The following is a 144179-nucleotide window of genomic DNA, read 5'->3' as shown; positions in this document are numbered from 1 at the left end:
CCTACCCACTTCTCGATGTTATCAAACCCTTCTATTCTGTGGAGACACTTCTCCCCAAATGGATGAAAATCCCAATCCACATTTGCACTTGTCTGGCAGAATGTGACAAACTTTTGACCCATCCCACTCCTTTTGTTTGAGTATGCTTTGGATGTTTTACTCAAACATGGCTATGATTGGACTGAAGAATAACATGAATAAACAAAGGATGGTTTTATTATAGAATAATCATATGAATTGGAGTCGCTTATAGAAGGAGGTGATGAACACTTTTTCTTCTTGGTACCACCAGCCATAAAGAGAGAACTTAGAAATTTTTTGAGTTTTTTGCCTAGAGAGATTAACTGCTTTGGCCCCTTCGAATCCTTACCAGTTTTGTCCTTTCACTTAATCTTAGCATGATGATTTGTAGGGTTGAAAGGCTTCTTTTTAGAATGAAAAGTGTCAACCCTAACCGATGATTTTGCATGTGAATCTTAGGAGAATTATCCACCAACAACCCATTTACATTCTTTGTCTCTGCTACCGGTCGCGTGATGATAATTTTCCTTCGTTTTAGCAGTGGTAATGGAAGAAATATTTCAATAGAGGGACTACTGTACCAAGGTTGGAGTCAAGTTTAAGCGTTAACCTTCGACATCTACATAAAAAAATGTGGTGTTTTCCCATGTATAGGAAGATATCATGGTACCATTTTGGGAGGCTAAGTTGCTTCCAAGGAAATATGAAGAAACCCTATTTTAGGTGCCTGTTCAATGTATATTGATAAAATTCCTTTTCTGATCCAACAACTAGGGTGAAACCATGAAAATTCAAATTCAACAATGATATTCACCTTATATCAGTTGTTTTCCTAATTGAAGTAATCCAACAAATATTAATTTTGCAAAGTGTGTGTTCAAACTTTAGTCTCTCCTACGCACTTCCCCATGGCCACCAGGGCTATGAAGTTTCTCTCCTACCCACTTCCCCTAATCCAGAGAGGGTGTTGAACATACCGAGGTAGTAGAATCACTTGAGTCATGGTTGCGTTGCAGAGTGCTTAGGAGTGACTCAAAGGAAAGGTTCCTCTTTCCATGCACCTCTCAGATGCTGCATCAGAGTGGTCAAGCATGGCTCCATGTGGAGCATTTTCATTGCAGAGTGCTCTTGCCATAGTGCCTCTCAACTGCTGCATCATAGTGCTCAATGGTGGCTCGATGTGGAGCATTTTCATTGCAGAGTGTTTGGCTTGATGCAGAGCTTCCTCTTTCCGAGGTGCCTCAAGATGCTAGACCACACAGAGGATAGAGAAGAGGAACCCAAAATTTCTTAGGGCCCTACCCCACACAGAATAGAAGACCCGAACTTTAAAGGGCTTACCAAAGGTAAGAAGAGAGAAGATATGATAAAATTTTAAGAAAAAAGGCTTTGAAAAGCGTCAAACATAGGTGGATTTGAAAAAGGGATTAACCTAAAATAATTTTATGAAAAAAAAGGCTTAAGACAAAAATGATAATTTTAATACAAAATTATTATTTCTTCTTAAATTAATGATTTAAATATCTCAGGTTCATTGGTTAGCATCACTCCCACTATTGAAATCAAAGGTTTTACATAGGGTTTAGGTTTTCTTGCACATGATGAAAATAGACCTATTTATGCATACAAATCAATTAGTATGTTGTCTTCTCTAGTGGATTTCAAGGTACTCTGGTGTGATTCACCATGACTACAACCACAACGAGAATAAGATAAGTGTTGGAATTATGTCGGACCACTTCACGCGGTTGCATCTACAAGCCCTGGTCGGTGGTCCTCCCTAATGGATCAAGGAGTTAATGTCATGGATTGCAGCTAGGTGGGGGTTAGGGTTTGCATTGTGTCCATGGGTTAATGTATTTTTCTATGAAGGTTATATTTTTTACTCCCTTGAAAGGCTCGATAGCATCTAGCATATATAGTTATGGAGGAGGAATTGATAGATTACATGGAAGACCCGACAAAGAATATCTCCATCTGGACAAACCCTCCACCTCAGTAGCTTGGAATGGAGGAAAAAGCGACACCAAGCTCAAAAAATTTTGAATCAATAGAAAATATCATGGAAAGGATTCCCTATTTCCCGTGCGTTTCTAGAACCAATGAGTTTGCCTCCTCCTTACAACATAAGGAGGCGCCATCTAAGATCCTTATAGAAATATCAACAGATTTGATCGAACAACTATCTCTTTCACTAGGTTTCTCGATTGAGGCCCTAAATTTTGTCAAGGCATTCTTAAACCTTAGTAGGCCCTTACAAGATTTTGAACCTGCCAGTATCGGCTCTAATGATGAGAGCCTTTAGGAAAACATAGTGGTGTTCTCCCATGAACTACAGATCTCAGGGGCATTTTCGAGGGCTCTCGTGGGGAACGTGGATGGTCATCCAAAAGACTTGTCAATAGTTCAGCAGGAAAAGGCTCAAATCTTTCCCAATTCCATTATTGGCTCATTAGTGTTTCCCTCTTGTTTCGGTCATGGAGTGGGAAATGAAGCGAGATCATTTTGTAACTATGATATCAAATTAAAACTATCAAATTAATCCATGTGTTAATCACCTCATAACATTTTAAATATACAAGCAACCTCATTACATCATTCCATTGGGTAATGTGTCACTTGGAGAGTGGGAAGAGAGCCAAAGGAAACTTTGTAATCAGTCCAAGACATTCCATTCATGCACTAACAAGCATAAATTCTTTTTATCTTATATAATTTGATAACTATGATATCAAATTAATACTAGCAAATCAATTCATGAGTTAATCACATCATAACATTTTGCATATACCAGCAACCTCATTACCTCAGTCCATTGGGTAATGTGTCCCTTGGCCAGTGGGAAGAGAGGCAAGGCATGTTTCCAATCATTCCAAGAGATTCCATCCATGCACTAATGAGCAGGGCATTGTGGAAATGGAAACCATTCTAGTAATGTAAATATTCAATATAGAGAAACTGTATGGATACATATGGACTATTGCATAGGTAAATATATATGAATCACCATATGCAACAATTCTTAGAACCAAATTTGAAAGTAATTAATAAATTAAAACTGCATTGAACAAAAAATTAACCGGCGAAAGCTCAATGAATTGGTGTGGATACTAATTAAACACGTTAATTTTCAAACTTGATCCTTGAAATATATCAAACACAGTGACTTGATCTATGAAGGGACCGCATGTGGACCCCATGTACCATGAGTAAGGAGCAACCTACATCCTCTCCAACATGTCCACGCTACTCTCAAGAATCCTAAGGTTTGGGACGCTAACCATATCTCTAGGCTAGAAAAGCTATTAAAGAAAAGGGGCAGGAAACCACTGGCTCCCTAATAAGAAACCATTTGTGCAAAACATTGATGGCTAGGGGTTAATCATTATTAACCCAAATCTTGATGTTACTAACTAGGGCCAACTTATAGAAACCATGATGATCCACCATATAATGTTGTACTCTACTCATCGCTGCCAAATTCCCTCCCTCGCATGTTTACTCTTATGCCGCTACATTTGTGTTGCACTATTTTTTGTATTAAACATACAAACACAAGGGATTAGCTCAACCAATTTCTGCCAATGTTATTGATTATTTGGCTATGCAAGCAAGTCCTTAATTTGACTCCCCCTAGGTAAGTTGCACTAGTCTGTCAATAGGTTTACCATGGATGTCACTCATAAGTGTTGTGAAGCATCCTGTGGGTTTCCTCATGACATTTTCCTTGAAAAGAAGGAAAGAATAATATATATATGGAATCAACACTCAAAAATCTCACTTTATAGCCACTCCATGATGATATACAACAGTAAATGACAACCTTCCCACACACTTTTTTGTCTCACATATACAGGGATAGGAACAAGGTATTTGATGGCCTTTCAAAGATGCATTGGGATTGGAGTGAGGTGTTTGGACCATTTTAGTTTCTCAGAATGAGCATACAAATGATTTCATTCATGAACCTTAGCTATAAAATATTGTACAGACCAATACTCTAACTTCTACAATGATGTATTTTTGTTTTTTAAAGCCATGAAAACTCTATCTTATGTTGTTGATATAGCTCATAGGTTTTGTGATAGTCAGTAGCTTTCAGAGCCTACTTTTGGAAGGTATAATATATGTCCTTTTAATTCAAGAGACAATTTTTTTTTTCTTAATTAGCTCACTAATATGTAAGCCCTCTATAAAAGGTTGTCATGAGCCAAATGTGAGACCTCTCACCTAAAGTTAGGGAGTTTACAGATTCAACTATCTTGATCTCGTAGTAGTTAAGTACACTAATTAGAGCCATTTCTTTACTGAATATACCATCCATGGATCATGGAAAAGTAGTTGAATAGTTTTGCACTAGGTTTTCTCCTAAGGAAAAAAATTCTCATGAGGTTTCTTTGGAAACAATTGTTAAAACCAGGTGGTTGTATAAGATGAAGCATGTGGCTAATAAGAGCAGATATAAGTACAATGCCAGATTCATTGGCTAAAGATTCTCAGAAAGGGAGGTTACCTCCAGTATTTGGTGAATAACCAACCTCATGTTTAATTTTTCCTTTGTATAAATACATTGAGCCAGTTCAAGTCAAATTCAATCTACCACTGCAAAGCATTTGCTTCACTATTTGGAGGGCACATTTCATTCTCGGTTAAGGTATGTTGAGGATGGAAAATTTATGTTGCATAGCTTTGTGGATTCAAAATAGCAAGGTGAGGTTAGTTCTAGGAATAACACTGTTTTCGGGAAAACTAGTGTCTTTTCGATCTGCTAGCCCCTCTAGGATTGGCAACTATCCTAGAAACAAACAATCAAAGAAATTTGTGATTTCCTCTATGTATGATAGATAAGAGAGAAGCAAAGGGACCAACCTAGATCTTCCGCTTGACTCCTTGCTTGATTTCTCACCCCCTTGATAGAGCTTGCAACTCCTCTCCTACTTGTCCTGCTTAGAGAATACCTGTAGAAACAAAGTAACAAAACACCATCAAAGCATCTCGATCTCTTATATCATAAACAATGCAGAATCAGAAATACATTCAACATACAATAGCATTCAGAAATAACAAGATTCACAAATACACGATTGTATGGAGGAAAACTCAAAGAACTTTATTAAAATAGAAGGGAGACTTACAAACCAGCTGTTTGATCCAGCATCATCCTCCCAGCATCAAAGCCCTTTTCACCTCCTAAAAAGAAAAATCACCCAACAATACAATGCTCTTTCTCAAAGACAAACTATCAGCACTTCCTTACAAATTACAAAATTTCAGCATTCAGATCTCTTAGATGAGGGATCCATTTATAGATATCTGCAAGGGTATGCATCATCTTTGGGATTTTGATTAGTGTCATGCCACTTGTTGTTCTTGGTTCCACTTGGAGATTTCTTGGATCTCTTACTCATCCCTGGTCGAATTCAGAGGGGCAAGTGTCATAGGAGAAGTTTCCAGAAGATTCCATGAGCATCTACTTAGCAAATAGTCTCAGAAATTTGTCCATTCTCACTCATCACACTGCACAGAAGGCTTATTCAGTATGCATCACACCTGGCTAGTGTAGGAGTCAGTATGCATCGCACCCTGACAGTGGAGCAGTCTGTATGGTCCAGTTTTGGCCAGTTCTGAGTGGTTTTTCAGGTGGAACTTTTGGGGAATGATGTAATCAGTTGACCATGATCCTTTCGGGTATGAAACAACACTTTTAAGGGTTAAAGAGCCCTTGGTTTATTGACATATAAGATTCAGGTTGTAGTGCCCAAATATGTCTATAACAGTTGCCACCTAAAGCATGAAGTCATAAATCTTTTGATGTCGAGTGAAATGCTTTATCATGAGGATCCGAGGTATTTGAACTGGAAGGTGACCTGTATAATATACAATACAATACATCATCATCATATTGTTTTCATGATCTAGCTAAGGCGGGCATTCCCCTGCTCAGCTTTATAAATTCATTTTGATGTACATAGGACAGATAATCGTCTGCAATTGCAGACTCATGATTCTTTATATGTAGAGTCATCATCCCTAGTTTGGATGATCATTTGTGCAACTTCTATGTACATTTGATGTCTCTATATTCCTGAATATATCACAGCATGGATGGATGAAACTAGATTTGGGGTCTTCAAACTCATTCAATCTTCACCCTATGTACAAGTCGGTCGATGTGAAAAGATGTCCTGAAGTCGAACATGGAAAGACATCACCTGATTACCACCCAATAATGTAACCTGTTAACAGGCGCGAGAGGAATCACCGTTAATGATAATGAACCTCAAGGTACTACAATATAATTCACGTGGTGTGAATATATGATCCGATGTCGAACACCACGCAAAATCTTTCGGTCGAATGCCATTGATGTAAACCTATCGCCGGAAGTGAGAAACCTTCCATTCAGGCATGCAAGCTTCAAAGTATTGAAAGATTTGTTTCTGAGTCAACTTCTTAGATAATGAGCTGATGTCGACAAGAAGTGACCCATTGTAGGAGGGCCTTAATGTATCCCGCATCTACGACACGAAATGAAGCAAATGATTTTCTGGAGGTGAAAACGATCTAATGATACATGGTTCAGGAATGATGATCATGAAAAATGGAGGGTGAAGATATTGTAGTGGATGAGGCATTAGCTAGATGGTGAATTATCTGAATGACTTCTCTTGAACATATCGGTGACACGGAGCTGGATTGGTAGCGTTAAACCCAAAATATGGATGGTATGGAGGACCAATGGTGATATGACTAGTGAATGAAATAGCCCAGCCCGACTCAATCATTGTGATGGAGTAAAAGTGTCATGTTCAAGAGAAACCTGCTACCAGTAAAATTCTTCAAATTTTCTTTCCCTTTTCCCCAGTCATTGCTGACCAGTACCACTTTATTTTTGTCAAGCTTGAGGAGGATAACATATGCTTTTTCCATAATTTGCCCTTCGGGCAAACCTGTCACTATGTTTTAGTGAGCCTAGCAATAGTGAAACTCATTCTTATTTGGGTGGATAAGTTTGTCGCTATTGTTTTTAACGAGTTTAATGACAAGGATAACTCGGTCATTTTCATGTTTAGAGAGTTTGAAAAGGGATGAAAAGGAAACTCTAGTAGTTATTTTTCGTAGCATAATCCCTTATGTCCAAAAAAGGATAAAATAATACGAAAGGGATCAGTTTTCAATAACTTTAGCGAGCCAAAAAAGACAAGAACTCAAAATTTTTCATGAGATAATCCCTCAGGTCCGAAAAGTTTAAAATATATAGGGGGACGACACTTCCAATCACTTTAGCGAGCTGAAAAGGCCAATAGCTCGACAATCTTTTCATATTGAACAAGTCTGAAAAGAGTTTAAAGGAGACTCATTTTTGAGGAATGAGTGGCGTTTCAGGGTAGCCACTGCTTCCGGGTAAGCTTAGAACTTCTCAAAACATGGTGATGTGAAGAGGCTGGCTAACGGGACCACTCATTGTAGCTATTCCTGAAAATGGTAAACAATCAAGTGGATGTGTATGATCAGCGAAAAGGATGGAGGTGATGGAAGGAACACAACCCTCAAAAGGCTGATATAATTGTGATCAAAAGGGTTATTTACCAAAGGTGGGTTCATTTTTTAATGAGCTTGAACTCTGGGGGAACATATTCCCAGAGGTAGGTTTATTTTTTAACGAGATTGAACCATACGATAACATTGCTCATAGCCTGGTTCATTTTTTAATGAGATTGAACCATGCGACAACATATGCTCAGCTTTTCTTTTTATGTAAGCTAGAAACACCAAAACTAAAAAAGCTAGAAAGCTAGAAAAACTAGAAAGCTAAGGAACTACTAAGGTTAGGTAGGATGGTTTCATCAGGAGTTGGAAAAAACACTTCCTTTGCTTCGTCTGCGGTGCAGACAAAGGTGAATGGTGGATCAGACCAATCACTGATCCACATTTCACCTAACCTAAGAAGTTGAAATACTGAAATAACTAAAAAGCTAAAAAGCTAAAAAGTGAAATTGGTCATTTTTAGCTTGCATAAAAAGGTTTGCATGCCCCCAAGCATCAAGAAAAGGAGAGTTTCCAGTAAGCATATGAAAATCACTGTGGTTAAGCATGATGGTTTTAGTTAGCAGTTAGACAAAGCACTTCCTTGGCTTTGTCCACCAAATAGACAAAGGTGAGTGGTGTGTCAGACTAATCACTTAACTTTCAAGGAAATTCATATCTTTTCGGCTAGGTTCATCTGGCAAATGGACAAGGGTGCATGCCCCCTAAGCTTCGTTACATTCACCAAACTACTCGCGGTAATTAGGTGGATGAAATGAATGTTGAAGAGACATTATCGATGCAAAAGGACCATTTAGGGATGATGTTTGACTTGAAGATGTGTTTGAACTGGAAATGAAAGCTGGTCAACAGTGACAATTTTGCATTCATGCGGGAAACACATCAATCGAAAGAGTGTTGAAACAATAGCTTCTATGTTGTAAACATAGTCATGTCTGAGGAGTAGATTGTAATCTAATGGTCCTTGGACTACCTTCACATTCAAGTGAATGGTTTTCCTTCTCAAAGTTATCAGCAACTTAGGAAGGATCCCTAACAATTGAGTGGTTCCTTTGTTAAAGCTTGAAAAATTCTATGTAACAGGCATAAGTGATGGCGAACCAAGCGCTTTCCAAGCAGTTGAGGAAAGGATACTCACTGAAGCCCCTTCATCTATGATAGTGCCAGACATGATCATTTTGTAAACTTGTACTATGATCCAGAAAGGTACATTAGAAGGAAGGCGGGATCTTGCTAGGTGGTTCTAGTCAAAGGAAGTAACTAGACTGCTTGGAGGGGGTACCGAATAAATGGTTGAATTAACCCGTTGAGTCACAGGAACTGGGAGATTCTCTTCCTATTGCGAAGGAACGGATGGATTGCCCCCAAGTTCATCGGACTATGAAGTAACAAAAAGAATTTGAACAATATCGTTCTTATTCTATTTGGGAATGGTATCATATGAAGGTGGACCTTCTAAAGGCAAAACTGGGCCGACTGCCATCTTGACCTATTTACTTTGGTTCATTATTGACTCAGAAGATTCACTCTCAATCATAGGTGTTTCAACCAACGAATGAGTTATGTCAGTCATATTTCAACTGGTAAAGGACTTGGGGAGAGTTTCTTGTATCGAGATGGATGTCGTTGTGGTGAAGGAGGACAGTTATGTAAGACTATCTTGGCCTCATCCAAAAAAGGACAACGAGAAAGGGTATGGTCCCCTTCACGTAGTTTACATGGAGTTTTGACCTTTCCTTTCTATCTGTGAACTTCACTATTACTACTTGATGGTGTGCTATCAACATGATCACCAGAGGTTGATGACATCGGATGGTGTGAATGGGGGGACCATTATCTCAAGACTCAAGGGATGCACCGACATTCTCGATGAAAATGGTATCCCCTACAAATTATGCAAGGAAATTTGGGAAATTTAGTGTGCAGATTTTCACCAGATGATTCATGGTTGTCCCCTTGCCTAACTAATTTCTTCTTCTTCTTCTCATTCCCTTTATTCTTCTTCTCATCTACTTGGTTACTAGTATCACTATTTTCACCAAGAGAAGAGGAATAACAAGAGGAAGAAACAAAGGAAGAAGAAGGCGAAGGGTCAATTCCAATATCAACTGGTTGCTGATTTGATTGTTGAGGAATCACGGTATTTTTAATGACAGAGGTTGAGAATTGCCATACCGGAAGACCAATTATGATTCCTGGAAGGGACAATATGGCCATATATGGAGCACCAATACTTCCCCAAGAGGAAAATGGACTAGGATTCCCCTCAAGAGGGAGTCCATGATTGGTGGACTCCATTATCTTAACCTAAGATCAATGAAGGAACATGGATGTTATTCTGAATTAAATAAATTTTAAGGACGCTTTGACAAAACTTTTCTTTTTCAATTTTTAAGATTTGAGAAAAAGCTAAAGATGACTCTAGTCCCCTTTGATTTTTAATGAACCTGAAGTGACAAGTGCTCAGATGGACCTTTTCTTTTAAAGAGTCAAAAAGGAACGAAAGTGACTACTCTGGAAATCTAGACAGAGGGATTACCAAACCAATCGCAAAATTGCAAAATAAATCTTGGTGATAAATTAAAGAGAAATTACGAAGGACTTATGTATGGCAATCAATCTTCCCGAATGTTGTGTTCAGTGCGTTGCGATCGATAGGGCAACAGATATGGCTTCCTATGGATAAAGGATATAAGCCTATTGTGGTCTCCCAATATATACGTGATGGTACGGGGAGCACAAGTCCATGCTAGCACTTGTCGTATCAAAGAGGAGGAATCACCCAACCTTTGATGAAAATGATAGTTACTAGATTTTACAACGCCAGAACAGATCTCTAGCCTAGACCTCTAGATGTGTGGCGTTAGGTTCCAAAGCATTGTTAAGTTCATTGAAATTTATTTTAGAGTTGATCTTGTTTAGAATTTTTCCTTTCAATTGTTCACCACGTGATGTATATGTCAAATTCCTAAAAATGCAATCTACAATGATAAACAATCGTTGTTTATTTTTAGCAATGAAAATCCTAGCTACTAAGGAAAGTAGATTACGATTCTTTCAAACAAAGAGCAAAGAGCACACACTAAATGAACTTTTCCTAAATCATTTTTCGCACACAATCGAAATGCAAATGCAAATGCATTTATTTGTTTTTCATTCCCCTTAATGTGAAAAATGCCAAAAAGGAAAACTAAGTATAGATCTGAAATATTTTCTTCAAAGCGACATTTTGACAATTTCTATTCAAAATAGAAAAGAAGACTAAAACGAAACTTTTCAATTTTGAATAGAAGATGCTTTCGACACTTAAAATATGAACAAATCAAATCAAATACATGGCAAAAAAAGTTCAATCGACTATCTATAGGAGGAACACTTTACCACACTCCTCTTTCTGACACAAAACGACAGTTACGACACTTTTTGTACCAAAACGACAGATCGATTTAAGCAACTTTTCGACAAAGGATTGTAAATGATGGAAAAGTACACAAAAAACATCTATTAGTCCTAATCAATGGAGGCTGGTCTATGTAATGCAAGCAGGCTTCAGTAACGAGACACTGTTCATGAGCAGCAAAACAACTAAACAGAGCTGAGAACAAGGACAAAAACCCCAAATTTCAAGGAGAGAAATAGGTTCAGTCAGTTATCACACCTATGCTTCACAGAAAGAAGTATTAATCACACCTGCTACACTCGGGAACTGCGATGCATACTGGTTGACAGTGATAGACAATGCGATGGGCCAGAGAGCCCAACTGAGGTGGCCTTTGGTTCAAATTTGCATCTAAATTCAACGGGTCAAGCTGAGATATTATGGAAAATAAAGAGAAAATTACAGAGGATTGATCTTGAGAAGTTACTGATCTACCAAAATGACATCTAGAATGCTTGTAAGCTAGATGTTCAAATCATAAACTAAACCGGAGATTGACTGAAGCAGCATTCATCTACTTTGCAATTGTAGAGAAAGAGAAGTTCGAAGGCTATCTAGCTAACTTCAAGCTTCATCTATAGTTTATAAAACAAACAATAAACAACAAACAAATAAACTATTCGGTCCCCAGTGGAGTCGCCATTTTGTTTCTGGGAAAACTAGTATCTTTTCAATCTGCTAGCCCCACTAGGGTTGGCAGCTATCCTAGAAACAAACAATCAAAGAAATTTGCGATTTCCTCTTTGTATGATAGATAAGAGAGAAGAAAAGGGACCAACCTAGATCTTCCGCTTGACTCCCTACTTGATTTCTCTCTCCCTTGATAGAGCTTGCAACTCCTCTTCTACTTATCCCGCTTAGAGAATACCTGTAGAAAAAAAGTAACAAAACACCATCAAAGCATCTCGATCTATTATATCATAAACAATACAGAATCAGAAATACATTGAACATACAATGGCATTCACAAATAACAAGAAACAAATACACGATTGTATGGAGGAAAACTCAAAGAACTTTATTAAAATAGAAGGGAAAATTACAACCCAAATGTCTGATCCAGCATCATCCTCCCAGCATCAAAGCCCTCTTCACCTCATGAAAAGCAAAATCACTCAACAATACAATGCTCTTTCTCAAAGACAAACTATCAGCACTTCCTTACAAATTACAAAATTTCAGCCTTCAGATCTCTTAGATGAGGGATCCATTTATAGACGTCTGCAAGGGTGTGAGTCATCTCTGGGATTTTGATTAGTGTCATTCCACTTGTTGTTCTTGGTTCCACTTGGAGATTTCTTGGATCTCTTACTCATCCCTGGGCGAATTCAGAGAGGCAAGTGTCATAGGAGAAGTTTCTATAAGATTCCATGAGCGTCCACTTAGCAAACTATCTCAGACATTTGTCCATTTTTGCTCATCGCACCCCACAGAAGGCTTCTTCAGTATGCATTGTACCTGGCTAGTGTAGGATTTAGTATGCATCGCACCCTAACAGTGGAGAAGTCAGTATGGTCCAATTTTGGCCAGTTCTGAGTGGCTTTTCAAGTGGAACTTTTGGGGAATGATGTAATAAGTTGACCATGATCCTTTAGGGTATGAAACAACACTCTTAGGGGTTAAAGAGACATTTGTTTATTGACATATAAGATTGGGGTTGTAGTGCCCAAATATGTCTATAATAAGCATTTACAGGTTTTGTTTCAACTTGGGGTCTGGTCCCAAGTATGATATCCTAGATCAGTTGGAAGCAAGCAACAATGACATTCATGTGCTGGAGCCAGTGGTTTTAAGAATTATGACAACCAAATTTTCTCAACTCCCTACAAATGTAGTACTTCACGATCACTCCAATCATATCAAGATTTGGTACCATTTCCTAGAAGAAAAGTTCAAGAAGGGAGTAGTGGTTCTTGAGTATGTTCCCTTGAATTTGCAATTTTTACACATTTGGACTAAGCCCCCCTCAAAGGGGAAGATTGAGATGTTGAGGGAGAGACTAGACTTAGTGGAGAACAACTTCTCACAAAGAGGTAGAGTTACACATTTTTACATTGTTTTCTCAGTAGTTAATCATCCTTCCTCATAGCATAATAAGAATAGTATGTCCATACCTCGGAGCAACAAATACTTACCATTAGATGTGACCGGAGCAATGATGGCCGATGGAGTTAGGCACAACACTAGTTTACTTTGGGACAAGTTTTGTTGTCTAAGTTGCACACACGTGCACACACACACACATATATGTTTGTATGCATTCCTGTTTCACTATACCATGCAACATAGACAACAACACTTGTCCCAAAGTAAACTAGTGTTGTGCCCAAAGTAAACTAGTGTATTGAAATTATTTAGAATACAGATAAAGATTCATAAATAATTTATCATGTTATAAGACCCAAGGTCCAAAAGAAACATGCGACACCAAATACCTACATATCATTGAAATCATCAATATCACACTCGAAGCATATTTCAATTACCTATATGGAATTTTCTTTCAATTACTAATATTTTTTAATTATATTCGTATAGTACAGTTAGTAATATACCTTTGAGAGGAACTCATCTCCAAACAAATTAGACTTCTCTAATTGCTATAAATATGATGGCTTTCCACCAGGTAACCTTAACAAAAAAGTTCTTCCAGAAGTATCTGATGAAATCCCTTCAATAATGACACTTGAGTTCTCATTACCCAGACCCAAAATAGCCAACCTCTCCACAAAACCATCATATCCAACAAATAAAAGGTGTAGATAAAAAGAATGTAGGAAATTGATGCTCAAATAACCTCTGCAGCGAGTAAAATAGGAAGGAAACCATTAGTACATGCTATTGAAGATATAATTTATTGTACATCACAATTCATATGCTCCAAAACAAAAGTTCAATGCATTGAGCCTCTTACAAACAACGAACTGGACTGACAACCTAATAAATATCATCCTCTCTTTAACCATCATGATTTTCATATAAGGCTATATTTTCTTATTATACGAGTGCTTGTTCTAGTTTGTTTCTTCTTAACATACTTTTCAACTGCATGGCATGCAGTACATATTCCAGTAAGTAGAATGAATAGGATATGAATATATCCATGCATTAGAATCAACATGGAAAACGTGGACTTGGCATCTATGAACGAAAGATTCAATTGGCATGAAATGTTCTCAACGTGATCTTAGATGTCGCACAGGGAAACAAATAAAAATGTACAAGCAAGTGCACATATGAAAGGGCATTGAATTTTTAGCTCTGGAAATTGATTTTAGTTAGTTAAAAGACATTTTTTTTTAAGTGCAATGATTTTAAAACATGAAAGAAGTCCTAGAATAGAAGTAAAATCATATCCTATAAATAGTTATAAGTCCATGATTAATGAAATTGTGGGATTGTTCAAAGAATATACAAGTTACAAACTTACAGTATCACATAATGCCAACATATCATATATCCCATTTGTATTGGAATGAACTCTAACAAGATGCAAGATGCAACATTTCATGATTGCCAATATGTGATACCATAAAAAATCTATCTACCACTACTTAGTCAAGAACTTCATATTTCCATGGTAAGTTATGTATGGATTTAATTGTGTTATATATTAAGATAAACTCATTCTATTTAATAGAAGTGATGTGGAGATGCAATGAGCACATCTACTTCTATCCTTATAGAATTTCAATAAAGAATAATATACTAAGAACAATCAATGTACCTTAAATAGCATCTCCCAGATCATTCACCTTTGTACAATTTTGTGGAAGCCAAACTTCAAAGTTGAAGCTGACATTATCAACCAAAACCTCATAACATACATAATGTGGAATGCGAGGAATAATCATTCCAGAGAGTCTCTAAAAATAGTAGCATGTTAAGCCCTTAATAGATATTCATTCAAAGTTGGCCTATACTTCCCTAATTCTCTCAAGCCCGAGCTGGAAGCAAGCCACTCATAGATGATGTCAGAGAGGGAGGATCAAGGATGGAATGAATGCTATGAAGCTATATATAGATGTGTTTCACTGTCTTCCTTCCTTTCCATCCTAGCATACTGACAGTAGCAAACAGAACAGATGGAATATCACTATGGGAAGGCTAGAAAATAAAATAAAATAAAAAGATAAAAATGAGTGCCTAAAATAAGACCTTTGAAGTTTTCTTTTGATTTTAATAGGCAACTTATAAACATATCAACCATTTTACACACATCTATAGCCAAATGCCATCTTTATCCCCCTTCCAAAATCTAAATAAGAATTAGAATAAGAATTACATGGGGGAATTGGGAGGCTAAGGTTTTCAACTCTGAGGAACACCCTCTGTTTAATTTTGTGAAGCCATGTCGTTCCTGAAGCCACGCATCTGTGAGATGAGGAAGACACAGTTGTAGAGTCTAGATCATGCACCCTTATTTCAAGCGACATCCAGGGGCATGACAAAGAGGCTAAAACTTCCATGACCTGCAAATGGTGGCGAGGCTAGCCCTATCCCTATAATTCAAGAGTGAAAACAATACAACAACTCAACAATTTTTTTTTTTACTAGTAATTATAACCATTATTAATATGGCATTGATACTAATAATTATGTAGTGAGGGGACTTTACATGCAACTCCATATTGAAATTGGATTATGTATTAGTATTTCACTGAAACATCAAAAAGTCCTTTCAAAACCAAAAATCTATTATTATACTTGCATAGTATAACCCATTCAGTTTTGGCTTTGACTGGATATTAGTTTGTCTTTGAGAAAAAAGTTATGATGCTTATCCATAGTTTAACATTATGAATTCGACTCTTATTATTTTTTAACATTATTGAAATTTAATTATTTCTAAGATGATTGGTTGAGATCTTATTATGGGTTGTTTAGTAACTTCCATTTCTATTAGTTACTATATTTTTGTTTCTAGTTTTATTTCCTTTTCATTTAACTTTTTGATTTTTGTTTTCTATTATTTCTATTTTCATGAATTATATTTTTTTTCACAATATTTTGAATTTAAGTGACTTATTATTATATTAAAATTATAGACAATTATATATATTAATAAAAATAAAACACACGCATATAGTTATGTGTTTTGATACAAACAATATTAGTTAATCATATTTCTTAATTTTTGGTAATGGCATTTAACAATATAATATTTTAAGTATTAAGGGGTTTTAGCAGTGCATTATATTAGACATCATTTTTTTGGAATTCAACTGCGTTAAGAAATTCATTCAAGTATGAACATTTACATGAAAAATGGTAATACTTGAATGACTTAATGCATTTGAATCCTAGAAAATGATATTTAATATGATATTTTATTAGTTGTTTTATTTTTGTAATGAAATCTTTGTCTTTGTGACTTTTTTATTTCATTAAACTATATTTAAGCGAAACCATAAGTACTAACTATTATATAGCTCTCATTATATTTATATTTGAGTCCAAATCGAAACATATATTAAAAATTCAATCAAAATGATATGAAAAATTAAAAATTAGCTAATTTAAAAAAAAACACAAATTCATTAATTTAAAATTGAATGAATGTATTCAACAACATTTCCATCCTTGTATTTCAGCATTGAATAAGTACTACATCCAATTGCAAACCTTCCTCAAAAACAGCATCCCTTTCAACATTAATTTAATATGATATTACAAAATGTAATTAAAATAATTTTTATCTTAAAAAAAATTATGAGAGTTGAGTATTTCTATTATTTATTTAATTGATAACTAACAAGAATGTTCAAACACATCGATATTGAAACCCCTTTTAGTTTCAATTCAACGAACTCCTCATGATCCGTTTAAGTTCAAATATTCCCAAAACATAGGTTATCCGTTTGTACAATCTATATAAATTATAATCATATTGGTTTTACGCAAAAATAAATTATTATATTCAAATTATTCATCAAATATTTAAGTACGTCTCACATTAATGAATAATTGAATAGAAGTGCGACATTATTTTGATAAGAAATGTAGTGTCCATGAAATTAACAAATATTAGTAATTGCTTTAAAAAAGGTTGATAAGTTTGTTAATTTGGAAAAGTAACAAATATTAGTAATTGCTTTAAAAAAGGTCGATAAGTTTGTTAATTCGGAAAAGTAGTATGAGGGAGGTATTTGTAAACGTATATGTCATATGTTTTACATTTTCAAAGATAGCAATGTCAATCTTTAAAAAGTCATGCATGAGCTCCCAATTATAATTAAAATTAATTATTACTCACATCCAAATTAAAAAGTATAAAAATTGTATTTACGTTTGTTTTAAAGTTTATATATTTTAATTTAAAATAAACTATTGTTTGGTGATGTTATAAATTATTTTATTTTATGTAGAATAGTACACTTTATTTATTCAATTTGTTTTTCTTCACTTCTAATTTTTATCATAGAATTTAAGTTTTATATTGTAATAAACATAAAATATATTTTAAATAAATCATTTAAACATAGCAATAATATTTTTAAATACTTTTATTGACTAGGTGTTGGCTATTGTTTAAATATGTATATATATGAATAAAATTTGGATGATAAACTAATTAGAAAACATTCTTTAATTAAAATTGATTAACATAGGTAACTCTCATCCATCCCAGATTATCTCATACTTCTAGGGATGCTAATAAAGATTGTTTCATTGATTCACCATTTTGGTTTCTAACATATCTAAGTTTATAAAACAGTAAAAACTAAAAAATAGAAATAGTTCACATTCTGAATATGACTAGGAAAACTTGAAGTCTTAAGTAACTTGTATAGTTTTTATAAACATATCATGAAGTACACTAAAAATTTCAGAAGGTTGTAAAAGCTCATCTGATAGATGAATTCAACATTGCCAGGTAGAGATTGTTGTGCACACAATCACAAGAGATATCATTCATGCCTCTCCCTACCCTTGTGTGTGTTACTATTCCCTGAACTCTGCTTTGAAATATCAATGCAACTTTTAATATAAAAAAAATGAAGAAGAGGTTTTCCCACTAAAAGTTGCAGTTGGCATGATCAAGAGTGAAAACAGACAAATCAAAGATGAAAATGAACTTTCCTTTCAAAATGCTTGCAGCTGGCATGCTCAAGAGTTCCTTCCAAAATTAAAAAATGCTAAAAAAATAAAATAGAGAAACTAGAGTTGAAAAAGGAACTTTCTTCCAAAATGACGAAAATGTATCTGTACATTAAAAATACCTAAATTATACATTTGGGTTCCTAGATAGCCTCACATTTCCTATCAACCATAATATGGAAAACAAATTGCTATTGCACCTTTCTGGATACTGTCGCTCAAATTCTAGGTCACAAGAGATGTTGTTGTACAAATCTTGCTTAATATTATTGAAGTCACCCAAAATATTCTTGTCCTTGCGGAACATTAAAGCCGGGAATGAAATAAATTATTCTAAGAGGTGGATAGCATGGATGAAGTTAATGACATAGTCATCATGTTATCACAACTACAATACAAGCAAATTGACACCCCTACAAGTGCTATAAAGGGAATTGACTAAATAAAGGGATAATTGTATAAAAGAAGAAATGTTAAACCCTAGTAAGGTTTTATGCAATGAAAAAGGTTTTCATGAACAATGTTAAGAATATAAAGAGAATGCATCTCTATTGTATCAAATAGTAGAGTTACTGGTAAATGTCATACTAGTTCACTATTATTTCTTGGGCCTACATAAAGCTATCCCAATCATTAGAGCTATCCCGCTCATGATAGCATCTATATGGACAATGTTGTATAAGCAGAAATACTTGTATTTTGAACGTATATGGATGGGTGAGACCTCTTTTAAATGGGAACTTGATCATTACAATGTTTAGTATGAAACATTGTATGCTTCTAATGGATAACTAGATAAATATTTATCCATTAAATCCTTATGTATAATGATTTCCGTAAATAAGCAAAGTCAATTCTAGTTTATCTTAGTTGGATGATCTTTCATGTAAATCTCCAAATTAGTCATATTTGAGCATGTGGAGATTGTAGTTTCGGAAGTGAAGGTAAAATACATATATGCATGATAGCAACTAGAGGAAAACTTGGGAAAAATTGGTATTATGAATGATGAAGAGAAATTAGAATGTTTTTGCTTAAAACCACTAACACAAACCATAACATGTATCGGTTCAGGAACTGTGTGGAAAACTATTTTAAGTAAGAGATTTAAATAAGGATTGATGAATAAAAACAAATCTCACCTAATACGTGAAAGGGGGATTATATAATGGAGGAAGTGCATGGTCGTAGCTCGAATTCATTATTTTGTGTATATATATATATATATATATATATATGACTTGTCATGGATTGTTTTACAAGTTGTTACCACAGTCTGGTTAAGTAGTAATTAAAATAAACATGTTGGAGAGGAACATGGTTAATATCCATGCATATTAATGAGTTATATGAGTTTACCATGCAAGCACATGTGGGTGACTATTATAGACTTGTAAGAATATTGTATTTATCAAATGGTTAATGGTAGGATTGTTTTGATGTTATGCATCCATAAAAGGAAGAGTCTTGAGTCTAAATCAAGCTATATATGCATATGTTGTTATGTGCCAATAGTAAATAGGCGAAATATGCATGACTATGTTAAGAATCAGGCAGGACAAGGAAATTGAAGGTTATTAGTCTTAATCACAAGAAAAATATTATAACTAAAGTTGTTATAGCATGCAATACGGATCAAATTCCTTAAAAGTAATGTTGTTAGATTTTTAATGCATATGGGAGGAAGATATCATTACTCGAGTGGTACACTTACATATGTTGCCTTCATGAATGAAAGAATTACAATTCTCATAAAACTAGACTATGATTCTGGTCAGAGATTAAACTGTGGTCATCATGCTATAAAAAGAACTTATAAATGGTATAATTTCTATGAAAGTATTATAGAAAATTAAACGATGGTGAGAAGATGTTATAGTAAAAGTTTATATCACCGGCACAAATTTTCATTCAAATTAATCTTTTGATTAATGCATCTACATACAATGTGATTTGTTCTTTGGTTGGAATAAAGTATGGTTAAGGGGAACATATTTCTAGGACATATGCATCTTTTGATGTATACGCATAGTAGAACCTATAAGTATCCTTGGGTACAACCCATAGTAATTGATGAAGTAGCACAAATGGTATAGACCACTAGCTCAATTAGATGTTATCCAACAATCTATCTAAAATAGTTGATATCATATCAATTGAAATGCAAAAATGGTATCAGGAAACTTTGAGAGGTCCTTTTATTGGGTTGCATTAATAATGTGTCTGGACAACATAAGAAATGTTGCTTAATTCAAACAAGAATTCATAAAATAAATAAGTCATCTTTTGGTAAAAGGGTGATTTAATGTTAGGGATGAGCTAACATGTAAATACCCTGAGATCATAAACACTTGCAACTACAAGAAGTTTAGGATTGAAATTAGTAAGAATTTTCATGCATAACTACACTGAATTATACATGGCCAATAGGTTGTTGAGGCATAAAAGGGAAAAGGTAAAACATACATGGTGAATGAATGATCTGATGAATATTAAACTTCAACAACTATGAGTTAATAGTATGCTTTAGAACATTAAGAAGAAGGTATGATTAAGATGAAAATATGCATGAATACAATACTACGTGACTGATATTGTAACCACATGACATCTGGAATTGATTTACACATGACATAAAAAATTCTTAACTACATAGATGAACCATGATAAATGAATGTTGGTAGGATACTAACATGGTGGAAAAATATGTGGATAAATTTTATGTCATGCATGTGATACCACGAGATTGGTATTATATGATGTATCACACTTGTACTATGTACAGAAGTACATATGGGACCGTATGACTGCATATCCTACAAGGTTGAAAAAAGAAATGTGTATTGTTGTGTATAACATACCTTGTGTGTAGGTATGTATTAGTGATTGGATAGATGTCTCACCAGGTAAACAGACCTGGAGGTTACCAAGAAGAAGGAAAGTAAGTTTGGTATAAGCAACTATGGTTAATCGCATTTTTGCATACATAGAATTACGTGAATATATATATGATGAATATATATTGTTATGTAAACTAATCTGTTATGACCTTGCGGGCATATTAATGTAGAAAATATGTTAATTGTCGTATTGTATGCAGAGAGACTGCAAAAAGCAGGTGTTCGCCAAGAACACAAACGCTTGAAAGAATGCAAGCATGGAACATGCACTCTTCAGATAAAATAATTTATAAAGAATATGTGGTTTAATAATATTAAGTAACAGATGATGATAATTATCATAGTTAAAATTTTGCATCTATAAATTCTCACAAATGGTTTGAAAAAGTGTTATAGGTAGCTATGAAAGGAGAGCACTCCTTGAGACCGATGTAGCTCTGGAAGGTGAGGTGTTGGGAGCACTGCTTGTGACTGATGTACATCGGAAAAATTGCATCAGATGGAAGAGTCATGAGAGCTATTGATTCAGAAACCAGCTACCTGTGAACGAGGACATGACGGAGTGATACACTGAGGACAGTGTAAAATATAAGGAGGGGAGTATGTAACACCCCTCCCTCATGTTATAAATTATTGTAAACCTATGCTAAGTTAAAGCTAGGCGTGATATCCTCCCTTGTGTGTTAAATGTTTTAAACCTAAGCTGAGAAAAGCTATGTTTGATACACTCCTTTGTGGGCTAAACTATTCTAAACTTAAGTTGAGGAAAGCTAAGTGATATGTAATATGAAAAGAAAATGTGTTATTAAATAAATTAACAAAGTAAATCACTTGGAGGGTGGAGCACCAAGAGAGAGGAGATGCTTGCCAAATCCCATGAGGAATGGGATAGAGGTGAATCATTCATGGTAAAGCTTCTAGATGTGATTCTAGATAAGCTTGGATGGATTCCAGATCCATCAGATGTATGGAAGATAAAGATCCATAGTACATAAAATCTTTGCGAGAGATAAAGGCAAGCTTTTATGAGGAAAAGCCTTGTGGGAGATAAAGACGAGATTTTCTTGAAAAGACCTAGGAAAATGGAAAAATCCATAAAAGTGGGACATCACTACTGGTAACTAAATCATGAAAGAGGGTATTAAATACCCAGTGCATCAATCAATTGATCCTTGACAAGATCTTTGGCTCGGGGGGAATCAGTGGTGATTCATGGCTGGCTGGTGGTGCTCCTCCCTCCAAGTGATATTTAATTGGTTTCATTTTCATGCAATGGTTGTATGTTAGTCTCTTAACCTTCCTGTGATTATTTTATTTGGTTCAGTATTGGATATGTTACCTGTCTTGGCTTATGTGTTGGTATGATTCTATTTATACTCATGTGATGGATTCCATTCTTATGCGTATGAATGAGTATGATACAAAATGAATCTAATAGAAATCTTCTTTATGTTAATGAAGTAACTTTTACTATTATAGAAAGCCTCTGGTTAACATGGCAAATAGAGGTAGATGGTTGCAGATTATCATAGTATAATGTAGGTAATAGAATAATCTATGATGGTGAGATTTTCTATTGCATGTGTACCCAATACAGATCGATCTGCATTCTATCAATTGCTCAAGAGTAATATTTATGATGGAAATGATGGATTCTTACTATGCATGTGTTCATAATGCAACCTTATGAAGCGGAATGGCCTATTAAGTGGATGAAATTACTTCTGAACAATCTTACCAAAGAGTAGATGAGATGGAAGTGTTGCATGTGATTATTTGAATTAATTTATAAAGTTTATGCATGCATTATGGTAACCAGGATTTACTAGTGTTGAGACAAGTTATTGGCATAGAGGCATGCAGAGTAACTAGGAAGTAATTTCTAGTCTGATATCTAAGGGTTGAGGATATCGATACCATCCATGTCACAAGGGACTTGATGCTTGCATGCTATGGTTTCCTCCTTCCTTCCAACTATAGTTGTATTTATAAAATCATTCGATGAAAAATAATTAATGGGTCTATGGTATAAGGTTACCTCTTGAATGTGATGTGACCATCCAACTAGAAGAAGAGGATGTGAAATATTAATTATAACTAAGGAAATTTCTAAAAAATTGGGGAATTAGAGGTTATTTTCCAAATAGGCCATGGAGGTACATTACAGATTTTTGTGTTGGGTGCCTGTTGGAGCTCAATTTTTTTTTGTGCAATTTTTGCTAAAACGATTAGGGTTTCCTATTGATAATTAATGTAATTTGGAAAAACTGTTACACAAATTTCCTAACCTAATAAATTTTTAATATGTATTCTCAAATTATACCACATGAGAATAGAGAGATTCTCGTTATGATCTTATCATTGTAATCTGAAATTATAAAGAGGTGTGCTTAATATGCGTGGAGATAGACATATAGAAACAAATAGATAATGATAAAGAGGGAGAGCACCGAAATTGTAAATGTGTATGTATCATTAAATCTCAATCATTCATGGTGCCATAACTTTCTATTGACTAGCTTGTGTGCTGTGTAGTGTACTAGCCCTTGCTAGGAAGATATGACCCTCCTTCTTAGCAGGGTTCATTAGTTAGTAAAGTATTGTGTATTTTTTATTTATTTCCTCTCAGTTATAATTAATATGTGATTGTTGTCACCATTATTATAAGAGTTTTTTATGCTTTACTAATTTTAGAATCCTAACCTATGTATTGTGTGACAACATATGTCTTGCAACGACCTCTTTGTTAGTGTGACAATTATTTAATTCCCAATATAGTTTGATGGTGTCTTCATTTCATTTGAATGTGTGTTCCAACATTTTTTGAGAGAATGATTTCTAGGAGTGACGTTCTTTTCTGAATAAGAGCGACCCTATAACAAAGTGGTTTTATTTTTCATTGTATGTTTATTTCTTGAGAGCGTGAGCAAGGTTTGAGAGAGAGTGTTGACTTGTTGAGAGTATGATTACAATGATTGAGGTTGAGATTCATTAGAGGTGGTCATCATTTTCCCTCGCATATATTTTGTGTAATATTCTTGCAATAAAAAAACCTACCCAGATTGATAATTAATGTCAAGATTTTGAATTATTGCTTTGAATTAGGAGGACAAGTGTTCTACTCGAGGACAAGCTGAGGAAAAACATATACACAAATTTCACATAATTAAAGTTGAAGTAAAACTTGGAATTTCATATGAAATTTGAATCAAAATCATTTAAAGGTCAAAGTAAACATATAAAAACTCAAAAGTGTGTAAAATAATTAAAAAAATAATCTACAATTTGAATCAATTAGATTTCCCAATAAATGAAGTGTAGGTGTCAATTTTAGTGAAGCAATGCAATTTTGGCCTACTTCAGAAAAATGCATGCCCAACCTTCATTTCAAGGTCAAATTGAATGATTCAACTTGCAGAGTACTTTTTTACTCATAATTAACATTAATTTTTCACATAGAAAATTCTATTTTGTTAAAAACATATGCCAAGTTGGATCAATTTCATAGGGTTAAAGTCAAGGTTTGTGTGCCTCAAATAAATGCATACTAGGACCTATACTTAATTAACCATGAGATAATGATCATCCCAATCTAAATATAAAATCATTTTATGCAACATCCCATAGTCATTTTAATAAAGGAAATGCTATACACTGAAATCCAATTTTGTTGGAGTAGAAATTGATCATATGTGCCAATGATCATAGTCAGAAAAAATATGCATACCTAGGCCAAACCAATTACACTCTTGGTAATGAAATTCAAAATGGGACATGATTGGGCAATCCCTAACCATAGGATATAACCTTGCAACATGTCTTACAAATACCCTACATAACTATGTTTCCCACTTATACACAAGTTTCACATAAGGCAAGTCAAAGCAAAACTTAGAATGTTGTATGAAATTGGTAGTATAGATATTAAAGCTAAAAGTAAAGATAAAATGATGTAAAATTGTGTAAAATCATTAAACAAATAATCTACAATTTTAATGAATCATATTGGCCAACAAATTAATCCTGGGCATGCATTTTAGTGAAGAAAAATAATTTTGGCCTGCTTCACAAAGATGCAGGCCCAAACTTTATTTCAAGGAAAATATTTTTTCCTATGAGGATATTTTCTCCTGAATTTTTAAGGCATGGTCTTAATTTTGACAAAGTACATTTTCTTCCTAAAGAAAAATGGTTATTTTTAAGCTAGAGAGGACTTTAGGTCCATTTATTGTAAACATAGAAAATTCCTTACAAAGGTGGAACTGATGATGAAGGAGTTTGGCTTTGAGAAAGGAGAAAAGTGGTAATATGAACCTCACCGTATAATTTCTCATAAAAAGGTGGAAATTAGTTTTGCACCTTATATTCATGAAAGTAGACCAGAAATTGAGAAAATGGAAAATCAACATGCATGGCCATGTTGTTGGGTGCAATGGTTAAAGGATGTTGAAACCCCTATGGTAAACGAGAACACATTGAATGGGACTGATCCTGAACAGATAGATGTTGAGATGGAATACTCGAAGTCACAAAAGAGGACTAAAATCCCAATGGAGGATGAAGAATAAATACAAATAAAATTAACAGAAGGACCTTTAAAAGGGCATGGGTTTCAAATGTAGTTGGGAAATCCATGGGATTCTACTTCCTCTTCTATCTCCACTCATTTGACATCATTCACAATAGAAGTTATTCCTTTTTCATTTGAAACTTTGCAAATGAATTATCAACAAATTAATGAAAGAAGTGATAAAATGAGAATTAATATGGAAATAGAGCATCAAGACGATGTTGCAAATCATATAATATGAGGTTGCAATCATTACAGAAGAACTTAACAATGCCTAGGACTGAGAAAACTCAAACAACTAAGTTGGATGAAGATGAAAAAAGAGAGCTATTAATAGGATAATTAGTTGAAAGAAATAAAGACATATTTATTTTGCAGGAATAAGTGCAAAGCTTACAATAGTAAATTAAAAATCATGTTTTCACCATTATGGTTCAAAGTGAATTAGATGAACCCTTAGAGAAATTAACAAAGGTCATGGACGAGCTTAGAATTTCATAAGTTGAAATAAAGAAAACGCAAGATGATTTGGTTGTGGTAAGGGAGTAGTTGAATGTAAAGGAGAGGCAATAATACATTGTATATGAAAATAACAATCAGCTTCCGAGTAAGTGTAAGAAAACTTACGATGAAATCAAAGAGTTGAAAACCATGTTTGAAGGTAATATTTATTTAATTGAGGATATACAAATTTTTTGGGACGACATTATTGAAGAAGTTCATTCTATATGGGAGTATATTTTTATAATTCCACAACAAAATATTATGCTAAGAGGATAAAAAATGAGGATAGATTTATGAAAGAAATAAGTATTTGAATGAAAAATGTTCAACAACATTAAGGGTGGGAGTCACAATATTTTGGACCAAGCACACCAGTGATGTCGTAATTTAACATGTGGAGGCATGGAAAATTGGGTGAAGGGCAAGAGCTTGTGATGGGAGTTCCACCGAAGTACCCATTCCCTACATCGTAACCTTTGTTGAAGTGAAAGAAAGTGGCTAGGAAGATTACTCAATCAAATTTTTGTTGCAGAGGAGATCATGTGAGTTGTGAAATAAACGATGGAATTCTAAGGTGATGAACACTGATGAGGCTAATACCAAGGTAAAAGGATAAAATAGTCTAATATTGGTTGGGGTGAGAATATTAGCATGTGTGAACCATTGTATTGAGTTGCTGTGAAGGAATATTGTAAACTAAGTTCACGAAAACTCAAAGTGATATAGATCATTAAACCATAATGGTGGAGTTGAGGTCACAAGCAACCATGATGAATGAGCATGAAGTGTCAAACGCCCTAAAATACCACCCAAGGGATGATTGAGAAATGAAATAATTAGTGAAATGATGTCTTCGAGTAATAGATTATGAGAGAGGCATTTGTAGACGTGTATGCCATATGTTTTACATTTTCAAAGATAACAAGATCAACCTTTGAAGATTTCATTCTCTTTCCTTTTTTTTCACTTCTATTTTTTATCATAGAATTTAGTTTTATATTATAATAAATATAAAATATATTTTAAAGAAATCATTTAAATATTATTTTTCTGGATTTTTTAATCCAACATTACCAAATACAAATTATTATAATAATGAGCTAATTAGCATAATATATAATTATTATTTAAGTTGTATAGCAATAATATTTTTAAATACTTTGGTTGACTAGGTTTTGGTTATTGTTTAAAAATGAATACATATGAATAAAATTTGGATGATAAAGTAACTAAAAAAACATTTTTTTAGTTAGAATTGATTATCAAAATCAACTCTCTTCCATCCCAAATTATCTCATGATTCTAGTGATGTTAATAAATATTGTTTCGTTGATTCAACACTTTGGTTTATAACATATCTAAATTTATAAAACAGTAAAAACAAAAAAATGGAAATAGTTCACATTTTGAATATGGCTAGGAAAACTTGAAGTCTATGTAACTTGTTTAGTTTTTATAAACATAGCATGAAGAACACTGAAACTTTTAGAAGGTTGTAAAAGCACATCTGATAAGTGAATTGAACATTGCCAAGTAGAGATTGTTGTGCACAAAATCGCAAGAGATATCATTCATGCCTCTCCCTGCCGTTGTGTGTTACCATTCACTGAACTCTGCTTTGAAATATCAATGCAACATTTATTATAAAAATGAAGAAGAGGTTTTCCCGTTAAGAGTTGTAGTTGGCGTGCTCAAGAGTGAAAAATTAAAAGTGAAAATGAAATTTCCTTCAAAAATGCTAAATAAAACAGAGGTTAGAGTTGAAAAAGGAATTTTCCTTCCAAAATACAAAACATGTATCTGTACATTCATAGTACCTAAATTATACATTTTGGTTCCTATATAGCCTCACACTTCCTATGCCTATCACCATAATATGGAAAATAGCCTATCAGCCATAGTATGGAAAACAAATTCCTATTGCAGCTTTTTGTATACTGCGACGTCAAAAGAGACATTGTTTTACAAATCTTGCTTCAAATACTTGAAATATGATCTGATTGAGTATCTGTCTGCCACATATCTGTAATATAGTTATTGAAAAACAAATAATGTGAAAATATTTTAGCTAGCTCAATGCCATCTTCTTCCTTAAACCTTGTCCTTGGTTGAATTACAACTACTGCAGCAACTCTCACAGCTAAATTACACATACATTTCAAATTCAATAAACTTCTCAAATTTTCATATAAAATTCCAGCCATATTAGCATCACCTGCTTCACAAGTATATAGAGGGACGCTCAATTATAAAATCCCTGCACAAAATAACATGTGGGCATGATGTTATTATTCTCCTAAATTAAATCATCATTAATATAAATTATGTCAAATAGTTTAAATACGTCAACAAGTGTAATTGCAAAAAATCTGTGAGTTTTCATTATAAATAGGAAATTAGACTTTAGAATAAAAAAATTCTTTTGGAGGAAGACTATTATCACAGGTAGCTTGGAAGAGACTATTTGGCCTTGGTTGACATCCACCCCTTCTCAGAATATTTTTTAGATTCTATGTGCTGAGGATTTTTGAGCGATTGTGTGTTGTTACTAACTGTTACCGTGTTTTACTAAGATATTTTGACCAACTCAGGCATTTTAAGGAAAACATGAAGGGAAAAAAAAAATCTTAAAAAATTATTTAAAATAATAAAAATATAAATTAACCATAAATAAATAGTTGTGTATCTTACTTTCCAAACCCTTAAAGCAACCAACTCATAGTCTTGTTTGAGAAGAGTTCTCAGTTAAGTTTTAACATCTATAGGAGAGTGTATTAATTTAAAATTTTCTAAAAATGGAAGTGTTTAGTGGATGTTTATAATTTTACATATTTTAATTATATTTGTTATATATATATATATATATATGAGTGATAATTTAAAATTTTAAGAATATGTATTTAAATATATTTATAGATATTAATTTGTGGTAATTTTTAATTGGATATGGATAAAGTTACATGGGAGGCTTGATTTTTTTTGGGTTCTTTGTGCACCTTCTTGGTTACAAAAATAGTTTTAATTGTCTCATGATGATTGAATTCAATGAGCTTGTAAAAAGTGATACTAAGTGTTCAAATTAGTATGGGAGTGAATGACAACATGAACGGACATTGCTACACAATCAGGATAATAAAAAGATTTAGTTATGAATGGAGAATAACTGATATGCCTCACTTTTGTGTGCCTAGATATTGAGTTTGCAATTATAAGATTTATCACTTTAAAACTTACTTTTATATTAAAGATGTTATCTTATTTTTTATTTTTTAAATTTAGCCAAGTTTAATAATTCCATAAATATCTTATCTGATTATTTTATGCTTTAGATAAATTTATAAAAAAAAGTTAACTCTCAAAAGATTAAGTGTATTAATCATTTCCTTCATATTGTATTAAATATTAGAATGCGAAATAATAATTAAATACATTATTTTTAGTCAAATGTAAAACACACATATGAATTGCAATTTTTTTATATATATTTTAATAATATTCAACCTGATTTATTATTTATCTTCATTTTTAATTAATTAATTTTTAATTTAAAAATACATATTTATATATTTATAATATTTTAATAATATACACTAAACCACTTAAATCTAAACTAAAATACAAATTTTATATTCATTCACATTTCAGTTTTACATCGCCCAGCCTAAAAACACATCTATTATCTCCGCTCGTACTCCAATTCAACATAGACATTCAATATGTGGAAGATCCAAATGGTCTCTATGAGTTCCTTATGAACAAAGCTGAATCAGATATCGCAACCCCGGTCATATACTCACTCCCATTTCTAGCGCTCGCCAATAGACTCTGTTACATGCATGGTGTTTGAAACGATCTATTCTGAAGTGGCAACATTGAACGCTAAAATATATTTGAGCCTCACCTACCTTTCCCTTTTTCCCTTTATTTATAAAGTATGTTTTTTTGTGTAAGTATTGAATATTTATGTAATATATTTTAATAATTGTTTTATTTTTTGATAAAATTTTTGTATTTATTAATTTTTTTTTTATTAAACTATATTTAAACTGAACTTCAAATATTAATTATTATGTAACTCTTAATATATTTAAATTTGAGTCCAAATGAAAACATATAATCTCCGTCAAAATAATATGAAAAATTAAAAAATTGACTAACTTTAAGAAAACACAAATTCATTATTTTAAAATTGAAAGAATGTATTCAACCACATTTCCATCCTTGTATTCCAGCATTGAGTAAGTACTACATCCAATTGCAAACCTTCCTCGAAGAGAGCATCCCTTTCAACATTAATTTAATATGATAATACAAATTGTAATTAAAATAATTTTTATCTTCAAAAATAAATTATGAGAGTTGATTGCTTTGATAACTAACAAGAATGTTCAAAAACATGGATATTGAAACCCCTTTTAGTTTCAATTCAACGAACTCCAGATGATTACTTATGTGTAATTTTTTAAAACCTTTTTAAGTTTAAAAATTCCCAAAACATAGTTATCCGTGTGTACAATCTATATAAATTATAATCATATTGCTTTTACGTAAAAATAAATTATTACATTTAAATGCTTCATCAAATATTTAACTACGTCTCACATTAATGAATCATTAAATATCAGTACGGCATTATTTTGATAAAAAATTTAGCTTACGTGAAATTAATAAATATGCTCAATTGTTCGAAAAAGTGTAAAAAAAGGTTGATAGCTTTGTGAATTTGGAAAATTTGTATAAGAGAGGCATTTGTAAACGTGTATGACATATATTTTACATTTACAAATATAGCAACGTCAATTTTTGAAGATGAGATGTCGTGCATTAGCTCTCACTTATAATTAAGACTAACTATTACCCACACCCTAATTGAAAACTATAAAATTGTATTTATGTTTGTTTTAATGTTTATATATTTTAATTTAAAATAAAACTATTGTTTGGTAGTGTTATAAATTATTTTATTTTATGTAAAATAGTATACCTTGTCCATTCACTTCATTTTTTTTCACTTCTAATTTTTATGATAGAATTTAAGTTTTATATTATAATAAATATAAAATATATTTTAAAGAAATCATTTAAATATTATTTTTCTAAAAAAAATTATCCAACTTTTATCATTTTTGTATTATTATACTAATTAGCTAACTAACGTAATATATAATTATTATGTAAGTTGTATAGCAATAATATTTTTGAATACTTTCATTGATTATGTTTTGGTTATTGTTTAAATATGTATAGATATGAATACAATTTGGATGATAAACTAACTAAAAAAATATTTTTCAATTAAAATCGATAAACATAGGCAACTCTCCTCCATCCGAGATTATCTCATACTTCTACGGATGCTAATAAAGATTGTTTCATTGATTCACCACTTTGGTTTATAACATATCTAAGTTTATAAAACAGTATAAACTAAAAAATAGAAATAGTTCACATTCTGAATATGACTAGGAAAACTTGAAGTCTCAGTAACTTGTTTAGCTTTTATAAACATAGCATGAAGAACACTAAAATTTTCAAAATGTTGTAAAAGCACATCTAATAGGTTCATGCCTCTCCCTGCCCTTGTGTGCGTTACTATTGGCTGAACTCTGCTTTGAATTATTAATGCAACTTTTATTATAAAAACGGAAGAAGATGTTCTCCCACTAAGAGTTGCAGTTGGCATGATGAAGAGTGAAAACAGAGAAATCAAATATGAAAATGAATTTTCCTTCCAAAATGCAAAATTCTCGCAGTTGGCATGCTCAAGAGTGAAAACAAAGAAATCAAAGGTGAAAATGAAATTTTTTTCCAAAATGAAAAATGCTATATATAAAAAAAAAAAATATTGAGAAATTGGAGGTGAAAAATGAACTTTCCTTTGAAAATGACGAAAATCTATCTGTAGATTAACAGTACCTAAATTATACATTTCCATTCCTATATAACCTCACATTGCCTATTAGCTATAATATGGAAAAAAAAATTCCTATCACTACTTTCTGGATACTACCTCTCAAATTCTAGATCAGAAGAGACATTGTTGTACAAATTTTGCTTAAATACTTGAAATTTGACCTAATTGAATATCAGTCTATATACATATTTGTAATATAGTTATTAAAAAAAAAAATAATGTGAAAATATTTTAGGTGGCTGAGTATCATCTTCTTCCTTAAGCCTTGTCCCTAGTTGAATTACAACTACTGCAACAACTCTCTCTTAGATAAATTACACATACCTTTCAAATTCAATAAACTTCTCAAATTTGCATATAAAATTACAGCCACAATACCATCACTTCCTCTGCAAGTATATATAGGGAAACTCAATTATAACATCCCTCCAAAAAATAACATTATAGGCATGATGTTATTATTCTCCTAAATTAAATCATCATTAATATAAATTATGTCAAAGAGTTTAAATATATCAACAAGTCTAATTGAGGAAAATGTGTGAGTTTTCGTTATAAAGAGGAAATTACACTTTAGAATAAAAAAAGACTTTGGAGGAAGACTATTATGGTAGTAGCCTAGAAGAGACTATTTGGCCTTAGTTGCCACTAGCCTGGATGAGACTATTTGGCCTTAGTTGCCATCCTGCTTGTCAAGATATTTTTTTAGATTGTATGTGTTGAAGATTTTTGAGGAATTGCGTGTTGTTACTAACCGTCACTATGTTTTACTCAAGTATTTTGACAAATTCACACATCTTAAAATTCTAAAGAAAATATGAGAGGAAAAACAAATATTTAAAAAATTATTTAAAATAATAAAAATATAAATTACCACTAAATAAATAGTTTTAAATCTTATTCTCTAAACCCCTAAAGCAACCAACTCATAGTCTTGTTTGAGAAGAGTTCCTAGTTAAGTTTTAACATGTATAGGAGAGTGTATTAATTTAAAAATTTATAAACATGGAAGTGTTGAGTGGATGTTTTTACTTTTATATGTTTTAATTATATTTATGGTATAAATGTGCTAATTTAAAAATTTAAAATGTGTATTTAAATATATATATATACTCATTAATTTGTGTTAATTTTTAATTAGATATAGATAAAGTTACAAAGGAGGCTTGATTTTTGTTGGGTTTTTCATATGCTCTCTTAGATTTAAATATGGTTTCAAAAACGGTTGTCATTGTGGGTGGATCAGTCTCGTGAGTATTGACTCAATAAGCTTGTAAAAAGTTGTACTAAGTCATCAAATTAGTATGGGAGTGAATGACAACATGAACTGACATTGTTACGCAATCATGATAATAAAATGTTTTAGTTATGAACTGAGAATAATGGATGTGCCTCTTTTGTGTGTGTCTAGATATTGAGTTTTCAATTATAAGATTTATCACTCTTAAACTTACCTATATATTAAAGATATTATCTTATTTTTTATTATTTAAATTTAGCAAATTACCTTTAATAATTTCATAAAGATCTTATGTGATTATTTTATGCTTCATATATATATTTCAAAAAAAAATTAACTCTCAAAAAATTAAGTGTATTAGTCATTCTCTTCATATTATATTAAATATTAAAGCGAGAAATAATAATGGGTGAATTGTATTTTTCTTATATATATTTTAGTAATATTAAAGATGATTTATTATTCATCTTTATTTTTTAACTTTTTAATTTAGAAAAATATATTTGTTAATTTATAATATTTTAATAATATACACTAAACAACCCAAATCTAATACAACAATTATTATTTCAAACTACAATTTTATTTTATTCACATTTCAGTTTTACATCACATTTCGGTTTTTCATCGCCTAGCCTGGAAACAAATTTATTATCTCCTCTCGCACTCCTCTACGATAAAATCGGGGTAGTTAACACGCGAAAAGAGTCGAATGGTCTCAGCGGATTACGCGGAAGCGATTCCGAGTCAAACATTCCTATTCCTTCAGTAGATCCCCTACGCTCATCGATTCAACATAATCATTCAATAAGTGGAAGAACCAAATGGTCTCTATGATTTCCCCGTGAAGAAAGTTGAATCAGATATCGCAACCCCGGTCATATACTTCCATTCCTAGCGCTCTCCAATAGACACTGTTGGACTCTGTTACATGCATGATGTTTGAAACGATCTATTCTGAGGTCGCAAGATTGAACGCTAAAATATCTTTGAGCCACGGCAATTTCTATGAACAAAGATTCCCTTCCGTCTGCTCTAGGAACAAAGACTCCCTTCATAGTACATACTACAGTTAATTTGAAATCAATTCCATATTCAGATTTATTCACCACATCACATCTTGAAATTCGGATCCTCATTCAATAGGTGGAAGATCCAATTGGTCTGTATGAGTTCCCCATGAACAAAGTTGAATCAGATATCGCAACGTAGGTCCTATACTCCCATTTCTATCGCTCTCCAACAGACTCTGTTACATGGATGATGTTTAAAACGATCTATTCTGAAGTCGCAACATTGAACGCTAAAATATCTTTGAGCACGCCAACTTCTATGAAATAAGTAGATATATGGGTTTACTTCTTTTTTAGGTTCAGGATTTGTTTTTTTAGTGTTGGGATTTTTTTCTTAATTAGTTTTCAAATGTTCTTTTCGTTAAGCAACTAATTAAGCTTTTTACTTAGAGCCAATAATAGCTCCAAGTATGGGTTTTAGTTTAACATCTAATTTTACTTTCGTTTTAGGGCCACATTATACTTTCGTTTTAACAACTCATGATGCTTCCTTTATATTTACCATTTATTATTTAATATTTTTTATTTCAATTAAATTAGTTAACTATATCATGCCTATTAAATAGGTTTTATGATTATAAAGTAAGTCATATTACACTTGAAATATTTTATAACATACAATTTATAAGTATTTTTTAAGAGGAATGGACATCCAAAAAACAAACAATACTTTTTTTTTTAATTATAACCTATATTTTTATATTGTTAATAAACAAAATAGTTGGTCGTGACTAGCTACACATAATGCAACCACATATAATATAAGTAAAAATGATATAATTCAAAATGATACAACTCAATATGGTAATGTAGGTGAAAATGATACATATGATAATAAACATTAAAAGAGAAACCAAAACTATTTATGAACGATGATCCATGATGAGGTCTTTATGATAAATGTCTCTAGCTGTGATAAATTTCACTAGCTACTACCAACTTATTGCTCATCATCATCATCATGTCTATCATGATCGTCACCATCATAATCATCGTCAATGTCATCATCGTCGTCGTCCACCTCGATGTCCTCTCCATCTACATCATCATCATTGTTTCGAATGTTTGAAACATACCCAACATAATCTAGAATGATCTCAAGATCAACCAATATTCAAAATGAAAATATAATTATTTCATCTAATATTTAATATATATTTTTTATATTTCTAATATTACAACATATAAAGCAAAACCATAATCATATTGTATCATATCAAAGTGCAAATATATACCATAATAAAATTTCAATTAGTTTACAACTAATATATCATTACAATGATGTAAAACATGCAAAAAAAATCTAATTAAAGTTAGTGAATCATGGAGGAGGATAGAGGATCGAAATCTAGCCACTACTTTCGAGAGGAATGAGCAGGTGTAGCAACAAGAAGGGGACAAGTGTCAATGGTAGACATAGAAATTCACCCTGGAGCAATAATGCTTGGAAGGATTCTTTTTCTGAGGATGCCGCTATGGAGAGGGGGGGTGTAGCACTCCACTCCTAGGCTATTTTAAGAGCTCTGGAGCATCTAGGCCCCCTAACTGCCTCTACAACTTGTGTACCAAAGGCTTGAAGACAACATAAATATGGAAAAAGGTTACCAAATACATGGGGATAGAAGGAGGATCGAGCGGCTCAAGGATGAGTGACATTTTTGTGTTGGGCGCGTGTTGGAGCTCAATTTTTTTCTGTGAATATTTGGTGAAACAATTAGGGTTTAATATTGATAACTAATGTAATTTCGAAAACTTGTTATGGAATTTTCATAACCTTATAAATTTTTAATATGCATTCTTAAATTATATCCCATGAGAATCGAGAGATTCTTGTTATGATCTTATCATTGTAATATGAAATTATAAAGCGGTGTGCTTTCTACACGCGTAGATAGACGTATAGAAACAAATAGATAATGATAAAGGGGGAGAGCATCGAAATTGTAAATGAGTATCTATCATTAAATCTCAATTATTCATGGCGCCATACCTTTCTATTCACTAGCTTCTGTGTTGTGTAGTGTACTAGCCCTTGCTAGGAAGATAGGGCCCTCCTTCTTAGCAGGGTTCATTGGTTAGGAAAGTATTGTGTCTCTTTTTTTTTATTTCCTCTCAGTTATAATTAATATGTGATTGTCGTTACCGTTATTATTAGACTATTTGATTCTTTAGTGATTGGAAAATCCTAACCTCTATATTGTGTGACAACATATGTCTTTTACTAGTCCCTTTGTTAGTGTGACAATTATTTAATTCCCATTATAGTTTGATGGTGTATTAATTTCATTTGAATGTGTGTTCCAACATTTGCTAAGAGAATGATTTTCAAGAGTGACGTTCTTTCTGAATAAGAGTGACTCTGTAACAAAGTGGTTTTATTTTGCGTTGTGTGTTTATTTCTTGAGAGTGTGAGCAAGGTTTGAGAGTGTAACAACCAGAGTGTTCACTTGTTGAGAGTGTGATTACAATGATTGAGCTTGAGATTCATTAGAACTAGTCATCATTTTAACTTGCAAATATTTTGCGTAATATTATTGTAATAACAAAATGTACCCATATTGACAACTAATGTGAAGAGTTTGAATTATTTCTTTGAATTAGAAGGACAAGTGTTCTACACAATGACAAGAAGAGGAAAAACATATACACAAATGTCACATAATTAAAGTTGAAGTAAAACATGGAATTTCCTATGAAATTTGAATGAATTATTTAAGGGTGAAAGTAAACATATAATAATTCAAAAGTGTGTAAAATAATTAAATCAATAATCTACAATTTGAATCAATTAAATTTCTCAATAAATGAAGTATGGGTGTCAATTCTAGTGAAAATTGCAATTTTAGCCTACTTCAAAAAAATGCATTCCCAACATTAATTTCTAGGGAAAATTTAATGATTGAACTTGGAGAGTACTTTTTTACTCATAATTAACGTTAATTTTGCACATAGAATTTTTTTTTGTGCTAAAAAAATATGCCAAATTGGATCGATTTTGTAGGGTTCTAGTCAAGGCTTGTGTGCCTCAAATAAATGCATACAAGGGCATATTCTTATTTAAACATGAGATAATTATCATTTCAAACTAGATATAAAATCATTTTATGCAACATGCCATCGTCATTTTCATTAAGGAAATGTTATACAGTGAAATCCAATTTTGTTTGAATAGCAATTGATCATATGTGCCAATGATCACAGTCAGAACAAATATGCACTCCTAGGAAATACCAATTACACTCTTGGTAACAAAATTCAAAATCGGACATGATTGGACAATTCCTAACCTTAGGATATAACCTTGCAACATGTCTTACAAATATTGTGCATAACTATGTTTCCCACTTATACGCAAGTTTCACAAAAGACAAGTCAATGCAAAACTTAGAATGGTGTGTGAAATCTATAGTATACATATTTAAGCTAAAGTAAAGATAAAATGATGTAAAAGTGTTTAAAATCATTAAATAAATAATTTACAATTTTAATCAATAATATTGGCCAATAAATGAATCATGGTCATGCATTTTAGTGAAGAAAGATAATTTTAGCCTACCTCAAAAAGATGCAGGCCCAACCTTCATTTGAAGACCAATATTTTTTCCTATGAGGATATTTTCTCGTGAATTTGTAAGGCATGGTCTTAGTGTCGACAAAGTACATTTTGTTCCTACAGAAAAAGGGTATATTTTAAGTTAGAGAGGACTTTAGGTCCATTTATTGTAAACAATAGAAAATCCCTTACACAGGTGGAAGTCATCATCAAGGAGTTTGGCTTTGAGAAAGGAGAAAAGTGGTAATATGAACCTCACCTATAATTTCTCATAAAACGCTGGAAATTAGTTTTGCACCTTATATTCATGAAAGTATACCAGAAATTGAGAAAATGGAAAATCAAGATACTTGGCCATATTGTTGGGTGCAACAGTTAAAGGATATTGATACCCCTATGGTAAACAAGAATACTTTGTATGGGACTCATCCTGAATAGATAAATGTTGAGATGGAGTACTCAAAGTGACAAAAGAGGACTAAAATCCCAATGGAGAATGAAGAAGAAATACAAATAAAATCAACAGAATGACCTTTAAAAGACCCTGGGTTTCAAATGTAGGTGGGAAATCCATGTCATACTACTTCCTCTTCTATCTCCACTCATTTGGCAAAATTCACTATAGAAGTGATTCCTTTTTCGTTTGAAAATTTTCTAATGAATTATCAACAAATTATAGAAAGAAGTTATAAACTAAGAATTAATATGGCAACAGAGCATCAAGACCTTGTTGGAAATCATAGAATATGAGGTGAAATCATTACGAAAGAACTTAAAAATGCCTAGGACTGAGAATACTCAAAAAAACTAAGCTGGATCAAATTGAAAAAAAGGAACTGCTAATAGGATAATTAGTTGATAGAAATAAAGACATATTTATTTTGAAGGAATAAGTGCAGAGCTTACAACAGTAAATTAAAAATCATGTCTGCACCATTATGGCTCGAATTGAATTAGATGAACCCTAAGAGAAATTAACAAAGGCCATGGAATAGCCTAGAATTTCATAACTTGAACTAAAGAAAACCCAAGATGATTTGGTTGTGGTAAGGGAGTAGTTGAATGTAAAGGAGAGGAAATAGCACATATTATATGAAAATAACAATCAGCTTCCGAGTAAGTATAAGGAAACTCAAGATGAAATCAAAGAGTTGAAAACCAAGTTTGAAGGTAATATTTCTTTAATTGAGGATACACAAATTTTTTGGGATGAAATTGTTCAAGAAGTTCATTCTATATCGGAGTATATTCTTATAATTCCAGAACAAAATATTATGATAAGAGGATCATAAATGAGCACTGATTTATGCAAGAAATAAGTAGAAAAAGAAGCACTCAAGTTCAAGGAGATAATTAATTATTTGAATGAAAAATATTCAACAACATTAAGGGTGAGAGTCACAATATTTTGGACCAATCACACCAGTGATGTCATACTTTAACATGTGGAGGCATGGAAACTTGGGTGAAGGTCAAGACCGTGTGATGGGATTTCCACTGAACTTTTGATTCCCTGCATCGTAATCTTTGTTGAAGTGAAAGAAAGTGGCTAGGCGGATTACTGAAACAAATTTTTGTTGAGAAGGAGATCATGTGAGTTGTCAAATAAATGATGGAATTAAAGCTAATGAACACTGATGAGGCTAATACAGAGGTAAAAGGATAAGAGAGGGTAATACTTTTTGGGGCAAGACAATTAGCATGTGTGAACCATCATATTGAGTTGATGTGAAGGAGTATTGTAATCTAAGTTCATGTTGATTCAAAGTGATACAGATTAGAAAACCATAATGGTGGAGCTAAGGTCACAAGCAACCATGATGACTGAGCACGAAGTGTCGAACACCATAAAATACCACCCAAAGGATGATTGATGAATAGAATAATTAGTGAAAGGAAATCTTCGAGTAATAGAATATGAGAGAGGCATTTGTAGACTTGTATGCTATATGTTTTATATTTTCAAAGATAGCAATATCAACCTTTGAAGATGAAAATTCATGTATTAGCTCCCAGCTATAATTAAAACTAGATATTACCCTTACCCCAATTGAAAACTATAAAAAATATATTTATATTTGTTTTGATGTTTATATATTTTAATTTAAAATAAAACTATTGTTTGGTGGTGTTATAAATTATTTTATTTTATGTAAAATAGTATACGCTGTTCATTCTCTTTTTTTTTTCACTTGTAATTTTTATCATAGAATTTAATTTTTTATCATTCAAATATTTTTTTCTCAAATTTTAATCCAAATTTTACTAATTTTTTGTTACTATAATAATTAGCTAATTAACACAATGTATAACTATTATTTAAGTTGTATAGCAATAGTATTTTTAAATACATTCATTGACTAGGTTTTGGTTATTGTTTAAATATGAATACGTATAAATAAAATTTGGATGACAAAGTAACTAAAAAAACATTTTTTTAATTAAAATCGATTAACACAGGCAACTCTCCTCCATCCCAGATTATCTCATGCTTCTAGTGATGCTAATAAAGATTGTTTCATTGGTTCACCATTTTGGTTTATAACATATCTAACTTTATAAAACAATAAAAACTAAAAAATGGAAATAGTTCACATTTTGAATATGGCTAAGAAAACTTGAAGTGTAAGTAACCAGTTTATTTTTTATAAAAATAGAATGAAGAACACTAATACTTTCAGAAGGTTGTAAAAGTACAGGTGAATTCAACGTTGCCAAGTAGAGATTGTTGTGCACACAATCGCAGGAGATATCATTCATGCCTCTCCCTGCCCTTGTGTGTGTTACTATTAGCTGAACTCTGCTTTGAAATACAAATGAAACTTTTGTTATTAAAAAAAGAAGAAGAAGAGGTTTTCCCACTAAGAGTTGCAGTTGGCATGCTGAAGAGTGAAAACAGAGAAATCAGAGATGAAAATGAACTTTCCTTCCAAAATGCAGAATGCTAAAAGAAAACCAAAGAAATTAGAGGTGAAAAAGGAACTTTCCTTTCAAAATGGGGAAAATGTACCTGTACTTTCACAGTACCAAAATTATACATTTCGGTTACTATATAGCCTCACACTGCCTATCAGCCATAATATGGAAAACAAATTCTCCTCAAATCTAGACCTTGTTGTACAAATCTTGCTTCAAATACTTGAAATCTGATATGATTATTGAAAAAAAAATAATGTGAAAATATTTTCACTAGCTCAGTGCCATCTTCTTGCTTAAACCTTCTCCCTGGTTGAATTACAACTACTGCAACAACTCTAGCAACTAAATTACACATACCTTTCAAATTCAATGAACTTCACAAAATTTCATATAAAATTCAAGCCGAATTAGAATCATGGGCTCCTACAGGGACACTCAATTATAACATCCCTACACAAAATAAAATCATGGGCATGACGTTATTATTCTCCTAAATTAAATCAACATTAATATAAATTATGTCAAATAGTTTAAATACACGAGCAAATCTAATTGAGAAAAATGTGTGACTTTTAGTTATAAAGAAGTAATTAGACTTTAGAATAAAAAAAAAAGACTTTTGGAGGACAACTATTATGGCAAGTAGCCTCGAAGAGACTATTTAGCCTTAGTTGTGATCCACCCCTTCCCGGGATATTTTTTAGATTGTATGTGCTAAGGATTTTTGAGCAATCACTTGTTGTTACTAACGTCATTGTATTTTACTAAGATATTTTGACTAGCTCGTACATTTGTTGTTGTTACTAATGGTCACTATATTTTACTAAGATATTTTGATTAGCTCACACATTTTAAAGAAAATATGAGGGAAAAATAAACTCTTCAAAAATTATTTAAAATGATAAAAATATAAATTACCTATAAATAAATATTTCTATATCTTACTCTCCAAACCCTAAAGCAACCAGCTCATAGTCTTGTTTGAAAAGACTTCTCAGTTAAGTTCTAACTTGTATAGGAGAGAGTGCATGAGGATACTAAATGAGAAGAGTTCTCAGTTAAGTTTTAACATGTGCAAGAGAGTGCATTAATTTAAAAACTTATAAACATAGAAGTGTTGAGTGGATGTTTTAATTTTATATGTTTTAATTATATTTGTTTTTTAAATGTGTTAATTTATAAATTTATAAATATGTTTTTAAATATATTTATAGATATTAATTTGTGTTAATTTTTAATTAGATATGGATAAAGTTATATAAGAGGCTTGACCTTTCTTGGGTTTTTAGTGGGTTCTTTTTCGGTTTCAAAAATGGTTGTCATTGTGGGTGGATCGACGATTGACTTCAATAAGCTTGTAAAAAGTGGTACTAAGTCTTCAAATTAGTAAGGGAGTGAATGCCATGAGCTTGCAAAAAGTGGTACTAAGTCTTCAAATTAGTATGGGAGTGAATGACAACATGGACCAACATTGCTACACAATCATGATAATAAAAGGTTTTAGTTATGAGCGAAGAAAAATGGATGTGGCTCTTTTGTGTGTGTCTAGATATTGAATTTTCAATTATAAGATTTATCACTTTTAAAGTTACCTTTATATTAAAGATATTATCTTATTTTTTATTATTTAAATTTAGCAAGTTACTTTTAGTAATTTCATAAAGATGTTATCTGATTATTTTATGCTTTAGATAAATTTCAAAAAGAAAATTAACTCTCAAACGATTAAGTGTATTAGTCATTTCCATCATATTATTTTAGATATTAGAATGAGAAATAATGATTAAATACATTGTTTTTGGCCAAATATAAAACACACATGTGAATTGTAATTTTCTTATATATATTTTAGTAATATTAAACATGATTTATTATTCATTTTTATTTTTAATTAATTAATTTTTTAATTTAAAAATATATATTTCTTTATTTATAATATTTTAATAATATATACTAAACAATCTAAATCCAATAAAACCATTATTATTTCACACTAAAATACAAATTTTATATTCATTCACATTTCAGTTTTACATCGCCCAGCTTGCAAACACATTCTCCTCTCGCACTCCTCTACGATGAAATCGGGGTAGTTAACACGCGAAAATAGTCGAGTGGTCTCCTCGGATTACCCAGAAGCGATGCTGAGTCAAACATTCCTATTCCTTCATGAGATCCCCTACGCTCATCGATTCAACATAATCATTCAATATTTGGAAGATCCAAATGGTCTCTATGAGTTCCCCATGAACAAAGTTGAATCAGACATCGCAACCCCGGTCATATACTCCCATTCCTAGCTCTACGACCAAAGACTCCCTTCATACTATATACTACAATTAATTTGAATTCAATTCCACATTCATATTTATTCACCACTTCAGATCTTGAAATTCGGATCCGCCTCCCCTCCCCTTCTCCGTCATGTATTTATAGACTATGCCCCTTTGTGAGTACTGTATATTCATGAAATAGTTTATGTGCAATTTCAAATCAGCCCTACAGCGAAATGTATTTATAGACTATGCCCCTTTGTGAGTATTGTACATACATGAAATAGTTTATGTGCAATTGCAAATCAGCCCTACACAGCATTTCTTCCATAATTTTTGTTATGTCCAACCAATAGCTAGGAACCATCTATCGTTATTCAGCATCCGATCTTTTCGGCGATATCCGATTAAGGGCATAAAAGTTGTCATTCCTGACACATCGTTTTTAATACAGAAGTAAACTGATAATCTCATTGCCCATGCAGATGAAAATCAGTATGTCTGTTATTGTAAATGCTGCTCTCCTCTTATTTGTGATGACGTTGTTGTTAAATGAAGTCTCCGCCACTTGCAGGCAAATGCATGGGATTACTGATAAAATAATGAATGTTCATTCCTCTGTTGAAGCAGCAGTAGCAGTAGAAGGTTTAGCTCTATGGCAATGACTTGCAGACGGTCAACCCGAGAACAAACTTCCAAAACCGCCACCACCGCCTCAAAGCAGTATTGTTGGCTTGTCGTTCGAAGCTGGGTTAAAGGAAAACCTTGCGGGCCTCATCACGACAAAAATGTTCGATGTCCACCAAGTCTACGAACAGAGAAGTACAAGATGGACGTGAATGGCAAGGCAGAGATAGCAAGGAATCATCAGACAGAGAAGAACAAATCAGCAGATACGCCCGGTTTAATGATTTAATTCTATTATAAAACCCAGGGCACTAGTATATACTATATAGTATATACTATATATTGTGATCTTTTGCATGTTCTAGTTCGTCCTATGATATATTTTGATCTTTGTAGTATTTTCTTTCATGTTCCGATACATCTGTTACCCACTCCGCAACAAAATATAATTTTGTTTTCTTTTGATTATAATGGATTATTTGCTGGAATAATCTAGGCACATATCATTCCTTTTAAATATGAGTTGAAAGAGGCTTGAGTTGCAAACAATTTTTTTTTGGCTAACACAACGCATATTTGTTTTACGAAACTGATCTCTACTTCTATGTCTTATACTAAAAATTTAGAGATCGACCTTATTAGGTTAGCTAGGCATATATTAATATTAAATATTTTTTCCCTCATGTTTATAAAAGTTATTTAAGTTATATTATAATAATACTATTTTAATATAATAATATTAAATATTCTCTCGACCTGATGTTTATAAAAGTTACGTGGGTGCTATCATAATTATTAAGGTGAATAGTTCAAAAATTAAATATTTTTGTAATTTTCCTCTATTAATAAAGTCAAATATATACAACATTTTGTATATTAATTTTTAAAAATTGAAGGTTATATATTTTAGCTTAACTTTGCCATAAAGTGAGTTATTTTTGTGTGAAAAAACAATTACCATGAATTTTATTAGAAACAACATTGGTCTTTTGGTTGAATATTATTAGAAAGTTTGAAGTAGAGATTATCAAATATTGTTGATGTGATTTATACAAAAATTTTGTTACAGAAGTTATAAAAGTTTTGACTGATAAGTTTATATTATTATGTTTAAATTTGAAAGGAAAATATTGTTTTATAAAGATTGAATGAAAAGTAAAATTAGGATATTTTTAATTTAGAAAGTTTAAAGTGTTTCTTTGTTTTGATCCATGTAAAAAGAAAATAGTGTTGGTAAAATAAGAACAAATTGTTATGAGGATTAAAGTGAAACATGATACTGAACTACGAACTTTGTATGTCATCAAAATTTTAAATATAATTCCTTAACTTTGGTATGATATATCACATATAGTTTAAGTGAATGTTAATCGTTATTATGAATGATGAGTTCAACTCTTTTATTTAAAAATGAAAATAAATAAAAATAATGTAAAAGTCCACATGGTTAAAGAAAAATAATCATTTCAATGCTGATTCTTTTGGGTACTTAGAAATTTGTTTTTCTATATATTTATGTCAAAAGACCTACTTATTTTGGAGTGGGAGGTAAAAGATTTATTGTTTGTTCAATAATAAATGATACATCGACCACTCCAAATTAAAAATATCAAATATTCTTTTTTTTGTAAAAATAAAAATAAAGGATGGACATCAAACTAGAAACATAGTGTTGATCATTATTTTTATCATTGTTCCATTTTTTTATTTTCTATTTTTAATATGATTTTAAATATTATTGGCTGTGACACGTCTCTAGATAGTTTCTAGTAATAAACTATATATACATGCATGATATTCCATATTTAAAATGCCCACCACATCTTCTCTAAAAACAGTACATCAAAATAGGCAAAACACTACAAGAAAATAGGTTATTAGTGCCAGAAATAGAGTCATAATTGAGTGTTTTTCAGCATGTCACTACTACATAAAGGACTTTTTTAAGACAATATTTGAGACAATTTTTGGGTAAATTGTCTTAAGACAAAAAAAACCTTGTGTATTGTCTTAAATATTGTCCTCAAGGGGTGTCTCAAAAATTATTGTCTTAAAGATTATTGTCTTAAAAAATATTGTATTACAAATTATTGTCTTAAAAAATATTGTCTTGATTATTGTCTTAAAAAAATTATTGTCTCACAGATTATTGTCTTAAAAAATATTGCCTTGATTTGCCTTAAAAAATATTGTCTCTATAAAGACAATATATAACACAAGCATTATTGTCTCTTAGGAGAAAATTTCATTTTTGTCTCTCTAGAGACCACACTGGCATTAGAGACAATATGTAGTTAATACTAGCTATTGACTCTCTAGAGACAATAATTTTTTTATTTAAATATTTCTTTTGTCTCCTTAGAGATAATATAAAACAATGAATCCAGAAATATCTCACCATTGAAATAAATCGATATAAGAAACATTTAATTAAAAATAAACTACAGAATTATTGATTAATTCATGTTAGTGCACAGTGGAATCAAACTACCAACCTCCTTATTGTAACGCAGACACTCTTCCATTGAGCCAACACACTTTAAAGAATGATTAATTATTAAATATCTAGTGCTTAAGCTGGTACATATGTCATGAAAGCATGTAATGATGGATGTAGTGAATCAGTCATCGTAAATGTCCATCCTACTTATGATTTGTTGATGTCACGTAGCTAGGGTACTCCTTTGGGGGAAAATATTAAGTTTGACTTGTAATATGCTACAGTCCCTATGTTCATAGGGAAAACCTGTAGATTATAGAGGGAATCCTAACAATTACACAAATTCTCTCATGTATACAACTAATGAGATGGGTGAATATGTAATGAGTCTTAATGCTGAGCCTGTGGAAATTTCTAAGGATATGATGAACGAGGATGAGAGACCTGAGCCTGCTAGTCTATGGAATATTAGTTTTTATATGGCTTCTTCTAAAGATTGTTTTTCAATAGGTGTTTCTCCGGTTTCTCCTGCGGGCACTCATCATCCTTTTTCCTTAAGATTGGAGTTTTAATGTAACAACATTGTGGTTAAGTATGAATCCATGGTTTTGCGTCTTAAGACTGCTAGGAAGATAGGAATTAAAACGTTGACGATTGTGGGTGATTCTAAGCTATATATCAATCTGGTGAAAAAACAATGTCAAGCTAAGCATCCAATACTGAGGTAGTATGGAAAAAAAATATAGGATCTATTTTATTTCTGCATCAGTATATATATCTATGCCATCAGTCATGAGTAGACAGTATCAGTGTATGACTACTCACCCACGTCCCCCATGCTAGTTGCATAAAAAATATGATGGTTGAGTGAAAACATCTCACGAAATACATCATAGGTATGTCATGGATACATCATGTATACACAGTACATCAAGAGAGGAGTATAACTTTGACTCTAGCCCTCTCCCTCAAGAGGATCATTTGTCAGTATCTACTGCAAGCCCTATCTGCATCTATATCCCATGCCTCGTAGGGTCATCTGTGAGGCAGTGGTCCTCACTCTCATAACTCTAGCACTGCTCACTGTCTGTGATGTCCCTGACCTATTCCTACCTTACATGCTAGCCTCCTTATATCACTTTATATCGGTCTATAGGTTCTCCTTATCTCTCCTTAGCTAGATAATATTCATGTCCTTAGCTACTAGCATTGTACCCAATATAACTATATTTGTGCCATAGTGTTTCATGGCCTAAACTAGTTGTATCTCTACTACACCTATGCCACAGTCATAAGATCTATGGCCACCTGTGTGGGTGTGTATCCATGTGATCTCAATCACCATCTAAATAATTTATCTTTGATGCATCCTGTTTTACCAACTTGGCAAAAATATCTTCAACTGTGTCGTCTAATTCCACTTGTCAGAAGTAGGGTGCAGCATTGAAATCCTTTAACTAGACTGGTAATAACAATTGACCTTGACTGATCAACATTAGGCACACAAGTATTTTTTTTCAACTATTTAAAGCTTGATTCATTACTCTGTTGTGGCCAATCCATAGACCTGGTAGATCATCAACAGAGAAATATGTTGTCTATGACCCGTGAGAAATTTTCCTCCCAGGTATAAGATAGTAAGACATTTAGGGAAGGGAAACTAATATAGAATATAAAAAAATTACAACCCACATCTACAATTTACGTCCTTAGCTATTTTCACACCATAATTGTTAATCTTCGAAGAACCATACTTTCTTTCCGAAACAACATTTTTTCCCTTTGGTCCAAGGGTGACTCTGACAAGATCAGCAAGCTTGTTAACACTTGAATGTAAGACAATTTGAAAATGTTTTCAATAGATGCACAATGAAATGCTATAATATATGTCATACCAAACCTACATACAAACCACACATTACCATCAAATTTATATGGACAAAGAAAGATCTACCACAGTAAAGTTTTATGTGAAAAGAACCTTCCTTTAAATGGACTCTTTTTCTCTAACCTGCAATTTTTTTGTTGCTGACCCATCTTGGTTGAAGTACAAATCCTTTGCCATAGCTCTTGGATTGACTACCCACTCTCTCCTATGTAATCTTGTGGTCTGCCTTTTGCTTAATAAATTGAAGGAGATGGGTGAAAAAGCAACAAGAGAATACAATTACCTAGCATTTTTATCAGATATTGCACCCAACTTCCTCTCCTTTCCAATGTTACCCAGGGAGATAAAAGTGGCAATTGTTGTCATACTACCCATAGAATACAACATCTTCCCTTTTTCTGAATAGAGAATTACAATATCTTCACATTAGCTATTATTTCACAAACATGAACACCAAAGTAACAAAAAACACCTGTAACTAACAAATGAAATAGCTATTAAGGCTTCTAGAAAAATCTGTAGCATCACGATAGACATAGCCTAACAGAAACCCACCCACCATCCTCATCTTAAACAATACAACTTTCTATAGTTGCACTCTTATTTTACCAAAATAGACAAAATATGGCTAAATTAATACTATAGTAGAACAATATCAACCCAGTTCTGATATGCACCACAAGATTTCCCAGTGAGCCTGATATGCACCTTCAAGGTTTCGAAGCTAAAGTGTAGTCACCAGGCTTGAGCTTGCATATTTTTTAATTTCAATATTTTACCTCTAGTCAATACCACCTACAACTCTTTTGGCATACTATAGAGAACAAATTCAAGGTTTGATTACATTTTCAAGTGAACCTCCTCCTTAGGGAGAATTCCATACAAAGCCCAATGAAGATGCTACTGAAGGGATGTGTCCTACCTAGCCTCCTATTGTTGGTGACATGTTTGTGATAGTAAATTTATGGCAAACCCAGTAAGTGTTGTTTATTATATGCCAGTACATGATCAAGCCCAAGGGATCTACTCTTCACAGCAGCCTACTTCTAAGCATTTTCATGATTCATTCATACAAACTCTACACTCATAGACTTGCTCGAGGCCTCAGCATCATCCAACTGGAGGGATTCAACCAGGGCATCCTTCTTCTAGGCCATATTTTCCAAACTCTACTAGAGGTGTTCACCAAGTCAAAGCCCTTGTTCTTGGTGCAGTTATTCTTACTGGGAGCTAGATGAACTCCAACCTCATGAGTTTGTCTTACAGGCCAATGCATTCTGCTTTTATGAGATAATCAACAGAATATAGTAATATTCATCCTATCTTACCTAGTAGAACACAATATAATTTACAAATTCACCCCCATAGTTTTAAATATGAATGACTATTCACGAGTGCCAATGCTCATACCTTGGCCTTTCATTGCAAAAGTTCTCAATGGTGTCTTTCTTATTAACATCAGAAATAGAGCATAAGATTTTCCCACAACAGCAAATCCCACAAGCATATATATGAATTGTAGGTATAATATTCTAGTGAATTTATAGGTATGATATCATTGAAATGATGCTTGCACTAGTCAGCGAACCAACTGGAAGCTTTTAGTGCTGTAGTATGATTTACAATTATTACTCAGAGGAATATACCATAACTATCATACCACGAATGGACGAAACACTGGGAGTGTGATGGCATTAAGCCAAGCAATAAAACAATTACTTAAAGCCCAATGTGGATGACTGCTGCTAATGGAAATGGTCTAAAGTTTCGTTATAAACTCACCAACGTTTTGAGGGCTAGTTGACTCTCATCACTTAACGAATTAATAAGTAGAATGCCCATTCAAATAACGAGGCTGGTTGTGCATTCACTTAATCTTAGCGATATTATTAATTGACGATAACATTGTGATTCAACATTGCATCGAATTAACTAACAAGAGAATGCTGGACATGGAATCCAATGTTGTGGGTGTTAGGATAATATATGGCTGTAGGTAATTTAATGCAAAATTATTATCCGATGTAGTTTTATATAGCAAAATTCACATCAAATTGAAGCTATTGCACAAGCAAGCTCATTTAGATAGCTATTAACATAGAGACAATAGATTTTTACTGCAAGAACCCAAACTGAAAAGAAAAAATTTGTTGGAAACTTTATTTTTCTTTGGAAATGCTTACAAAGAATAATATGTACATTGAGATTTCATGTATTGTTACTCATTGATAACAACTGCAACTCCGCATGCATCGATAGGCTCAATTGTCACTTCCTCCTCCAATCTTCAAGTAGGATTTTCTTCCTGAGTTTTTTCTTGCTATTGCCCTTTTTCTTCATTTCCTCTCCATCTCTGTCTTCATTGTTTTTGGATAAAGAAACATTCTCTACTAATGAGCTACCTTGGAAATGTAATCGTAAAGAGGATTCATTTTATTGAGGCCTTTTGGCCTTTGAACTTCAAGTTGGTTGACATTCAATCCCCAAATCAACCGCAACAACATGCCACATTGTGGCAGATGGAAACACAAAAATAATTTGACAACAAGTTTTGACCCTTAATCTGGAAATCAACCTTAATAATATGGAATCTGGAAATGGAAAAAAATTCATAACAATTTTATTTTGACCTTTACATGAAACATATGAGATTATTATTATTGTAATTTCTAGCATTTTGTCTAGAATAAATTTCCCTGTGCATGCTATGAAAAGCGAAACGAAAACAGGAACTGCTTTTATATCTCAAGAAACAATGAATAGCTCCCGTCATTCTCTAGGATGTAATACAATCACATCAGGGGATTAAACCCCAAGCAACTACTTTGATACATAAATCTATTATGCACTTAGAATGGTACAAAGAAGCAATTTGTTAGTAAACGTGTTGAAGTTACAAGCCCCTCAAGGTATTGTCCATAATCATGCTTTCTAATGTATGGACACCCATTAACCATTATTGTGGGTGTCTTGTATCGCTCATTATATGGACTTTTAAGAAACACTTTCTGATAATTAAAATTAGATAAAAAATGATGAATCCTATGAACTCAAAGTACCAAATCCACACTCTCCAAAATATGCATATCTGAAGGTCAAACTATGCAATTAGTATTTCTTATGAATGTTTGAAATGGCGATTCTATGGAGTTTTAATTTTAGTTATCACCCAACTTGAATGAGAAATATCTATTCTAGGGAAAATCCAATTGGTAGTTATCGATATATATGAACTTGATGAGTTGCACATGTTGAATGTAATTCTGAAGGGGAATCTCCAGGTGTATTATGGAATCTGATGATAGACTTTAAGATGCACACTAACATGGCTCACAAGGTGCATTCTAATGCTAACCTTAATGATCTTGGGGATGAAATCAAGTCATATAAAGTGAAGTTAGACACTAAAGGAAAGGGAACCAAGAGCTCTATTTGATTCTGCATTTTTATACAATTAGAAGTAGTTTAAGTTTGATTTTCGATATGTTTTTATATGTGACTCTCCAAACTATGCATATCTGAAGGTACATGTCACCAAATTTTGGTTCTGGTTCATTAGATTTCAACAACACAATATTTTTTTGCCTTGTACAAAATTTCACCCTTTTAAAGAAACAAGAAGAGAAGTAGCCAATGTACACAACCATGCTAAGAAAAAAATGCTACAGTATGAAAGGCACTATAAATTTAAATCTCGAAGACTTATATTCTTTACAATGCCCAGAAGTCCTGATTGATACAATGGCTAGAAAACACAATGTGTCCCTATCCATTGTGGTGGTGTCTATCAATAAAATCTGCAACACAATGTAATCTGGGAAAAAACTGAATGCATCACAAGAGCACTATATCTTGGTACAGTTGTACATTGATTTGGAAAAGGTTTGCAGTGACCTTAGATATTCAGTGAATATGTAAAAATGTAAAATGAATCACACAAACATAATGAAAACAACCTCTTCTTTCGTTCAGGTGCTCAATAGTGGAAATAGAAGGGCGTGGATCGATTCAAAATGATTGAAGAATTTGTAGGAAAGTAAAAATAGTTTTGAAAATTTTATTAGTGGTTTCAAATGTAAAAAACATTCAAACATTTTTCATTTCAAGGAGAAACACATGATGGAATCAGAGTGGTACCATGTTGTTTTCAGCATAGATTCATTGAGCTCATAATTATTTCTAAGAATCTCTACTACCAAATGGAATCTGGCAGAATGATATCTTGCCAATGAAAAATATTGATAAATCTTGAAGAAAAGTCATCTTACATATTAGCCTTTTACTTTACATGTAACTCTGAGAAACCCAACGTTCAAGGGTAAGTGCTTCTTGGGTGCCAGGAGGTAGCCTCAGCCCAAGATGGGAACCCAGTCAAGAAGGGGCTAGGGCCATAGTAACCCTCTGCACAGATGCTACAACATCACGCATGTATTGACGAGCCATGGATGTGATATTTTCTCATAAATGGTTCTCAAAAGTTAACTAGAAAGCAATTGTCAATACTAATCTGAGTTTTCCAAAGTTTCCACCATAATCAATAGATGTTCGAGCTCTTACTGATCTAGTTTCAAGGGAAGTTGTGAGGTCCAATGTGACGTTTGGACTAGAGACATCCTGTATTATGCATAACACAATTTGTAAAGTGACACGGGCCACCATCCCAATCACTCAAAGGAGAAAGTGAACGGTCAAATTTTCATCCGAGCGACTAGCATCCTTACATCGGCATAGACGTCTCCGCTTCCAGTTTATTGCCACTACTTCACCATTATTTATGAGTTTCTTTAAGAATAACCTGAGCTATCTGGTGTATGTAGTAAAATCGGGGAATACCGACAATGTCCCAGAAAATCAATCGAATGAAAAGTGTAAATTGTAAATGGGGACTATCTTATTCTTGAAGGGCAACGTGGACACCTGACCTCAAGAGACTCAGATCGGTGTCGTAGCTCAAACCGGAGAGAATAATGAGGACGTTGGGATTGGTGATTTTAGATGTTCACTGGGATTGGTGGATTTCGATGTTTTGGATTGGCGGTTTTGAATTAAAGGAAACACATAAATCATATCTCATAATATCCTGAACCAACATATCATTGTCCCCAATAGTGACCTTGCAAAGGATTATCATGCAATAAGAATCATGGGCAACACCCACACTATTTGTCAAAGCAAAAAGAGAAAATATAGACAGAGGCATACCACTACTACATATGTACAATATATAAATTCCATATATAAAACCCCACCTCCATACTTGTCTCCTTCACACTCAAACATGATTAGATCCTCCTTAAAGATGAATTAAGTTTTCAACAAAGAAGAAGCCATCCAATTCAACAAATATGCTTGCTCAAAGCTAATGATAGGGGCATACAAAACAAAAAAATGTATCACGATGTCCTAAATCAAGAGCATGACCCAAACACACATTCCTATTGAATCCAAACCACAAGCAATCACATGATTATGCAAAGACAAAGAAAGAGAAAGCACTATGCCTCCACTCCCTTGAAAATGCTCAAAATTCCTAAAATAGGTTATTGCAACAGTTGCTTATTTTCTTCTGAAGCTCCAAACCAAATCCCCCTAGGTTAAAAAAACAAGTCTATGTTAACAAGTTTACAAGGGATATCATCCACAAATGTGGGGAAATATCCCTTGGATTTCCCATGATATTTTCCTTCAAAAAAATAATAGTAATGACTATATTTATGGGGTTTGTAATAGTTTCAAGTCTCATTACCAAAGTGGCACATTCCCATGTCGGGGTTCCATTCCTTTGGAGTGTCGGTTCCCAATGTTATAACATCCTCCTTCACTTTGTCACTAACATCACTAAGTGGTTTTGGTGTCATGCCTTGTGGGCCCTCTTTGGTTTGTGTTTGTTATCTATGTTCATATTTCAATATTTTTGTCTTATTAGAAAATGTGAGAGTTCCATCATGTAACTTTATGATATCCATGAAAACCATTGCCAACCTCACATCATTAATTAAGAATCCTATTTCTCCATCCAATATAATATATGTCAAGTCAACTTCAATTGTAGAAACCTTGCTTGAGTTTTCTTGATATTTATCCCTAAGTGTAAACATATATTTCTTCTCATGACCTTTTTCACATCTTCATCTATTATTCCTTCGAAAATAACAAGTTGGTCCACCTGAGCTTCCACCATCTTATTGGTAGATTATGGCCTTCATATTCACTCAACAATCATTTCAAAGCATTTTGACCATCTTTGTCCAGTGTCAGATGACCTAGAAAGGTTCGAGGCAAATCCTTCTCAATATAGATTTTCCATTTCTTAGCAACACATTTTTCAAAAATAGCATTCATGGTGGTACTGCTTAGAATATTGCCAGCTCTTGTTCTCTCAAACACTTGATCGCCTCCTAGAATAAGAATTTTTTTATAACATTTATCTGTCCTTTATGTTCGAGTTCCAACAAAATCTTTCCAATGCTCTTTTCTAAGATCCATGGAGACACCTCGACAAACAAGGCTCTCTAATTCTTCTTTCCAGACACATGACTCTGCATATGAGCCCTGTGCATAATTTGTAGCAAAATCACCCACTATGATATCATTTGTGGATGCATCCTAGATTGGATCGCTCTACACCATAGAACACTTCTTATGAATCCTCTAAAGAGACAATATTTCCATCTTTTAATTTCCTGGTCTCCCACAAAGAAAGATGTTTTCTTCCACTATGGGGTTCCTTGTTAATGACTTAAGCAATTTTCCTCTTCCTAACATGGAAACTTAGATTGTATTCTATGACATCTAGAGATGGTCTTATTTCAGACCATGTTTTAGTTTTATGGTTTTCCATATCCTACTTCACATCATGTATTTTGGATAGCTTGTTGATCTGGATTTAAATAGGAATGCAACAAATTACAGAGATGACCATAAATACAGAGATGCAGAAGAAACAATACTTCATTTCATTAATGGAAAATACTAAAATATGCTTACAAACAGAAATGGAAATAAACTAGCTCGGGTAATGGTAGCTTATCCCTAAGAAGAGATGTGGCAGCTACATGTCTCTGAACTATGTTACAATGAGGCTCAAAGGCCTATTTATTATTGAGAAACAATGGAAAATTGTAAACATCCAAAATTCTAACCCTAGGAGATGAAGCGTGAAACTATGGGCCCCGTTTGGGTAAATTGGTACATCAACTTCCAGGGTAGTAACTTTGGCATACGATCTCTGTTTGATGCGAACAATACCTCATCAGAAATATCTATCCGAGGACTAGAACTTTTGAGTAATAAACATTTGTAAAAGACCCATGTTTCTACCGGTTTTCCCAAAAAAAAATCGTTTCGGGCCTCAAAACGACTCCGGAAGTTAAGGACCCAAAAAAATACCAAAAATAGTAAATTGTGCTACCATTAAGGAAACTAAGAAACTAAAAGAGATAGTTGTGGGGGTCCCTATTGGTCCCCTTAGGATGTAATGGTCCCCATTGCATTGAGTGCCTCCATGAGATGGGGAAACTTCTGCTGAACTTGGTCCCTAGTGAGTTGTTCTACAATCTTTGATGTGTTTAGTAATGGTGGGAAGCATGGTCGAGGGTGGTCCACTTTGAACGCTCGATGCAACCCAACGAATGGTGGAATGTTGTTCTCCAAAGCATTATTTCCCACAACCTTGGTAATGTTGTAAGGACCATATCAGAGTGGCTTGAGCTTTCGATGGGCTCTTGTAAGACATTATTTCTAAAAATGAAACTAGACTTTGCTGCCCACCTGAAACTTGTGTGGCACCCAATGTTGATCATGTCACTGCTTGTACTTGGCATTTTATACAGTGGAGCGACAATATATCAGCCCCGTTGGTAGAGGTCCTCTGGGAGTCAGATTGAACGAATGATTGACCTCACAATGCAACAGTACCCTTGTGGGTGACGAGCAGATGTTCCTGTCTTCTTTCATGAGCGTATCGACCTTGTTTTGCTACGTGGAGTAACCCTTCCCGGGGGCCATGGAAGTGGCTATGACCTTCCACTTACTTTGAGAGCGAACCAGAAAGAAAATAAATTTCCTCGTCTGGAAGATGATCTTACTGCCTTTCTTAGTAGAGAACAAATAAGTGGTGGTAGGTGGGGCTACATTCGGTATCCCATATAATGAATTACCCAAAGAAATAATAACAATGCATGGCCCTGACTCATACAAAACTTGTCTCTTCCTTAAGTATGGTTGGCCTAATAATACATCACAAACATCAAGAGGTGCAACCTCACACAATACCTCATTTTTGAAGGGCTTGATGCTGTAGGGAAGGTGACACTGCTAGCGGACTCGGAGATCTCGTCCTTGGTGAAGCCACCCGATGCTGTACGGTTGTGGGTGTGGTGTGGTTGGTAGGCCTAGCTGCTTCATGAGCTATGCTAAAATGAGGTTGTTTTTTCTTCCACTTTCAACAATCAATTGCAGTGGCAAACCCTTAACCCACATTTGTGAGTGGAAAAGACGCTCCCCCTCCTTTGGATCTTCGGGCTCATTCTTCTGGATATTGGTAGTGGCAACAATGGTGTTGGGCTCTGCATCGATGATCTACTTCCCTTTGTCATTCCTCTTGTCGGGTTTTGACTCACGGTCGGAACATTCATCTAATTCTGAAGCCTTCAACTCGGCCACCAAAGACTACTTGGTTCGACACTCACTTATGTTGTGAGTGGGGATCTTGTGTAACTCACACCACTTTCCTGTGTCCTTCTTTGAATTCATGGTATTGCTCTTTTATTGTAGCTTTGATGGGTTTTCTTGGGTCACCCAGCCTTGGATTTGTCCTTTCTTCTTCAGATTCGTAGATCCAAATTTTCGCTTCTTCTGTTTAAACTTCTGCTCGATGTTGACAGCATATAGATATGTTGCGCTGATAAAGGAGATGTCCAGGAACTCCATCTCATTCTGGATGTACCTGTGTAGGCATCTGTGGTACTTGAGTACCAAATGTTTCTCAGAATCCTTGATGCGCAACTTCATGTGCAAGGTATGAAAAACATTGGTAGACTCTGGCACATCTTGGTCCCTTCCCTGTCACGACGTGGCCCACTTTATTTATTTGTCCTCATAGCTCCCGACAGGGTAGTACCACTCTGTAATGGCATCTTGGAATGAATTCCAAGTGGGAGCAGCTGGAAACAGTGAGCTTGTACTTTCATCCTTCTACTCGCAGTAGGTCTCCCACCAGTCCTTGATGTGAGGGGCTACTTTAAGAAGAGTAAAAGTAATATTTTCTTAGTTGGAAAAATCATGAACAAAAAAATATCCTTCTAGCAGATTTAATTATTTATCTATGACATCTGCATCTATTTGGCCCTCAAATATGGGAATGTCAAAGTTTACTTATACTTTAAAAGGAGTGGTTCCTCCAGAGTGGCTGCTAGATGTGGATGCATGGACAGTGGGAAACCGTTGAAGGATCTTGGAAAAGTTATCCATCATCGCATTCCTTTGCTTCTTAAGGGCCTCCTCGAGCAATATTTGATAGGATCTCCTACCCTCTCGTCTATCTTTTCTTCCCCCATGGGCGGCCGTCGGGTTTGCGAGGCTGATGTTGCAAAGGTTCAACCAGATTGAGCCCTAGCTCCTTATATACGGACCTCATTGGGGACATGCAAAGAAAAACAGAGAAAGAATAGACCGCTCTGTTACCACTGATCTAGATTTAAATAGGAGCACAACAAATTACAGATATGACCATAAATATAGAGATGCAACAAAAATAATACTTCATTTCATTAATGTAAAATACTGAAATATGCTTACTAACAGAAATGGAAACAAGCTAGCTCCGGTGATGGTAGCTTATCTCTGAGAAGAGATGTGGCAGCTACATGCATCTCAACTGTGTTACAATGAGGCTCAAAGGCCTATTTATTATTGAGAAAAAATGGAAAACCCTAAATATCCAAAAACCTAACCCTAGGAGATGAAGCTCCAAACTATGGGCCCTGTTTGGGTAAATTGGTACATCAACTTCTCGGGGTCGTAACTTTGGCATATGATCTCGGTTTGACGCGTACAATACCTTGTTAGGAATATCTATCTGAGGACTACAACTTTTAAGTGAGAAACATTAGTCCATGGCCCATGTTGCTACCAGTTTTCCCAAAAAACTTCGGTTAGGCCTGCAAAATGGCTCCAGAAGTTCAGGACCTGAAAAACTGCCAAAAATAGTAAATTGTGCTACAATTACGGAAATTGATAAACTGAAAGAGACAGCTGTTGGGGTCTAAGTGCGATAGGTAGGTGGCCTCCAAAATCAACATGAATCATTCCTCCCCCCTTAGGAAGCAATCGTCCCCATTGCGTTCAGTGCCTCCATGAGATCGGGAAACTTCTATTGAACTTTGTCCCTGGTGAGCTGTTCTACAATCTCTGATGTGTCCAGTAATGGTGGGAAGCATCATCGAGGGTGGTCCACATTTAACACTCGATGAAAGCCAAGGAATGGGGGAATGCTGTGCTCTAAATAATTTTTTCCCATAACCTTGGTAATGGTGTAAGGACCATATCGGAATGGTCTGAGCCTCTGCTGGGCTCTTGTAAGGCATTCTTTCTAAAAATGAAACCAAACTTTGCTTCCCACCTGAAACCTGTGTGGCACCCGATGTTGATCATGTCGCTACTTGTACTTGGCATTTTATATAATGGAGTGACAATATATCGGCCCATTGGGTAGAAGTGCTCTAGGAGTCAGATCGAACGAATGCTTGACCTCACAGTCCAATGGTACCCCTATGGGTGAGGAGAAGATGTTCTTGTATTCTTTCATAACTGTATTGACCTGCTTTTGCTAATTGTATGAACCCTTCCTGGGGGAAATGGATGTGGCTATGATTTTCCCCTTAATTTGAGAGCAAACCAAAAAGAAAATAAATTTCCTTGTCTGGGATATGATCTTACTGACTTTCTTAGTAGAGATCAAAGAAGTGGCGGTAGGTGGGGCCACCTCTAGTATCGTATATAATGAATTGCCGAAAGAAATAATAACATCACGAGTCCTTGACTCATACACAACATGTCTCTTCCACAAGTATGGTTGGCCTAATAATACATCACAAACATCAAAAGGTGCAACCTCACACAATACTTCATTTATGAAGGGCTTGATGTTGTTGGGAAGGCTACACTCATAGCAGACCCGAAGATCTTGTACTTGGTGAAGCTACCCGATGTTGTACGACTGCGGGTGTGGTGTGGTTGGTAGGCCTAGCCATTTCACGACCTCTGCTGAAACGAGGTTCTTTTGGTTTCCAGTTTCAACAATCAATTGCAGTGGCGAACCCTCCACCCACATTTGTGATTGGAAAATATGCTCCCCCTCCTCTGGATCTTCGGTCTCATTCTTTTGGATCTTGGAAGTGAAAATAGTGGCGCTAGGAACCACTTCAATAATTCGCTTCCCTTTGTCATTCCTCTTGTTAGGTTCTGACTCATGGTCAGAACATGCATCTGATTGTGAAGCCTTCAACTCGGCCACCAACAAGTAAGGATCTTATGGAACTCACAACACTTTCCTGTGTCCTTCTTTGACTTCATGGTGTTGTTCTTTTCTCGTGACTTCGACAGGTTTTCTTGGGTCGCCACTTCTTGGCTTTGTCCTTTGTTCTTCGGATTCACAGATCTAAAGCCTCTCTTCTTCTGTTTAAACTTCTGCTTGACCTTGATAGCGTATTGGTATGTCGTGCCGAGCAAGGAGATGTCCAGGAACTCTGTCATTCTCGATGTACCTTTGTAGGAAGTTAGGGTACTTGAGTACCAAATGTTTCTCAGAATCCTTGATGCCCAATTTCGTGTGTAGGGTATGAAAAACATTGGTAAACTCTCGCACATCTTGGTCCCTTCACTGCCGCAGCATGATCCATTTTATGTATTTGTCCTCATAGCTCCTGATAGGGTAGCACTGCTCCTTGATGGCATCCCAAAATGAATTCCAAGTGGGAGCAGTTGAAAACAGTGTTTTCGTACTTTCATCCTTCTGCTCACAGTAGGTTTCCCACCAGTCCTTGACGTGGGGGGCTGCTTTGAGAAGAGAAAAAGTAATATTTTCTCGGCTGGAAAAGTCATGAACATAAAAATATTCTTCTAGTAGATTTAACCATTTATCTATGGCGTTTGAATCTATTTGGCCCTCAAATATGGGAATGTCAAAGTTTACTTGTACCTTAAAAGGATTAGAGCCTCCTGAGTGGCTGCTGGATGTGGATGCACTGCCGGTGGGAAACCGTTGAAGGATTGAGGCAAAGTCATCCATCATCGCATTCCTTTGTTTCTCGAGGGCCTCCTCGAGCAATATTTTGATAGGATCTCCTGCCCCCTCATCTTTCTTTTCTGCCCCCATGAGCGGTCATGACAGTTTGCGAGGCTGATCTTGCAAAGGTTCAACCACATCGAGCTCTAACGCCTTATATCTTGACCTCATTGGGAAAATGCAAAGAAAAACAGAGAAAGAGTAAACCGCTCTGATACAACTGATCTAGATTTAAACAGGAATGCAACAAATTATAGAGATGACCATAAATACGGAGATGCAGCAAAAATAATACTTCATTTCATTAATTTAAAGTACTGAAATATGCTTACAAAGAGAAATGTAAATAAACTAGTTCGGGCGATGGCAGCTTATCTCTGAGAAGAGATGTGGCAGCTACATACCTCTCAATTGGGTTACAATGAGGCTCAAAGGCCTATTTATTGTTGAGAAAATTTAGAAAACCCTAAACATCCAAAAACCTAACCCTAGGAGATGAGCGTCACACTATGGGCCCCGTTTGGGTAAATTGGTACATCAACTTCCCAGGGTCGTAACTTCGGCATACGATCTGTGTTTGACACGCACAATACCTCGTTAGAAAGATCTATATGAGGACTACAACTTTTGAGTGAGCGACATTGGTCCATGCCCCATGATGCTCTTGGTTTTCCCAAAAAGTATCGTTTAGGGCCTCAAAATGGCTTCGGAAGTTCAGGACCCGAAAAACTGCCAAAAATAGTAAATTGGGCTACAATTAAGGAAACTCAGAAATTGAAAGAGATAGTTGTGGGGTCCAATTGTGATAGGTGGATGGCCTTCCACCTGGATCACTTATCAGGAGAACTTCTCTCCATGCTAGTAGTACCATTAGGACTTGTATTGTAAAATTATTAAACAAATGATTGAAACTTTCACATGATAGTGAATCTGAGGTAGATATTTGTGTAGAATTCACATATGTTTCTAGAGATAACTCTCATCTTTTTTATCTTTACTAATATTACCAACTCGGGAACTCTAGAACCATTCCATGTTGTAGAAAATAGCTACTGTGTAAGCAAAAAAAATAAATTTCCAGAATTAAAACCAGCATCTTTTGAGGTAAAGGAAAAAGGAATCCACATGGCCTCATGTCCATCAGCTCAGAAAAGCTCCTGCCCTTAAACATGTCACTGGACAAGTGTCAAGGGTATCTATAGCTAGATATGGGGCACTAATGACTATGTTATTTTCTATGACGAAGATGGAGGTAAAAACCTTCAGTTGCATCAGTTTTTTGATGCTAATTCGGCAGATGACATGCATAGTGGAAATTATACCTATGCTTATCTATTTATCTTGTTTTGAAGGAGTTTTGATTTGGAGTAAGAGGAAATTAGTGGTTTCCCAATCAAGTATTGAGGAAAAGAACATTGTAGTTTCTTAAACAACCAAGGAAGTCATTTGATTGAAGAAATTATGCAGATATAGTGGGTATGAATAGGGGACCATGCCTATTTGTTATGAGAAAAAATGACAAAAAATGCATCAAATGACAACAATTGTATGCCATAGGATGTGTTGCTAAGGAATGAGAAACCATTTAGTACTTAGACAATTAAATAAAAGTTAAAATCATTTAGGTTCTCATGCAATGTGAGAAAACAAACTCACAATCATCTTCATCATACAATATGCCACTGTCAAATTTATGGTTCATATTTCAATATTTTTTCCTTATTAGAAAGTGCCATAGAGTTCCATCATGTAACTTTATGATATCCATGAAAACCATTTCCAACCTCACATCATTACTTGAGAATCCTATTTCTCCATCCAATATAATATAGTTCACGTCAACTTCAATTGTAGAAACCTTGCTTGGGACCTCTTGATACATATCCCAAAACGTAAACATATATTTCTTCTTACAACTTTTGTCACATATTCATCTGTTATTGCTTTGAAAATAACAAGTTGGTCCACCTAATCTTCCACCATCTTATTGGTACATTATGGCCTGCATATTCAGTCAATAGAAATATCAAATCATTTTGACCATCTTTGCCGAGTGCCAGATGACCTGGAAAGGTTAGAGGCAAATCCTTCTCAATATAGCTTTTCCATTTCTTATCAACACGTTTCAAAAATGACATTCATGGTGGTACTGCTTAGAATACCACTGGATTTTGTTCTCTGAAACCCTTGATCACCTCATAGAATAAGTAACTTCTTAAAACATTTCTCTATCCTTTATGTTCGAGTTCCAACAAAATATTGTCAAGGCTCTTTTATAAGATCCAATGGGATAGCTCCACAAATAAGGCTCTCTAATTTTTTTTTCCAAACACATGACTCTCCATATGAGCTCTAAGTAGAATTTTCAAAAGAACCAAACACTATGTGATGCAGGAGCATGAGGCTTGAAGGCAAAGGGCTTCATTTTATTCCAAAAATCCAAAAAATGTTTACAAGCAAAGGAGTGGATCCTTTAGCTGTGAATTTAAAAAGTTTTCTAGGTAGGAATTGATCTAGAATATAGGTATTTGAATGTTTTTGTAATTAATTCAAGTAGTTCATACTTAGTTGAGATTCTCGAGGATAATATGAAGCAGTTTAAGTATTTATCTAGGATTAGATAGATTTGATCCATTGACTGAGGATCGGATTGTTGGAGGTAAAGTATTTATGTAAGTTTTGAACTATCATAAGAGGAACTGGCTGGACTTGGTTATGGAGAATTAGGCTGTAAAAGAATTAAAATATCTGTATCTTTGTGTATTTATGCATAAAAGGTTAAATCTCAGAGGTTGAATTCCTTTGAAATATCTTTGTGTATTGTTGAATTCCAGTTTGGCCAGTAAACTTAGAGTTTTGTATGATTTGGTGTTCTCATATTTAAATTTCTCATTAACTATGTATTAAGTTAAGTCAAATGTGTTTCGACCCCTGGAACTTTAATTAGCTAAACTATCAATTCATTAGTGAAGAGCTAAACCTGGTGGAAGCGCTAAAATCATAGCGAAAGGATGATAAAGTCTGATAAAAATGCGAGGAAAACCGAAGAAGCCTACAACCGTCTGATCGATAGAACCGTTAGATCTAAGGTAGTCGTGTGCAAATCAGCGTCGAGGTTTAACCCAAAACTGGAAGTGATATTTTATCAAACTGGGTTAATAGTGTACCTGATTTGGGCCGTCCGATTAGAGGAGTGAGACGGATATCGCGTGGAAAAGTGAAAGGTGGTTAATAAAATTTTCAGACCCAATGAGCAATTCAACTATGGCTTAACTCCGTTGAAGTCTAGATGATCATAACTATCCATTGTGGAGGTCGTGATCCAACGCTGATTGCATGGTGAAAGTATACTCGAGTTGATCCAGATTTTGGACCCAAGAAATTATAAGTTGGAGCTTTGTTTTCTTTCGGTTCCAGATAAGTGAAGTTCTGTTATTTTCTAGGTAATATTAGCAATTCAGTTGTTTTAGTAGAATATCTAAGTTTGGAGGTGGATGACCTAGGTTTGGAGGCAGATGACTGAAACTCCAAGAGAAATAGGAGAAGAACTTCCACTTGTACTTGAGGAGATCATTTCAGGTTTTAAATGATTATCCCTTACATCTGCAACCAGACCACCATTTGTGGTATCAAAGCAGCCTACTAACACTGAACAAGATCTCAACGATCAGAAAAAGAAATCCAACATGGTGTTCAAAGTTGGAGGAAGAGGTGGTGGTCAAAGAAAAGGAAGACCAATTACAAATGCTGAAGTGTTGGAAACTATGCAACAGATGCAAGCTACATTGGAAGCAATGGAAATGCGAAGAGATGCAGATGCTAGAGATGTCAGTGAACCTAAAGTTGGAGCTACAAAAGATGAGGAACCTGCAGATGTAACTCCTGAAATGAGATTCTTTAAGTCAGTATTGAGATCCACATCTAAGACCAGACTTGAAGTTTCAATCTATACAGGAAGCTTAAGCCATGAAGAATTGATAGACTGGATTAATGACATGGAGAAATTCTTCATTATGAAGAAACAAAAGAAGGAAAGAAAGTGAAGTTTGCGGTCACAAAAATGAAAGGACATGTAGCACTTTGGTTGGATGGAGTGCAGGCAGAAAGAAGAAGGCTTGGTAAACATCCAATTACAAATTGGAACAGAATGGTGGCAAAGCCAAAAAGTAAGTTTTTTCCAGGTGATTATCAGTAAAAATTATTTAGACAGATGCAAAATCTTAGACAGAGGTCTATGACAGTAAAGGAATATACAGAGGAATTCTACAAAGTGAGTATAAGAGCAGGACAAATCCAAGATACAGATGAGAAGGTTGCAACTTATGTGAATGGTCTCAGAATGGAGATCGAAGATGAGATAAGTGTATTGTCTCCTAAATTAGTAGAAGAGGCTTATCAGATGGTATTGAAGGCTGAAGAAAAACTCATGAGGAAGTAGCCTGCTAGAAATAGAGGTACTTTCCACGTAAGAGGAAGTCAAGGTGGTGGAGGAAGGTCTACAACACCTAGAGATGGATCTAGCAGCAGCTCAAGTCAACATGCACACACAGGAGGTGATGCAAGTGGCTGAGGGAGTTTTTGTAGAGGAAGAGGAGGGAGAGGAAGAGAAGTCAGATGTTACAAATGTAACAAGCTGGGACAAAGAGCCTATGAGTGCCCAGAAAACATAGGAATCAATCAAAGGAATGCAATTTTTTCTAAGACTAAAGAGGAAGCAACAACAATAATAGATGAAGAAAATGTAGTAGAGAAAGGAGAGTCTTTGGTAGTTAACAAAGTTTTACTAAAGCCAACTAAGGAAATTGTTGAACCAACACAGAGAAAAACCTGGTTCAAGACTGTGCTTGGTTCAAGGGAAGTGTTTTGGGATGCTAATTGATAGTGGTATTGTTATCGCTCATAATTTTATTAAGGTTAAAGAAATAAATTTCCAAGGTAACCACAAACCAATCTTTTAGACTCGGGTTCTAGCCAACCTGAGTCCGGAGAGGGCTCTCTCTTTGTAATTTAACTTTGTTTTGGGTGGGATTTTAGGCTAGTTCTTAGTGTTCATAAGGTTTTGAATTTGGTTGGGTGGTGCAATTCTAGGAAAAGATGGATAGAGATAGCTTCTTCAAGCCATTGGGATATGGAGTCAAGAAAAGGATAACTTAATTGGACCAAATCACTAAAGGGAGTGTTCACAGGGCAGGCTAGCAAAGCAAAAGGCAAATCTTCAGGTTCAATGGATGAGATAGTCCTAACTAGGGTGAAAGGGCAATGATGAATCCTTAGACCAGGATCAAGTTGAAGAGCAGGAAGTGATCATGAGCAAAGGGCAACTAAGAATCCTTTACTATAGACTAAGGGGGTAACTACTTAAGTAAGGGAGCATTTATGAATTCCCTAACTAAGATAGTTTAGCAGAAAACATTAAGAATGTAAACAGTCAAGACAGAGTGCATTAAAGAAAGTTCTAAAATAACATTCCTAGTTTACCATTCAGATTTGATAGAAACAAATATGATTATTAATAAACATAAAGAAAAACAATAATACACATGAGAGAAAATACTTATTTGATTTCCGCTTTACACAAAAATCTTGTGAAATATATTTACTTTATTCCTTGATCCAGCAAGCCAATCCAGTCTTGATACAATAGCACTTTAACTTGATAGGAAAATGTCTACAGAAATGTCTTTGAATCCACCCAAAATACTTCAAATGAAGAAGTATTTATACAAATTCTAAATTGAAATATCTTGAAAAATATCAAGATTGTTTTTACAAATATCTCAAATTCGTTTACACTAATAGAACTTAAATAAAGGACATTAAAAACTAATCAATCTATTTGGCACTATTTTTAAGGATTTAGAGTGACAAAGAAGAGAAAGTCGAATTTTATAGAATCTCTTAATTGATGATGAGGCATCCCAGTCACTAACTGCATCCTTTGTTTGTGCATTCTCCTCTAGCAATTTTGCAATATTAGGGTCCATTGATACCTTTGTATATCTCAATTCGTGATAGATACATAAAAAGTGAAAGAGATTTTGTAGATAATTATGTTCTTGAGATAAACCTCTGTCAGTTTCCCAAAATTCAGCTCCAGCTGTTCACAATATTCTCTACACAAAGATGTCAAAAACAAGACTTTACACAGTCTGAAAAATACGCTGTGAAGACATGTAATTATATCACTTTTGGTAATACCTATGTAACAATTGAGATAGGTTTTTGTAGATTAGCCTTTTAGGAACACAAACATCCTCCACTTTCTCAAAATCCATCTTGGATTGGCCACAATAGTTTCTGAAACATTATGACTTAAACAAGAAATTTTTGAAGAATGTACCATTTCTGCTCGGATTTCATCTTTTAACCTTAAAATTCTTTTAAATATTTTTTACTTTTACTTTGGATAAAATTCATTTTTGCTGGTGAAAGTATTTTCATCTCTGTTTAACCCTTACTGCCTCCATGCTTACTTTTACTGTTTACTTTTACCGCTCTATTTTTTCATCTATCTTCACTTTGACATGAATCTGTGTGCTTTAAAACTGTCTTCCCTGCTATTTGTCTTCATGCTAGCTGCTTTACTTGACTTGGTCTTTAGTCTGATACTCTTTAACCCTGATACACTTTGACTATTCTTTACTGCGTCTTGTTACCTACACTGTATATTTTAGGTTTTTACTGTTTATTTCAACAGTAAGTCATTTAATTTCATGTTTCCTCTACTTGTCTTTTAACTGTACGTTTTATTTTGCATCTCTATTTGAATAGATTTGATAACAATATTGGAGTAGGCAGGTCTTATGACTAGTATTAAGATTGTTTATCCAAGGCTGCGGTCTTTTGATTGCCTGTAAAGCAAAACAAACTGTTAGCAAAATGTTGGGTTGATAGGGAGGGTCATAATTGATTTATTGAGCTTTATAGGTCTATGGGGTGAGTCCAAAGTGATTACGGGAGGTAAACCATGTCTGAATTGGTTATTAAAGGCTTCAAGTGGCGCGGAAGGGTTACACATGGTTTTACTGCACAAACAGGTGAAAACGAGCAACATTGGGGTTTTTGTGTTTAAACGGGTAAACGTTTGATTTGTTTGAATTTTGGCACAAAGTGAACAGTAGATGGTTTGTCGTGTAGCGGGTGATGGTATGCAGTTTTTCTTACACCACTTTTGGGCGCTGGGTGGTTTTGTGGGGAGGCTGCCTGATTCCATACATCGAGCGCCACATTGCATCAGGGGCCCAGCGAAAAACAACCCATTTTGGGTGGGTAATGTTCAGGTTTCGGGCCCTTCCGAAATGAATGTGGGTCATTGGATGGAGAGGGGGGAGATCGTGTGGTGGTTGGGTGCGGGAGTTGCATTGAGGGTAATGAAGGGGCCCGACGGGTGATTAATCATGGTGGTTTTAGTTTAATGAGGGATTAATGCATCGGGTGTGATTTTATTGGTTTGAATTTAAATAACCACGGATTGATTAATTATGTTCTTTGTCAAGGTTTAGGTATAGTATAGTTTATATTTCAAACTAGGTCTATGGATATTTAAATTAAAGGGATTTAATAAATACATAAGGGAGTGGGTATGTTATAGGAATTACTATATATAAAGTTAGAAATTAATATGAAAATGGCAGAGAAAAAATTGCGCTAAGCATAATGTGTTTTCGTGTTTTGTTTTCTTTTCACATACATACATTATAACGTAGGCTAAAAAGTGTTTTTTTTGGGTTTTTTTAGAAAAAGCGGTTTACATGGGGGTAATTGTTGTTCCAAAGAAAATAGAGTTTTATCCTTTAGGAAAGGGGGTTTATTTAGGGAAAATGAGGGGAAATGAAGGGGGGGTAATGTTTATCAGGGTCTTTTTAGTACTTAAGATCTATAAGTCATTAGGCGAAGGGTCCAGTCCCTTCAGAAGTCAAAGAAAGGCTCTGAGCCCCGTTGACTTAAGATTTTGGGTACTTAAAACTTATTGTGGGAAATTAGTTAAGTAAAAAGTGAAGTGAATGAGGGAAGTTAATTAATAGCCTTTGTAAGTTTTACACATGCTCAATTTCCCATTTACATTTGGAACTTTCATGATGAGAATGATTAATATGCTTTTTTGTGTAACAATCATCATAATTTTTGCACCCTTTCTTCTACTTACCCGTCTACTCACCCTACCATTTTTACTTCTCTTTATTAGGGTGCACTTAAGTTGGCAAACCCTTATGAGAACATTTTTCTTTTCTTTTACAATAGTAATCTAACTATGTCTACCCTTATTACATCGAAGGGCTCAGATTAAACAATTGAGCTCCTTTTATTCACTCTACCTAATCTAATCATCTGCCAAGATTACACTGTTTGGTCAGATCTTTATTCTCTATTTATAGACATGAAATTGAAAACATGAAATATCCAAGCTTAAAATTTTTGACTATCATGGATTGTGGCAAAGATTACAAGCTGCAGACAATCATTTATTCTGCATAAAAGTAACTAGGAGTGGCATTATGACTTGCTTACTTTCATGGTCTTTTCTTTTCATGGGGTTCATATTTTTTATCTTTTTGGACCTTTTTATTCTTTTTGTCCTTTGATTTTTCTTTTAGGACATACCCTCTTTACATTTTTCATTTTATGAATATGGAAAACATTTGCAAAAAAACAAAGGTATGTACATATTACATGTTTAATCTCAACCATTCAAAAATTATGACTCCTATTGGTATAGGAACCTAACAGGTACTACAGATAATTTGGTCTCCAAAGAAGTGGTGGAGAAGTTGAAATTCAAGATAAAGAAACACCCAATGCCTTACAAGGTGTCATGGCTTCAAAAGTGGTATCAGTTGATAGTGAATGAGCAGTGTGAAGTGGAGTTCCAGTTGGGCAAACACAGAGACAAAATTCTGTGTGATGTGATGCCTATGCATGTGTGTCACATATTGCTGGGAAGCCCTTGGCAGTATGACAGAGGAGCTATGCATGATGGAAAGAAGAACACATGCAAATTTAGCAAAGATGGTGTCAATCATACATTGCTTCCTATGGAAGAAGAGGATGCATCGAAGAAACCTGATCCAAAGACCCGTTTGTTGAGTGGAAAGGAGTACTTGCAATAGAAGGAAGAAGAAGATTTAAGTTTTGCATTGGTTTGTAAACCCAAGTTAATAATAAATTCCACTAAAGTTTCTGATTTACAGATTGAAATTCAAGAGATGCTAGACAGTTATTGTGATATCATTGTAGATGATTTGCCTGATGAGTTACCACCCATTAGAAAAATCAGCCATCATATATAATTGATTCTAGGAGCAAATCTACCTTATAAAGCATCTTACAGGATGACTCCCACAGAGTGAAGAAATCAGGAAACAGGTTAAGGAACTGTTAGACAAGGGTCTGATTAGAGAGATTTTGAGTCCTTGTGCAGTGCCAATAGTGTTGAACCCAAAGAAAGATGGAGGCTGGAGAATGTGCACTGATTCAAGAGCAATCAATAAGATAACGTTCAAGTACAAATTTCCTTTACCTAGGATTCAAGATTTGAAGGATTGTTTGAGTGGAGCAAGATATTTTACAAAGTTAGATTTAAAAAGTGGTTATCATCAAATCAGAGTTAGAGAGGGAGATGAGTGGAAAACTACTTTTAAAACAAATGAAGGATTGTATGAATGGATGGTAATTCCTTTTGGTTTTTCAAATGCTCCCAATAGATTTACGAGACTCATGAATGAAGTTTTGAAAGAATTTATAGGTAAATTTATAATAGTATATTTGGATGATATATTAGTTTACAACAGATCAAAACAGGAACATGTGAGACATCTGAATTGTCTTACAAAGGATACAACAAGAGAAATTACTGTTAAATTCAAAAAAATGTTCATTCATGAAGGAGGAGTTGGTGTATTTTGGTTTTTTTGTTTTGGCTCAGGGGTTAAAGATGGATCCTAAGAAGATCAAGGCAATCATGGAGTGGCCTTCACCAAAAAGTGTCTTTGAGGTAAGAAGTTTTCACGGTCTTGCTAGTTTTTATAGGAAATTCATAAGGAATTTTAGTAAGATCAATGCTTCTATTATTAATACTATAAAGAAGGATAGACAACCATTTAAATGGATTATTGAAGCAGAAAGGAACTTTGAGTTGTTGAAGAGAAATATTACTGAGAAACCTATTATGACTTTGCCTGATTTTGATAAACCTTTTGAAGTGAAGTCTGATGCCAGTGGAGAAGCCATTTGAGCTGTTTTACATCAAGAGGATAGACCTGTAGCTTATTTTAGTGAAAAGTTGAATGTGTCAAAGAAGAAATATTCTTCTTATGACAAGGAATTTTATGCAGTGGTGCAATATTTGAAGAAGTGGAGACATTACTTGATGTCTAAGGATTTCATACTGTATTCAGATAACCATGCATTACAGTACATTTTGCAACAGCCAAAGCTTAACTAGAAGTGTGAAAAATGGGTAGAATAGCTTCAGAGTTTTAATTTTGTGTTAAAACATATAACTGGTCAATCAAAGAAAGTAGTAGATGCCTTAAGTAGAAAAAGAATTTTAGTGCAACAAAGTCAAATTCAAGTGTTGGGTTTTGATTTCCTTAAGGAATTATATGAGGAAGATCTAGATTTTAAAGAGGCATTTGAAGCTTGTAGAAATCATGTTTTGTTAGATTGAAGTAAGTGGATGGATTGTTTCCTGCAAGAGGGATTGTTGTTTAAAAGAAATCAGCTGTGCATACCAAATTGCTCTATGAGAGAAAATTTGATCAAGGAGAAAATTCAAGAAGATTGGACCATGCAGAGTTTTAAGGAAATTTTCTGCAAATGCATATGAAAATGAGTTACCCCCTAGTATTGGAATATCTCAAATTTTCACTGTTGTTGATTTGTACAGGTATGAAAAGGGACAAGAAGATGACATAGCAGAAGACAAGGAAGAACAAGAGGTGGATTGGGTAAAACAATTACCTACAGCAAAGACATTGTAGCCAGAGAAGTTATTTGATAAGTGATTGTTTAAGAAAACAAGGGGATAGGAGTATTTTCAATACTTGGTCAAGTGGAAAGATCAACCAGTTGTTGATGCTACATGGATGACAGATACCATGCTATAGAAGTTCGTCTATTCTGTAGAAGAGCTCATGGACATGAGCCCATGAAGAATTTTGTCCTCAGGAGTCTGATGCAGGAGCATGAGGCTTGAAGGCAAAAGGCTTCATTTTATTCCAAAAATCCAAAAATAGTTTACAAGCAGTTTAGACTTAGACTTAGTTGAGATTCTCAAGGAGAATATGAAGCAGTTTAGGTATTTACCTAGGATTATATAGATTTGATCCATTGATTGAGGACCAGATTATTGGATGTAAAGTATTTATGTAAGTTTTGAACTATTGTAAGAGGATTTGGCTGGACTTGGTTATGGAGAATTAGACTACAAAATAATTGAAATATCGTTGTACATTTGTGTATTTATGCATGAAAGGTTAAATCCCGAAGGATGAATTCCTTTGAAATATCTTTGTGTATTGTTGAATTCCAGTTTGGACTGTAAACTTAGAGTTTTGTATGATTTGGTGTTCTCATGTTTAAATTTCTCATTCATTATGTATTAAGTTAAGTCGAATGTGTTTCGACCCCTAGAACTTTAATTAGCTAAACTCTGAATTCATTAGTGAAGAGATAAACTTGGCGAAAGCACTAAAATCATAACAGAAGGAGGAAAAAGTCTAATAAACTTGTGAGGAAAACCAAAGAAGCCTAGAACCATTAGATCTATTATAGTTGCATGAAAATCATCGTCGAGGTTTAACCCAAAATTGGATGTGATACTTTATCAAACTGGGTTAATAGTGCAGCTGATTTGGGTCATCCTATTAGAGGGGCGAGATCCAATAGATATCGCGTGGAAAAGTGAACGATGGTTAATAAAAATTTTGGACCCGATGAGCAATTTAACTGTGGCTTAATTTTGTTGAAGTTTGGATGATCACCATTCGTTGTGGAGGTCGTGATCCAATGGTGATCATGTGGTGCAAGTATAGGTGGATTAATCCAAATTTTGGACCTGAGAAATTATAATCTGGAGCTTTCTTTCTTTCGGTTCTGGGTAAGTGAAGTTCTGCTATTTTCTGGTAATTAGTAATTCAATTGTTTTAGTAGAATATCTACGTTTGGAGGCAGATGACCTAAGTTTGGAGACAGATTACTGAAACTCCAAGAGAAATAGGAGAAGAACTTCCACCTACGCTTGAGGTGATCATTTGAGGATTTGAATGATTATACCTTACACCTGCAACCAGACCACCAATATGCTATCATTGGTGGATGCATCCTAGATTGCATCACTCCATATCATATAAATCTTCCTACGAATCCTCTAAAGGGACAATATTGCCATATTTTAATAGCCTGAACTCCCACAAAGAAATACTTTCACTTTCCCTGTTGGGTTCCTTGTTAAAGACTTAAGAAATTTTCTTCTTCCTAACATGGAAAATCAAATTCTATTCCATGGCATATAGACATGGTCTTATTTGTGACCATGTTTTAGTTTTATGGTTTTCCATATCCTAATTCACATCATCTATTTTGGATAGATTATTAGGAGAACTTCTCTCCATGCCAGTAGTAGCATTAGGACTTGTATCAGAAAGTGATTAAACAAATGATTGCAACTTTCACTTCATTCTGAGTCTAAGGTAGATATTTGGGCAAAATTCACATAAGTTTCTAGAAAGAACTTTCATCTTTCTGATCTATCCTCTTATTATTCCTTGTAAATTGTTTCATATTCATAATACCACTAGAAAATTTGGTGGCACATTGAAAATCCATATATATCAGGGCTGAGTTCCAAACTTAACTATTTGAATAGCCTCCCACCCTCTGCCCTTTATCTCGATAGTGTATTTCTCTATCAACCATTACATGATCACTCGAGAACACTTGAGCAAGGGATAAGCTACAAGAAGACTCTCTTTCACCTCATTATTAATCCCATAGCACTGATAAGAGGATTTTTCCATAGGGAATATTAATGCATAATGAAAATCAACCGTTTGACCTCACTGTTTCATCGTTTTGTCCAGTTTCTTGTTCTCTCACAATTTGTTGTGCAATGAAGGCCTTGAGAACTTGAATATCCGGTGATTACATCATTATTGATCTTTCATTCTTGATAACACTGTCATCCCTTAACAACACATCTCATGTCATGCATTTTTTGTCATTTCTTGTGTATTCTTGCATATTCTGAAATTTTCCTTCACACTAATTATGACACATGAATAATTTCTTAATTACATCTTCTTCATCTTATCAAACCCTTTCGTTCAGTGGAGACACTTTCCCCCAAAATGGATGAATGTCCCAATCCACATTTTCACTTGTATGGCATAATGTGACAAACTTTTGACCCATCCCACTCCTTTTGTTCGAGTACCCTTTGGATGTTTTACTCAAACATGGCTTGGATTTGACTGAAGAATAATATGAATAAACAAAGGATGGTTTTATTATAGAAGAATCATATGAATTGGAGTCTCTTATAGAAGGAGGTGGTAAACACTTTTCCTTCTTGGTACCACTAGCCATAAAGAGAGAACTTAGAATTTTTTTGATCTTTTTGCCTAGAGAGATTGACCTCTTGGGATTCTTGGAATCCTTACCAGTTTTGAATTTTCACTTAATGTTATCATGATGATTTGTAGGGTTGAAAGGCCTCTTTGTAGAAAGAAAAGTGTTAGCCCTAACCAATGATTTTCCATGTGAATATTGGAAGAATTATCCACCAACAACGCATTTTCATGCTTTGTCTCTACTACTAGCCGTGTGATGATAATTTTCCATTGGTTTAGTAGTAGGAATGGAAGAAATATTTCAGTAGAGGGACTCCTATGATAAGGTTGGAGTCAAGTTTAAGCCTTAACCTTTGACATCTAAATTAAAAAATGTGGTATCTTCCCATGTATAGGCAGATATCAGGGTACCATTTTGGGAGGCTAATTTTCTCCCAAGGAAATATAATGAAACCATGTTGTAGGTGCCTGTTTAATGTACATCGATAAAATTCCTTTTTTGATCCCACAACCAGGGTGAAACCATGAAATTCCAAATTCAACAATGATATTCACCTTGTGGTAGTTGTTTTCCTAATTGAAGTAATCCAAAAATTATTAATTTTGCAAAGTGTGTGTTCAAACTTTAGTGTCTCATTATTTCCATACAGTATTGTTTTGTTTCGAAAGCCAATATACATGAATTTCATAGGAACAAGATGCTTATGGCTAAGAATTAATATGAAGAGAGAAGATATAGTACTTACAAGCTACATCCACATTCATTGTTCTAGTGAAGTAGCAGTTGCCTCACTTGTTAATCCCAACCAGTGTGCTATGGTGTAACCAACCCATGATCCTTGATACAAATTTTGCCATGGCTTCTTTATGCTCTCTACATCATACTACTTGTCAGGGGTACTTTGGAGCTCCACCTCGTAAGGAATACACATCCAGTACATGTCTGCAACCCAAAGAGTTGTAAAAATCAATACCATGAACTTTTTGTTTAAAAAACAAAGGATTCCCACATGGGAACTAGGGCTATGAAGTTTCTCTCCTACCCACTTCTCCATCTTATCAAACCCTTCCTTTATGTGGAGACACTTCTCCCCAAATGGATGAAAGTCCTAATCCATATTTGCACTTGTCTAGCAGAACGTGACAGACTTTTGACAGATCCCACTCCTTTTGTTCGAGTACCCTTTGGATGTTTTACTCAAACATGGCTTGGATTGGACTGAGGAATAATATGAATAAAAAAAGGATGGTTTTATTGTATAAGAATCATATGAATTGGAGTCGCTTACAAAAGGAGGTGATGAACACTTTTGCTTCTTGGTACCACCAGCCATAAAGAGAGAACCTAGAAATTTTTTGAGCTTTTTGCCTAGAGAGATTGACTGCTTGGGCTTCTTGGAATCCTTACTAGTTTTGTCGTTTCACTTAATATTAGCATGATGATTTGTAGGGTTGAAAGGCTTATTTGTTGAATGAAAAGTGTCAACCCTAACAGATGATTTTCCATGTGAATCTGAGGAGAATTATCCACCAACAACCCATTTGCATGCTTTGTCTCTCCTACTGGTCACGTGATGATAATTTTCCTTTATTTTAGCAGTAGGAATGGAAGAAATGTTTTAGTAGAGGGACTACTATGCTAAGGTTGGAGTCAAGTTTAAGCCTTAACCTTTGACATCTAAATAAAAAAATGTGGTATTTTCCCATGTATAGAAAGATATCAGGGTACCATTTTGGGAGGCTAAGTTGCTCCCAAGGAAATATAAAGAAACCCTATTGTAGGTGCCTGTTCAATGTACATCGATAAAATTCCTTTTCTGATCCAGCAACCAGGGTGAAACCATGAAAGTTCAAATTCAACAATGATATTCACCTTATATCAGTTTTTTTCCTAATTGAAGTAATCCAACAAATATTAATTTTGCAAAGCGTGTGTTCAAACTTTAGTCTCTCACTATTTCCATACAGTACTATTTTGTTTCCAAAGCCAATATACATGAATTTCATTCGAACAAGATTCTTATAACTAAGAATTAATACGAAGAGAGAAGATATAGTACTTACAAGCTCCATCCACATTCATTGTTCTGGTGAAGTAGCAGTTGCCTCACTTGTTAATCCCAACCAGTTTGTTGTGGTGTAACCAACCCACGATCCTTGATACAAATTTTGCCATGGCTTCTTTATGATCCCTACATCATACTACTTATCAAGGGTACCCTGGAGCTCCAACCTGAAGGAATACATATCCAGTACATGTCTGCAGCCCAAAGAGTTGTAAAAATCAATACCCTAAATTTTTTGTTTAAAAAACAAAGGATTTCGACATGGGCAACAGGGCTATGAAGTTTCTCTCCTACCCACTTCCCCTAATCTAGAGAGGGCATTGAACATACCCAGGTAGTAGAATCACTTGAGTCATGGTTATGTTGCAGAGTGCTTAGGGGTGACTCAAAGCAGAGCTTCCTCTTTCCCCACACCTCTCAAATAATGCATCAGAATGTGTAAGCATGGCTCCATGTGGAGCATTTTCATTGCAGAGAGCTCTTTCCATAGCACCTCTTGGTTGCTGCATCATAGTGCTCAGGGGTGGCTCGATGTGGGGACTTTTCATTGCAGAGTGGTAGGCTTGATGCAGAGCTTCCTCTTGCTGCGACGCCTCAAGACCCTAGACCACACATAGAATAGAGAAGAGGAACCCAAAATTTATTAGGGCCCCACACCACACAGAATAGAAGACATGAACTTGCATGGGCATGCCAAAGGCAAACAGAACCAGGACATGATAAAAAATTTAAGAAAAAAAGGCTTTGAAAAGCGTCAAACATAGGTGGCTTTGAGAAAAGGGCTTAACCTAAAATAATTTTATGAAAAAAAATACTTAAGACAAAATTGATAATTTTAATACAAAATTATTATTCTATCTTAAATTAATGTTTTAAATATCGCAGCATCATTGGTTAGCATCACCTCCACTGTTGAAATCAAGGTTTTAGATAGGGTTTGGGTTTTCTTGCACATGATGAAAATAGACCTATTTATGCATATAAATAAATTGGTATGTTGTCTTCTCTAGTGGATTTCGAGGTATTCTGGCATGCTTCACCATGACTACAACCACAACGAGAATAAGATAAGTGTTGGAATTATGTCGGACAACTTCACGCGGTTGCATCTAGAAGCCCTGGTCGGTGATCCTCCCTAATGGATCAAGGAGTTAATGTCATGCATTGCAGCTAGGTGGGGGTTAGGGTTTGCATTGTGTCCACAGGTTAAGGTATTTTTCTATGAAGGTTTTATTTTTTACTCCCTTGAAAGGCTTGATAGTGTCTAACATATATAGTTATGGAGGAGGAATTGATAGATTACTTGGAAGACCTGACAGAGAATATCTCCATCTGGACAAACCCTCCACCTCAGTAGCTTGGAATGGAGGCAAAAGCGACAACAAACTAAAAAAATTTTGAATAACTTGAAAATATCATTGAAGGGATTCCCTATTCGCCATGTGTTTCTAGAACCAATGAGTCTGCCTCCTCCCTGCAAAATAAGGAGGCACCATCTGAGATCTTGACAGCAATATCAACGGATTTGACCAAACAACTATCTCTTTCACCAGGTTTCTTGATTGAGGCCCTAAATTTTTTCGAGGCCTTCTTAAACCATAGCAGGCCATTACAAACTTTCAAACCTGTCAGCATCAGCTCTAATGTTGAGAGCCTTCAAGAAAATATAGTGGTCTTCGCCCAAGAACTGTAGATTTTGGGGGCATTTTTAGGGGCTCTCATGGGGAACATGGATGGTCATGCAAAAGACCTATCGACAATTCAACAAGGAAAGGCTCAAATCTCTCCCAATTCCATTGTTGGCTTATTAGGGTTTCCCTCATGTTTCGGTCATGGAGTAGGGCATGAAAGCAGATCATTTTTTAACTATGATATCAAATTAAAACTATCAATTTAATCCATGTGTTAATCAAATCATAACATTTTACTTATACCATCAACCTCATTACGTCATTCCATTGGGTAATGTGTCGCTTGGAGAATGGGAAGAGAGCCAAGGGAAACCTTCCAATCAGTTCAAGACATTCCATTTGTGCACTAACGAGCATACATTTTTTTTATCTTATATAATTTGATCATTGTGATATCAAATTAAAACTAGCAAATCAATTCATGAGTTAATCACATCATAACATTTTGTATATACCAGCGACCTCATTACATCAGTCCATTGGGTAATGTGTCCCTTGGTTAGTGGGAAGAGAGCGAAGGCATGTTTCCAATCATTCCAAGAGATTACATCCATGCACTAATGAGAAAGGCATTGTGGAAATGGAAACCATTCTAGTAATGTAAATATTCAATACAAAGAACCTGTAAGGATACATATGAACTATTGCATAGGTAAATATATATGAATCACCATATGCAACAATTCTTAGAACCAAAGTTGAAAGTAATTAATAAATGAAATCTAAATTGAACAACAAATTAACTCGTGAAAGCTCAATGAATTGCTGTGGATACTAATTAAACATGTCAACATTCAAACTTGATCCTTGAAATATATCAAACAAAGCGACTTAAGCTATGAAGGGACCTCATGTGGAGCGCATGTACCATGAGTAAGGAGCAACCTACATCCTCTCCAACATGTCCACACTACTCTCAATAATCCCAAGGTTTGGGAGGCTAACCATATCTTTAGGCTAGAAAAGCTATTAAAGAAAAGGTGCAGGAAACCACTGGATCACTAACAAGGAACCATTTGGGTAAAACATTGATGACTAGGGGTTAATCATTCTTAACCCAAATATTGATGTTACAAACTAAGGCGAACTTATAGAAACCATGATGATCCACCATACAATGTTGTCCTCTACTCATTGCTGCCAAATTCCCTCCCCCATGTGTTTATTCTTATGTCACTACATTTGTGTTACACTATTTTTTGTATTAAATATATATACATGAGGGATTAGCTCAACGAATTGTTGCCAATGTTATTGATTATTTGGCTATGCAAGAAAGTCCCTAATTTGACTCCCCCTAGGTAAGCTGCACTAGTATGTCAACAGGTTTACTATGGATGTCATCCGTAAGTGTTGCGAAGCATCCTGTGGGTTTCCTCATGACATTTTCCTTGAAAAGAAGGAAAAAATAATATATATATATATATGGAATCAAAACTTAGAAATTTCACTTTATACCCACTCCATGATGATGTAAAACAAAAAATGACAGCCTTCCCACACACTTTTTGGTCTCACATATACAGGGATAGGAACAAGGTAGTTGATGGCCTTTCAAAGAGGCACTGGGACAAGAGTGAGGTGTTTGGACCATTTCAGCTTCTTAGAATGGGCAGACATATTTCATTCATGAACCTTAGCTCTTAAATACTCTACAAACAGATACTTTGACTTTTACAATGATGTATTTTTGTTTTTTAAAGCCATGAAAAGTATGTTTTCTACTATTGATATAGCTCATAGATTTTGTGATAGTCAACAGCTTTCAGAGCCTACTTTTGGAAGGTCTAATATATGTCCTTTTAATTCAAGAAACGACTTTGCTTTCTTTTTTAATTAGCTCACTAATATGTAGGCCATGTATAAAAAGTTGTCATGAGCCAAATGTGAGACCTCTCACCTAAAGTTAGGGAGGTTACAGATTCAACTATATTGATCTCGTAGCAGTTAAGTACCCAAATTAGAGCCATTTCTTTACCAAATATACCATCCATGGATTGTGGAAAATTACTTGAATAGTTTTCCACTAGGTGTTCTCCTAATAAAAAAATACTCATGAGGTTTATTTGGAAACAATGGTTGAACCTAGGTGGTTGTATAATATGAAGCATCTGGCTGACAAGAGCAGATAGAAGTACAATGCCAGATTCATTAGCTGAAGATTCTCAGAAAGAGAGGCTACCTCCAGTATTTGGTGAATAACCAACCTCAAATTTAATTTTTCCTTTGTATAAATACATTGAGCCAGTTCAAGGCAAATTCACTCAACCACTCCAAAGCATTTGCTTCACTATTTGGAGGGCACATTTAATTATCGGTTAAGGTATGTTGAGGATGGAAAATTGATGTTACATAGCTTTTTGGATTCAAAATAGCAAGGTGAAGCTAGTCCTAGGAATAGCACCTCCAGGGTTTGTTTCAGCTTGGGGTCCCAAGTATGATATCCTAGATTAATTGGAAGCAAGCAACAATGGCATTCATGTGTTGGAGCTGATGGTTTTAAGTATTATGACAACCAAATTTGCTCAACTCCCTACAAATCTAATACTTCATGATCACTCCAAGCATATCGACATTTGGTACCATTTTCTGGAAGATAATTTCAAGAAGGGAGCAGTGGTTCTTGAGTATATTCCCTTGAATTTGCAAATTTTTACACATTTTAATTGAGCCCCTCTCAAAGGGGAAGATTGAGATGTTGAGGGAGAGAGTAGGCTTAGTGGAGAACACCTTCTCACAAAGATGTAGCGTTACACATTTTTACCTTGTTTGCTCAGTAGTTAATTCTCCTTTCTCATAGCATAATAATGATAGTATGTCCATACCTCAGAGCAGCAAATTCTTACCATTAGATGTGAGCGGAGCATTGATAGCCGATGGAGTTAGGCACAACACTAGTTTACTTTGGGACAAGTGTTGTTGTCTAAGTTTCATGGACACAAACACACACACAGATATATATATATATCTATATATATATATATACGTGTGTGTGTGTATGTGTGTCCATGCAAATTAGACAACAACACTTGTCCCAAATTAAACTAGTGTTGTGCCCAAAATAAACTAGTGTATTGAAAGTATTTAGAATATAGATAAAGATTCATAAATAATTTATCATGTGATAAGACCCAAGGCCCAACAAAAATATGCTACATCAAATACCTACATATCATTGAAATCATCAATATCACACTCGAAGCATATTTCAATTACCTATAGGGAAGTTTCTTTCAATTACTAATACTGTTTAATTATATTCGTATACTACAATTAGCAGTCTACCTTTGAGAGGAACTCATCTCCAACCATCTTAGACTTCACTAATTTCTATAAATATGAGGGCTTTCCACCAGGTAACCTTAACAAAAAATATCTTCCAGAAGTATCTGATGAAATCCCTTCAATAACGACACTTGAGTTCTCATTACCAGGACTCAAAATAGCCAACCTCTCCACAACACCATCATCTCCAACAAATGAAAGGCGTAGATCAGAAGAATGTAGCAAAGTGAGGCTCAAAGAACCTCTGCAATAGAGTAAAACATGAAGGAAACCCTATGTACATGCTATTGAATATATCATTTATTGCACATCACAATTGAAATGCTCAAAAACAAAAGTTCTATGCATTGAGACTCTTACAAAACATGAATTGGTCTAACAATGTAATAAATATCATCCTCTCTTTAACCATCATGATTTTAATATAAGGCTAGATTTCCTGATTATAAGAGTGCTTGTTCCAGTTTGTTTCTTCTTAACATACTTTTCAGCTGCATGACAGGTAGTACATATACCAACAAGCAGAATGAATAGGATGTGAATATATCCATGCATCAGAATCAGCATGGAAAACATGGACTTGGCATCTGTGAACCAAAGATTTAGTTGGTACGAAATGTTCTCAACCTCTATGGTGTTCTTAGATGCCACAGAGGCAAACAAATAAAAATGTAAAAGAAAGTGTGCATATGAAAGCACATTGAAATTTAGCTCTGGAAATTGATTTTAGTCAGTTAACAGATTTTTTTTTTTAAATGCAATGATTTTGTAACATGAAAGAAGTCCTACAATAGAAGTAAAATCATATCCTATAAATAGTTATAAGACCATGATTAATGAAATTGTGGGATTTTTGAAAGAATATACAAGTTACAAACTTACAGTATCACATAATGCCAACTTATCATATATCCCATTTGTATTGGAATGAACTCTAACAAGATGCAAGATGCAACATTTCATGATTGCCAATATGTGATACCATAAAAAATCTATCTACCACTACTTAGTCAAGAACTTCATACTTCCAGGGTAAGTTCTGTATGGATTTAATTGTCTTAGATATTAAGATAAATTCATTCCATTTAATAGAAGTGATGTGGAGATGCAATAAGCACATCTACTTCTATCCTTATAGAATTTCAATAAAGAAGAATATACTAAGAACAATCATTTTACCTTAAATAGCATCTCCAGGATCATTCACCTCTGTACAATTTTGTGGAAGCCAAACTTCAAAGCTAAAGTTGAAATTATCAACTATAACCTCATTACATACATAACATGGAAAGCGACGAATAATCATTCCAGAGAGTCTCTAAACAAAGTCGCATGCTAAGCCCTTAATAGATATTCATTCAAAGTTGGTCTATACTTCCCCACTTCCCTCAAGTCTGAGCTAGAAGCAAGCCACTCATAGATGTTGTCAGAGAAGGAGGATCAAGGATGGAATGAATTCTATGAAGCTATATATAGATGTGTTTCACTGTCTTCCTTCCTTTCCATCCTAGCATACTGACAGTAACAAACAGACCGGATGGAATATCACTATGGGAAGGCTAGAAAATAAAATAAAATAAAAAGATAAAAATGAGTGCCTAAAATGAGACGTTTGTAGTTTTCCTTTGATTTTAACAGGCAATTTATAAACATACCAACCATTTTACACACATCTACACCCAAACCCCATCTTTATCCCCCTGCCAAAATCTAAATAAGAATTAGAATAAGAATTACATGGGGGAAGTGGGAGGCTAAGGTTTTCAACTCGGAGGAACACCCTCTGTTCAATTTTGTGAAGCCATGTCATTGCTGAAGCTGTGCATCCGTGAGATGAGGAAGACGTAGTTGTGGAGTCCACATCATGCACCCTGATGTCAAGCGACATCCAGAGGCATGACAAAGAGTGTAAAACTTCCATCACCTGCAAATGGTGGCGAGGCTAGCCCTATCTCTATAATTCAAGAGTGAAAACAATACAACAACTCAACAATTTATTTTTTTCACTAGTAATTATAACAATTGTTAATATGGCATTGATACTAATAATTGTGTAGTGAGGGTCCTCTAGATGCAACTCCATATTGAAATTGCATTATGTATTACTATTTCACTGAAACATCAAAAACTCTCAAAATCAAAAATCTATTTTATACCTGCATGGTGTAACCCATTCATTTTTGACTTCGACTGGGTATTAGTTTGTCTTTGACAAAAAAGTTATGACGCTTATCCATAGTTTAACATTATGAATTCAACTTTTATTAATTTTTAACATTATTGAAATTTAATTATTTGTAAGATGATTGGTTGATGTCTTATTATGGGTTGTTTAGTAACTTCCATTTCTATTAGTTACTATATTTTTGTTTTTAGTTTTATTTCCTTTTCATTTAACTTTTTTATTTATTTTTTCTATTATTTCTATTTTCATGAATTATATTTTTTTCACAATATTTTCAATTTAAGTGACTTATTATTATATTAAAAAATAATTTAATAAATTAAATAATACAATTATATATATTAATAAAAATAAAACACACACATATAGTTATATATGTTTTAATACAAACAATATTAGTTAATCATATTTCTTAATTTTTGTTGATGGCATTTAACAATATAATATTTTAAGTATTAAGGGGTTTTAGCAGTGCATTATATTAGACATCATTTTTTTGGAATTCAGTCGCTTTAAGTAATTCATTCAAGTATGACCATTTCCATGAGAAATGGTAATACTTGAATGGCTTACTTAATGCACTTGAATCCCAACAAATTATATCTAATATAATATTTTATTAGTTGTTTTATTTTTGTGATGAAACCTTTGTCTTTGTTATTTTTTTGTTTCATTAAACTATATTTAAGCTAAACCGCAAGTACTAGCTATTATATAACCCTTATTATATTTAAATTTGAGTCCAAATCAAAACATATATTAAAACTTCCATCAGAATGATATAAAAAATTAAAAGATTAGCTAACTTAAAAAAACACAAATTCATTAATTTAAAATTGAATAAATATATTCAACAACATTTCCATCCTTGTATTCCAGCATTGAGTAAGTACTACATGCAATTGCAAAACTTCCTCAAAGAGAGCATCCCTTTCAAGATTAATTTAACTTCCTCAAAGAGAGCATCCCTTTCAAGATTAATTTAATATGATAATACAAAATGTAATTAAAATAATTTTTATCTTTAGAAAAAATTAGGAGAGTTGAGTCTTTCTATTATTTATTTAATTGATAACTAACAAGAATGTTCAAAAACATCGATATTGAAACCCCTTTTAGTTTCAATTCAACGAACTCCACATGATCCGTTTAAGTTTAAATATTCCCCCAACATAGTTGATACGTTTGTACAATCTATATAAATTATAATCATATTGGTTTTACGCAAAAATAAATTATTATATTTAAATGATTCATCAAATATTTAAGTACGTATCACATTAATGAATCATTAAATATAAGTACGACATTATTTTGATCGAAAATTTAGTGTACGTGTAATTGTTCTAAAAAGAAAAAGAAGTTGATAAGTTTGTTAATTTGGAAATGTTGTATGAGAGAGGTATTTGTAAACTTGTATGCTATATGTTTTACAATTTCAAAGATAGCAATGTCAATCTTTCAACATGAAAAGTTATGCATTAGTTTTTAGTTATAATTAAAACTAATTATTACCCACCCCTGAATTGAAAAGTATAAAAATTGTATTTATGTTTGTTTTAATGTTTATATATTTTAATTTAAAATAAAATTATTGTTTGGTGGTGTTATAAATTATTTTATTTTATGTAAAATAGTATACCTTATTCATTCATTTTGTTTCTTTTCACTTCTAATTTTTATCATAGAATTTAAGTTTTATATTATAATAAACATAAAATATATTTTAAATAAATCATTTAAATATAGCAATAATATTTTTAAATACTTTTATTGACTAGGTTTTGGTTATTGTTTAAATTTGTATACGTATGAATAAAATTTGGATGATAAACTAACTAAAAAAACTTTTTTTTAATTAAAATTGATTAACATAGGCAACTCTCCTCCATCCCAGATTATCTCATACTTCTAGGGATGCTAATAAAGATTGTTTCATTGATTCACCACTTTGGTTTATAACATATCTAATTTTATAAAACAATAAAAACTAAAAAATAGAAATAGTTCACATTCTGAATATGGCTAGGAAAACTTGAAGTCTTAAGTAAATTGTTTAGTTTTTATAAACATAGCATGAAGAACACTAAAAATTTCAGAAGGTTTTAAAAGCACATCTGATAGATGAATTCAACATTGCTAGGTAGAGATTGTTGTGCACACAATCACAAGAGATATCATTCATGCCTCTCCCTGCCCTTGTGTGTGTTACTATTGATATCATTTATGCCTCTCCCCTCCCTTCAGTGTGTTACTATTCACTGAACTCTGCTTTGAAATATCAATGCAACTTTTATTATAAAAAAATGAAGAAGAGATTTTCCCACTAATAGTTATAGTTGGCACGATCAAGAGTGAAGACGGAGAAATCAAAGATGAAAATGAACTTTCCTTGTGAAATGCAGAATGCTTGCAGTTGGCATGCTAAAAAGTTCCTTCCAAAATGAAAAATGCTTTAGAAATAAAATAAAATAAAAATAGAGAAACTAGAGTTGAAAAAGGAACTTTCCTTCCAAAATGACGAAAATGTATCTGTACATTCAGAATACTTAAATTACATGTTTTGGTTCCTACATAGCCTCACATTTCCTATCAGCCATAATATGGAAAACAAATTCCTATTGCAACTTTCTGGATACTGCCTCTCAAATTCTAGGTCACGAGAGACATTGTTGTACAGATCTTGCTTAAATACTTGAAATCTGATGTAATATGGTTAGTGAGAAGCAAATAATGGGAAACTATTTTCGGTAGCTCAGTGCGATATTCTTCCTTAAGCCTTATCCCTGGTTTAATTACAACTACCGCAATAACTCTCACAGTGAAACTACACATACCTTTCAAATTCAATGAACTTCTCAAAATTTCATATAAAATTCCAGTCACATTAGAAACACTTGCTTGACAAGTATATAAACAGATGCTCAATTATAACATCCCTACACAAAATAACATCATGGGCATGATGTTATTATTCTCCTAAATTAAAACATTATTCATATAAATTATGTCAAAATGTTTAAATACATCAGCAAGTCTAATTGAGGAAAATGTGTGAGTTTTCTTTATAAAGAGGCACATAGACTTTATAATAAAAAAATATTTTTGGAGGAAGACTATTATGCCATGTAGCTGGAATAGACTACTTGCCCTTAGTTGCCATCCACCCTCTGTTAGGATATTCTTTTAACACTGTATGTGCTGAAGATGTTTTAGCAATTGCGTGTCGTTACTAACCGTCACTATGTTTTACTAAGATATTTTGACTAGTTCACACATTTTAACGAAAATATAAGGGGAAAAACAAATGCTTAAAAAATTATTTAAAATAATAAAAATATAAATCCCATAAATAAATAGTTCTATATCTTACTCTCAAAACCCCTAAAGAAACCAACTCATAGTCTTGTTTGAGAAGAGTTCCAAGTTTTAACATGTATAGGAGAGAGTGCATGAGGATTCTAAATGGGAAGAGTTCTAAGTTAAGTTTTATCATATATAGGAGAGTGCATTAATTTAAAAATTTATAAAAATGGAAGTGTTGAGTGGTTGTTTTTAACTTTATATGTTTTAATTATATTTGATGTATAAATGATGTAATTTAAAAGTTTAAAAATATCTATTTAAATATATATATAAACAGTAATTTGTGTTATTTTTTAATTAGATATGGATAAAGTTACACAGGAGACTTGAATTTTGTTGGGTTTTCTGTGTGCTCTCCTTTGGATTCAAAAATGGTTATCATTGTGGGTGGATCAATCTCGTGACGATTGATTTCAATAAGTTCGTAAAAAGTCTTACTAAGTCTTCAAATTAGTATCAGAGTTAATGACAACAAGAATCGGCATTGCTACACAATCATGATAATAAAAGGTTTTAGTTATGAACGGAGAATAATCGATGTGCCTCTTTTGTGTGTGTCTCGATATTGAGTTTTCAATTATAAGATTTATCACTTTTAAACTTACCTTTATATTAAATATATTATCTTAGTTTTTATTATTTAAATTTAGCAAATTACCTTTAATAATTTCATAAAGATCTTATCTGGTTATTTTATGCTTTAGATAAATTTCAAAAAGAAAGTTTACTCTCAAAAGATTAACTGTATTAGTCATTTCCTTCATATTATATTAGATATTAGAACGTGAAATAATGATTGAATACATTATTTTTGGCCAAATGTAAAACACACATGTGGATTGTAATTTTATTATATATATTTTAGTAATATTGATCATTATTTATTATTCATCTTTATTTTTAATTAAATAATTTTTTAAATTCGAAATATATATTTTTTAATTTATAATATATTAATAATATACACTAAGCAACCTAAATCTAATACAACAATTATTATTTCAAACTAAAATACAAATTTTATATTCATTCACATTTCACTTTTACATGGCCCAACCTAAAAACACATTTATTATATCCTCTCGCACTCCTCTACGATGAAATCTGGCTAGTTAACACGCGAAAAGAGTCGAATGGTCTCCTCGGATTATGCAGAAACGATGCCGAGTCAAACATTCCTATTCCTTCAGGAGATCCCCTACGCTCATTGATTCAACATAGTCATTCAATAAGTGGAAGATCCAATTGGTCTCTATGAGTTCCCCATGGACAAAGTTGAATCAGCTATCGCAACCCCGGTCATATACTCCCATTCCTAGCAATCTCCAATAGACTCTGTTACATGGATGATGTTTAAAATGATCTATTCTGAGTTGCAACATTGAATGCTAAAATATCTTTGAGCCATGCTAACTTATATGAAATAAATAGATATATTGGTTTACTTCTCTTTTAGGTTTAGGGTTTTCTTCCTTTTAGTGTTGGGATTTTCTTCTTAATTAGCCTCCAAATGCTCTTCTTCTTAAGCAACCAATTTAGCTTCCTATTTAGAGCCAATAATAGCTCCATGTATGGCTTCCAATTTAACATTTAATTTTATTTTCATTTTAGTGCCACATTATACTTCCATTTTAAGAACTCATGATGCTTCCTTTATACTTTTATTTTAAGAACACATGATGCTTCATTTATAGCTACCATTTCTTATTTAATAATTTTTATTTCAATTAAATTAGTTAAGTATATCATGCCTATTAAATAGGTTTTATGATTATAAAGTAAGTCATATTGCACTTGAAATATTTTATTGCATACAATTTATAAATATTTTTTAGAGAAATGGACATCCATACAAACCAACAACATTTTTTTTTAACTATGACCCATATTTTTATATTGTTAACAAACAAAATAGTTGGTCCTGACTAGATACACATAATGTAGGCCCAGATTCACATCATAGAGATTTCCATATCATAGCCCTTTCAGGTTTCATATAGTTACAAACCACACCACAACATTGGCATGAAATAAAAATATATATATTTTTAAACTATAACCAATATTTTTATATTTTTAATGAAAAAAATTGTTGCTCTGTCACTAGCTACACATAATGCAGCCCTATATAATATATGTAAAAATGGTATAATTCAAAATGATACATGTTAAAATGATACAACTCAATATGGTAATATAGGTGAAAATGATACATATGATAATAAAAATTAAAGGAGACATCACAACGATTTATGAATGAAGATCCATGATGGAGTCTATATGATAAATGTCTGTAGCAATGATAAATTTCACTAGCTACTACCAACTTATTGCTCATCATCATCCCCATGATGTCTATCATGATCATCACCATCATAATCATCATCAATGTCTCGAATGCTTGGACCATACCCAACATAATCTGGAACAATCTCAAGATCAACTCAATCTTCTCGAAGACTCGTGTTCTACAAAAAAAACATTCAAAGTGAAAATTTAATCATTTCGTCTAATATTTCATATATATTTGTTATATTTCTAATATTTCTAATATTACAACATATGAAGCGAAACAATAATCATATTGTATCATATCAAAGTGAAAATATATGCCATAAGAAAATTTCAATTAAGTTACAACTAATATGTCATTACAATGATGTAAAAGATGCAAAAAAATATAATTAAAGTTAGTAAATCATGGAGGAGGATAGAGGATCGAAGACTAGCCACTACTTTCCTGAGGAATGAGTAGGTGTAGCAACAAGAAGTGAGCAAGTGTCAATGATAGACATAAATTGGCCCTAGAGCAACTATGCTTCAAAGGATTCTTTTTCTGACCATGCCACTATGGAGAGGGGGGATGTAGCACTCCCCTCCTAGGATATTTTAAGAGATTTGGAGCAACTAAGCTCCCTAACCGCCCTACAACTAGCTTACCAATGTCTTGATGACAATATATATATGGAAAAAGGTTACCAAATTCATGGGGATAGAAGGAGGATCGAGTGGCTCATGGATGAGAAACATTTTTGTGTTGGGCACCTATTGGAGCTCAATTTTTTGTTGTGAAATTTTGCTGAAACGATTAAGGTTTCCTATTGATAATTAATGTAGATTGGGAAACTTGTTACATAGTTTTTCTAGCCTTATAAATTTTTAATATGCATTCTCAAATTATATCACATGAGAATCGAGATATTCTCATTTTGAACTCATCACTGTAATATGAAATTATAAAGCGGCGTGCTTTCTACGCGTGGAGATAGACATATAAAAACAAATAGAGAATGATAGAAAGGGAGAGCATTGAAATTGTAAATCAATATCTATCATTAAATCTAATCATTCATTGCACCATACCTTTCTATTCACTAACTTGTGCATTGTGTAGTGTACTAGCCCTTGCTAGGAAGATAGGGCCCTTCTTCTTGGCAGGGTTCATTGGCTAGGAAAGTATTGTGTCTTTTCGATTTATTTCCTCTCAATTATAATTAATATGTTATTGTTGTTACCATTATTATTAGACTTTTTGATGCTTTAGTGATTGCAGAATCCTAACCTCTGTATTGTGTAACAACATATGTCTTGCATTGGTCCCTTTGCTAGTGTGACAATTATTTAATTACCATTATAGTTTGATGGTGTGTTAATTTCATTTGAATGTGTGTTCCAACAGTTGTTAAGAGAATTATTTTCACAAGTGACTTTCTTTTCTGAGTAAGAGTGACTCTGTAACAAAGTGGTTTTATTCTGCATTGTGTGTTTATTTCTTGAGAGTTTGATGAAGGTTTGATAGTGTAACAACCAGAGTGTTCACTTGTTGAGAGTGTGATTACAATGATTGAGCTTGAGATTCATTAGAGCTAGTCATCATTTTAACTTGCATATATTTTGCATGATATTATTGCAATCACAAAACATATCGAGATTGACAATTAATGTGAAGAGTTTGAATTATTTCTTTGAATTATAAGGAATAGTGTTCTACACAAGGACAAGCCGAGGAAAAACATATACACAAATTTCACATTATTAAAGTTGAAGTAAAACATGGAATTTCATATGAAATTTGAATAAGAATTATTTAAGGGACAAAGTAAACATATAATAACTCAAAAGTGTGTAAAATAATTAAATAAATAATCTACAATTTGAATCAATTAAATTTCTCAATAAATGAAGTGTGGGTGTCAATTTTAGTTAAGCAATGCAATTTTAGCCTACTTCACAAAAATGCATGCCCAACCATCATTTCAAGACCAAATTGAATGATCTGACTTGGAGAGAACTTTTTTACTCATAACTAACATTAATTTTGCACATAGAAATTTTTGTTGTGCTAAAAAGATATGCCAAACTGGATCGATTTCATAGGGTTAAAGTCAAGGTTTGTGTGCCTGAAATAAATGCATACTAGGACATATACTTAATTAACAATGAGATAATTATCATTCTGATCTAAATATAAAATCATTTTATGCAACACGCCATAGTCATTTTCATTAAGGAAATGCTATACACTAAAATCCTATTTTGTTCGAGTAGAAATTGATCATATGTGCCAATGGTCATAGTCGGAACAAATATGCACCCCTAGGCCAAAGCAATTACACTCTTGGTAACAAAAACCGAAATGGGAAATGACTGGACAATTCCTAACCTTATGATATAACGTTGCAGCATGTATTACAAATACCCTACATAACTAGATTTCCCACTTATACACAAGTTTCACATAATGCAAGTTAAAGCAAAAATTAGAATGTTGTATGAAATCTGTAGTATACATATTTAAGCTAAAGTAAAGATAAAATGATGTAAAAGTGTGTAAAATCATTAAATAAATAATCTACAATTTTAATCAATCATATTGGCCAATAAATGAATTATGGTCATGCCTTTTAGTGAAGAAAAATAATTTTGGCTTGCTTCACATAGATGCAGGCGCAACCTTCATTTCAAGGCTAGTACCTTTTCCTATGAGGATATTTTCTTTTGAATTTGTAAGGAATGTTCTTAGTGTCGACCAAGTGCATTTTGTTCATACAAAAAAAATGGTATACTTTTAATATAGAGAGGACTTTAGGTCCATTTATTGTACACAATAGAAAATCCCTTACACAAGTGGAAGTGATGATGAAGGAGTTCGGCTTTGATAAAGGAGAAAAGTCGTAATATGAACCTCACCGTATGATTTTTCATAAAAAGGCAGTAATTAGTTTTGCACCTTATATACATGAAAGTAGACAAGAAATTGAGAAAATGGAAAATCAACATACTTGGCCATGTTGTTGGGTGCAACGGTTAAAGGATGTTGAAACCTGATGCAGGAGCATCTGGTCGACAGGGCACAGACCGAGAAGTGGCAGAACAGGTTTCCGAAGAAGATTGGGGAAAGTGATTAATTCTACAGAAGGACAGCAAGACTGTCTTAGTTTTTTCATTATTATCATTTTTGCTCTTTAAGGATTAGACTACAGCATTTAGTGATTAGCTTAAATGACTTGTTAACTTGTTCCTGTTACAATTGTAATAACCGGTCCTAACTATAAATGTTAAGGGCTTGTAGTATAGATTTTGAATTAAGATTATTAGACTAATTAGGCAAAAGACCATAAATTACTGTAGGCATCAAACTATTGCGAGACAGCAAGCACAGGTAAACCAAAAATAGCCAAACCATGTAACTGGAGTAACTGCCAGGTAACTGTAATCTGGAACTAGCTAACAGTTACCTAACCACTGAGTTATGGTATAAGAAGAGAGGGAAAATACATGTAAAAGGTTCGGGAGTACGATATTGAAATAAGAGAAACAACAAAATATTATTTTTCCTTCATATATATTATTCAGTGCATCCTAACCAATTTACAGATTGTGATTCTATGTCCTCAAAACATATTTTGCATCTACAGAAATTCTTGTCAATGCATCTATTCTGAATGTGAACCGTGACAGCATTCCACACAGCATCCACGCACAAAACATTCTATTTCCAATTACTGTTTATATCCATCCATTGCAAAGTAACTTTGTAACCAAATTTCATTAAGTCGAGAGGCCAATGCATGCATACATACAGTTCTGTTCATTATAATAATTTGCAGGTCAAACAGTGACAGGGTAACTCCAAATACAAACGTCCCATAACCAGCCGAAGCGAAGTCAAGCGAAGAACAAAAGGAGTCGAGCAGTCGAGCCAGAAAAAGCCATGGCCTCAAACCACAGGTAAGCAACCACGCCGAAACCCAAAAAAGGAATTATTACAGTTGCTGTGTAAACAAAAGTTTTATCCAGACATAACATTGCCAACGCCCGAGGGAGCGAGAGCTCATAAGGCTAACCAAGCACGACTGTGGAAAGAACTATAGACGAAGAGCAAAGGGCTGAAACAGTTATCTACAAATACCACAGAAACCCTCTGAAGATTACAGAGTGGGTCGAGCCCCTTAAATACTTGACTCATTAACAAAATACAGACACCCATGGCAAACAAATCTCGTGCAGACCAAAAGACACAGAGAAAGGTGAAATAGAAACAGAGCTACCCGAAAAGATAAGCGGTCGAATCCCCTGCAAGGCCACGGAGCCGGTTACCTGCAACCACCGTGACAAACAATGTTAGGTCGCGGACATAAACAAGCTTATGCAAAGGTGAATAAGCCACGAGAGCCGAATAGACAGAACAGAAGAAAGAAATAGGACCTTACCAGTTGTAACCAGGTCCATAAACCGCTGAGTGCTCAGTGACAACCTAACCACAGAGGAGCTGTGAAGGGTTAGGCGAGTGTTCAAGTTGGAAACATAAATATATAGCATGCAACAATTTCTTACCTGAATCGACGGAGTTGGGCGATGGTTTGGAGCCAGAGACGAAGCTGCAACTGTGAGTTCCCCACCGAGACGGAGCCGAAGTGTTGAACAGAACCCATAAGCAGAACCGAACACCATAACAGAGCCACAGAGGGCGGAGTGTTGCAGATAAAACCAAGCTCATGCACAGAGCCGAACACCAGCATAACCACAGAGCCCAACAAACAGTGAAAATGACCGAATGACCGCGAACAATCCGGAGTAAAGGCAAGTGAGATTAGGGTTTTGTCAAATCCCAAGGCGGACAGGTGGAGCGTGGAGAGGCGGAGAGGTACATGCGGGTTGATTAAATATCAACTAACCATTAATTACACAATCACAAAATATCCCATTGCAATACAATCACACAAGGTCCACGTAAGGAGTGGAGGAGAAGGCCACGTGGGCTGGGTCCCCATCAAAACCCCTAAGGTAAATGAGAATACTTTGAATGGGACTGGTCTTAAACGGATATATGTTTAGATGGAATACTCGAAGTCACAAAAGAGGACTAAAATCCCAATGAAGGATGAAGAAGAAATACAAATAAAATTAACAGAAGGACCTTTAAAAGAGCCTAGGTTTCAAATGTAGTTGGGAAATCCATGGCATACTACTTACTCTTCTGTATCCATTGATTTGGCAGCATTCACAATAGAAGTGATTCCTTTTTCATTTGAAAATTTGCAAATGAATTATCAACAAATTAAAGAAAGAAGTTATAAAATGAGAATTGAGATGGCAACAGAGAATCAAGACCCTGTTGCAAATCATAGAATATGAGATGCAATCATTGTGGAAGAACTTAAAAATGCCTGCAACTAAGAACTCTTAAACAACTAAGTTGGCTCAAGTTGAAAAAAAAGAGCTATTAATAGGATAATTAGTTGATAGAAATAAAGACATATTTATTTTGCAGGAATAAGTGTAAAGCTTACAATAGTAAATTAAAAATCATTTTTGCACCATTATGGTTTGAACTGAATTAGATGAACCCTCGAAGAAATTAACAAAGGTCATGGAAGAGCTTAGAATTTCATAGTTTGAACTAGAGAAAACCTAATATGATTTGGTCGTGGTAAGGTGATGCAACAAGGTTGCGACTTTTCATATCCATGAACTTGTGGGCTATTAGCCCACAACAATTTGTTAATTTTTCTATTGTGCAATGATCTCATTCCTCTAGCCAAAGTTTCCTTCGCAGATGTCCATCACAATATCATGGATCACACCAACATGTGACTCTTCATCGCATTCCTAAGACTCCTCTTCTCGCATGCGATATGCGATAAGCACAACTGGATGCCAAATATGGTAAACCCACGTCCATAACTTCTCAGGTCCGCTTAGTCCCAAGCCTTATTGGCTTTAATCTTCACCGTTGATTGCACCTCTCAATCCAACAGTTGATGATCCCCCTGAGCGTCGGACATCGCAAATCACATTTTCTTAAGGCCAAGGTTCATCCACTGATGAAATATTGCGATGTGAAATTAATCGGTGATCCTCCACTGTTTGATCAGGGCACACTTGATCTAATGGTTAGTTGCGATATCCCACGGGAATGTTGCACGATGATTACTCACCCTTACGGAGCCGATAAGGATTATAAATCCTTAATCTATAAATGTTCGAGTCTGTTCTGAGATTAATGTCCGATCACTTTATGACCCGATATCTGTTGGATATACGAGGTCATCAAATCTATGGCCTACAGGTCTTCAACTAGCACATGGATTACCAAATAGCTTAACCACTGTAGTTGACTATGCCGTAAGTGTTTGAAAATGAGATCGACGGTTAGCATTTAGTGCGGGGCTTCAACCACGATCAAGACATTTGTACACTCATATCCCCCGCAGTTGTTGATCATCATCAATCTAACAAATCTATCGATCTAATGATCCAGATCCATTCCTCCGCTCAAGATTCCACTCACTCTGAAATCCACGTAATCACAATTGATTTCACTTCATCGTGGTTCCACTCTTCAACCAAACTTGGCAGTTCCACTAAATTTCCTTCTCACCTCCAGATCGACTTGTTACCAAGTTCAACTCTGCCAACTACTTTCTCTACTTAAAAATAGCATGCCGAGACTTCTCTGATTTCTTTACTCTACCTTGCAACTATACCTATGTTTCTTCAACACCACTTTGAATTGGAATACATAATACTCTCTATATTATTTCTCTTCTTCCAGATTTCATAATTCATTTTTTACTTGACTTGTACATACATCTATTAAATCCAAACTGGAATCACACGGATTCTACCCAGATGGTAAGTATTTTGTCACTCAGAAAGACTTTCAGAAATTCGACTTGAATTCATTCATCATGGTTTATCACACAGAAACCATAAATTCAAAATTACAGATCACTCAACACATAGAAAGAATGACACACATAGTCACAATGAATTCAATTTCCTCATTCATCAAAAAAATGTACAGATACAAATAAAAATATGTTTTAAAATCTAGCTTTGCCATGATCTGCCTTTACATGGTCTGTATTAGTGGCCCTTTCTCATTTCAATGCCTGTAGGCTCACAATCCAACCCTCATGTCTCTAACTCTCTCACTAACTAACTCTTTTAAGCCTTCGAGGCTTACAAATTATACCCAAAAGGATTCTATTAATCAATTTTGGTTGAAATCCTAAAATAATTTCACCTGAATCCTAAATATCCTAATATAATCCCTAAAATAATGAAACTAACTCCTAGTTCCTCTAACTCACACACTATTGTTGAAATCTCTCTTAGCAAGAAGAATTCATTACAATATCCTGACTATTATACAACCCTCATAAAAACATAGGAAAATAAATAATTAATCAGTCTTTAGGGAATCAGGTCCCTTGAAACACAAGACCCTATGCTTACTAAAATGCAATGGATTTTCTAGGCAGGATGCTTCTACATTAGACTCTCCAGGTATGAAAATTTATGACCCCCTGGTCATAAGTCTGGATAATTGATTCCTCCCAGATCACGGACATTATTTTGTAATCTGTCTTTGCTTGTCAATTGTTCTATTGCTGCTATTGTCTATTGTTGTTCTCCAGGTCTCCATACCTTATGCTGCAATGCTCCACTTACCATGCTTTCATAGTCTGCTTTTGTCTTCCTCTTGTTGTTGCTTCTTTTCTTTCTTTTTGTTGTCTTCTTCTGAGACACTTTCATCATTAACCTTCTTAACAACTCAATTTCTTTGTCTAGTATATCCTTTTTTTGTTGATTGCCTTCAACTCTTAATTGTTGAATTTTCATTTTTACTTCCACCCTTACATCCTTACCCTATTGTCCACTATTGTCTTGCACCTTTTCAGTTGCTTCCATATTGTCTTCCAAGGCAATTTTATGCTTCTGTTTATTGTACCTGTCAACTTCTTCTTTACTGTCATTTATGACAATTTCTTTGTCATCCTTCATTAGAAATTTATTCTGGATATTTATCCTCTATTGTTCTAGCTTTCTCCTTTGAAGGTCTAACTCTCTATATAACTCAACAATTTCATTTGGAGTAAAATCTAGAAATTTTACACAATCTGCCATTTCTTCGTTTGCTATTCGCCAATCATCAGATGGTCCTTCTTCCTCTACTAAATTTTCCTTACATATTTCAGTAGATGTTCTTTCTCTTCTTCTCTCATTTGGTTGTCCACCTGTGCAAAATATGTTCTTGTTTCTGCAACAAAATTTGCAATCATAAGACAATTATCAAAATAAAAAATATAAGGCATTTGTGTCTCTTCTTCCTCTGGCAACCTTTCAGTATGTTGCTCTGATCTTTCCTTTAACTCCTCTATCAACACATTAGTAGGCTGATTCGAACTCAAAGAATTCTTGAGGATGTCAGCAAGTCTCTTCTCCACACCATCTATTTTGATGCTGCCTCTCTGCACTTGTTCACTGTAGTGAACTGTTTCTTCTCTAGTTCCATTGTCATAATATTCCTCAAAACTTTCATCTTTTGGAAGGTATTCTTCCATGTTTTTGACAACTTTAAAAGACTGCCTATATTCTTTCAATCCTGCAACCATACACAAATTATCAGTTTTAAAAACACAAGACCTTATGGTCTCATTTGATGCTTCAGCCATCAAGTCTTCTAGCTGCTCTGAATCATTGATATGATTCAACTCCTCTATCTCTTCGTTACTTTCAGAAAGTAATGGTCCATGTTCTGGTTCACATTCCAAAACTTCAACACCTTCTCCAACATTTCCCTTTTTCTATAGCTCAACTCCTTTGAGCTTCTCTGTCTTCAATTTGACATCTATAATCTGTTCAAGCTCCCTCATCTCCTTTAGTAACTCCATATTTTCTTACTGATTCCTCTTCTCTTGTAGCCTCTGCCACTTCATTTTCTTTCTCATGACATAACCATATTTCTGGTCCTTCTCATTTCTCTGCATCATCTCCATTAATACTTCAAGTTGAACTTCCATCTCAGCCATTTCTTTATCATATTTTTCGTCACTCATTCTCAGGCCATCAGATTTAGAATCTGATTCTTTCTTTCAATCTCCTAGCTTTATCTTGGTGAAGCCCTAACTGTGAGCAACAATTACTCCTTCGTTGATTTTTCCTTCACTGTTTCGTTCTTACCTTGAGTTTCTTCAAAAAATTTACCTATTACTACTTTGATACCACTTTGATGCAGTAAAGTTGTAGCTTTTCATATCCCTGAAACTATGGATTATGAGCCCATAACAATTTGTTAATTTTTCTATTGTGCAATGATCTCATTCCTCTAGCCGAAGTTTCCTTTGAAAATGTCCATCATAATATCACGAATCACACCAACATGTGACTCTTCATCACATTCCTAAGACTCCTCTTCTCGCATGCGATATGCGATAATCACAACTAGAACCGAAATAAAGTAAACCTGCGTCCATAACTTCTCAGGTCCGCTCAGTCCCAAGCCTTATTGAATTCAATCTTTGCTATTGATCAGACCTTTCGATCCGATGGTTGATGATATCCCCGAGCATCACACATCGCAAATCACATGAAATATTATGATGTGAAATCAATCGGTGATCCTCCACCATTTGATCAAGGAACGTTTGATCTAACGGTCAGTAGCAATATTGCGCGGCAATCTTGCACGACGTTTACCCACCCTTGTGGAGCCGATAAGGATTATAAATCCTTAATCTATAAATTTTTGGGTCCATTCTGAGATTGACGTCCAATCACTTTATGAACCGATATCCATTGGAAATACGAGGTCATCAAATCTATGGCCTGTGGGTCTTCAACTAGCACACAGATTAGCAAACAACTTAACCCCCACAGTTGACTATGACATAAGCGTTTGAAAATGAGATTGATGGCTACGATTTAATGCAGGGCTTTAACCATGATCAAGACATTCCTACACTCCTATCCCCTGCAGTTGTTGATCATCGTCGATCTAATAGATCTGTCGATCTAATGATCTAGATCTATTCCTCCCCTCAGGATTCCGCTCACTCTAAAATCCGCTTAATGATAGGTTCACTTCGTCATGGTTCGATTGTTCCACCAAACTTGACACTTCCACTAAATTTGCTTCTCACCTCCAAATTGACTTATTACCAAGTTCAACTCTATCAACTGCCTTCTCCACTTAGAAACAATGTGCCGAGACTTCTTTGATTTCTTTACTCTACCTTGCAACTATACCTCTATTTCTTTAACACCACTTCGAATTGTAATATATAATACTCTCTGTATTATTTCCCTTCTTCCAGATTTCGTAATTCATTCTTTACTTGACCTATACATACATCTATTAAATCCAAACTGGAATCACACAGCTTCTACCCAAATCGTAAGTCTTTTGTCACTCAGAAAGACTTTCAGAAATTCAACTTGAATTCATTCATCATGGTTTATCACATAGAAACCATAAATCCACAATTAGGGATCACTTAGCACATAAATGGAATGACGCACATAGTCACAATGAATTCAATTTCATCATTCATTAAATGAATGTACAGATACAAATAAAAAGCTCTTTTGCAATCTAGCTCTGGCATGATCTGCCTTTACATGGTCTATACCAGTGGCCCTTTCTTGTTTCAATGCCCGTAGGCTCACAATCCAACCCTCCTGTCTCTAACTCTCTCACTAACTAACTCTTTTAAGCCTTTAAGGCTTACAAATTATACCCAAAAGGATTTTGTTAACCAATTTTGGTTAGGATCCTGAATAATTTCACCCGAATCCTAAATATCCTAATCTAATCCCTAAAATCATGAAACTAACTCCTAGTTCCTCTAACTCACACACTATTCTTGAAATCTCTATTAACGAGAAAATTTCATTACAATATCCTCACCATTATACAACCCTCATAAAAACATAGGAAAATAAATAATTAATCACTCTTTAGGGAATCAGGTCCCTTGAAACACAAGACCCTATGCTTACTAAAATGCAATGGTTTTTCTGCTCAGGATGCTCCTGCATCATAAGGGAGTAGTTGAATCTAAAAGAGAGGCAATATCGCATATTATATGAAAATAACAATGAGCTTGCAAGTAAGTATAAGGAAACTCAAGATGAAATCAAAGAGTTTAAAACCAAGTTTCAAGGTAATATTTCTTTAATTGAAGATACATAAATGTTTTGGGATGACATTACTCGAGAAGTTCATTCTATATGGGAGTATATTCTTATAATTCCACAACAAAATATTATGATAAGAGGATAATAAATGAGCATTGATTTATGCAAGAAATAAGTATAAAAAGAAGCACTCAAGTCCAAGGAGATAATTAAGTGTTTGAATGAAAAATATTGAACAAAAGTAAGGGCGAGAGTCAGAATATTTTGGACCAAGCACAGTAGTGATGTCGTACCTTAACATGTGGAGGCATGGAAACTTGGGTTATTTTCAAGACTGTGTGATGGGAGTTCCACCAAAGTAATCATTCCATGCATCGTAATCTTTTTTGAAGTGAAAGAAACTAGATAGGTGGATTACTTAATCTAATTTTTGTTGCAGAGGAGATCATGTGAGTTGTCAAATAAATGATGGAACTCCAAGGTGATGAACATTTATGAGGCTAATACGAAGGTAAAATGATAAAATGGGGTATTATTGGCTGGGGCGACACAATTAGCATGTGTGAACCATCGTATTGAGTTGATGTGAAGGAATATTTTAAAGTAAGTTCATGCAGACTCAAAGTGATACAGATCAGAAAACCATAATGGTGGAGTTGAGGTCACAAGCAACCATGATGAATGAGCATGAAGGGTCAAACACCATAAAATACCACCCAAGGGATGATTGATAAACAAAATAATTAGTGAAAGCAAGTATTCAAGTAATAGAGTATGAGATAGGCATTTGTAGAGGTGTATGCCATATGTTTTACATTTTCAAAGATAGCGAGATCAACCTTTGAAGATGAAAAGTCATGCATTAGCTCCCAACTATAATTAAAACTAACTATTACCCACACCCGAATTGAAAACTATAAAAAATGTATTTATGTTTGTTTTAATGTTTATATGTTTTAATTTAAAATAAAACAATTGTTTGATGGTGTTATAAATTATTTTATTTTATGTAAAATAGTGTACCCTGTTCATTCTCTTTGTTCTTCTCACTTCTAATTTTTATCATAGAATTTAAGGTTTATATTATGATAAATATAAAATATATTTTAAATACATCATTTAAATATTATTTTTGTAAATTTTTTTATCGAACTTTAACCTTTTTATTATTATTATAATAATTAGCTAATTAACATAATATATAATTATTATTACATTGTATAGCAATAATATTTTTAAATGCTTTCACTAACTAGGTTTTGGTTATTGTTTAAATATGAATACATCTGAATAAAATTTGGATGATAGTGTAACTAAAAAAATATATTTTTAATTAAAATTGATTAACATGGACAACCCTTTCCATCCTAGATTATCTCACGCTTCTAGTGACACTAATAAATATTGTTTCATTGATTCACCACTTTGGTTTATAACATATCTAAGTTTATAAAATAGTAAAAACTAAAAAATGTAAATAGTTCACATTTTGAATATGGCTAGGAAAACTTGAAGTCTAAGTAACCTGTTCAGTTTTTATAAACATAACATGAAGAAAACCAAAACTTTCAGAAGGTTGTAAAAGAACATTTGATAGGTGAATTCAACATTGCCAAGTAGAGATTGTTGTGCACACAATCGCAAGAGGCATCATTCATGCCTCTCCCAACCCTTGTGTGTGTTACTATTCGCCGAACTCCGCTTTGAAATATCAATGCAACTTTTATTATAAAAAGAAGAAGAACAGGTTTTCCCACTAAGAGTTGCAATTGGCATGCTCAAGAGTGAAAACAAAGAAATTAGTGATGAAAATAAATTTTCCTTCTATAATGCAAAATGCTTGCAGTTGGCATGCTCAAGAGTGAAAACAAAAAAATTAGAGGTGAAAATCAATTCTATTTCCAAAATGCAAAATGCTAAAAAAAAAATAGAGAAATTAGAGGCGAAAAAGGAACTTTCCTTCCAAAATGCCGAAAATGTATTTGTACATTCACAGTACATAAATTATATATTTTGGCTCCTATATAGCCTCACATTGCCTATTATCCATAATATGGAAAACAAATTCCTATTGCAGCTTTATACTGCTCCTCAAATTCTAGGCCAGAAGAGACATTGTTGTACAAATCTTGCTTCAAATACTTCAAATCTTATCTGATTGAACATCGGTCTGTACACATATCTGTAATATGGTTATTGAAAAACGGATAATATGAAAATAGTTTACCTAGCTCAATACGATCTTCTTCCTTAAGCCTTGTCCCTGGTTGAATTACAACTACTCCTACAACTCTCGCAGCTAAATTGCACCTACCTTTCAAATTCCATGAACTTCTCAAAATTTCATATAAAATTCTAGCTGCATTACCATCACCTGCTCCAGAAGTATATTTAGGGACGCTCAATTTTAACATCCCTACACAAAATAACATCATGAGCATGATGTTATTATTCTCCTAAATTAAAGCGTCATTAATACAAATTATGTCAAGTAGTTTAAATATTTGATATAAAACTCCAGCCTCATTAGCATCACTTGCTCCACAAGTATATTCAGGGGCACTCAACTAGAACATCCCTACACAAATTAACATCATGGGCATGATGTTATTATTCTCTTAAATTAAATCATCATTAATAGAAATTATGTCAAATAGTTTAAATACATCAACAAATCTAATTGAGGAAAATGTGTGAGTTTTGGTTATCAAGAGGCAATTAGACTTTAGAATAATAAAAGACTTGTGGAGGAAGGCTATTATGGGAGGTAGCCTGGAAGAGACTCTTTGGCCTTAGTTGCCATCCACCCCTTCTCAGATATTTTTTAGATTGTATGTGCTCAGGATTTTTGAGCAATTGCTTGTTGTTACTAACCGTCACTTTGTTTTACTAAGATATTTTGACTAGCTCACACAATTTAAGGAAAATGTGAGGGGAAAAATAAAATTTTAAAAAATTATTTAAAATAATAAAAATATAAATTACTCATAAATAAATAGTTCTATATCTTACTCTCCAAACCCCTAAAGCAACCAACTCATAGTCTTGTTTGAGAAGACTTCTCATTTAAGTTTTAACATGTATAAGAGAAAGTGCATGAGGACACTAAATGAGAAGAGTTCTCAATTAAGTTTTAACATATACCTCAGAGTGCATTAATTTAAAAATTTATAAACATGGAAGATTCGAGTGGATGTTTTTAACTTTATATGTTTTAATTTTATTTGTAAAATAAATGTGTTAATTTATAAATTTATAAATATGTATTTAAACATATCCATAAATATTAATTTGTGTTAAGTTTTAATTAGATATGGATAAAGTTATATAGGAGGCTTGAGATTTCTTGGGTTTTTCATGGGCTCCCTCTTGGTTTCAAAAATGGTTGTCATTGTGGGTGGATCAATATCATGATGATTGAGTTTAATGAGCTTGTAAAAAGTGGTACTAAGTCTTCAAATTAGTATGGGGTGAATGACATGAGCTTGTAAAAATTGGTACTAAGTCTTCAAATTAGTATGGGAGTGAATGACAGCATGAACCGACATTGCTACACAATCATCATAATAAAAGGTTTTAGTTATGAACGGAGAGTAATGGATGTGACTTTTTTGTTTGTGACTAGATATTGAGTTTTCAATTATAAGATTTATCACTTTTAAACTTACCTTTATATTAAAGATATTATCTTGTTTTTTATTATTTAAATTTAACAAATTACCTTTAATAATTTCATAAAGATGTTATCTGATTATTTTATTCTTTCAATAAATTTCAAGAAAAAAAAAATAACTCTCAAAAAATTATGTGTATTAGTCATTTACTTCATATTATATTAAATATTAGAATAAAAAATAATGATTAAATACACTGTTTTTAGCCAAATATAAAACACACATATAAATTGTAATTTTTTATATATATTTTAATAATATTAAACATGATTTATTATTCATCTTTATTTTTAATTAATTAATTTTATAATTTAAAAATATATATTTATTTATAATATTTTAATAATATTCACTAAACAACTTAAATCTAATACAATAATTATTATTTCAAACTAAAATACAAATTTTTATATTCTTTTGCATCGCGCAGCCCGGAAACACATTTATTATCTCCTCTCGCACTCATCTACATATTTGCTTTAGTTAACACGCGAAAAGAATGGTCTCCTCGCACATTTGCTTTAGGAAACTGATCTCTACACCTATGTCTTATACTGAGAATTTGAAGATCGACCTTATTAGGTTAGCTGGACATATAATAATATAAATATTCTCTTTACCTGATGTTTATAAAAGTTATGTGGGGTATTTAAGTAATATTATAATAATTTTATTTTAATGATTAAGCTGAATAGTTCAACGATTAAATATTTTTGTAATTTTCGTGTATTAATAAAGTCAAATATATACAACATTTTGTATATTAAATTTTCAATGTTGAAGGTTATATATTTTAGCTTGATTTTGTTGTAAAGTGAGTTATTTTTATGTGAACAAATAATTACGATGAATTTTATTAGAAACAATATTGGTCTTTAGGATGAATATTATTAAAAAATTTGAAGTATAGATTATCAAATATTGTTGACGTGATTTATACGATTTTTTTTATAAAAATTATAAAAGTTTTGAGTGATAAGTTTATATTATTATGTTTAAATTTGAAAAGAAATTATTGATTTATAAAAAAAGAATGAAAAGGTGAAATTAGGGTATATTTAATTTAGAAAGTTAAAAGTGTCTTTTTGTTTTAATCCATGTAAAAAAAATAAGGTTGCTAAAATATGAACAAATTGTTATGAGGTTGAAAGTGAAACATGGTATTGAAGTAGGGATGTTTGGTAAAATAAGAACAAATTGTTATGAGGTTTAAAGTGAAACATGATATTGAACCACAGTTTTATGTCATCAAACTTTCAAATATAGTTCCTTAAGTTTGGTATGATATATCACATATAGTTTAAGTGAATGCTACCCGTTATTATGAATGATGAGATCAACTATTTTATTTAAAGATGAAAATAAACAAAAATAATATAAAAATGCACAAGATTAAAGAAAAACCATCATTTCAATGTTGATTCTTTTGGGTATATAGAAATTTGTTTTTCTATATATTTATGCCAAAAGAACTACCTATTTTGGAGTGGGAGGTAAACAAGTTATTGTTTCTTCAATAATAAATGATGTATTGAGGACTCAGAATTAAAAATATCAAATATGCTTCTTTTTTCTTGTAAAAACAAAAATAAAGGATGGACATCAAACTAGAAACATAGTGTTGATCATTATTTTTATCATTGTTTCATTTTTTTTATTTTCTATTTTTAATATGATTTTAAATATTTTTTGCTCTGACAAGCCTCTAGATAGTTTCTAGTGATAAACTGTATATACATGTGTGATATTCCATACTGAAAATGCCGACCACATCTTCTCTAAAAACACTACAAAAAAATAGGCAATTAGTGCCAGAAATAGCGTCATAATAGAGTGTGTTTAAGCATGTGAATTGGCTTCAATTGGCATCGAGAAACCTGGCGTAAACTAGAATCTTGACCTGGGCAATGTGAATAGAACAAGAACCTTCAAATGGGCAGTGTGAATAGCTCAAATAGTACAGGGAACAATTTTTCTATTCTTCTTTCCATTGTTGTGTCCATTTTTACTTCTAATTTTTCTCCTAATTGTGATTCTTGTTTTTCTTCTAGTATGGCATGGAAAATCGACTATTTTATGGCTTCCTAATTAACACCAAGTTATATTTTCATTATAACATCCTTTGTTGCATTAAGTTTTTCTTCCAATATAGAATCACTTGTTGCATCTATATTTGATTCCTTTATGGTATCTTCTTTAGCTTCTAATGTGGCTTCCATTCTAGTGTCTTTTATTTCTTTTAATATTGCTTCTTGGTTTTACACCTGAATGGCTTCTTTGTTTATAACTTTAGGAAGCCCAAGATTCGCTTCTAATATTGCGTCCATTATTGCATCTTTGTTTGTTACCTGAATTGCTTCTATTTTCGCTTCACAGCTAATGCAATGTTTGGCTACTAGTATTTCTTGAGTTATTACTTCTTCATTTTCTACCTGAATGACTTATTTATTTTGCTTCTCAAGGAATGCCAAGTCTGGATTTTGATATTGCTTCCAATATTACTTGTTTATTTGCTACCTAAATTTCTTTAGTTTTTTCATCTGAGGTTAAGCCATGTTTGGCTACTAGTATTGCTTCCATTGTTACTTCTTTGTTTACTACCTAATTTCCTCTTTTTTACCTTCCTAGGTAACGCCAAGTTTTACTTCCCAGATTGCTTCTAGTGTGCTTCTAGTTTAACATCAATTGTTGCTAACTTTCTTGCTTCTAAAATTGGTTCCATGTTATCCCTATTATTTGCTTCCTTTTAGTTGGAGGGTTTCCTTCATGTTTAGTGAATGGGTTTGCTTCTCTTTTAGGTTCAGGGTTTCCTTCCTTTTAGTGTTGGGATTTTCTTCTTAATTAGCCTCCAATTTTTCTTCTTGTTAAGAAACCAATTTCGCTTCCTATTTAGAGCCAATAATAGCTCCAAGTATGGCTTCCAGTTTAACATCTAATTTTGCTTTCATTTTAGCGCCACATTCTACTTTCATTTTAGAAACTGTTGATGCTTCCTTTATAGCTACTAACAACATTTTTTTTAACTATAACTGATATTTTTATATTTTTAATAAACATAATAGTTGGTCATGACTAGCTACACATAATGTAGCCACATATAATATATGTGAAAATGATATAATTCAAGATGATACATGTCAAAATGATACAATTCAATATGGTAATGTAGGTGAAAATGATACATATGATAGTAAATGTTAAAGGAGACATCATAATGATTTATCAATGATGATCAATGACGGAGTCTATATGATAAATGTCACTAGATATAATAAATTTCACTAGCTACTACCTACTTATTGCTCATCATCATCATCATGTCTATCATGATCATGACCATCATAATCATCATCAATGTCATCATCGTCATCATCTAGCTCGGTGTCCTCTCCATCTACCTCATCATCATTGTCTTGAATGTTTGAACCATACCCAACATAATCTAGAATGATATCATGATCAACTCAATATTCTGGAAGGCTCATGTTCTACTAAAAAACATTCAAAATGAAAAGTTATTTATTTCATCTAATATTTAATATATATTTTTTATATTTCTAATATTGCAACATATGAAGTGAAAACATAATCATATTGCATCATATCAAAGTGAAAATATATACCATAATAAAATTTCAATTACGTTACAACTAATATGTCATTACAATGATGTAAAATAGGCAAAAAAGTATAATTAAAGTTAGTAAATCATGGAGGAGGATAGAGGGTCGAAATCTAGCCACTACTTTCCAGAGGAATGAGCATGTGTAGCAACAAGAAAGGGACAACGGTTAATGATAGAAATAGAAATTTTCCCTGGAGCAACAATTCTTGCAAGGATTTTTTTTTTTTGAGCATGCCACCTTGGAGAGGGGGGATGTAGCACTCCCCTCCTGGGCTATTATAAGAGCTCTGGAGAAATTAGGCTCCCTAACCGCCCCTACAACTAGTGTACCAAAGGCTTGAAGACAACCTAAATATGGAAAAAGGTTACCAAATACATGGGGATAGAAGGAGGGTGGAGAGGCTCAAGGATGAGAAACATTTTTGTTTTGGGCACCTATTGGAGCTCAATTTTGTTTTTGTTTGTCAAATTTTAGGGTTTCCTATTGATAATTAATGTAGTTTGGAAAATTTGCTATACAATTTTCCTAAACTTGTAAATTTTTAATATGTATTTTCAAATTAGATCACATGGGAATCAAGAGATTCATGTTATGATCTTATCATTGTAATATGAAATCATAAAGGGGTGTGCTTTCTACGCGCGCAGATAGACATATAGAAACAAATAGAGAATGATAGAGAGGAGATCACTGAAATTGTAAACTTATATGTATCATTAAATCTGAAGCATTCATGCCACCATACCATTCTATTGACTAGCTTGTGTGTTGTGTAGTGTACTAGCCCCTCTATGCTATCTAGTGTACTAGCCCTTGTATGATGTGTAGTGTATTCTATTGAATATGAGGTGCAATCGTTATGGAAGAACTTAAAAATTCCTAGAACTGAGAACACTCAAACAACTGAGTTGGCTCGAGTTAAAAAAGAGAGCTATTAATAGCATAATTAGTTGATAGAAATAAAGACATATTTATTTTAGAGGAATAAGTGCAGAGATTACAACAAGAAAATAAAAATCATGTTTTCCCCATTATGGTTCGAAATAGATTAGATGAACCCTCAAAGAAATTAACAAAGGTCATGGACAAGCTCAAAATTTCATAATTTGAACTAAAGAAAAACCAAGATGATTTGGTCATGATACGGGAGTAGTTGAATGTAAAGGAGAGGCAATAGCACATATTATATGAAAATAAAAATCATCTTCTATGTAAGTATAAGGAAACTCGAGATGAAATAAAAGAGTTGAAAACCAAGTTTAAAGGTAATATTTCTTTAATTGAAGATACACAAATGTTTTGGGATGACATTATTGAAGAAGTTCATTTTATATATGAGTATATTGTTATAATTCCACAACAAAATATTATGATAAGAGCATCATAAATGAGTATTTATTTCTACAAGAAATAAGTACAAAAAGAAGCACTCAAGTCCAAGGAGATAATTAAGTATTTGAATGAAAAATATTCAACAAAATTAAGGGTGATAGTCACAATATTTTGGACCAAGCACACCAGCGATGTCGTACTTTAACATGTGGAGGCATGGAAACTTGGGTGAAGGTCAAGACCGTGTGATGGGAGTTCCACCAAAGTATTCATTCCGTGCATCATAATCTTTGTTGAATTTAAAGAAAGTGGCTAAGCGGATTACTAAATAAAATTCTTGTTGCAGAGGAGATCATGTGAGTTGTCAAATAAACGATGGAATTCCAAGCTGGTGAACACTGATGAGACTAATACGAAGGTAAAACAATAAAATAGGGTAATATTGGTTGGGGCAAGATAATTAGCATGTGTCAACCATCCTATTGAGTTGATGTGAAGGAATATTGTAAACTAATATCATCCACACTCAAAGTGATACCATAATGGTGGTGTTGAGGTTACAAAAAACTATGATGAGTGTGCACAAAGAGTCGAACACCGTAAAGTACCACCCAAGGTATAATAGAGGAATGAAATAATTAGTGAAAGGAACTCTTTGAGTAATAGAGTATGAGAGAGGCATTTGTAGACGTGTATGCCATATGTTTTACATTTTCAAAGATAGGAAGTTCAACCTTTGAAGATGAAAAGTCATACATTAGCTTCCAGCTATAATTAAAACTAACTATTACCCACAGCCCAATTGAAAACTATAAAAATTATATTTATGTTTATTTTAATGTTTATATATTTTAATTTAAAATAAAACTATTGTTTGGTGGTGTTATAAATTATTTTATTTTATGTAAAATAGTATACCTTGTTCATTCTCTTTCTTTTTTTTCACTTCTAATTTTTATCATAGAATTTAAGTTTTATATCATAATAAATATAAAATACAATTTAAAGAAATCATTTAAATATTATTTTTCTAAATTTTTTTATCCGACTTTTACCACTTTTTTATTATTATAATAATTATCTAATTAACATAATATATAATTATTATTTAAGATGTATAGCAATAAGGTTTTTAAATACTTTGATTGATTAGGTTTTGGTTATTGTTTAAATATGTATACATATGAATAAAATTTAGATGATAAAGTAACTAAAAAAATATTTTTTAATTAAAATTGATAAATACGCGCAACTCTCCTCCATCCTAGATTATCTCGTTTTTCTAGTGATAATAATAAAGATTAATTCATTGATTCCCCACTTTGGTTTATAACATATCTACTTTTATAAAACAGTAAAAACTAAAAAATGGAAATAGTTCACATTCTGAATATGGCAAGGAAAACTTGAAGTGTAAGTAACTTGTTTAGTTTTTATAAACATAGCATGAAGAACACTAAAACTTTCAAAAGGTTGTAAAAAAGCACATCACATTGCAAAGTAGAGATTGTTGTACACACAATTGCAAGAGTTATCATTCATGCCTCTCCCCACCCTTGTGTGTGTTACTATTCTCTGAACTCCATTTTGAAATATCAGTGCAACTTTTATTATAAAAGAAGAAGAAGAAGAGGTTTTCCCACTAAGAGTTGCAGTTGGCATGCTCAAGAGTGAAAATAGAGAAATCATAGATGAAATGAACTTTCCTTCCAAAATGAAAAATGTTTGCAGTTGCCATGCTCAAGAGTGAAAATAGGGAAATCAGAAATGAAAATGAACTTTCTTTCCAAAATTAAAAAATGCTTTATTACAAAAAAAAAATAGAAAAATTAGAGGTGAAAAAGGAACTTTCCTTCCAAAATGCCAAAAATGTATCTAGACATTCAAAATACCTAAATTATACATTTCGGTCTCTATATAGCCTCACACTACCTATTAGCCATAATATGGAAAACAAATTACTATTGCAGTTTTATGGATATTGCCTTTCAAATTCTAGGTCACAAGAGATGTTCTTGTACAAATCTTGCGTCAACTAATTGAAATCTAATCTAATTGAATAGTATGGTTATTGAAAAACAAATAATGTGAAAATATTTTAGGTTTCTCAGTGCCATATTCTTCCTTACAACTACTGCAACAACTCTTGCAGCTAAATTACACATACCTTTCAAATTCAATTAACTTCTCAAATTTTCATATACTATTCCAGCAGCATTAGCATCACCTCCTCCAAAAGTGTATACAGGGACACTCAATTATAACATCCCTCTACAAAATAACATCATCGGCATGAGGTTCTTATTCTCCTAAATTAAATCATTATTAATATAAATTATGTCAAATAGTTTAGATACATCAGCAAGTCTAATTGAGGAAAATGTGTGAGTTTCGGTTATAAAGAGGCAATTAGACTTTAGAATAAAAAAGGAGTTTTGGAAGAAGACTATTATGGCAAGTAGCCCGCAAGAGACTATTTCACCTTAATTGCCATCCAAGGAAAACTATTATGGTAGGTATCCTATAAGAGACTATTTGGCCATAGTTGCCATCCACCCCTTCCCAAGATATTTTTTAGATTGTATGTGCTAACGATTTTTGAGCAATTGCTTGTTGTTACTAGCCATCACTGTATTTTACTAACATAATTTGACCAGCTCACACATTTTAAGGAAAATATGAGGGGAAAAACAAAATCTTAAAATATTATTTAAAATTATTAAATATAAATTATCCATAAATAAATAATTGTATATCCTACTCTCCAAACCCCTAAAGCAACCAACTCATAATCTTGTTTGAGAAGACTTCTCAGTTAAGTTTTAAGAAGTATAGGAGAGAGTGCATGAAGATACTAAATGAGAACGGTGGCAAGATTGAACGCTAAAATATCTTTGAGCCACGGCAATTTCTATGAACAAAGACTCCCTTCCGCGTGCTCTACGAACAAAGACTCCCTTCATAGTATATACTACAATTAATTTGAATTCAATTCCATATTCAGATTTATTCACCTCTTCAGATCAAGAAATTCGGATCCGCCTCCCATCCCCTTCTCCGTCTTGTATTTATGGACTATGCCCCTTTGTGAGTATTCTATATTGATGAAATAGTTTACGTGCAATTGGAAAAAAAAAATATAATTTTGTTTTCTTTTGATTATAATGGATTATTTGTTCGAATAATCTAGGCACATATCATTCCTTTTAAATATAAGTGGAAAGAGGCTTGAGTTGCAAATAATTTTTTGTGCTAACACAACGCATATTTGTTTTAGGAAACTGATCTCTATTTCTATCTCTTATACTCAAAATTTAGAGATCGACATTATTAGTTTTGCTAGGCGTATAATAATATTAAATATCTTTTCCCTAATGTTTATAAAGGTTATGTGGAGGTATTTAAGTTATGTTATAATAATACTATTTTAATATAATAATTTTAAATATTCTCTTTCCCTGATGTTTATAAAAGTTACGTGGGAGATATTTAAGTTATATTATAATAATGTTATGTTAATTATTAAGCTGAATAGTTCAAAAATTAAATATTTTTGTAATTTTCCATAAAGTCAAATATATGCAACATTTTGTATATTTAATTTTCAAAGTCGAAGGTTATATATTTTAGCTTAATTCTGTCATAAAGTGAGTTATTTTTATGTGAAAAAACAATTACAATGAATTTTATTAGAAACAACATTGGTCTTCGGTTGAATATTCTTGTGAAAAAACAATTACCATGAATTTTGTTAGAAACAACATTGGTCTTTCGGTTGAATATTATTAGAAAGTTTGAAGTATAGATTAGCAAATATTGTTGATGTGATTTATAGGAAAATTTTGTTACAAAAATTATAAAAGTTTTGATTGATAAGTTTATATTGTTGTGTTTAAATTTGAAAGGAAGATATTGTTTTATAAAATTTGAATGAAAAGTAAAATTAGGATACTTTTAATTTAGAAAGTTAAAAGTGTTTCTTTGTTTTGATCCATGTAAAAAAATAGTGTTGGTAAAATAAGAACAAATTGTTATGAGGTTGAAACTGAAACACCCTATTGAAGTACTAACGTTTGGTAAAATAAGAACAAATTTTTATGAGCTTTAAAGCAAAACATGATACATCACAATTTTAAATATAATTCCTTAACTTTGGTATGATATATCACATATAGTTTAAGTGAATGTTAATCATTATTATGAATGATGATTTCAACTCTTTTATTTAAAAATGAAAATAAATAAAAATAAAGTAAAAATGCACATGGTCAAAGAAAAATAATTATTTCAATGTTGATTCTTTTGGGTATTTAGAAATTTGTTTTTCTATATATTTATGCCAAAAGACCTACTTATTTTGGAGTGGGAAGTAAAAAATTTATTGTTTGTTCAATAATAAATGATACATTGACCACTCCAAATTAAAAATATAAAATATGCTTTTTTTTTTCGTAAAAATAAAAATAAAGGACGGAAAAACTCCCAACCTAGTTGGGGACATGCAAAGAAAAACAGAGAAAGAGCAGACCTCTCTGATACCACTGATCTAGATTTAAATAGGAATGCAACAAACTACAGAGATGACCATAAATATAGAGATGCAACAAAAATAATACGTCATTTCATTAATGTAAAATACTGAAATATGCACAGAAATGGAAATAGACTAGCTAGGGCGAATGTAGCTTATCTCTGAGAAGAGATGTGGTAGCTACATGAATCTCAACTGTGTTACAATGAGGTTCGAAAACCTATTTATTGTTGAGGAACAATGGAAAACCCTAAATATCCAAAAACCTAACCCTAGGAGATGAAGTGCCAAACTATGGGCCCCGTTTGAGTAAATTGGTACATCAACTTCTCTAGGTCCTAACTTTGGCATATGATCTCCGTTTGACAGGCACAATACCTCGTTAGAAAGATCTATCCAAGGAATACAACTTTTGTGTGAGAAACATTGGTCCATGACCCATTTTACTACTAGTTTTCCCAAAAAACCTTCGGTTAGGGCCGCAAAATGGCTCTAGAAGTTCAGGACTCGAAAAAATACCAAAAATAGTAAATTGTGCTAAAATTAAGGAAATTGGTAAATTGAAAGAGACAGTTGTGGTGTCGATGTGCGATAGGCGGGTGGCCTCCAAAATCGACCTAAATAATTACCCCCTTTCTTAAGAAGCAATCGTCCCCATTGCGTTGAGTACCTCCATGAGATGGGGAATCTTTTGTTGAACTTGGTCCTGGTGAGCTATTCTGCAATCTCTGATGTGTCAAGTAATGGTGGGAAACATCATCGAGGGTGGTCTACATTAATCATTTAGTGCAAGCCAAGGAATGGGGGAATGTTGTGCTCCAAAGAATTGTTTCCCACGACCTTGGTAATGGTGTAAAGACCATATCGGAATGGTCTGAGCTTCTGATGGGTTCTTGTAAGGCATTCTTTCTGTAAATGTGACCGGACTTTTTTGCCCACCTGAAACTTGTGTGGCACCTGATGTTGATCATGTCACTGCTTTTAATTGGACTTTATATAATGGAGCGATGATATATCATCCTGTTGGGTAGAGGTGCTCTAGGAGTCAGATCGAATGAATGCTTGACCTGACAGTGCAATGGTACCCCTATTGGTGAGGAGAAGATGTTCCTATCTTCTTTCATGATCGTATCGACCTACTTTTGTTACTTGTAGGAACCCTTCCCGAGGGCCATGGATGTGGGTATGATCTTCCCCTTAATTTGAGAGTGAACCAGAAAGAAAATAAATTTCCTTGTCTGGGAGATGATATTACTGACTTTCTTAGCAGAGATTAAAGAACTGGCGGTAGGTGGGGCCACCTCCGGTATCATATATAATGAATTACCAAAAGAAATAATAACAACACGAGGCCTTGACTCATACAAAACATGTCTCTTCCACAAGTATGGTTGGACTAATAATACATCACAATCATCAAGAGGTGCAACCCCACAGAATACTTCATCTGTGAAGGGCTTGATGTTGTAGGGAAGGCTACATTGCTGGCAGACTCAGAGATCTCGTACTTGGTGAAGCCACCCTATGTTGTATGACTACAGGTGTGGTGTGGTCGGTAGGTCCAGCCATTTCATGACCTCTGCTGAAATGAGGTTCTTTTGGCTTCCACTTTCGACAATCAATTGCAGTGGTGAACCCTTGACCCACATTTGTGAGTGGAAAAGACGCTCCCCCTCCTCTGGATCTTCAGTCTCATTCTTCTCGATCTTGGCAGTGGAAATAGTGGCACTAGGAACCACATCAATTATTCGCTTACCTTTGTCATTCCTCTTGTCAGGTTCTGACTCAAGGTCGAAACCATCATCTAATTATGAAGCCTTCAACTCAGCCAACAATGAGTGCTTGGTCTGACACTCACTTGTGTTGTGAGTAAGGATCTTGTGGAACTCACACCACTTTCCTATGTCATTCTTTGACATTGTGGTGTTTTTCTTTTCTTGCGGCTTCGACAGGTTTTCTTGGGTCACCGCATCTTGGCTTTGTCCTTTCTTCTTCGGATTCATAAATCCAAAGCCTCATTTCTTCTGTTTAAACTTCTGCTCAATCTTGACAGCATATTGGTATGTTGTACTGAGCGAGGAGATGTCCAAGAACTCCATCATCCTCAATGTACCTGTGTAGGAAGCCTTGGTACTTGAGTACCAAATGTTTCTTAGAATACTGGATGCCCAACTTTGTGCGCAGGGTATGAAAAACGTTGGTAAGCTCCCGTACATCTTGGTCCCTTCCCTATCGCAACATGGTCCACTTTATGTATTTGTCCCCATAGCTCCAGACGAGGTAGTACTACTCCTTGATGGCATCCCGGAATGAATACCAAGTGGGAGCGGCTAAAAGAAGTGCATTCGTACTTTCATCCTTTTGCTCACAGTAGGTTTCCCACCAGTCCTTGTCATGGGGGGTTACTTCGAGAAGAGAAAAATTAATATTTTCTCGGCTGGAAAAATCATGAATAGAAAAATATCCTTCTAGCAGATTTCACCATTTATCTATGGCGTCTTCATCTATTTGGCCCTCAAATATGGGAATGTCAAAGTTTACTTGTACCTTAAAAGGAGTAGAGCCTTCTGAATGGTTGTTGGATGTGGATGCACTGTGGGTGGGCAACCGTTGAATGATCTAGGCAATGTTATCCATCATCGCGTTCCTTTGTTTCTCGAGGGCCTCCTTGACCAATATTTTGATAGGATCTCCTGCCCCCTCATCTTTATTTTCTTCCCCCATGGGCGGCCATCACGGTTTGTGAGGATGATCTTACAAATGTTTAACCAGATCGAGCCCTATCTCGTTATATCCCGACCTCGTTGGGGACATGCAAAGAAAAACAGAGAAAGAGAAAACCACTCTGATACCACTGATCGAGATTTAAACAGGAATGCAACAAATTATAGAGATGACCATAAATACAAAGATGCAACAAAAATAATACTTCATCTCATTAATGTAAAATACTGAAATATGCTTACAGATAGAAATGAAAATAAACTAGCTCGGGTGATGGTAGCTTATCTTTGAGAAGAGATGTGGCAACTACATGCCTCTCAATTATGTTACAATGAGGCTCGAAGGCATATTTATTGTTGAGAAAAATTGGAAAACCCTAAACATCGAAAAACCTAACCCTAGGAGATGATGCGCCACACTATGGGCCTCGTTTGGGTAAATTGGTACATCAACTTCTCAGGGTTGTAACTTTGGCATATGATCTGTGTTTGACGTGCACAATACCTTGTTAGAAATATCTATCCAAGGACTACAACTTTTGAGGGAGAAACATCGGTCCATGCCCTATGATGCTCTCGATTTCCCAAAAAATATCGTTTAGGGCCTCAAATCGGCTTCGGAAGTTCACGACCTGAAAAACTACCAAAAATAGTAAATTGTGCTACAATTAAGGAGACTGAGAAACTAAAAGAGACAATTTTGGGGGTCCAATTGGGATAAGCGGGTGGCCTCCAACATCCACCTTGATCACTTGTTAGGAGAACTTCTCTCCATGCTAGTAGTAGCATTAGGACTTGTATCATAAAATGATTAAACAAATGATTGAAACTTTCATATGATAGTGAATTTGAGGTAGATATTTGGGTAGAATTCACATATGTTTCGACAAAGAACTGTCATCTTTTTATCTCTCCTCAGACTAGCGACTCGGGAACTCTAGAACCATTCCATGTTGTAGAAAATAGCTATTGTGTAAGTAAAAAAATAAAATGCAAGAATTAAAACTAGCATCTTTTGAGGTAAAGGAAAAGGGAATCCACATGGCCTCATGTCCATCAGCTCAAAAAAGCTCTTGCTCTCAAACATATCACTGGACAGGTGTCAAGGGGATCTATAGGTACATATGGGGCACTAATGACTATGTTATTTTCTATGAGGAAGATGGAGGTAAAAACCTTCAGTTGCATGGGTTTGTTGATGCTGACTGGGCAGATGATATGCACAATGGAAATTCTACCTATGCTTATCTATTTATCTTGTTTTGAAGGAGTTTTGAGTTGGAGTAAGAGGAAATGAGTGGTTGCCCAATCAAGTATTGAGGCAAAGAACATTGAAGTTTCTTAAACAACCAAGGAAGTCATTTGATTGAAGAAATTATGTAGAGATATTGGGTATGAATAGGGGACCATACCTATTTGTTATGATAAAAAATGACAAAAAATGCATCCAATGACAACAATTGCATGGCATATGATGTGTTGATAAGGAATGACATTGGTATCAAGAATGAAAGATCAATAATGATGTATTCACCAGATAGTCAAGTTCCCAAGGCCTTGATGGCACAATGAATCATGAGACAACAACAAACTGGACAAAACGTTGAAACCGTGAGGTCACACAGTTGATTTTCATGATGCATTAATATTCCCTATGACAAAATCCTCCTATCAGTACTATGGGATTAATAACTTGCCTCATCAACTCAATGTCGCAACAGAGTAAATAACAAAACCATTTCTCCTTTTGAGAATATGAGAAACCGTTTAGTACTGAGACATTTAAATAAAAATTAAAATCATTGAGGTTCTCATGCAATGTGAAAAAACAAACTCACAATCATCTTCAACATACTGTATGCCACTGTCAAATTTATGGTTCAGATTTCAATATTTTTTCCTTGTTAGAAAATGCCATAGAGATCCATCATGTAACTTTATGATATCCATGAAAACCATTTCTGACCTCACATCATTAATTGAGAATCCTATTTCTCCATCCAATATAATATAGTTCACGTCAACTTCAATTGTAGAAACCTTGCTTGTGTCCTCTTGATATATATCCCAAAACGTAAACATATATTTCTTCTTACAACTTTTGTCACATACAATTTGTTATTCCTTTGAAAATAACAAGTTGGTCCACCTGAGCTTCCACCATCTTATTGGTAGATTATGGCCTACATATTCAGTCAATAGACATATCAAAGCATTTTGACCATCTTCGCCCAGTGCCATATGACCTAGAAAGGTTCGAGGCAAATCCTTCTCAATATAGCTTTTCCATTTCTTAGCAACACATGTTTCAAAAATAACATTCATGGTGGTACTGCTTAGAATACCACCAGCTTTTGTTCTCTCAAACCCTTGATCACCTCCTAGAATAAGTAACTTCTTATAACATTTCTCTATCCTTTGTGTTCGAGTTCCAACAAAATATTGTCAAGGCTTTTTTCTAATATCTATGGGGATACCTCCACAAACAAGGCTCTCTAATTTTTCTTTCCAAACACATGACTCTCCATATGAGCTCTGAGCAAAATTTGCAAAAGAACCAAACACTATGTGATGCAGGAGCATGAGGCTTGAAGGCAAAAGGCATCATTTTATTCCAAAAATCCAAAAAAAGTTTACAAGCAAAGGAGTGGGATCCTTTAGCTATGAATTTACAAAGTTTTCTAGGTAGGAATTGAGCTAGAATATAGGTATTTGAATGATTTTGTAATTAATTCAAGTAGTTCAGACTTAGTTGAGATTCTTGAGGAGAATATCAAGCAGTTTAGGTATTTATCTAGGATTAGATAGATTCGATCCATTCTTTGAGGATCGGATTGTTGGATGTAAAGTATTTATGTAAGTTTTGAACTATTGTAAGAGGATTTGGCTAGACTTGGTTATGGAGAACTAGACTGTAAAAGAATTGAAATATCTCTGTATCTTTTTGTATTTATGCATGAAAGGTTAAATCCTGGAAGTTGAATTCCTTTGAAATATCTCTGTGTATTGTTGAATTCTAGTTTGTCCTGTAAACTTAGAGTTTTGTATGATTTGGTGTTCTCGTGTTTAAATTCCCCATTCACTACGTATTAAGCTAAGTCGAATGTGTTTGGACCCCTCGAACTCTAATTAGCTAAACTATGAATTCATTAGTGAAGAGCTAAACTTGGCGGAAGTGCTAAAATCATAGCGGAAGGATAAAGTCTGATAAACATGTGAGGAAAACCGAAGAAGCCTAGAACCGTTCGATCGACAGAACCGTTAGATCTACGGTAGTCACGTGCAAATCAGCATTGAGGTTTAACCCAAAACCAAACGTGATATTTTATCAAATTGGGTTAATAGTGCAATTGATTTGGGCCATCTGATTAGAGGAGCAAGATACAACGATATCGCGTTGAAAAGTGAACATGGTTAATAAAATTTTCGGACCCAATCAGCAATTCAACTGTGGCTTAATTCCGTTGAAGGCTGGGTGATCATAACCATCTGTTGTGGAGGCAGCGATCCAATGTTGATCGCGTGGTGAAATTATATGCGGGTTAATCCATATTTTGGACTCGAGAAATTATAAGCTGGAGCTTTGTTTTCTTTCGGTTCTGGGTAAGTGAAGTTATGTTATTTTCTGGGTAATATTAGCAATTTGGCTGTTTTAGTAGAATATGTAAGTTTGGAGGCAGATGACCTAAGTTTGGAGGTAGATGACTAAAACTCCAAGAGAAATAGGAGAAGAACTTCCACCTATGCTTGAGGAGATCGTTTCAAGATTTGAATGATTATCCCTTACACTTGCAACCAGACCACCATTTGTGATATCAGAGCAGCCTACTGACACTGAACATGATCTCAAGGATCAGAAAAAGAAATCCAACATGGATTTTAAAGTTGGATGAAGAGGTAGTGGTCAAAGAAGAGGAAGACCAGTTGCAAATGCTGAAGTGTTGGAAGCTATGCAATAGATGCAAGCTAGATTGGAAGCAATGGAAATGGGAAGAGATGCAGATGCTGGTGATGTCAGTGAACCTGAAGTTGGAGCTGCAGAAGATGAGGAACCTCTAGGTGTAAGTCCTAAAATGAGATTCTTTAAGCCAGTATTGAGATACACATCTAAGCCCAGACTTGAAGTTTCAATGTACACAGGAAGCTTAATCCCTGAAGAATTGATAGACTGGATTAATGACATGGAGAAATTCTTTGATTATGAAGAAACAGAAGAAGGAAAGAAAGTGAAGTTTGCAGTCAGAAAACTAAAAGGACATGCAACACTTTGGTGGGATGGAGTGCAGGCAGAAAGAAGAAGACTTGGTAAACATCAAATTAGGAATTGGAACAGAATGGTGGCAAAGCTGAAAAGTAAGTTTTTGCCAAGTTATTATCATGAAACATTATTTAGACAGATGCAGAATCTTAGACAGAGGTCTATGACAGTAAATGAATACACAGAGGAATTCTACAAAGTGAGTATAAGAGTAGGACAAATCCAAGATATAGATGAGAAGGTTGCAAGATATGTGAAAGGTCTCATAATGGAGATCCAAGATGAGATAAGTGTATTGTCTCCTAAAATAGTAGAAGAGGCTTATCAGATGGTACTGAAGGTTGAATAAAAACTCATGAGGAAGCAGTCTGCTAGAAATAGAGGTACTTTTCGAGTAAGTGGAAGTCAAGGTGGTAGAGGAAGGTCTACAACACCTAGAGATGGAGCTAGAAACAACTCAATTCAGCATGCACACACAGCAGGTGATGCAAGTGGCAGAGGGAGTTTTTCTAGAGGAACAAGAGGGAGAGGAAGAGAAGTCAGATGTTACAGATGTAACAAGCTGGGACATAGAGCCTATGAGTGCCCAGAAAACATAGGAATCAATCAGAGGAATGCAATTGTTTCTAAGACTGAAGAGGAAGAAACAATGATAATAGAAGAAGAAAGTGTACCAGAGAAAGGAGAGTCTTTGGTAGTTAACAAAGTTTTACTAAAGCCATCTAAGGAAATTGTTGAACCAGCACAAAGAAAAACCTTGTTCAGTACTGTGTGTAAGGTTCAAAGGAAGTGTTGTCAGATGATAATTGATAATGGTACTACAGATAATTTGGTATCCAAAGAAGTGGTGGAGAAGTTGAAATTGAAGATAAAGAAACACCCAATGCCTTGCAAGGTGTCATGGCTTCAAAAGGGGTATCAGTTGATAGTGAATGAGTAGTGTGAAGTGGAGTTGCAGTTGGGAAAATATAGAGACAAAATTTTGTGTGATGTGATGCCTATGAATGTGTGTCAAATATTGTTGGGAAGGCCTTGGCAGTATGAAAGAGGATCTATGCATGATAGAAAGAAGAACACATACAAATTTAGCAAAGATGGTGTCAATCATACATTGCTTCATATGGAAGAAGAGGATGCATCGAAGAAACTTGATCCAAAGACCCTTTTGCTAAGTAGAAAGGAGTACTTGCAACATATTGAAGAAGATGAGTTAAGTTTTGCATTGGTTTGCGAACCCAAGGTAATAATAAATTCCACTAAAGTTTCTGATTTACCAATTGAAATTCAAGAGATGTTGGACAGTTATTGTGATATTATTGTAGATGATTTGCCTAATGAGTTACCACCCATTAGAAAAATCAGCCATGATATAAATTTGATTTGAGGAGAAAATCTACCTAATAAATAAGCTTACAGGATCGTGCTCCGAAATAGAATGAAGAAATCAGGAAACAGGTTCAGGAACTGTTAGACAAGGAACTGATTAGAGAGAGTTTGAGTCCTTGTGTAGTGCCAACAGTGTTGAGCCCAAACAAAGATGGAGGCTAGAGAATGTGCACTGATTCAAGAGCAATCAATAAGATAACAATCAAGTACATATTTCGTTTACCTAGAATTGAAGACATGATGATTGTTTGAGTGGAGCAAGATATTTTACAAAGTTAGATTTAAAAAGTGGTCATCATCAAATCAGAATTAGAGAGCGAGATGAGTGGAAAACCACATTTAAAACAAATGAATGATTGTATGAATGGATGGTAATGCCTTTTGGTTTGTCAAATTCCCCTAGTACATTTATGAGACTCATGAATGAAGTTTTGAAAGAATTTATAGGTAAATTTGTAATAGTATATCTGGATGATATATTAGTTTACAATAGATCAAAAGAGGAGCATGTGAGACATCTAAGTTATGTCTTACAAAGGCTACAACAAGAGAAATTACTGTTAAATTTAAAGAAATGTTCTTTCATGAAGGAGGAGTTGGTGTATTTGCATTTTTTTGTTTCTACTAAGGGGTTAAAGATGGATCCTGAGAAGATCAAGGCAATCATGGAGTGGCTTTCACCAAAAAGTGTCTTTGAGGTAAGAAGTTTTCATGGTCTTGCTAGTTTTTATAGGAAATTCATAAGGAATTTTAGTAAGATCAATGCTTCTATTATTCATACTATAAACAAGGACAGACAAACATTTAAATGCACTGTTGAAGCAGAAAGGAACTTCCAGCTGTTGAAGAGAAATATTACTGAGAAACCTATTATGATTTTGCCTGATTTTAATAAACCTTTTCAAGTGAAGTCTGATGCCAGTGGAGAAGCCATTTGAGCCATTTTAAGTCAAGAGGATAGACCTGTAGCTTATTTTAGTGAAAATTTGAATGAGTCAAAGAAGAAATATTCTTCTTATGACAATGAATTTTATGTAGTGGTGCAGTATTTGAAGAAGTGGAGACATTACTTGATGTCTACGGAGTTCACACTGTATTCAAATAACCATGCATTACAGTACATTATGCAACAACCAAAGCTTAACCAGAAGCATGAAAAATGGGTAGAATAGCTTAAGAGTTTTAATTTTGTGTTAGAGCATATAACTGGTCAATCAAACAAAGTAGTAGATGCCTTAAGTAGAAAAAGAATTTCAGTGCAACAAAGTCAAATTCAAGTGTTGGGTTTTGATTTTCTTAAGGAATTATATGAGCAAGATCTAGATTTTGAAGAGGCATTTGAAGCTTGTAGAAATCATTTTTTGTTAGATTGAAGTAAGTGGCTAGATTATTTCCTGCAAGACGGACTGTTGTTTAAAATAAATCAGTTGTGCATACCAAATTTCTCTATGAGAGAAAATTTGATCAGGGAGAAAATTCAAGAAGATTGGACCATGTAGAGTTTAAGGAAATTTTCTGCAAATGCATATGAAATTGAGTTACCCCCTGGTATTGGAATATCTCCAATTTTCAATGTTGTTTATTTGTACATGTATGAAAAGGGATAGGAAGATGACACAACATAAGATAAGGAAGAACAAGAGGTGGATTGGGTAAAACAATTACCTACAGCAAAGACATTGCAGCTAGAGAAGGTATTGGATAAACGAGTGTTTAAGAAAACAATGGCACAAGAGTATTTTCAGTACTTGGTAAAGTGGAAAGATCAACCAATTGCTGATACTACCTAGATGACAGATACCATGCTACAGAAGTTGGGCAGTTCTGTAGAAGAGCTCATGGACAAAAGCCCATGAAGAATTTTGTCCTAAGGAGTCTCATGCAGAAGCATGAGGTTTGAAGGCAAAAGGCTTCATTTTATGCCAAAAAATCCAAAAAAAGTTTACAAGCAAATGAGTGGGATCCTTTAGTTGTGAATTTACAAAGTTTTCTAGATAGGAATTGATCTAGAATATAGGTATTTGAATGATTTTGTAATTAATTCAAGTAGTCTAGACTTAGTTGAGATTCTCAAGGAGAATATGAAGCAATTTAGGTATTTATCTAGGATTAGATAGATTTCATCCATTGATTGAGGATCAGATTATTGGATGTAAAGTATTTATGTAAGTTTTGAACTATTGTAAGAGGATTTGGCTGGACATGGTTATGGATAATTAGACTATAATAGAAATGAAATATCTATGTGTCTTTGTGTATTTATACATGAAAGGTTAAATCCTGAAGGTTTAATTCCTTCGAAATATCTCTGTGTATTGTTGAATTCCAGTTTGGCCTATAAACTTAGAGTTGTGTATGATCTGGTGTTCTCGTGCTCAAATTCCTCATTCATTGTGTACTAAGTTAAGTCGAATGTGTTTCGACCCCTAGAAATTTTATTAGCTAAACTCTGAATTCATTAGTGAAGAGCTAAACCTAGCGGAAGCGCTAAAATCATAGCGGAAGGAGGAGAAAGTCTAATAAACTTGTGAGGAAAACTGAAGAAGCTTAGAACCATCAGATCGATAGAACCGTTTGATCTATAGTTGTCGTGTGCAAATCAACGTCGAGGTTTAACCAAAAACTGGATGTGATATTTTATCATACTGGGTTAATAGTGCAGTTGATTTGGGCCGTTCAATTAGAGGAGCGAGATCCAATGGATATCGCGTGGAAAAGTGAACGGTGGTTATTAAAATTTTCAGACCCGATGAGTAATTAAACTGTGGGTTAATTCCTTTAAAGTCTGGATGATCGTAACCATCTATTGTGGAGGCCGTGATCCAATGGTGATCACATGGTGAAAGTATACGCGGGTTAATCCAAATTTCAGACCCAAGAAATTATAAGTTGGAGCTTTATTTTCTTTTGGTTCTGGATAAGTGAAGTTCTGGTATTTTCTGGGTAATATTAGCAATTTGGCTATTTTAGTAGAATATCTAAGTTTGGAGGTGGATTACTGAAACTCTAAGAGAAATAGGAGAGGAACTTCCACCTACGCTTGAGGAGATCATTTCAGGATTTGAAAAATTATCCCTTACACCTTCGACCAGACCACCACTATGCTATCATTTGTAGATGCATCCTAGATTGCATCACTCCACATCATATAACTCTTCCTACGAATCCTCTAAAGAGACAAGATTGCCATATTTTAATAGCCTGAACTCCTGCAAAGAAAGACTTTTTCTTCCCCTGTTGGGTTCCTTGTTAATGACTTAAGAAATTTTCTTCTTCCTAACATGGAAAATCAAATTCTATTCTATGCCATCTAGAGATGGTCTTATTTGTGAAAATGTTTTAGTTTTATGGTTTTCCATATCCTACTTCACATCATCTATTTTGGATATCTTGTCAGGAGAACTTTTCTCCATGCTAGTAGTAGCATTAAGACTTGTATCAGAAAGCGATTAAACAAATGATTGTAACTTTCACTTGATTGTGACTCTGAGGTAGATATTTGGGCAGAATTCACATAATTTTCTAGAAAGAACTTTCATCTTTCTGATCTATCATCTTATTATTCCTTGTAAATTGTTTCAAATTCATAATACCACTACAAAATTTGGTGGCACATTTCGAATCCATATATATCAGGGTCGAGTTCCAAACTTAACTATTTGCATAGCCTCCCACCCTCTACCCTTTATCTCGATAGTGTATTTCTATATCAACCATTACATGATCATCCGAGAACCCTTGGTCAAGGGATAAGCTACAAAAATACTCTCTTTCACCTGATTATTAATCCCACAGCACTGATAAGAGGATTTTTCCATAGGTAATATTAATGCATAATGAAAATCAACCATGTGACCTCACAGTTTCACTGTTTTGTCAAGTGTGTTGTTCTCTCAGATTCACTATGCCATAAAGGCCTTGGGAACTTGGCTATCTGGTGAATACATAATTATTGATCTTTATTTCTTGATAGCACTGTAATCCCTTAACAACACATCCCATGTCATGTATTTTTGTCGTTTCTTGTCTATTCTTGCATATTCTGAAATTTTCCTTCACAGTAATTATGACACATGAATAATGGATTAATTACATCTTCTCCATCTTATCAAACCCTTTCATTTTGTGGAGACACTTCACTCCAAATGGCTGAAAGTCCCAATCCACATTTTCACTTGTCTAGCAGAATGTGACGGACTTTTGACCCATCCCACTCCTTTTGTTCGAGTACCCTTTGGATGTTTTACTCGAACTTGGCTTGTATTGGACGGAAGAATAATATGAATAAACAAAGGATGGTTTTATTGTAGAAGAATCATATGATTTGGAGTCGCTTACAAAAGGAGGTGATGAACACTTTTCCTTCTTGGTACCACCAGCCATAAAGAGAGAACTTAGAAATTTTTTGAGCTTTTTGCCTAGAGAGATTGACTGCTTGGGATTCTTGGAATCCTTACCAGTTTTTTCCTTTCACTTAATCTTAGAATGATGATTTGTAGGGTTTAAAGGCTTCTTTGTAGAATGAATAGTGTCAACCCTAACCGATGATTTTCCATCTGAATCTTGGAAGAATTATCCACCAACAACCCATTTGCATGATTTGTCTCTGCTACCGGCCACGTGATGATAATTTTCCTTTGTTTTAGTAGTAGGAATGGAAGAAATATTTCAACAGAGGACTCCTCTGCCAATGTTGGAGTCAAGTTTAAGCCTTAACCTTTGACATCTAAATAAAAGAATGTGGTATTTTCCCATGTATAGCCATATATCAGGGTACCATTTTGGGAGGCTAAGTTACTCCCAAGGAAATATAATGAAACCCTATGTTAGGTGCCTGTTTAATGTACATCGATAAAATTCCTTTTCTGATCCAACAACTAGGGTGAAACCATGAAAGTCAAAATTCAACAATGATATTCACCTTGTGGCAGTTGGTTTCCTAATTGAAGTAATCCAACAAATATTAATTTTGCAAAGCGTGTGTTCAAACTTTAGTGTCTCATTATTTCCATACGGTACTGTTTTGTTTCCGAAGCCAATATACATGAATTTCATACGAACTTATAGCTAAGAATTAATATGAAGAGAGAATACATAGTACTTACAAGCTCCATCCACATTCATTGTTCTGGTGAAGTAGCAGTTGCCTCACTTGTTAATCCCAACTAGTGTGTTGTGGTGTAACCAACCCACGATCCTTGATACACATTTCTCCATGGCTTCTTTATGCTCTCTACATCATACTACTTGTCAGGAGTACTCTGGAGCTCCACCTCCTAAGGAATACACATCCACTACATGTCTGTAGCCCAAAGAGTTGTAAAAATCAATACCCTGAATTTTTTGTTTAAAAAACAAAGGATTCCCACATCGGTACTAGGGCTATGAAGTTTCTCCCCTACCCACTTCTCCATCTTATCAAACCCTTCTATTCTGTGGAGACACTTCTCCCCAAATGGATGAAAATCCCAATCCACATTTGCACTTGTCTGGCAGAATGTGACAGACTTTTGACCCATCCCACTCCTTTTGTTCGAGTACGCTTTGGATGTTTTACTCAAACATGGCTATGATTGGACTGAAGAATAACATGAATAAACAAAGGATGGTTTTATTATAGAATAATCATATGAATTGGAGTCGCTTATAGAAGGAGGTGATGAACACTTTTTCTTCTTGGTACCACCAGCCATAAAGAGAGAACTTAGAAATTTTTTGAGCTTTTTGCCTAGAGAGATTAACTGCTTCGGCCCCTTCGAATCCTTACCAGTTTTGTCCTTTCACTTAATCTTAGCATGATGATTTGCAGGGTTGAAAGGCTTCTTTTTAGAATGAAAAGTGTCAACCCTAACCGATGATTTTGCATGTGAATCTTAGGAGAATTATCCACCAACAACCCATTTACATTCTTTGTCTCTGCTACCGGTCGCGTGATGATAATTTTCCTTCGTTTTAGCAGTGGTAATGGAAGAAATATTTCAATAGAGGGACTACTGTACCAAGGTTGGAGTCAAGTTTAAGCCTTAACCTTTGACATCTAAATAAAAAAATGTGGTGTTTTCCCATGTATAGGAAGATATCATGGTACCATTTTGGGAGGCTAAGTTGCTTCCAAGGAAATATAAAGAAACCCTATTTTAGGTGCCTGTTCAATGTATATTGATAAAATTCCTTTTCTGATCCAACAACCAGGGTGAAACCATGAAAATTCAAATTCAACAATGATATTCACCTTATATCAGTTGTTTTCCTAATTGAAGTAATCCAACAAATATTAATTTTGCAAAGTGTGTGTTCAAACTTTAGTCTCTCCTACGCACTTCCCCATGGCCACCAGGGCTATGAAGTTTCTCTCCTACCCACTTCCCCTAATCCAGAGAGGGCGTTGAACATACCGAGGTAGTAGAATCACTTGAGTCATGGTTACGTTGCAGAGTGCTTAGGGTGACTCAAAGGAAAGGTTCCTCTTTCCATGCACCTCTCAGATGCTGCATCAGAGTGGTCAAGCATGGCTCCATGTGGAGCATTTTCATTGCAGAGTGCTCTTGCCATAGTGCCTCTCAACTGCTGCATCATAGTGCTCAGCGGTGGCTCGATGTGGAGCATTTTCATTGCAGAGTGTTTGGCTTGATGCAGAGCTTCCTCTTTCCGAGGTGCCTCAAGATGCTAGACCACACAGAGGATAGAGAAGAGGAACCCAAAATTTCTCAGGGCCCTACCCCACACAGAATAGAAGACCCGAACTTTAAAGGGCTTACCAAAGGTAAGAAGAGCCAAGATATGATAAAATTTTAAGAAAAAAGGCTTTGAAAAGCGTCAAACATAGGTGGATTTGAAAAAGGGCTTAACCTAAAATAATTTTATGAAAAAAAAGGCTTAAGACAAAAATGATAATTTTAATACAAAATTATTATTTCTTCTTAAATTAATGTTTTAAATATCTCAGGTTCATTGGTTAGCATCACTCCCACTATTGAAATCAAAGGTTTTACATAGGGTTTAGGTTTTCTTGCACATGATGAAAATAGACCTATTTATGCATACAAATCAATTAGTATGTTGTCTTCTCTAGTGGATTTCAAGGTACTCTGGTGTGATTCACCATGACTACAACCACAACGAGAATAAGATAAGTGTTGGAATTATGTCGGACCACTTCACGCGGTTGCATCTACAAGCCCTGGTCGGTGGTCCTCCCTAATGGATCAAGGAGTTAATGTCATGGATTGCAGCTAGGTGGGGGTTAGGGTTTGCATTGTGTCCATGGGTTAATGTATTTTTCTATGAAGGTTATATTTTTTACTCCCTTGAAAGGCTCGATAGCATCTAGCATATATAGTTATGGAGGAGGAATTGATAGATTACTTGGAAGACCCGACAAAGAATATCTCCATCTGGACAAACCCTCCACCTCAGTAGCTTGGAATGGAGGAAAAAGCGACACCAAGCTCAAAAAATTTTGAATCAATAGAAAATATCATGGAAAGGATTCCCTATTTCCCGTGCGTTTCTAGAACCAATGAGTTTGCCTCCTCCTTACAACATAAGGAGGCGCCATCTAAGATCCTTATAGAAATATCAACAGATTTGATCGAACAACTATCTCTTTCACTAGGTTTCTCGATTGAGGCCCTAAATTTTGTCAAGGCATTCTTAAACCCTAGCAGGCCCTTACAAGATTTTGAACCTGTCAGTATCGGCTCTAATGTTGAGAGCCTTTAGGCAAACATAGTGGTGTTCTCCCATGAACTACAGATCTCAGGGGCATTTTCGGGGGCTCTCGTGGGGAACGTGGATGGTCATCCAGAAGACCTGTCAATAGTTCAGCAGGGAAAGGCTCAAATCTTTCCCAATTCCATTATTGGCTCATTAGGGTTTCCCTCTTGTTTCGGTCATGGAGTGGGGAATGAAGCCAGATCATTTTGTAACTATGATATCAAATTAAAACTATCAAATTAATCCATGTGTTAATCACCTCATAACATTTTAAATATACAAGCAACCTCATTACATCATTCCATTGGGTAATGTGTCACTTGGAGAGTGGGAAGAGAGCCAAAGGAAACTTTGTAATCAGTCCAAGACATTCCATTCATGCACTAACAGGCATAAATTCTTTTTATCTTATATAATTTGATAACTATGATATCAAATTAAAACTAGCAAATCAATTCATGAGTTAATCACATCATAACATTTTGCATATACCAGCAACCTCATTACCTCAGTCCATTGGGTAATGTGTCCCTTGGCTAGTGGGAAGAGAGGCAAGGCATGTTTCCAATCATTCCAAGAGATTCCATCCATGCACTAATGAGCAGGGCATTGTGGAAATGGAAACCATTCTAGTAATGTAAATATTCAATACAGAGAAACTGTATGGATACATATGAACTATTGCATAGGTAAATATATATGAATCACCATATGCAACAATTCTTAGAACCAAATTTGAAAGTAATTAATAAATTAAAACTGCATTGAACAAAAAATTAACTGGCGAAAGCTCAATGAATTGGTGTGGATACTAATTAAACACGTTAATTTTCAAACTTGATCCTTGAAATATATCAAACACAGTGACTTAATCTATGAAGGGACCGCATGTGGACCCCATGTACCATGAGTAAGGAGCAACCTACATCCTCTCCAACATGTCCACGCTACTCTCAAGAATCCGAAGGTTTGGGAGGCTAACCATATCTCTAGGCTAGAAAAGCTATTAAAGAAAAGGGGCAGGAAACCACTGGCTCCCTAATAAGAAACCATTTGGGTAAAACATTGATGGCTAGGGGTTAATCATTATTAACCCAAATCTTGATGTTACTAACTAGGGCCAACTTATAGAAACCATGATGATCCACCATATAATGTTGTACTCTACTCATCGCTGCCAAATTCCCTCCCCCGCGTGTTTACTCTTATGCCACTACATTTGTGTTGCACTATTTTTTGTATTAAACATACAGACACAAGGGATTAGCTCAACCAATTGCTGCCAATGTTATTGATTATTTGGCTATGCAAGCAAGTCCTTAATTTGACTCCCCCTAGGTAAGTTGCACTAGTCTGTCAATAGGTTTACTATGGATGTCACCCATAAGTGTTGTGAAGCATCCTGTGGGTTTCCTCATGACATTTTCCTTGAAAAGAAGGAAAAAATAATATATATATGGAATCAACACTCAAAAATTTCACTTTATAGCCACTCCATGATGATATACAACAGTAAATGACAACCTTCCCACACACTTTTTTGTCTCACATATACAGGGATAGGAACAAGGTATTTGATGGCCTTTCAAAGATGCATTGGGATTGGAGTGAGGTGTTTGGACCATTTTAGTTTCTCAGAATGAGCATACAAATGATTTCATTCATGAACCTTAGCTATAAAATACTGTACAGACCGATACTCTAACTTCTACAATGATGTATTTTTGTTTTTTAAAGCCATGAAAAGTCTATCTTATGTTGTTGATATAGCTCATAGGTTTTGTGATAGTCAGCAGCTTTCAGAGCCTACTTTTGGAAGGTATAATATATGTCCTTTTAATTCAAGAGACAATTTTTTTTTTTTTTAATTAGCTCACTAATATGTAAGCCCTCTATAAAAAGTTGTCATGAGCCAAATGTGAGACCTCTCACCTAAAGTTAGGGAGTTTACAGATTCAACTATCTTGATCTCGTAGTAGTTAAGTACACTAATTAGAGCCATTTCTTTACCGAATATACCATCCATGGATCATGGAAAAGTAGTTGAATAGTTTTGCACTAGGTTTTCTCCTAAGAAAAAAATACTCATGAGGTTTCTTTGGAAACAATTGTTAAAACCAGGTGGTTGTATAAGATGAAGCATGTGGCTAATAAGAGCAGATATAAGTACAATGCCAGATTCATTGGCTAAAGATTCTCAGAAAGGGAGGTTACCTCCAGTATTTGGTGAATAACCAACCTCATGTTTAATTTTTCCTTTGTATAAATACATTGAGCCAGTTCAAGGCAAATTCAATCTACCACTGCAAAGCATTTGCTTCACTATTTGGAGGGCACATTTCATTCTCGGTTAAGGTATGTTGAGGATGGAAAATTTATGTTGCATAGCTTTGTGGATTCAAAATAGCAAGGTGAGGTTAGTTCTAGGAATAACACTGTTTTCGGGAAAACTAGTGTCTTTTCGATCTGCTAGCCCCACTAGGATTGGCAGCTATCCTAGAAACAAACAATCAAAGAAATTTGTGATTTCCTCTATGTATGATAGATAAGAGAGAAGCAAAGGGACCAACCTAGATCTTCCGCTTGACTCCTTGCTTGATTTCTCTCCCCCTTGATAGAGCTTGCAACTCCTCTCCTACTTGTCCCGCTTAGAGAATACCTGTAGAAACAAAGTAACAAAACACCATCAAAGCATCTCGATCTATTATATCATAAACAATGCAGAATCAGAAATACATTGAACATACAATAGCATTCACAAATAACAAGATTCACAAATACACGATTGTATGGAGGAAAACTCAAAGAACTTTATTAAAATAGAAGGGAGAATTACAACCCAGCTGTTTGATCCAGCATCATCCTCCCAGCATCAAAGCCCTTTTCACCTCCTAAAAAGAAAAATCACCCAACAATACAATGCTCTTTCTCAAAGACAAACTATCAGCACTTCCTTACAAATTACAAAATTTCAGCATTCAGATCTCTTAGATGAGGGATCCATTTATAGATATCTGCAAGGGTATGCGTCATCTTCGGGATTTTGATTAGTGTCATGCCACTTGTTGTTCTTGGTTCCACTTGGAGATTTCTTGGATCTCTTACTCATCCCTGGTCGAATTCAGAGAGGCAAGTGTCATAGGAGAAGTTTCCAGAAGATTCCATGAGCATCTACTTAGCAAATAGTCTCAGAAATTTGTCCATTCTCACTCATCACACCGCACAGAAGGCTTATTCAGTATGCATCACACCTGGCTAGTGTAGGAGTCAGTATGCATCGCACCCTGACAGTGGAGCAGTCAGTATGGTCCAGTTTTGGCCAGTTCTGAGTGGTTTTTCAGGTGGAACTTTTGGGGAATGATGTAATCAGTTGACCATGATCCTTTCGGGTATGAAACAACACTTTTAGGGGTTAAAGAGCCCTTGGTTTATTGACATATAAGATTCAGGTTGTAGTGCCCAAATATGTCTATAACAGTTGCCACCTAAAGCATGAAGTCATAAATCTTTTGATGTCGGGTGAAATGCTTTATCATGAGGATCCGAGGTATTTGAACTGGAAGGTGACCTGTATAATATACAATACAATACATCATCATCATATTATTTTCATGATCTAGCTGAGGCGGGCATTCCCGTGCTCAGCTTTATAAATTCATTTTGATGTACATAGGACAGATAATCGTCTGCAATTGCAGACTCATGATTCTTTATATGTAGAGTCATCATCCCTAGCTTGGATGATCATTTGTGCAGCTTCTATGTACATTTGATGTCTCTATATTCCTGAATATATCGCAGCATGGATGGATGAAACTAGATTTGGGGTCTTCAAACTCGTTCAATCTTCACCCTATGTACAAGTCGGTCGATGTGAAAAGATGTCCTGAAGTCGAACATGGAAAGACATCACCTGATTACCACCCAATAATGTAACCTGTTAACAGGCGCGAGAGGAATCACCGTTAATGATAATGAACCTCAAGGTACTACAATACAATTCACGTGGTGTGAATATATGATCCGATGTCGAACACCACGCAAAATCTTTCGGTCGAATGCCATTGATGTAAACCTATCGCCGGAAGTGAGAAACCTTCCATTCAGGCATGCAAGCTTCAAAGTATTGAAAGAGTTGTTTCTGAGTCAACTTCTTAGATAATGAGCTGATGTCGACAAGAAGTGACCCGTTGTAGGAGGGCCTTAATGTATCCTGCATCTACGACACGAAATGAAGCAAATGATTTTCTGGAGGTGAAAACGATCTGATGATACAAGGTTCAGGAATGATGATCATGAAAAATGGAGGGTGAAGATATTGTAGTGGATGAGGCATTAGCTAGATGGTGAATTATCTGAATGACTTCTCTTGAACATATCGGCGACACGGAGATGGATTGGTAGCATTAAACCCAAAATATGGATGGTATGGAGGACCAATGGTGATATGACTAGTGAATGAAATAGCCCAGCCCGACTCAATCATGGTGATGGAGTAAAAGTGTCATGTTCAAGAGAAACCTGCTACCAGTAAAATTCTTCAAGTTTTCTTTCCCTTTTCCCTAGTCATTGCTGACCAGTACCTCTTTATTTTTGTCAAGCTTGAGGAGGATAACATATGCTTTTTCTATAATTTGCCCTTCGGGCAAACCTGTCACTATGTTTTAGTGAGCCTAGCGACAGTGAAACTCATTCTTATTTGGGTGGATAAGTTTGTCGCTATTGTTTTTAACGAGTTTAATGACAAGGATAACTCGGTCATTTTCATGTTTAGAGAGTTTGAAAAGGGATGAAAAGGAAACTCTAGTAGTTATTTTTCGTAGCATAATCCCTTATGTCCAAAAAAGGATAAAATAATACGAAAGGGATCAGTTTTCAATAACTTTAGCGAGCCAAAAAAGACAAGCACTCAAAATTTTTCATGAGATAATCCCTCAGGTCCGAAAAGTTTAAAATATACAGGGGGGACGACACTTCCAATCACTTTAGCGAGCTGAAAAGGCCAATAGCTCGACAATCTTTTCATATTGAACGAGTCTGAAAAGAGTTTAAAGGAGACTCATTTTTGAGGAATGAGTGGCGTTTCAGGGTAGCAACTGCTTCCGGGTAAGCTTAGAACTTCTCAAAACATGGTGATGTGAAGAGGCTGGCTAACAGGACCACTCATTGTAGCTATTCCTGAAAATGGTAAATAATCAAGTGGATGTGTATGATCAGCGAAAAGGATGGAGGTGATGGAAGGAACACAACCTTCAAAAGGCTGATATAATTGCGATCAAAAGGGTTATTTACCGAAGGTGGGTTCATTTTTTAACGAGCTTGAACTCTGGGGGAACATATGCCCAGAGGTAGGTTTATTTTTTAACGAGCTTGAACCATACGATAACATTGCTCATAGCCTGGTTCATTTTTTAATGAGATTGAACCATGCGACAACATATGCTCAGCTTTTCTTTTTATGTAAGCTAGAAACACCAAAACTAAAAAAGCTAGAAAGCTAGAAAAACTAGAAAGCTAAGGAACTACTAAGGTTAGGTAGGATGGTTTCATCAGGAGCTGGAAAAAACACTTCCTTTGCTTCGTCTATGGTGCAGACAAAGGTGAATGGTGGATCAGACCAATCACTGATCCACATTTCACCTAACCTAAGAAGTTGAAATACTGAAAAACTAAAAAGCTAAAAAGCTAAAAAGTGAAATTGGTCATTTTTAGCTTGCATAAAAAGGTTTGCATGCCCCCAAGCATCGAGAAAAGGAGAGTTTCCAGTAACCATATGGAAATCACTGTGGTTAAGCATGATGGTTTTAGTTAGCAGTTAGACAAAGCACTTCCTTGGCTTTGTCCACCAAATAGACAAAGGTGAGTGGTGTGTCAGACTAATCACTTAACTTTCAAGGAAATTCATATCTTTTCAGCTAGGTTCATCTGGCAAATGGACAAGGGTGCATGCCCCCTAAGCTTCGTTACATTCACCAAACTACTCGTGGTAATTAGGTGGATGAAATGAAGGTTGAAGAGACATTATCGATGCAAAAGGACCATTTAGGGATGATGTTTGACTTGAAGATGTGTTTGAACCGGGAAATGAAAGCTGGTCAACAGTGACAATTTTGCATTCATGCGGGAAACACATCAATCGAAAGAGTGTTGAAACAATAGCTTCTATGTTGTAAACATAGTCATGTATGAGGAGTAGATTGTAATCTAATGGTCCTTGGACTACCATCACATTCAAGTGAATGGTTTTCCTTCTCAAAGTTATCAGCAACTTAGGAAGGATCCCTAACAATTGAGTGGTTCCTTTGTTAAAGCTTGAAAAATTCTATGTAACAGGCATAAGTGATGGCGAACCAAGCGCTTTCCAAGCAGTTGAGGAAAGGATACTCACTGAAGCCCCTTCATCTATGATAGTGCCAGACATGATCATTTTGTAAACTTGTACTATGATCCGGAATGGTACATTAGAAGGAAGGCGGGATCTTGCTAGTCGATTCCAATCAAAGGAAGTAACTAGACTGCTTGGAGGGGGTACCGAATAAATGGTTGAATTAACCCCTTGAGTCGCAGGAACTGGGAGATTCTCTTCCTATTGTGAAGGAACGGGTGGATTGCCCCCAAGTTCATCGGACTCTGAAGTAACAAAAAGAATTTGAACAGTATCGTTCTTATTCTATTTGGGAATGGTATCATATGAAGGTGGACCTTCTAAAGGCAAAACTGGGCTGACTGCCATCTCGACCTATTTACTTTGGTTCAGTATTGACTCAGAAGATTCACTCTCAATGATAGGTGTTTCAACTGACGAATGAGTTATGTCAGTCATATTTTCAACTGGTAAAGGACTTGGGGAGAGTTTCTTGTATCGAGATGGATGTCGTTGTGGTGAAGGAGGACAGTTATGTAAGACTCTCTTGGCCTCATCCAAAAAAGGACAACGAGAAAGGGTATGGTCCCCTTCACGTAGTTTACATGGAGTTTTGACCTTTCCTTTCTATCTGTGAACTTCACTATTACTACTTGATGGTGTGCTATCAACATGATCACCAGAGGTTGATGACACCGGATGGTGCGAATGGGGGGACCATTATCTCAAGACTCAAGGGATGCACAGACATTCTCGATGAAAATGGTCTCCCCTACAAATTATGCAAGGAAATCTCGGAAATTTAGTGTGCAGATTTTCACCAGATGATTCATGGTTGTCCCCTTGCTTAACTAATTTCTTCTTCTTCTTCTCATTCCCTTTATTCTTCTTCTCATCTACTTGGTTACTAGTATCACTATTTTCACCAAGAGAAGAGGAATAACGAGAGGAAGAAACAAAGGAAGAAGAAGGTGAAGGGTCAATTTCAATATCAACTGGTTGCTGATTTGATTGCTGAGGAATCACGGTATTTTTAATGACAGAGGTTGAGAATTGCCATACCGGAAGACCAATTGTGATTCCTGGAAGGGACAATATGGCCATATATGGAGCACCAATACTTCCCCAAGAAGAAAATGGACTAGGATTCCCCTCAAGAGGGAGTCCATGATTGGTGGACTCCATTATATTAACCTAAGATCAATGAAGGAACATGGATGTTATTCTGAATTAAATAAATTTTAAGGACGCTTTGACAAAACTTTTCTTTTTCAATTTTTAAGAGTTGAGAAAAAGCTAAAGATGACTCTAGTCCCCTTCGATTTTTAATGAGCCTGAAGTGACAAGTGCTCAGATGGACCTTTTCTTTTAAAGAGTCAAAAAGGAACGAAAGTGACTACTCTGGAAATCTAGACAGAGGGATTACCAAACCAATCGCAAAATTGCAAAATAAACCTTGGTGATAAATTAAAGAGAAATTACGAAGGACTTATGTATGGCAATCAATCTTCCCGAATGTTGTGTTCAGTGCATTGCGATCGATAGGGCAACAGATATGGCTTCCTATGGATAAAGGATATAAGCCTATTGTGGTCTCCCAATATATACGTGACGGTACGGGGAGCACAAGTCCATGCTAGCACTTGTCGTATCAAAGAGGAGGAATCACCCAACCTTTGATGAAAATGATAGTTACTAGATTTTACAATGCCAGAACAGATCTCTAGCCTAGACCTCTAGATGTGTTGCGTTAGGTTCCAAAGCATTGTTAAGTTCATTGAAATTTATTTTAGAGTTGATCTTGTTTAGAATTTTTCCTTTCAATTGTTCACCACGTGATGTATATGTCAAATTCCTAAAAATGCAATCTACAATGATAAACAATCGTTGTTTATTTTTAGCAATGAAAATCCTAGCTACTAAGGAAAGTAGATTACGATTCTTTCAAACAAAGAGCAAAGAGCACACACTAAATGAACTTTTCCTAAATCATTTTTCGCACACAATCTAAATGCAAATGCAAATGCATTTATTTGTTTTTCATTCCCCTTAATGTGAAAAATGCCAAAAAGGAAAACTAAGTATAGATCTGAAATATTTTCTTCAAAGCGACATTTCGACAATTTCTTTTCAAAATAGAAAAGAAGACTAAAACGAAACTTTTCAATTTTGAATAGAAGATGCTTTCGACACTTAAAATATGAACAAATCAAATCAAATACATGGCAAAAAAAGTTCAATCGACTATCTATAGGAGGAACACTTTACCACACTCCTCTTTCTGACACAAAACGACAGTTACGACACTTTTTGTACCAAAACGACAGATCGATTTAAGCAACTTTTCGACAAAGGATTGTAAATGATGGAAAAATACACAAAAAACATCTATTAGTCCTAATCAATGGAGGCTGGTCTATGTAATGCAAGCAGGCTTCAGTAACGAGACACTGTTCATGAGCAGCAAAACAACTAAACAGAGCTGAGAACAAGGACAAAAACCCCAAATTTCAAGGAGAGAAATAGGTTCAGTCAGTTATCACACCTATGCTTCACAGAAACAAGTATTAATCACACCTGCTACACTCGGGAACTGCGATGCATACTGGTTGACAGTGACAGATAGTGCGATGGGCCAGAGAGCCCAACTGAGGTGGCCTTTGGTTCAAATTTGCAGCTGAATTCAACGAGTCAAGCTGAGCTATTATGGAAAATAAAGAGAAAATTACAGAGGATTGATCTTGAGAAGTTACTGATCTACCAAAAGGACATCTAGAATGCTTGTAAGCTAGATGTTCAAATCATAAACTAAACCGGAGATTGACTGAAGCAGCATTCATCTACTTTGCAATTGTAGAGAAAGAGCAGTTCGAAGGCTATCTGGCTAACTTCAAGCTTCATCTATAGTTTATAAAACAAACAATCAACAACAAACAAATAAACTATTCGGTCCCCAGTGGAGTCGCCATTTTGTTTCTGGGAAAACTAGTATCTTTTCAATCTGCTAGCCCCACTAGGGTTGGCAGCTATCCTAGAAACAAACAATCAAAGAAATTTGCGATTTCCTCTTTGTATGATAGATAAGAGAGAAGAAAAGGGACCAACCTAGATCTTCCGCTTGACTCCTTACTTGATTTCTCTCTCCCTTGATAGAGCTTGCAACTCCTCTTCTACTTGTCCCGCTTAGAGAATACCTGTAGAAACAAAGTAACAAAACACCATCAAAGCATCTCGATCTATTATATCATAAACAATACAGAATCAGAAATACATTGAACATACAATAGCATTCACAAATAACAAGATTCACAAATACACGATTGTATGGAGGAAAACTCAAAGAACTTTATTAAAATAGAAGGGAAAATTACAACCCAGCTGTCTGATCCAGCATCATCCTCCCAGCATCAAAGCCCTCTTCACCTCATGAAAAGCAAAATCACCCAACAATACAATGCTCTTTCTCAAAGACAAACTATCAGCACTTCCTTACAAATTACAAAATTTCAGCCTTCAGATCTCTTAGATGAGGGATCCATTTATAGACGTCTGCAAGGGTGTGAGTCATCTCTGGGATTTTGATTAGTGTCATTCCACTTGTTGTTCTTGGTTCCACTTGGAGATTTCTTGGATCTCTTACTCATCCCTGGGCGAATTCAGAGAGGCAAGTGTCATAGGAGAAGTTTCTATAAGATTCCATGAGCATCCACTTAGCAAACTATCTCAGACATTTGTCCATTTTTGCTCATCGCACCCCACAGAAGGCTTCTTCAGTATGCATTGCACCTGGCTAGTGTAGGATTTAGTATGCATCGCACCCTAACAGTGGAGAAGTCAGTATGGTCCAATTTTGGCCAGTTCTGAGTGGCTTTTCAAGTGGAACTTTTGGGGAATGATGTAATAAGTTGACCATGATCCTTTAGGGTATGAAACAACACTCTTAGGGGTTAAAGAGACCTTGGTTTATTGACATATAAGATTGGGGTTGTAGTGCCCAAATATGTCTATAACAAGCATTTCCAGGTTTTGTTTCAACTTGGGGTCTGGTCCCAAGTATGATATCCTAGATCAGTTGGAAGCAAGCAACAATGACATTCATGTGTTGGAGCCAGTGGTTTTAAGAATTATGACAACCAAATTTTCTCAACTCCCTACAAATGTAGTACTTCACGATCACTCCAATCATATCAAGATTTGGTACCATTTCCTGGAAGATAAGTTCAAGAAGGGAGTAGTGGTTCTTGAGTATGTTCCCTTGAATTTGCAATTTTTACACATTTGGACTAAGCCCCCCTCAAAGGGGAAGATTGAGATGTTGAGGGAGAGACTAGACTTAGTGGAGAACACCTTCTCACAAAGAGGTAGAGTTACACATTTTTACCTTGTTTTCTCAGTAGTTAATCATCCTTCCTCATAGCATAATAAAGATAGTATGTCCATACCTCGGAGCAGCAAATACTTACCATTAGATGTGACCGGAGCATTGATGGCCGATGGAGTTAGGCACAACACTAGTTTACTTTGGGACAAGTTTTGTTGTCTAAGTTGCACACACGTGCACACACACACACATATATGTTTGTATGCATTCCTGTTTCACTATACCATGCAACTTAGACAACAACACTTGTCCCAAAGTAAACTAGTGTTGTGCCCAAAGTAAACTAGTGTATTGAAATTATTTAGAATACAGATAAAGATTCATAAATAATTTATCATGTGATAAGACCCAAGGTCCAAAAGAAACATGCTACACCAAATACCTACATATCATTGAAATCATCAATATCACACTCGAAGCATATTTCAATTACCTATATGGCATTTTCTTTCAATTACTAATATTGTTTAATTATATTCGTATAGTACAGTTAGTAATATACCTTTGAGAGGAACTCATCTCCAAACAAATTAGACTTCTCTAATTGCTATAAATATGATGGCTTTCCACCAGGTAACCTTAACAAAAAAGTTCTTCCAGAAGTATCTAATGAAATCCCTTCAATAATGACACTTGAGTTCTCATTACCAAGACTTGAAATAGCCAACCTCTCCACAAAACCATCATATCCAACAAATAAAAGGTGTAGATAAAAAGAATGTAGGAAAGTCATGCTCAAATAACCTCTGCAGCAGAGTAAAATAGGAAGGAAACCATTAGTACATGCTATTGAAGATATAATTTATTGTACATCACAATTCATATGCTCCAAAACAAAAGTTCAATGCATTGAGCCTCTTACAAACAACGAACTGGACTGACAACCTAATAAATATCATCCTCTCTTTAACCATCATGATTTTCATATAAGGCTATATTTTCTTATTATACGAGTGCTTGTTCTAGTTTGTTTCTTCTTAACATACTTTTCAACTGCATGACATGCAGTACATATTCCAGTAAGTAGAATGAATAGGATATGAATATATCCATGCATTAGAATCAACATGGAAAACGTGGACTTGGCATCTATGAACCAAAGATTCAATTGGCATGAAATGTTCTCAACGTGATCTTAGATGCCGCACAGGGAAACAAATAAAAATGTACAAGCAAGTGCACATATGAAAGGGCATTGAAATTTTAGCTCTGGAAATTGATTTTAGTTAGTTAAAAGACATTTTTTTTAAGTGCAATGATTTTATAACATGAAAGAAGTCCTAGAATAGAAGTAAAATCATATCCTATAAATAGTTATAAGACCATGATTAATGAAATTGTGGGATTTTTCAAAGAATATACAAGTTACAAACTTACAGTATCACATAATGCCAACATATCATATATCCCATTTGTATTGGAATGAACTCTAACAAGATGCAAGATGCAACATTTCATGATTGCCAATATGTGATACCATAAAAAATCTATCTACCACTACTTAGTCAAGAACTTCATATTTCCAGGGTAAGTTCTGTATGGATTTAATTGTCTTATATATTAAGATAAACTCATTCTATTTAATAGAAGTGATGTGGAGATGCAATGAGCACATCTACTTCTATCCTTATAGAATTTCAATAAAGAATAATATACTAAGAAGAATCATTGTACCTTAAATAGCATCTCCCAGATCATTCACCTTTGTACAATTTTGTGGAAGCCAAACTTCAAAGTTGAAGCTGAGATTATCAACCGAAGCCTCATAACATACATAATGTGGAATGCGAGGAATAATCATTCAAGAGAGTCTCTAAACATAGTAGCATGTTAAGCCCTTAATAGATATTCATTCAAAGTTGGCCTATACTTCCCTAGTTCTCTCAAGCCCGAGCTAGAAGCAAGCCACTCATAGATGATGTCAGAGAGGGAGGATCAAGGATGGAATGAATGCTATGAAGCTATATATAGATGTGTTTCACTGTCTTCCTTCATTTCCATCCTAGCATACTGATAGTAGCAAACAAAAGAGATTGAATATCACTATGGGAAGGCTAGAAAATAAAATAAAATAAAAAGATAAAAATGAGTGCCTAAAATAAGACCTTTGAAGTTTTCTTTTGATTTTAATAGGCAACTTATAAACATATCAACCATTTTACACACATCTATAGCCAAACGCCATCTTTATCCCCCTTCCAAAATCTAAATAAGAATTAGAATAAGAATTACATGGGGGAATTGGGAGGCTAAGGATTTCAACTCTGAGGAACACCCTCTGTTCAATTTTGTGAAGCCATGTCGTTCTTGAAGCCACGCATCTGTGAGATGAGGAAGACACAGTTGTAGAGTCTAGATCATGCACCCTTATTTCAAGCGACATCCAGAGGCATGAAAAAGAGGCTAAAACTTCCATGACCTGCAAATGGTGGCGAGGCTAGCCCTATCCCTATAATTCAAGAGTGAAAACAATACAACAACTCAACAATTTTTTTTTTTACTAGTAATTATAACCATTATTAATATGGCATTGATACTAATAATTATGTAGTGAGGGGCCTTTACATGCAACTCCATATTGAAATTGGATTATGTATTAGTATTTCACTGAAACATCAAAAAGTCCTTTCAAAACCAAAAATCTATTATTATACCTGCATAGTATAACCCATTCAGTTTTGGCTTTGACTGGGTATTAGTTTGTCTTTGACAAAAAAGTTATGATGCTTATCCATAGTTTAACATTATGAATTCGACTTATATTATTTTTTAACATTATTGAAATTTAATTATTTCTAAGATGATTGGTTGAGATCTTATTATGGGTTGTTTAGTAACTTCTATTTCTATTAGTTACTATATTTTTGTTTCTAGTTTTATTTCCTTTTCATTTAACTTTTTGATTTTTGTTTTCTATTATTTCTATTTTCATGAATTTTTTTTTTTTCACAATATTTTGAATTTAAGTGACTTATTATTATATCAAAATTCTAGACAATTATATATATTAATAAAAATAAAACACACGCATATAGTTATGTGTTTGATACAAACAATATTAGTTAATCATATTTCTTTATTTTTGGTAATGGCATTTAACAATATAATATTTTAAGTATTAAGGGGTTTTAGCAGTGCATTATATTAGACATCATTTTTTTGGAATTCAACTGCGTTAAGAACTTCATTCAAGTATGAATATTTCCATGAAAGATGGTAATACTTGAATGACTTACTTAATGCATTTGAATCCTAGAAAATGATATCTAATATGATATTTTATTAGTTGTTTTATTTTTGTAATGAAATCTTTGTCTTTGTGACTTTTTTATTTTATTAAACTATATTTAAGCGAAACCACAAGTACTAACTATTATATAGCTCTTATTATATTTATATTTGAATCCAAATCAAAACATATATTAAAACTTCAATCAAAATAATATGAAAAATTAAAAATTAACTAATTTAAAAAAAACACAAATTCATTAATTTAAAATTGAATGAATGTTTCAACAACATTTCCATCCTTGTATTTCAGCATTGAATAAGTACTACATCCAATTGCAAACCTTCCTAAAAACAGCATCCCCTTCAACATTAATTTAATATGATATTAAAAAATGTAATTAAAATAATTTTTATTTTAAAAAAAATTTATGAGAGTTGATTATTTAAAAAAAAAATTATGAGAGTTGAGTATTTCTATTATTTATTTAATTGATAACTAACAAGAATGTTCAAACACATCGATATTGAAACCCCTTTTAGCTTCAATTCAACGAACTCCCCATGATCCGTTTAAGTTCAAATATTCCCAAAACATAGTTTATCCGTTTGTACAATCTATATAAATTATAATCATATTGGTTTTACGCAAAAATAAATAATTATATTCAAATTATTCATCAAATATTTAAGTACGTCTCACATTAATGAATAATTGAATAGAAGTGCGACATTATTTTGATAAGAAATGTAGTGTCCATGAAATTAACAAATATTAGTAATGGCTTTGAATGCTTAAAAAAAAGGTTGATAAGTTTGTTAATAAGGTTGATAAGTTTGTTAATTTGGAAAAGTAACAAATATTAGTAATTGTTTTAAAAAAAGGTCGATAAGTTTGTTAATTTGGAAAAGTAGTATGAGGGAGGTATTTGTAAACGTATATGTCATATGTTTTACATTTTCAAAGATAGAAATGTCAATCTTTGAAAAGTCATGCATGAGCTCCTAATTATAATTATAATTAATTATTATCCACATCCAAATTAAAAAGTATAAAAATTGTATTTACGTTTGT

Source organism: Pinus tabuliformis, chromosome 3_2, assembly GCF_031772625.1.
Source record: "Pinus tabuliformis cultivar Carrire ecotype Pingquan chromosome 3_2, CPIR1, whole genome shotgun sequence".
Taxonomy (NCBI): Eukaryota; Viridiplantae; Streptophyta; class Pinopsida; order Pinales; family Pinaceae; genus Pinus; species Pinus tabuliformis.
Note: the sequence above shows the minus strand (reverse complement) of the source record.